Source organism: Setaria viridis, chromosome 2, assembly GCF_005286985.2.
Source record: "Setaria viridis chromosome 2, Setaria_viridis_v4.0, whole genome shotgun sequence".
NCBI classification, from domain to species: Eukaryota; Viridiplantae; Streptophyta; class Magnoliopsida; order Poales; family Poaceae; genus Setaria; species Setaria viridis.
The window spans coordinates 8907994-9024550 of NC_048264.2; the positions used below are offsets into that span (position 1 = coordinate 8907994).

Here is a 116557-nt window from a genome sequence, read left to right on the forward strand (position 1 = left end):
GCAGAAGTAAGAGTACTTCTACCTCAGGTACGCTTGTTGTTAATGTTATAGACAACATATTTCTCGCTGATACAATTATTAATTCTTGGGTATTTGATACCGGATCGGTTGCTCATATTTGCAATTCGATGCAGGGAATGATAAGAAGTAGAAGCGTGGAAAGAGGAGAAGTTGATTTCCGCGTGGGCAATAATGCAAGAGTTGCTGCTTTGACCGTCGGGACGATGCAACTCCACCTCCCGTCAGGGTTTATTATGGAGTTGAATAATTGTTATTTTGTTCCTAGTTTAAGTCGAAACATTTTATCTCCTTCATGCTTGATGGAGGATGGTTATTCATTTGCGAGTGAAAACAATGGTTGTGTGATCTCTAAGAATAATATGTTTATGGCTTTTGCACCCATTGTGAATGGATTATTTGTTTTAAATCTTGATGGTTCACCTGTCTGTAATGTAAGTGCTAAAAGGCCTCGGCCTAATGATTTGAGTCCTACCTACTTGTGGCATTGTCGTTTGGGTCATATAAGTGAAAAGCGCATGAAGAAGCTCCATTCTGATGGACTTCTAACTTCGTTTGATTTTGAATCATACGAGACATGTGAGGCTTGCTTGCTAGGCAAGATGACCAAGACGCCTTTCACAGGATTTCCTGAGAGAGCAGTAGACTTGTTGGAACTCATACATAGTGATGTATGCGGACCAATGAGCACGACGGCTAGAGGAGGATTCCAATACTTCATAACTTTCACTGATGATTTTAGTAGATATGGCTATGTCTACTTGATGAGGCACAAGTCTGAAACCTTTGAAAAGTTCAAGGAATTTCAGAATGAAGTTGAAAATCAGCGTGGCAAGAAAATTAAGGTCTTACGATCTGATCGTGGAGGCGAGTATTTGAGCCACGAGTTTAGCAATCATCTAAAGAGTTGCGGAATTGTTCCACAACTTACGCCGCCTGGAACACCTCAGAGAAACGGTGTGTCCAAGCGACGTAATCGAACTTTGTTAGACATGGTTCGATCAATGATGAGCCAGTCGGACCTACCGTTGTCATTTTGGGGATACGCTCTAGAAACAGCAGCTTTCACACTTAATAGGGTACCATCTAAATCCGTAGTTAAGACACCATATGAGATGTGGATTGGAAAGGTTCCTAGTTTGTCTTTTCTAAAGATTTGGGGATGTGAAGTGTTTGTCAAGCGACTTCAGTCGGACAAGATCACACCCAAGTCGGATAAGTGCATTTTTCGTGGGATATCCAAAGGAAACTTTGGGATATTATTTCTACAACCGATCAGAAGGCAAAGTGTTTGTCGCTCGGAACGGGGTTTTCCTAGAGAAAGAGTTTCTCAAAGGAGAAAAGAGTGGAAAGACAGTGCATCTTGAAGAAGTTCAAGATGAGCCAATCGGGCAAGAATCAATGAGTGATGCTAACGTAGCAGAACAAGTTGAGATACCCATGGCAAGAGAAGCACCACCACAACCACGAAGGTCGGCAAGGCTCCGCGAAATGCGGGAAATATTATTGTTGGACAATGATGAGCCTGCGACATATGCAGAAGCAATGATGGACCCAGACTCCGAAAAATGGCAGAGTGCCATGCAATCCGAAATAGAGTCCATGGGAGACAATCAAGTTTGGAACTTGGTTGACCCGCCTGATGGTGTTAAAGCCATAGAGTGCAAGTGGATCTATAAGAAGAAAAAGGACATGGATGGAAATGTTCACATCTATAAAGCACGACTTGTCGCAAAAGGTTTTCGACAAGTTCAAGGAGTTGACTACGACGAGACCTTCTCGCCCGTAGTGATGCTTAAGTCCATTCGGATTATTCTAGCTATAGCTGCATATTTCGATTATGAGATATGGCAGATGGATGTCAAGACAGCTTTCCTGAATGGAAACCTAGCTGAGGACGTGTATATGATACAGCCCGAGGGTTTTGTCGATCCGAAAAATGCTGGAAAGGTATGCAAGCTTCAGAGATCCATTTATGGATTGAAGCAAGCATCTAGGAGTTGGAACATTCGTTTTGATGAAGTGGTCAAAGGGTTTGACTTCACCAAGAACGAAGAAGAGTCTTGTGTTTACAAGAAGGTTAGTGGGAGCTCTGTAGTATTTCTAATCTTATATGTGGATGACATATTACTGATTGGAAATAACATTCCTATGCTTGAGTCCGTAAAGACTTCACTGAAAAATAGTTTTTCGATGAAGGACTTAGGGGAAGCGGCATATATTCTGGGCATTAAGATCTATAGAGATAGATCGAGAAGGCTTATAGGTTTAAGCCAAGATACTTACATTGACAAAGTGTTGAAGCGGTTCAGCATGGAAGAGGCAAAGAAAGGGTTCTTGCCTATGTCACATGGCATACATCTCAGCAAGACTCAGTGTCCTTCGACTGCTGATGAGCGGGATCGCATGAGTAGAGTGCCATATGCCTCGGCTATTGGATCTATCATGTATGCAATGATAAGTACTCGCCCAGATGTTTCATATGCGCTAAGTATGACAAGCAGACACCAATCTGATCCAGGTGAGAGTCACTGGACAGCGGTGAAAAACATTCTTAAGTACTTGAGAAGGACTAAAGATATGTTCCTCGTCTATGGAGGTCAGGAGGAGCTCGTTGTAACAGGTTACACCGATGCTAGTTTCCAAACCGACAGAGATGATTCAAAGTCACAATCAGGATTTGTGTTCACGCTGAATGGTGGTGCTGTTAGTTGGAAGAGTTCCAAGCAGGAGACGGTGGCCGATTCTACGACAGAAGCCGAGTACATCGTGGCTTCGGAAGCCGCGAAGGAAGGTGTTTGGATAAGGAATTTCCTCATTGAGCTTGGTGTGTTCCCGAATGCGTCCAGCCCATTGAATCTCTACTGTGATAATAATGGGGCAATTGCGCAAGCAAAGGAGCCAAGGAACCACCAGAAAAACAAACACGTAATGCGGCGATTTCATCTCATTCGAGACTTCGTTAACCGGGGTGAGATCAAGATATGCAAAATACACACGGATCTGAACATTTCTAATCCGTTGACAAAACCACTCCCGCAGGCTAAGCATGATGCGCATGTAAGAGCTATGGGTATTAGGTACCTTCTAGATTGACTCTAGTGCAAGTGGGAGACTGTTGGAGGTATGCCCTAGAGGCAATCATAGAGATGATGATATTCCATTTGTATCCATGATTTGTATATTGTGTTCATTGAATATCCATTAAAGGCTACTTGAATTGATTTGCAATTATGTGAATTGTATGTGAAACTCTTTACTTGTATGGTTATTCTAAAGTTGTCCCTAGTCGGAGTTCATGTGAGGACACACATGAATATTAGACTAGCACATGTATTAGTTGATGACTATGTTTCACAAGTCATGGACATGGAGATGTTGAACTAATAATGTGGACACATGTGGAGACATGTGTTAGGACTGACCCAACACGAGAAGTAGTTCTCTCTTTAAACAACATATACGCTTTGTCCTTAGACCTAAGATTGTCACATGTATTCTAGATGTGGATCGACCTACTTAGGGGCTATCAAACGCTACGTCGTAACAGGGTAGTTATAAAGGTAGCTTTCGGGTTTGTCAAGAAGCATGCTATGAGACATGGTCAATCAAGATGGGATTTGCCCCTCTCTGATTGAGAGTGATATCTCTGGGCCCCTCGAGTGATCGGATCCGAAAATGCATGGCCATGCTACTTACGGTTAAGAGTTAACCTACAAAGGGATTCCGAGTCACAGGATCGAGAAAGAGCGGTCGGCTTGAAGCTAGACCAAATATCGTGAGGCAAAGGGAATAGCATGTATATTATGTTGTGATGGTTCGTCTGATATGATCTTCGTGTGCGTATAGGAGTTGGCACGTCTTGCTAGAGGCCGCTACCGACTATTGGGCCGAGTAGGAGTACTCGGGCCATGTCTATACGTATCCGAACCCATAGGGTCACACACTTAAGGGGCTGGAAGCCCAATTCGGATCTGATCCGAGTTGGATTAGGTTTAGGAGTACTAATGGGCCTCGGATCCAGAGGCCCATCAGGAACCTCTATAAATAGAGGGGTGGGGGCGCCCTAGGGTTTACACCTTTTGGCGAAACACTTCTGCCGCGCCTCCCACGCCCTCGCCTGTTGCAACTCGCGGATCTAGCAGTCCGGCTTGCGACGCTTCCTCCCTGCACGTGTGGATACCTTGGAGGTGTTGCGCCTGCAGCACTTGGACGAGCCATCGACGAGCCGCCGACGAGCCACGACGAGCCGACGACGAGCCGCGGTACCGGAGGCGATCTTGCTGTGCACGTGGACGAGCTGCTGAGGAGCTGCTGGACGTGATCGACTACGTACGACTACGTTGATCGACTACGTACGACTACGTGATCGTCTTCACTGCATCGACGCATATCTACATCTTCCGCACCAGTAGTGCGTCGAGTGGTAATCCCGTGATCCTTATACGGCAGTTCTTCCTGGTTATACGCGGTAGAAATTTTGATTTGCGCTAGTGTAGCCGACCTCGTATCCCAACAGTGGTATCAAGAGCCGTAACTGTTGGGGGGAAATATTAACGATCCCCTAAAATACCGCTTAAAGGAGCATACGCGAAGGCCCGGGCCCACCTAAGCATAATCGAAACTCCGCCTCGCCCAACCGCGGCCTCAGGGTCGGGAACGCCCGACCTCCCTCCACAAGGTTTCCGCCTCGCCCGACCGCGGCCTCAGGGTCAGGAGCGCCCAACCACCCTCCACGAGGCTTCCGCCTCGTCTGACTGTGGCCCCGGGTTGGAGGTGCCCGACCCCTCGCCACGAGGTTCCGCCTCGTCTGACCCCAAGCGGAGGGGTCGGGCGCGCTGGGGCCCCCAGGGCAGGCATCCCCCTCGGATGCGAACCAGGTGGGCAAGACAAACAAAATCCTATGGGTCCCCCCGCCGGCTTCGCCATAAATGCACCGCAGGCCTGGCAGAGGGAAGGATGACCGCGCCCCTCACGCAACCCGTCGCAAGTACCCGTGCACGACCGCACTGTACAAGCTACAGTGCTGGCGGCTCACTCCCATTCGCCGCAGGGTACTCATGGCCTGCGCCGGCCGGAGCGGAGGAGAGACCGGCCTGTCCTCGGGCCCCGCACGCCCTCGGGTCCCGCGCGCCCAGCAGCAAGGATGTGACGCCCTCTCTCCAGGAGCCGTCATCTGAACGGTAGCATCCACCGTCCTCCCCAACAGACACCAGGATAACGACGAAACGCCTTCATCATGACCCGACGCCTACGAGTGCCGAAGGAGCTATCTGTAGGGAGCAGCGACAGTTGGCACACGGCCGCCTCCCCCTCCGGCATGCACGCCGGCGCTCGCCAGAGGCCGGCGGAGGCGTCGGGCGTCTAGGAACTTGCTCCTCCTTCCTGCCGTATTTTTTACCATACTACGCTTTACACTTTAGGGTCCTCTTCGCCCGATCCCAGCTGTAACTCCGGCCACCCCCCTTGCGATATAAAAGGAGGAACCCAGGGCCGGAGAAGGGATCGGCTTCTTCTCCCACAAGCCACAGCACACTAATACGCTCCTTGAGGGCACAAGCACAAAGAGACTTGGGACCAGTCCCTCTCTCGTCGATCTGTAACCCCCTACTACAGAACCCCACGTGGGCAACACGAACATCCTCGATACTGGACGTAGGGCTTCCCTTGCCCGAACCAGTCTAAACCCGTGTCTCCCACGCCACCACCTGAGGCTTTACGCGCATAAAAGAAATTTACTAGTCTAAGTCTTGATCCGCCAATCTTGACAACGACAGTTGGCGCGCCAGGTGGGGCACCTTTGCGCGTACATTCCCAGCCTCAGATGGCCAATTACGATAGTAGCTTTGCTCCGGGCTCCCTGATCCGATTCGGGAGCCTGGACTTCCTCGCCACCGGGGAAGGGATCAAGCTGATCCCTGTCCTCGTTCTACCCGCTCGCCCAGCTGCCCCCGGCCCCGCCGCCGGGACGGCGGCGAACGGCCGCTCGCTTACCGGAAGGACCTCACCAGGGGGACAGCCCTTCGGGCTACGCAACGCCATGGGGGCTTACGGACGCCTCCTAGCGTGGTCCATGACCGCGTCGCCCGCGAGCAACGAGCTCGTAGGCGCAACGAGGACGATCTCCGACGCTGGCTCCAGCAGCGGGAGTCACCACCCCTCGCGCGAGTACCTCGTGGCCGACGCACACTCCGAGGGATCCAACGGCAACGATGCCGAGGGGAGACAAAGGGCTCCCCCCTCGCGCGCCGCAGCTACAACCGGAGCCTTGCCAAGGGCCCCGGAGTGCTCTCGGCAACCAGAGACAAGCGCGGGCGCCCGCCAAGAAGTCGAGCACCCCCACCACGAGGGGGGAGCGCGACAATGGGCGCGCGACGTCCAGCAACGCATCTGCGCGGACGAAGAGCGTCCGCAGCTCTTCGCCCGCGCTAGCCAAAACGTCGCAGCCGCGGCGGTGTTGCTCCGACAGCTCCCCGAACTGGCGACGCCCGAGGAGCGACGGGCACGCCAAGAGATGCGCAACCTGCTCGAATGCGCTGCCGTCCAGCAGGCGGAAGGTTCGGCGTCCCGGCGATGCGGGCAGAACGCCAGCCGGGCGACGCCCGACGCGCCCCCAGAAAGGCGGGGGGAATCCGTCCATCAACCCCCTCCAGGGGCGAATCAGACCGTGTCCGCTCGACGGACTCCGCCACCCGCAGGAGGCGAGGCTCGATCCGTCCACCAGTGCGTTGGCCTCATCCGCGACGCCCGCGACACCCTGAACGCGCGGAGACGCTCCCGCGCGGACAGGGAGGACGGGGTAGATCGAGGCTACCACGTCCACCGTGGCGGGCGCTATGACAGCGGGGAAGACCGCAGCCCGAGCCCCGGTCCGGCTGGGCCCCGGGCCTTCTCTACGCGCATCCTAAACGCGCCTTTTCCGCCGCGCTTCAGGCAACCCACGAGTATAGCCAAATACTCAGGGGAGACGAATCCTGGAGTGTGGCTCAGCGATTACCGGCTTGCATGTCAAGCCGGCGGGGCGGATGATGACCTGTTTATCATTCGCAACCTACCCCTTTTCCTGGCCGACTCAACGCGAGCTTGGCTAGAACATATCCCTTCGGGACGCGTTCGCAGCTGGAACGACCTGAAGGAGGTTTTCATAGGAAACTTCGAGGGCACGTACACGCGCCCCGGCAACTCCTGGGATCTCCGGAGCTGTCGCCAGGGGGCGGACGAGTCCCTCCGGGATTACATCCGGCGCTTCTCCAGAAAGCGCACCGAGCTCTCCAACGTCGCGGACGCCGACGTCATAGGAGCCTTCCTAGCAGGAACCTCCTGCCGGCCCCTCGTCCACGAGTTGGGGCGCCGAGGCCCGCGAACCACGGAGGAGCTCCTCAATATCGCCACTAGCTACGCCTCGGGCGAAGAGGCCTTCGGAGCGATCTTCGACCGTTCCAAAGGCAAGGCGAAACGGGAGGAGGATGCTGACGAAGGCACCTCCAATCGCCAGCAGAAGAAGAAGAAGGGCAAGCAACGGCGCGAGGCCCCCCTCGTGGCCGCGGTCGAGCGCAAGCGGGGGCAGCCGCCCCCCGAGGGTGCTCCCGGCTTCTTCGACAAGTTGCTTGAGGGACCGTGCCCGAACCACGAGTTCCCCGTGAAGCACGCCTACAAAGACTACAACCTCATGAAGAGATACTTCGTGGGCAATCCGGTGAAAGGCGATCGGAAGCGGAAGCCCGATGAGGAAAAGAAGGGCGACGAAGAGAAGGAAGATGGCTTCCCCAAGGTGGATGGCTGCTTCATGATCTTCGGCAGCGCCGCGGCATACGACACCAAGCGCTAGCAAAAGCTGGAGCGCCGGGAGGTCTACGCGGCCGAGCCTGCGACTCCGGCCTTCCTTGACTGGTCGGGGCCGGCTATCACCTTCGATAGGTCCGACCACCCTGGACGCGTCCGGCATCCGGGGCGTTACCCTCTCGTCGTCGACCCCATTGTCGGCACGACGCGCCTCACCAAGGTACTCATGGATGGGGGCAGCGGCCTCAACCTCCTCTACGCCGAGACTCTCGACGCTATGGGGATCGACCGTTCCCGCCTCCGTCGCAGCAAGGCACCTTTCCATGGCGTCGTGCCAGGGAAGCAGGCGACGCCACTCGGGCAAATCGACCTGCCCGTTACGTTCGGGACCCCTTCCAACTACAGGAAGGAGGTCCTCACCTTCGAGGTGGTGGGGTTCCGCGGAACCTACCATGCTATCTTGGGACGGCCGTGCTACGCGAAGTTCATGGCTATCCCCAACTACACCTACCTCAAGCTCAAGCTGCCGGGGCCCAACGGGGTCATCACCGTCGGCACGACCTTTCAGAAGGCATACGAGTGCAACGTAGAGTGCTGCAAATACGCCGCGGCCATCACCGTCACGAGCGACTTGGCGGTCCAGCTTGCGGAGGTCACTGAGGATCGGCCCGACACCAAGCAGCCGAACATATCCTTCGAGCCCGCCGAAGGTATCAAGGAAGTCCCTCTCGATCCCGGCTGTTCCAACGGAGGGGTTGTGCGGATCAGCGCGGCCCTATCCCCCAAATAGGAAAGCGCGCTCGTCGACTTCCTCCGCGCGAACAGCGACGTCTTCGCGTGGAAACCCTCGGACATGCCTGGCATCCCGAGAGAAGTCGCCGAGCATTCCTTGAACATCAGGGCTGGCTCCAAGCCAGTGAAGCAAGGCTTGCGCCGTTTCGACGAGGAAAGGCGCGAGGCCATTGGCGAAGAGCTCCAGAAGCTTCTGACGGCCGGGTTCATCAAGGAAGTGCGCCACCCCGAGTGGCTGGCTAATCCTGTCCTTGTACCAAAAAAGAACGGGAAATGGAGGATGTGTGTTGATTATACCGGTCTCAACAAAGCGTGTCCAAAGGACCCGTTTCCTTTGCCACGCATAGATCAAATAGTCGACTCAACCGCCGGGTGCAAGACCCTCAGCTTCCTCGACGCATATTCCGGTTACCATCAGATCGCGATGAAAGAGGCCGACCAGCTCGCTACCTCCTTCATCACCCCTTTTGGTCCCTACTGCTACGTTAAGATGCCGTTCGGCCTCAAAAACGCTGGGGCCACCTTCCAGCGATGCATGCTGAAGTGCTTCGGAGACCTCATTGGGCGAACTGTTGAGGCCTACGTTGACGACATCGTGGTTAAATCCAAGAGGGGCGACCAGCTCGTTCCCGACCTAGAGCTAGCCTTCGAAAGGCTGAGGGATAAGCGTATTAAGCTCAATCCCGAGAAATGTGTGTTCGGAGTCCCAAGGGGCATGCTATTAGGCTTCATCGTCTCCGTGCGCAGCATCGAAGCAAATCCGGAGAAGATAGCAGCCATCGGCGACATAGGGCCAATCCGGAACGTAAAGGGGGTGCAGCGCGTCATGGGATGCCTAGCAGCTCTAAGCCGCTTCATCTTGCGCCTCGGAGAGCGAGGTCTTCCTCTCTATCGGCTCCTGAAGAAGTCTGACCGCTTCGAATGGACCAGCGAGGCCCAGGAGGCACTTGACCGACTCAAGGACCTCCTGACGAAGGCCCCAATCCTAGTCCCGCCCACCGACGGCGAGTCCCTCCTGCTCTACATCGCGGCGACCACCCAGGTGGTTAGCGCGGCCCTGGTGGTGGAACGGGAAGAAGAGGGACACGCTCTCAAGGTGCAACGCCCGGTGTACTTCATCAGTGAAGTCTTGTCCGAATCCAAGACACGTTATCCACAGATCCAGAAGCTCGTCTACGCCATCCTTATCACGAAGAGGAAGCTGCGTCACTACTTCACCTCCCACCCGGTAACGGTCATTTCATCATTCCCGTTAGGTGAAGTGATCCGGAACCCAAATGCTACGGGGAGAATCGCAAAGTGGGTGCTTGAGCTCATGGACCAGGGTATCACCTACGTCCCCCGCACCGCCATCAAGTCCCAGGCACTTGCCGACTTCGTGGCTGAGTGGACGGAGGTTCAAACCCCATCGGCGCCAGAGAAGCAGGAGTACTGGACAATGTACTTCGACAGGTCATTGATGAGGGCCCGCGCCGGAGCGGGTCTCGTCTTCGTCTCTCCATTGGGCGTGCGCATCAGGTACATGATCCGCCTCCATTTTCTTGCATCCAATAATGTCGCCGAGTACGAGGCCCTCCTCAACGGACTCCGCATCGCCATCGAGCTGGGTATCCGTCGGCTGGACGTCCGGGGCGATTCCCAGTTAGTCGTCGAACAAGTCATGAAGGAGTGGAGCTGCCACGACCCCAAAATGGTAGCCTACTGCAATGAGGTCTGTTAACTCGAAGACAAGTTCGACGGGTTAGAGCTCAACCACGTCGCAAGGCGCTTCAACGAAGCCGCCGACGAGCTGGTGAAGGCGGCATTCGGCCGAATGCCCGTCCCCGACGGCGTTTTCGTTAGTGACCAGTTGAAGCCTTCAATCCGTTATCCAGAGCCGGCAGGGGTCGGCGAAGCACCCCTAGCCCTGGGATCGGGACCCGAGCCAGGGGAGGTCGGCAACGCGCCACCTGTCCCGGACCCGAGCACCAGTCCCGAGGGAATCGACGCTGCTTTGCCCGACTCGGCCCTGGGAGCCGATCCGTCCGACCCCGTGGTCATGGAAATCACGGCAGACCCCGCGGTGGGGGCCGACCCCCGATCGACTGGAGAGCCCCATACCTCGACTACCTCGTCCGCGACACGCTCCCGGCAGACAAAACAGAGGCCCGTAGGATCGCGCGCCGCGCCAAATCCTTCACCATCATCGACCGGGAGCTCTACAAGAAAAGCCACACTGGGATCCTCCAGCGCTGCATCCCGATCGAACAGGGAAAGGCGCTGGTCCAGGATATCCACGCCGGAGCTTGTGGTCACCACGCCGCGCCAAGGACCCTCGTTGGCAACGCCTTCCGACAAGGTTTTTACTGGCCAACCGCGGTCGCGGATGCTACCCAGGTAGTCTGCACCTGTGAAGGATGCAAGTTCTTTGCCCGCTAAACTCACCTGCCCGCGCAGGCATTGCAGACCATCCCCATCACGTGGCCGTTTGCGGTCTGGGGGCTGGATCTCGTCGGACCCTTCAAAAAGGCGCCCAGGGGCTTCACCCATCTGCTCGTTGCTGTCGACAAGTTTTCCAAATGGATCGAAGCAAGACCAGTGGTGCAAATCAGGTCCGAGCAGGCGGTACAGTTCTTCACCGACATCATCCACCGCTTCGGGATCCCAAATTCCATCATCACCGACAACGGCACGCAGTTCACCGGGAAGAGATTCCTCCAGTTCTGCGACAACCACCACATCCGAGTGGATTGGGCGGCCGTGACACACCCCCGCACGAACGGGCTAGTCGAGCGAGCCAATGGCATGATACTCCAGGGTCTCAAGCCACGGATCTTCGACCGCCTTAAAAAGTTCGGCGGACGGTGGGTTGCGGAGCTTCCCGCAGTCCTTTGGAGCCTGAGGACGACCCCCAGCCGGGCGACGGGGTTCACCCCATTCTTCATGATCTACAGGTCAAAGGCCATTTTGCCCACCGATCTAGAGTACGGGTCGCCGAGGGTCAAGGCATACGACGAACAGGGAAACCAGGCGTCACTCGAGGACGCGCAAGATCAACTCGACGAAGCGCGAGACGTAGCCCTACTACATTCGGCTAAATACCAGCAGGCCTTACAGCGTTACCACAGCCGCAAGATACAAGGCCGAGCCTTCAACGTCGGTGATTTAGTGCTCCGCCTCGTCCAGGACAACAGGGGTCGGCACAAGTTGACTCTCCCATGGGAAGGCCCGTTCATCGTCGTGCAAGTGCTACGGCCAGGCACCTACAAGCTGGCAACTCCCGACGGGCAGGTCTTCAGCAACGCCTGGAACATAGAACAGCTAAGGCGCTTTTACCCATAGCTCTTATTTCCAAGTTCTGCATAAGCTTGCCTTCAATTCCGTTTTTTTCCTTTAAGCTCAGGGGCATCCGACCCTAGCCCCGTTCCAGGGCCGCATACCCCTCGGGGGCTACCAGTTTTGTTCTTCTGCGAAAAAAGAAACCCCAAGCCGCCTCGGTTCAGGCCTTTTCCTTTAACCTCAGGGGTATCCGACCCTGGCCTTGCTCCAGGACCGCATACCCCTCGGGGGCTATCAGGGGTTCCGACCCCAGCCACTTGGCGCCATCTAAAAGAAACGTTTTTTCTTTTTCAAACCAAACACTCCCTTTCTAGACTTTTGGGCACAAAAAAGAGAAGGATGCGTGAACGGTGCTCAGGCAAGTTTGATCGGACTGCGAAAAAACCTACGCCCCAGCGGCTACTGACGCACCCAACAACGCATTCTAAGCTTTCGAGCCCAAAGGAACGGCAAAGGGGATCGGGATCTTTCGCACAACGAAGTCATAGAACAGGCCCGTATAGCAATCGCAAAACAAGTTCAGGACTGACATAATTACACTTTTGGGCACAAGCCCGGTACAGTTAACTTGACGAGGGGTCGGCAGAAGGGACGGCCTCATCTTCCAGGAGCTTCGCGAGGGCCTCCGCCGGCGCGGACACCGCTGCATCGATCCCGTCCAGCTCAGCTTCGGTGTAACCGGCGCCGTACCCTTCACTCATCCCGGCAAAATTGATGCCAGAATAATGGGAGCCGAAGACCCCAAAGGCTCGCCGCATGCCGATGTGAAGCGCGTCCACGGCGATCTCGCGACGCCGACGGCGTACCCCGAGGACACGAGCCAGCAGAGAGCTCGACCCCTCCTCCGGAACTACGCCAAAGTCATCGCAGACGACGCGGACCGCATCTCGCAGGGCGCCATGCTCGCTGCGCTCCGCGTCGAGCAAACCCTGCAACTTGGCGATTTCGCCTGCAGGAACCATCCAGAACAGCCGACCAAGTCAAAGAACAGAACACAAACAACACGAGAACGCGGGAACGGAAAAAACCTCACCATCGGCCCAGGCCTTCAACTCGCGCTCCCGGTCGGCTCCTCGAGACACGGCGGACTGAAGTCCCTGCACTTGCGAGCGAAGGTGACCAGTCTCCGCGCTAAGGGCTTCACGCTCCCCCCTCAGCTGCGCAAGCTCCCCGGCGTCACGGCGGGCCCTCTCAGCGGCAGCTTGAAGCTCCTCGGCATCGCAGCGGGCCCTTTCAGCGACGGCCTGGAACTCCTCGAGGTCGAGGCGGGCTTTCTCAATGACGGCTTGGAGCTTGGCCTCCGCTCGCCGCGCCTCCTCCAACGCCGCCCCCTCACGCCTTTGCAGGTCACGAATGACCCCCTGGGCGGCGTTGACTTGCAGGGACAGGTCCCTGGTACGCTCCCTCTCAGCGTTGAAGCGCTCCCAGAGACCCTGCTGCCGCCGGAGGAAATCAAATTTCCCCGACTGCCCTCTTGGAGAGCCTACAAAGCAACGTGCTGTTAGAAAAAAAAAGAGGGAGGTGCTGATCACCAACAGTAGGAGCAACATACCTGGCTGCCTGGGAGGTCAGTGTTACCCAGAACCCCCAACGCCGAAGACAGAGCCGACTGGACGTGGGCAAGGCCGCCCTGCACCGCCTGCCACTTGTGCCACTCAGCGGCGGCGTCCAGCGCGAAGAGATGCCTCGGCGGGTCATCGCGGGATGACCAGCGAAGGACGGACCCCCTCCACGCCCTGGGAACGGAGGGAGCCGAGGCCGAGGCAGGAGCCGACCCTGACGCTGCCGTCAAGGTCGGCACCATTGCACTAGAAGCCGCCGGGTCCACCGACGGCCCCGTCACCTGCACGCTCGTCGCCGCCGAGGCCGCCAGCGGTATCCTAGTGGGCCCCTCCGCCTCCGCCGCCGGAGCCACTCCCACGGGGGTGATTGGGGCGGAGGTCCCTGCCTCCGTCACCACTGCCTCCGCCGCCACCGCGCTTTCGGGAGCAGGCGTTCCCTCCGCCTCTGATCCCGCCACGGCTGCGGGGGCATCCGCCCTACCTCCCGTCGCCGTCGTCCCCTCTGCCTCGTCGGCGTCGAGGTCGATCACCTCCCCGGCCTGAGAACCCGGGAGGATCGTGCCCTGCACTGAAGCGGCGACCGGGGGGACCGAAGGTGGGGTGGGGTCCGCTCCCCCTCCCGCGACTGACGCCGCCGTCGCTCCGCCAGCCGCCGCCACAGGGGCCACCTCCGCGGAGGGATCCGCGGCCTCACCAGGGACCCTGCCGCTCGCCGCGGGCGGGACCACGGTCCGCCCCCCGGAGGAGGTCGACAACCGCAGCGCCTTCTTAGGCGCCAGTTGCAGGGTAAGGCCACGGGGAGCAGCGCTGCACACCAATAAACGGACGTCAGCAGAAACGAACAAAAGAAGAGGAGAGGAACGAGGCGCAAGGAAGGGCAGCTTACGTCCCCGAACCACAAGGGCGGCGCGCGCGCTTCGACTCGGAGCCCGACGCCGACCCCAGGGCATCCGGCAGTGGCCCCTTGTCACCGCTTCGCTGCTCTCCGGTAGCGGGCACAACGGTGGAGACAGGCTCCACGGACCTCCGAGGAGCGCCCTGAGCGGACTCCTGGGGAGCGTCCCGTGCCGGCTCCAAAGCTGCGGCAGGGGCAGGCTCCGAAGACCCCCGAGGAGCGCTCCGTGTCGACCCCTGGGGGGCACCCCTAGCCGACCCCTAGGGAGCGTCCCGCGCCCACCCCTCGGAGACGCCCTGCGCCGACCCCTGCGGGGCGTCCCGCGCCGACTCCTGGGGGACACGCTGTGCTGGCCCCTGAGGCGCAGCCCCAGGGCCTGGTAGAGCTGAAGCTCGGGCGGACGCCTCCCCCGCTTCACCTCCCGCGGCCGTCCGCGGGGGTGCCTCCCGAATGACAAGGGCGCCCGATCGGGGGGAGGAAATCAGCTCCTCCTCTTCGTCATCTTCATCCTCTTCATCATCGTCGTCGTCATCGTCGTCGTCGTCGGACACGACCGACCCCCTCCGCCGCCGCTGGAACTCCTTGGCGGCCTTCTTCCGCTTCTTCGCCGTCTCCTTGTCCTTACGGTGCTTCTGCGCCTCGGCAAGGAGACGATTGCGAGTTCGCCGCTCAGCATCTTCCGGCACCGGCGGAAGCGAGTCCACGACCCGGGTTAGTGGGCCCTGCAAACGCAAAATAGCTCAACGTCAGAGTGACAATCGCAGGATACAAAGAAAGGAGGACGACGCCTCAACTCCTTACCAGGTCTATGAAGCCCGCCTCCGGGCGCATCGGCGGGTGCCCGGGAATCGGGTACTCGAAGTCCTTGTCCTCCAGAGCCTCCCGAATTCGTTGCCGGATCTCGGAGGCGGCAAGCGCGCCCGTCGCCAAGGCGGTGCCCTCGGTCAGCGCGTCGGGGGTCATGGCGGCAAGCGGCCGGATCCGGAGCATCAGCGGCGCCACCCGTCGGGCATGGTACGCTCCGATGACCCCGGCGCCGGTGAGCCCGTTCCTCTTCAGCCGCTCGATGGCCTGCAGCAGGTCGGAGAACCGCTTCTTCTCCTTCTCCACCGGCCCGTACGCCCACACATCCGGCGCCGCATTGATGGTACGGCCGGTGAAAGCCGGCAGGGGGGAGTTCGGGTAGTTCTTCACGTAGAACCACTGGTTGTACCACCCCTTGTGGGACGCCGAGGTCTTCATCATCATATACTCCTTGGAGCGAGTATGACGAAGGTGGATCCCGGCGCACCCGATCGGCACCGGAGGCGACCGCTGCTGACTCCCAGCTTTTCCCATCTTCTGGTACAAACTCACTGTGAAAAAGTATTTCCACAGCGAGAAGTGGGGCTCGATGCCCAGGAATCCCTCGCACAGTGCGACGAACGCCGCAATGTGCTGGATCCCGTTGGGGTTGAGGTGCTGGAGCTCGAGCCCATAGTAGTGGAGGAGCCCGCGGAAGAAGCGACTCGGGGGAGAAGCTAACCCCCGCTCATGGAAGTGAGCGAAGGAGACAACATAGCCGGAGGGAGGTGTCGGAACTTGCTCCAGCCCCGGCAGTTCCCACTCGCCCGCCGCCGTCCTCTCGCAGAGGAGGCCCTTCCGCACTAGGCCCTCGGCGCGCGAGGAGGTGAAATGGGAGACCCCCCAGGAACCCATCGCCGGAGGAGGGGGAAGATCGACGGAGACGGGAAGAAAGGGCGCGGCTTGGAGCAAAGGAAACGAAGCAGGCGCGGATGAACTAGAGCGTGAGGCTGGAAGACGAGAAGGCTCGAATGCAGAGGGCGGGCGGAACCGGCGCGGCGGGCTCCCGTTTTTATAGGAAAGGTATCGGAGAAGCCAAATCGACGCCCCTGCCGCCATAAATGCAGCGCCAGGTACGCCCCTGCCACGCCTGTTTCCTTTTTGAAAACCGCGCGCACGATCGGCCGCGAAAACATCCTATCCTCCTCGATTCGCGGGACGGCGCTCCCCATAACTCCACTTCCCGGATGGCGCGCCCATGACGTCCCCCACGTTCGGCCCAGACGCAACGACCGCTCCGTTCCGGCCCAAGGCCCACAGGGAGGTAAAAAAGGGATACGGGGCTGAAAATGCCCCTACGGCCCATTACGGTCCAGAGGTTCGAAAGCTGGCCCGACACGGATTCGACAGCTGCCTCAGGACATCCCCCGAGCAAGGGGTGAGAAGGGACGGGTCCGCTAGCGGCCAACACCCAGGCGAGCGAAAGCCAAGGGCGTCCCGACCTCACGTTCGAGTCCCTTCCGGTATAAAGTTCATGGTTTTTCCACGGGGAAAGGCAACGAGCCCCCGGGTCCGGCTGAACGAATCCGGGAACTATATGAACTGGCCGGCGGGAAATTGGAGTGCGCCACCAGCTTAGCCCGAGCCGGACCCCCCCGAACGGGGACCGGGACTCCACTCGAACCTACCCGTTTGCAGCTCAAACGAGCACCACGGTTCGTCCAACAAGGATAACGTGGCCCGGCTCAACCCCTCCGTCCTAGCGAACAGACGCTTGAGGGACAACGATCAAAAGTCGACCTAGCCTCCCGACCGGTTTCCTGCAACGCGCGGGGGCTCGGGGGTCAGCATCGCAACCAACGGCCACGCGTGTGGTCACAATTTGCAGGTTCCCCGGCCAAGCTAGGATAAAACAAGCGCGCCATAAAACAGAGCCTGCGGCAAAACAGCGAAAGAAGCCTCCGGAGGAGCACTTCTGCTCCACCACAGGCTCGGGGGCTACTGTTGGGGGGAAATATTAACGATCCCCTAAAATACCGCTTAAAGGAGCAGACGCGAAGGCCCGGGCCCACCTAAGCATAATCGAAACTCCACCTCACCCGACCGCGGCCTCAGGGTCGGGAACGCCCGACCTCCCTCCACAAGGCTTCCGCCTCGCCCGACCGCGGCCTCAGGGTCAGGAGCGCCCAACCACCCTCCACGAGGCTTCCGCCTCGTCCGACTACGGCCCCGGGTTGGAGGCGCCCGACCCCTCGCCACGAGGTTCCGCCTCGTCCGACCCCAAGCGGAGGGGTCGGGCGCGCTGGGCCCCCCAGGGCAGGCATCCCCCTCGGATGCGGACCAGGTGGGCAAGACAAACAAAATCCTGTGGGTCCCCCCGCCGGCTTCGCCATAAATGCGCCGCAGGCCTGGCAGAGGGAAGGATGACCGCGCCCCTCACGCAACCCGTCGCAAGTACCCGTGCACGACCGCACTGTACAAGCTACAGTGCTGGCGGCTCACTCCCATTCGCCGCAGGGTACTCATGGCCTGCACCGGCCGGAGCGGAGGAGAGACCGGCCTGTCCTCGGGCCCCGCACGCCCTCGGGTCCCGCGCGCCCAGCAGCTAGGATGTGACGCCCTCTCTCCAGGAGCCATCATCTGAACGGTAGCATCCACCGTCCTCCCCAACAGACACCAGGATAACGACAAAACGCCTTCATCATGACCCGACGCCTACGAGTGCCGAAGGAGCTATCTGTAGGGAGCAACGACAGTTGGCACACGGCCGCCTCCCCCTCCGGCATGCACGCCGGCGCTCGCCAGAGGCCGGCGGAGGCGTCGGGCGTCTAGGAACTTGCTCCTCCTTCCTGCCGTATTTTTTACCATACTACGCTTTACACTTTAGGATCCTCTTCGCCCGATCCCAGCTGTAACTCCGGCCACCCCCCTTGCGATATAAAAGGAGGAACCCAGGGCTGGAGAAGGGATCGGCTTCTTCTCCCACAAGCCACAGCACACTAATACGCTCCCTGAGGGCACAAGCACAAAGAGACTTGGGACCAGTCCCTCTCTCGTCAATCTGTAACCCCCTACTACAGAACCCCGCGTGGGCAACACGAACATCCTCGATACTGGACGTAGGGCTTCCCTTGCCCGAACCAGTCTAAACCCGTGTCTCCCACGCCACCACCTGAGGCTTTACGCGCATAAAAGAAATTTACTAGTCTAAGTCTTGATCCGTCAATCTTGACAACGACACTAACACGCGCACGTCCCAAGTGAAAAGTCACGCGAAATATGTGCGTGTGCGGTGCATGGGATTCAAACCCACGACCTCAAACCTCGTGCGTAGCTTCCTTACCATCTCACCTACACAGCATATCTGACTGAGTAGGGGATGTAATCCTTTTGTAGTAACCTGTGAGGTCCTAGTTGGTAATACCAACCGAGATTAAAGGTGACGTGCTAAAGATGTCTCCACGGACTACGAAATTTGGACCTGGAACTAAAACCTCTTTGGTTCTAAGTCCAAAAATAACCAAGATTTTTTGTTGACGATGGAGATTTTTTTTTCTTACAACAATAAAAATAGACTCGAATCATGCATAGCATATGGTTGTAAAAGATGCCATATATCGATATGGTTGCTTATTCTAACCAGCACCGCCAATAGACAGCAGCTTTTTATTTCAAAAGAACTTGATAGGGACGCAGACTTACCCGTACACCTTTACGAGTGCAATCAACATATATTCTATCATATAAATTCCTACGATGATCCGGTAGATCTTGAGATTAATTAACAAAGTTACAACATACACCTTGTTGCTAACTGGCTGCCTACCATTGAAATAATAATTAGCAATGGATACGAGCACCTAGGCTGAAATCTAAGCTCGTGACAATAAACATAGTTAATTTCGTGCATGGCATGCAAATACGAGGGGCTTTCAACTGCATAGGACGATCTTCCTTCTGCATGCGTGCACGAGCATTCAAAGAGCTTGTTAACAAGGATAATATAGTCTTTCAGTCCCAAACAAGTTGGATAGATTAGAGTTGAAACTCAACAACAATCACAAATTAGAGTTCAACCACATGAATAGTTATTTTCCAGCTACTCCTATCCAGAGTTAAATCTTTGGGTATATTCCATCATTTCAAATCTCCTTTTATTGCCTCTTCCTATATCAATTTTGGTCTTCCTTTGCCTCTCTTCACATCAGTGTCACGCCTTAGGGTTCCACTACACACCGGTACCTCCGAATGCCTCCGTTGGACGTGCTCAAACCATCTCAGCCGGTGTTGGATAAGTTTTTCTTCAATTGGTGCAACTCCAAACCTATCACATATATCCTCATTCTGGACTCGATCCCTTCTCGTATAATCACAAATCCAATGCAACATACGCATTTCTGCAACACTTATCTGTTGGACATGTTGTCTTTTTATAGGTCAACATTCTGCACTATACAACATTGCAGGTCTAATCGCCGTCCTATAAAATTTGCCTTTTAGCTTCAACGGTACCCTCTTGTCATATAAAATTCCTAATGCTTGGCGCCACTTCATCCATCCTGCTTTGATTCTATGGTGAATATCCTCATCAACATCCCCTGATGCTTGTACATTGATCCCAAATATCGAAAAGTATCTTTCCTGGGCACTACTTGGCCTTCCAAGCTGACATCTCCCTCCTCATGTGTGTAGTGCCAAAGTCACATCTCATATATTCAGTTTTAGTTCTCCTGAGTCTAAAACTTTTTGACTCTAGGGTCCCCCGCCACAACTCCAATTTTCTATTTACTCCTGCTTGACTTTCATCAACTAGCACTACATCATTCGCGAAGAGCATACACCAAGAGATATCCTCTTGTGTGTCCCTTATGACCTCATCCATCACCAAGGCAAATAGATAAGGGCTCAAAAAGCTGACCCTTGATGCAGTCCTATTTTAGTCAGAAAGTCATCTATGTCGCCATCATTTGTTCGAACTCTAGTTACAATATTTTTGTACATATCCTTAATAAGTCCAACGTACTTCGTTGGGACTTTATGCTTGTCCAAAGCCCACCACATAACATTTCTTGGTATTTTGTCATACGCCTTCTCCAAGTCCATGAAAACCATGCATAGGTCCTTCTTCTTCTCCCTACACCACTCTATAACTGTCTTATTAAGAAAATAGCTTCTATGGTTGACCTTCCAGGCATAGAGACCCATGTTATCTTCTCAAATGATGCTCGAAGACTCTCTCCCATAGCTTCATAGTATGGCTCATCAACTTAATTCAAATTTTTTTGGGTTTCATCTCCATTAGAATGGCTAGATTTAACGTTGGCTCGCCAAGCCTATCACAATCTCCTCCTTTACCGGTGTTTAGGATGTGCTACGTTGAGAAAAGAGCTGCCGTGAATTCTAATTTTATATACAGTCACGACAATATGAATCCATCCTAATCATGCGTAAAAGACCCCATATATCCCTGCTTATTCTATCAAGCCTGACAATAGACATAAGTTTGTTTTTCTGAAAAAACATCGTGGTACAGACACAAACTTTTCATGCAACACAAATGGTCCTATGTCTTTGAACGAGATTGAGCTGATAAATCCTTTATTGTTGACGGGAAGATCACCCTGGCCTACTATTAAAAGAATATAATTAGCACTATATATACTAGCACCCATATAACTGATCTATACCCTTCCCTCGTCGGAAAAATCAAAATGCATATATAAAGTATTTCTACTTTGCAATCCGAATGATGGAAATATTGCTCTAGAAAGTTCCACACCCGTGGAAACCAGCAAGTTCGGCAGGCTGGTTTTGACTTTTATAAACCTAGGAGTTGTATTTTTATACAGAATTAATAAGAGCTTCAACTCCTATATATTGAGGAAAGATCTTTCTGCCCGATATACATGAAGGACCACAGCCGAACAAACAACTATGTATTTATCCTTTTACTCCTAAAACCTAATCTTCTCTTCCAACTCCATGTTATTGGCCGTAGAGGGAGTCCTAAGCTTGCTAGTCTGACCTAGAGGCTAGGGTCTATGCCGGCTACATTCGCATTTGTTTGTTTGCTCGTAAACTATTTGTTGCTCATTTTATATAAGTACGTTAGTTAATTTTTGATGGCTTGCTCCAAAAATCTTATCGTCCTCCAACACGTAAGCATGGTAGTTATCCTCTTCTAGTGACCGATTCTAGCGAACACAAAGGAAACCGGTGTGACCCTGTTTAGAAACTGGCCTAGCTGCCTTTTGCATGCTAACAATGTTTTAGTGCTTTGGTGTGCGACCAGCTCTTAGTGATGTTCGGATGCTTAATTTTAGAATATTTTTTCCCTTAACCATATCTCTATATGTTCACCCATAATTTGTATGTGAAACTATTGCAATTAAATTAGTTAAACCATGCCACAAATTGATTTATTGCCTTGGTGCGCGACCAGCTACGAGTGATGTTCTGGTGCTTAATTGTAGAATATTCTTTCCCGTATTGACCTTTTTTTGCGAATAGACCATATTTTTATATGCTAACACATAATTTGTTTGTGAAACCGTACCAGTTCAAATTCTACGTCGAGAAGAATGTTCTAGTCTAAAATTTGTTTGTTAAACCATGCCACAAATTGAATTATCAAACCATTTTAACTATTTTAATCCAGTTAGTCCTTGTGACGCACCGGATACACTGCACTATCACAATTTCACTAGAAGTCACGAGTAAAATAAGATTATCAGATTATAGATACAACATTTATTAGGACATGAGAGCTACCCTAGTAAAGTGAGGTTTTTGTCCAACTCATATATAGCAGTGATCTTGGGGCACACCACACATGGTCAAGGTATCTAGGTACGTTCAGAACAAAACTTTTCTGCACCACGAATACAGAGGATGACATTCCACAGCGCAGATAGATTTCATAAGCATTTACAGATATATAGAAAAGTAAATTAATACAAACTTCGCCAACCGATGATCATCGCCAATGAATTTACAGCATAACTTGAGTTACTGGGTTGACAACAGATAACACAAAAGTCCAAGCACAAACCAGCTTGTTGGAGAGGTCTGTCCAATGAAATCCATTACTGTCTGTTCACGATCTCCCGGTAGACTAAATCGATAAATTCTTCGCTCTAGCAGAAACAATAAACAACTTCGTATCTTAGATGCAGGAATTAGTGTCAGTACAAGCAAACCAAGTTAAAGAGACAAGATGAATGCTCTACTTGATGTGCAATTATGCAAAGTCTATGGCGCAATGAGGTTCCAAGCACTAGCTTATCACCCATGTATAGTTATTGAAACTGAACCAGACTGACAGTTGTACTGGAAAACCAGCAAACCCAAGACTAGTGGCTCGGTTCCTGTCACAGACCATTCATGCAACCAACCTGCTAAAAACGAATAAACGGTCCAGTTTTAAATCATTTAATGAAACCGTTCAACCAGGCAGCTTCCTTTCAACATGGGTTTGGTTGCCCATGTACCCTACTGTCGGTGGGAGGATGCTGACAGTGGGCTCTTTATCCCTAAGATCTCTTTTGTTTATCTTCTCTTCCCCCAAAAGAAACAATGCAACCGACCCACCAAATCAACAAATATGCGTAGTTAGCATGGTTTGTAGCTTGGCCCAGACACTTTTATAGCAAACTGGATTTCCAGTTTGGCAGGTCAAAGCCTTCAAGCGTCACTTGAGCCACAGTGAGGGCCTACACAATGGCCAAGCAGCAATTGCTGCTAGTCATTATGACCAGTATGCCCTGTCAGGGCCTCAGGGGGGTGGAATAGCAGCACTGGTACATGGTCTTGATTAGATTGGCCAGCGAAGTGTGAAATAGTGCATAAAAGATTTGCTTCCTTCCAGTATGTTCAATAATCTACCTTTCTGGATGATGGAACTTTTACCCATTCTTTTGGCTTATTCATGCTCAAAGGCAAGAAAAAGCATAATACAAGTTGCACCGTGATTAACAAAACTTGGTGTAGAGCTGGTTATTTGTACTTACACCTGTGAATGAATTTATCTGGTAGCCTACTAATGAACGCACCAACTAGTCCTTAATCAGTGTGATAAGTACTGGCCAAATAATAATTTTTATTTAACCGCAGGTTCAACCAGTGAACCATCGAACAGAAGTAACTGCTTCAATTGCCAGTCCGGTCTTAGTAACTATTACACATATATGTCTATACCACAGAAAAGGCTACGTAACAAATTAGACTAGAAGAATGCATTCAAATTCAACAAGAAAATAAAATTAAACAGAACACCATACCTCCACAAGTCTCAGTAATGCATCTCTGACTTTGTCTCTGGACAATGCTGGGCTGTAGACTGGAGCTGATGCAAGAGATGGCGATGGATTTGGTGGTGGAAACGGTTGGAGCAATGGAGTCCCATATGGTGGAGAAGGTGAAGCTGTAGGTAATGGAAAAGGCTGGAGCAAGGGAGCACTTTGCGGCTGCTGAGAGGTACGAGGATGTTGAGGTGGAGCAGTTGGTACTGCAGAATTACTGTGCACCATTGTTGTCTGTAAAGATGTCAATGGTGAGAAATGTGATGGGTTTACAAGGCTTGCGGACCTCACTATAGGTCCAGTGCCACCATGAACATCAGCAGGTATGCCAGAAACTGATGAGGCCTGTGAAGGAAGCAAATGATGCAAGCCTGGCGATTGCGATGTAATGGTACTAGTAGGTGCGTGTGTAGACAAAGGAATAGCACCAAAAGATTGATTTGGCTGTCCTGCAACACCTACAGAGGAGGTGCTACCAGCGTTCGCAGCTGCCTGTTCCCAGAGATGCACATTAAACACAGAATAAAAGTAGACAAACTTAGGTGGAAAAGCCGCTACAAGTTAATGGAGATGAGGGGGACCAGTTTAATGAGAACAGTTTCCATACACTGAAGAATGCAGATAAGGGATCCTCTTGAACTTGGGTAGTAGATGATATGATATTTGATGTTTGCGGTTCCAGAGGACCTTCAACCAATGCGGGTGCTGCTTCCAGCTCTTCAAATTCACTGAAACAGGATATTCAACAGTAAATACCACCACAGTTTTTCAGGGGAAACAAAAGCTTTAGGTTATAAGATGCCATGGCTCGACACCACGGCAATACTGCTGAAAATATTAGGAGAATGTAACATCAAAGAGTACTAAGTGCAGTGTTAAATTAACAGGAAAAGGTAGGAACAAGTCATGTTAAAACAGCACCATTATAACTTGCATCCTCTCACATACTCCCTCCATTCTCTTTTGATAGGCCTATTTCACCTTGGCACAATGACCAAGGAGAATGACCTTGCTTATCATCTAATTAATCATGTTATTATGTACTCCTTGTTATCATATACGTGCACCTCAGCATCGATGTTATCATATACATGCACCAATCATTTTTCTAGATGAGTTATTCTGCATGGGAATCGAACAGTCATCCGTGTCAGACCCGAGATGGCAACTCAAATAGGACTATCAAAAGAGAATGGAGGGAGTAATATACTAATCGAAGTGTATAATTATTTCTCATGCGATGCTGTCCAAACAAGAAAATAAAATGCCATCCAGAAACATAACACTATGCATGTCTTGATTAACTTTCAGTTTTTCACTGTATCTATTTGATGAATTCAGCATTCCATTGTCGAGAATAAAAACAATAAGCACTTGTTTGCTAGTACAAGTTCTGGAGAGGTCCAACACCAAATCAAAGCAACCTATTCTGTGCCGTGTCCAACTGATTAGCACAATATCTCAAATACCTTTGAGCAGAGGGAATCTTCGGCTTTGGAGGCACCTTCGAGAATGCATTCAGTATCCTGCAAAATTGCAGGGTGACATACTGTTCAACAAAGGAATAGAAAAATTGCGAGAAAATTGAACAAGCCCCAGTTTCGCAAACTGTCTGATAGTTCCAGACACAAACTAAGATAAAGTGCCGAAATGATAAAGAAATAATGGTATGAAACTGCTGTAGATCATATATACATATGTGATCCTCAAATTGCTGAAAATTATCAATTCAAATGACCGACACCAGTTTGACACTTCAACTGAACCACCACATGATCACTTTAAGCTCACAAGAGCGTCTTGATAACCCAACCGACACATCAACATAGACGATATATCTGTTCCAAAACAACACTCACTTTTCACTAACACAATTTATGTTGTGGAGCTAAATTAGCAGCGATAATCCCAATAGGTAAAGTTTGTACTTTTTTTTTTAGGACAGGCAAAGTTTGTATATTTGGGAACACAAGCATAACACAGGTTCAGGAGCCTACCAACTAAACATTAAAGTTTGTAGACCAGAGTGGTGCTTTTATACAAGGATGGGGACTCTAAAAGAATATCTGATTTCAACTTTTAAGATGGTCCTTTTTAGTACGGAGTTAGCAGATCCTTTTGACCAAAATGTAGAACAGTCACTAATCATGCATGTCTTATATCAATGCAAATTAACCATTAGCCAGTTAGAAAGTTCAGTTATTAACACTTTATTTTCACATCATCAATGAACTGATATTCTTGGGGAAGGCATGACTGGACTAATATCTTGTCTATATGAGAAAAATAGAAAACCTTAACATATTGATCAAGCTGCCTCTGCTTATCCCAAATCATGACAAGGAATAAGATACATCATGGCCAGAAGTAAAGAGGACCCTAAAGGTAAAGGCAGCAGAAATAATTACAAATTCACAACAAGATACCTGCTAAAAAGATTTGCAACTTCATGACACTCCTGGGAGTTGTAAAACCAAATTCCAATAACTTCTTGTGCAGCATTGCGGTACATTATATAAGGAACTTGGAGTTGGTATTCAAAATCTCCCAAGAGATCTTCAACTAGATTGTCTGTTAACAAGAGGAAGCCAACGAAACATGAAGAAAATATTAATAGGGATGTAAGACAGAAAAAGGCTGTAACTTTTAACATAAATATATAAGCTTTTTTCATGATATCAATTGAGAAGAGTAATCCAAAACTGAGCTGATGATGACCAACCAGTTTCATTTTCCCCCAATACGATAACAACCGTAGTAGCATCTAGCATACTATAGAATTCAGTCATCACTTTCAAGATGCCATATCATAAGTAACCTATCTTACTTTGCATGTAGGCTTTATTTCAACAATATAGTTGTGGACAGTATGGAACACGGAATACAAAAATGTTAACATCGTTTCAAAGACAAAAAGTCTTATGGTTTTATCAGGATGGCAGAAGGATTGAAAATGAGTGAAATGCAACAGAAACAATTTATCATAATTTGATAAATAAAACATTTTTATGCTCCTTTCTCAGCCAGAAAACTATTTTAAAGCAAACATTATCATACCACTTAACTACGTTTGAAGGATTGATGAAAGGGGGCAGGCGGAATTAGAAACATCAATAACAAATTATGCTAAGAAATATGTTTGGCTTTCCCTTGTGAAAATGAATCTTTATGAACTTCATAAGATGAAATTATCTAAAATCTCAACTATTTCCTAATAGAAGGAACAAAGAGCAGTAAGCAAAGATCACATAGTTCACATAAAAAAATAGTTCACAAATATGCTACTTGAAGGTTCAAACTGCCAGCTTGATACCAATCATGATGCATGTCACATGATTGGACTACTCTCATGCGCAAGTCTTACAAAGGCTAGACATAATTAATCTTGAGAACTTAGTTACCAGATTAAACCAGCCCAAGAAAATGACATCTAAAATACCTGTATTCCGGCGATTCATGACTATGAACTGGAATCTGGGTTGAGCATTCCTGCAATAAATATACACTATTTGTCAGAAACATACTAAGGTATCTAACACAAGCAGCAAACGCAAACTGTCAAACTTTTGTCACTCTAAGGCCACAACATTTTAACTGTCTTCAGAATAAGAGAGAACATCGAGAACTGGAAGGCTGGAACAAATAGAAACATGGACACATGTCAATAGATCAATACTGGGATATGCAAATGCTCACACTTGCAAGGAATGAATCCTCCCTGTCAGAGCTTTCGATTTTAGAAACACTTGAAGCAGCATGACGTGGTAATCATTAAATTACAACTTTGAACCCTGAAACGGGCAATTCCAGGGCATGTATCTCTCTCGAAAAGCGGCATAACTAACCGAATAAATACAATCTTTCAAACCACAACCGAATTGTCCATATCTTATTCTTATGCCCTGTTGTGCGTCTACTTTAACGGCTTGTGCCCTGCTGTTCATCTACTTTAACGGCATAAGCCCTGTTGTGCACCTAGAAAACAGGGAGGTGCAACGGACAGCACAACTGCAGAAATTTTGGCACTAATGTAACCAGTCTAGTTTCCTTACCTAAGACTACTAACCAATCCAATTTTATATCATGAGTTAGTCATATAAATTACTACAACGGAGCAACATTGATTATCCACAAACTGTAAAAGTTTCGATTTTTATGCAAGTTCATCCATGGCGCTAGGTCCTGAGAGAGATTACGCACCTCTTGACGACGAAGAGCGACCCCTCGACATCCTTCCGGCTCTGCATAGAAGTACGCAGCACAAGCACACAAATTAGGGGGGTGTCAACCAACCAAGCATCCAGAATCCCCAACCCACGAAACACGGAAGCTCAGGCCGAATCCGGCGGAGGGGGGAGGAAGGGAACGCACCCACTGGTTGACGTCAGTGTCGAAGTCGTAGAGCGTGACGTGCGCTGCGGTGATGAGGATGTCCTCGACGGAGGGGTCGAGGCGCTGGAGCACGGTGAGGTTGAGCGTCCGCGTGCCCTCGCCGTCCACCTGCAGGTTCGGCGTCACCTTCGCCCTCCCGCCGCCGTGGGCCATGTGCCGCGCCGCGCCGCAGCGGGTGAGAGGGGAGCGGGGGGGGGGGGGGACGAGGCGACGCTCCGGTGGCGGATTGCCTAGGGTTTGGGGATTGGATCGGAGGGATTGGGAGGGGAGGAGGGCGCAGTGGGGCGGCGAGTCGAGACGAAGAGGACGAAGAAAATAAAAAGGAGGCCTTTTTTGGAGTTTTTTTCCTTTTGCAGCGAGTTTTTGGTGGGTTTTTTTTTCGGTTTTAGGAAACGGGGAGCCGAGATCCGGGACGGAATGTTGGTGGCGGTATCGGGTTCGGCCGCACGTGACGTGACGACGTGTCATGCTCACGTGCTGGAGATCAGATCCTTCCTGGAGAGGGATGGACGGCTGAGAACCCCCCGACGGTTCTGTTGCCGCCGGCCTGACCTGGATGTTCGTGGCACCCTTGGTGGTTGCACCAGTATATTGTGTGTGTGTTTTGGTTGACCGGATTCGTTTTCGTATAATTCAACCTTAACTGAAGAGTCTATGGTCATATATACAAGTAACTAAATATTTTCACAACCATTAAGCATTACCATGAAGCTAACGAAATACCTTTTAATGACACTGTATTTGGGTTGTTAAAGTTACGATTTTGTGCTCCTATTTTACATCTTTTATGATCTAGTTTAGCTTTACGATAGAATCTACTTTTCTATAATTAGTATGCTCAAGATACTATATAATTTTAAGTTTTCTGATGGGTTAGCTCTTTTCTATGATTTAGAGTTTTGCTGGCAAAATGGATTTTCAAGGTAGAAAGAGGGGATGACAGCGTATCTTGTGACCTACTAAGGAAGAAATATAGGTGATAAAGGTTTCTTCAGCTGTCGGAAAAGAAATGGATCTCAATTCTGGAAAAGATTACAAGAGGTACAAGATAGCTGTTCTAGAGAGCTAGTCTATGTGATTGGAAATGGAAAGAAGACACAATTCTGGTTAGATGTGTGGCTGGGTAATTGTCCCTGAAAATCACTTTCTCTGAAATTTCGACATATGCCATCAGCAAAAGTGGACAGTGTTTGAAGCTCTTCAAAATGATGAAATCAACTTAACTTTCACAAGAAACTTCGGAGCTAGAGAGGGTAGGAAGAACTAACAGGCCTAAGGAAAAATAGCACCCTATCTAATGCTCCAAGTAAAGTGGGCGCCGGAGAAGTTTGGGAATTTTTCAACAGCCTCCTCGTACAACGAACTAACTTTCATAGGCTTCAACAATAGATGGATGATGTGCATTTGGAGAGCGAAGCTCCCATTGAAAATCAAGATTTTCCTATGGCAAACCTGCAATGACAAAATTCAATCGGCTGAACAATTGAGGAAAAGAAATTGGCCAGGTGATATAGACTGCAAATTGTGTGGACAGATGGAAACTACTTATCACATTTTATTCCGATGTGCAATCACGCAATATGCTTGGTGTGTGTGCAGAGACATTTTAGAGTGACGTGCCATCCCAAGGAGTGCAAATGAACTGCAGGAGAGGACGAATGAGTGGTCTAACAATCAAACTACGAACATGATCTTTCTATTCGGTTGTGTGGCTAGGAGTCTCTGGCTCATTAGGAATGACTTTGTTTTCAACAATGTTGTAGTGTCTTTGCCTGATGTAAGTCCGTATCGTGTAATCTCATTTATGTAGAAATGGAAGATCCTGAGCAAGGAGAAGGAATGGTGGATCGACGCGGTGATTCAGCAGCTGAAACTCCAACGGTTATAATCAAGATCTGAAGGAGCCTAAGGCGCGTGAAGGGGAAAAAAGGAACGGGAAGCGCTATATTTTGCTTCACTAGTTGCTTAGGAGGTTTCTCATAGAGGGTGCTTAGAGAGCGAGGCATAAAGCTTCTGTGAAACAAATGTGCACATGTTTTATGCTTTCTGCCTGTCATGAACCTAAACGTTGTAAGCTGGTAACCCCAACAAAACTTTTTCTGCTTTCTATAAAGCTGGGCCAGTGATGGTCTTCTATCTAAAAAAAAGATACTATAATTTCTTATCTTATCTGGAGACCACTGATTCGATTTAGAACGTACCATCTTGAAAACCTTGCATTGCATCCACCATTGGAAACACCAGTCGAGCAAACAAACACGCCATTGCTCCTCCTTGAGAGTTCTATGCATCATCTTCTAGGGCAGTGCTCACAAGTCACAACTGTAAAAAGTAGAAAGATATTCTAATGATGTAGAAATCATCATTGTTGTCTCATAGTCATGGAGGGATAAATTGATTGCTTAGACTTGAACCGTCATCAAAACCAAACCTACTGAATTCCAAAACTCTTCTAATGATCCTTGGTGACCGTGGAGGAAAACTTATCACAAAAGAATACATATTGGTGACAGTCCTGCATTACAAAGTCACCAAAAATATCTTCGTGATGGTAATTACATAGCTGTCACCATATATGTGGGAAACCGAATTTATAGTAGTGATTTCTCAGGTGTTTTGCTTTAATAATGGACGAGGCTTATTGCTCTTCTTTACATTTTTTCTAGTTTAGACAAATCTCTGAGAGACAAATAAATTAGCAGCCAAGAATCCCAACAATTATTTTCCAACAAAAGCAAACATTAAACACTTAGTAAATGACTATTGGAAAATATCTTAATTGGACTAAAAAATCCTTAGGTCTTTATGAAAATTCTAAATGACCAATAGCTGTTGTCCATTTGCAAAAAAATCACTCGGGAAACGTTGAAAAACTAGTAGTGTGTATGCTCAGATTGTACATTAAGTCATTCACATTTTGCTACCAATATTTACTCTCTCCAATTATTGAATAAGCAACATTTCATAATTAGCATGACCGAAAATATTTTAATATTGACCTGTAATGTCCTCAATAACCATACGTTTCAATTGGGCATGAGAATGGAATGTGTGCGATTTTTGCTCAAATAGTGACTTCATTTTACTACAACTTTATTTGGTTCTGTTATTTTTTACAGCTAGCTCCTTCTTTGCGCCAAAACTCTGAGGAATGATCGTTTCTACATACAAGATTCAAATAACGACATGCTATTGCCCAAATTTTTCTGCAACTATTTTTTCTTCCTCAATCAAGGTTTGTTTACATTTTTGAAAATGCTAAGCCTTCAACATCTCTACTTCTCAATACCCTTGAAGAACCTGCAGAAAAGAAGCTAAAATAAGACAGTGGCATTCTCACTTATCCTCGCAAGACAGTAGGAAAACCAAATAAAAAAATTCAAGCTAAGTCACCTGCATGAAAAGCATAGCTCCTATATTTTTTTCCATTCTGTTTCATGCTGATACATGTTTCTTCAAGTATTCAATGGCCACCGCAGCATGGAATGCAGCTCCTATGGGAAGGACATCCTCGTCTATCTCAAAGTAAGGGGAGTGAAGTGAATGGACTGCTGCCATTGTGCTCTCGTTGCGGCTTCCAATGTTGAAGAAGGCGCCTGCCATTCTCTGAGCGTAGAACCCAAAATCCTCGGCACCCATTACCAGGGGAGAAACCCTGACGTTCTTTTCACCAAGGAAGCTCTCAGCCACTGCCTTAGCATGACCATACATCCCTTCATCATTGATCACAACAGGATATGGCCTCATCTTTTCCTCCATGAAGTTCACACTGGCAGTGCAGTGATGTACCACTGACTGTCCTTCTACAATCTTCCAGAGAAGCACTTATCAATTGTGAGTAGCAGAAACCATGCAGTTCAGGTTCAAGAGGAGTTTTACCTCTGTGATCCTCTTCTTGAGATATGATAAACCTTCATTTGACATGCTCCTCAAGGTGCCACCAAAAGCCACAGATTCTGGAATAACATTGTAAGCTTCTCCTCCTTTCACAAAAGTGATAGATACCACCTGAAAGTTTCAACAGCAAAAGGAGCCACAGTCTTTCAACATCTGTACAAAATTCATCCATAATTAAAACTGCTACTATAGTATCGTAAGCCCATCACTTACTGCAGCCTGGAGCGGATCGATTTCCCTGGCGACGATATGTTGAAGACTGAGGATGGCAGTGGATGCAGCTACAATAGGATCAATGGATTGATGGGGTACTGCAGCATGTCCACCTTTTCCATTAACCGTTACTAAGAATCGAGCTGCTGTTGCAGCAAAGGGTCCTGGCCTAGAAGAAACGACACCTAATGGAAGGCCTGGGCTGACATGCAAGCCAAATATGGCTGAAACGTCATCAAGAGAGCCTTCTTCTAAGATGTAATAAGCCCCGCCATAACCCTCCTCTGCTGGCTGGAATACAAGCTTTACTGTACCCTAATGAAGAAAACAAGCATCATATGCAGGTTTTATGAGCGTGGAATGCATAGATGATCTAGAGGCAACCACCGTACTAGAAGCCAAAAAAGCAAATTAAACCTCAGAGAGATTTAAGTGTCCCATTATCGTGAAACGTATGTGCCATCGCATACTGACATTAATTTCCTGATAGTATGTAGCGTATAACAATCTGGCGATGGTCTGTAACATATCAAAATTAACCATACATTCTAATAACATAGTACCTTCAAGTCACCCTTCCGATCTTGAAGTAGCTTAGCAGCTCCTAGGAGCATTGTTGTGTGAGCATCGTGTCCACAAGCATGCATTTTCCCACTTTCCTGGCTCTTGTATTCCCAATCTACCAATTCCTGCCAACGGATAATGCCATAGTAATAAGCCAAACAATCACATCCAAAGTAGTATGTTTTCCGCAAACGTCATTAACGAATGTAATGGATTTTTTTTTGTTTGCTTTACAGGATTCATTGAAAATACAGAACCAACTGGAGGGCACAGAATTCATATTCATGGATATATAATATAATGCAAACTACAGCAATGGTCCAAGAATTTTTTTTATCCTCCTAGTTGACACTGACATTAGTATTGGCAGTTGCATTGGCAAGAATCTTGTTCAGGTGACGCAATTACATACTCACATAGAGATAAGAGAACAAATCCGAATGAACCAACTTAGGGTGTGTATGACTCGAGAGAATGTGCAGTTCAAGCACTAAAGAAGAGAGAAACTAAATGGAATCTCTAGATGAAAAGTTTTCAGATGATTATAATTTTTAAACTTTGTTAATTAAATCTTCTATAATCTTTGTCATCTCCGTGTAAACAAATTCTATGATTTGATAACCTGGTGCTAGTATATATATGTTACATTACATCCTCCCAAAATTAACTTTTGCGCTAAGGAAATTAATCAAGTCACTTTGCTGCATTGCCCTGTCTCCATATGGAACCAACTATGTGCCATAATGTTCTATCCTATCCTATTCAATGGAACTGATGCACAGACATCATCTCTTCCAAAAATGAATTGACTCGGACTCTAACCAGGGCCTACATTTCGGAGAATGATCTGAACCATGGAAGCGCAAATCGCCAGAAAGAGATCAGAGCCAAGAAACACAGACGGACCTCCAATGGGAGCGCGTCCATGTCGGCCCGGAGCGCGACGACGGGCGCGGCGCCGCCGCCAACGATGGTCGCCACGACGCCGGTCTGGGCGACGGGCCACCTGTACGGCACGCCGATCGCGTCGAGCTCGGCGCGCACGAGCTCGCTGGTGCGGTACTCCTGGAAGGCCAGCTCAGGCCGCTGGTGGATGCGGCGTCGCACGCCGCGCAGCCACGCGGCGAACCCCGGCGCGCGCGCCTCGGCCAGGAGCTCACCCGCGAGTGGCGTCGCCGGCGAGGCGACGGAGTTGTGAAAGCAGAGTAGTAGCGGTAGGAGGAGGACGATGAGGCTACAGGTGGTGGCGACGGCCATGGTCGACAGAGATGAGTTGCGTGTGTGGTTGCTATATCCTGTGCTGGGTGCACTGATCTGCAACCAAATTAAACTAAAATCCTAGAATGTTGGGTCTTTGCATGTATTGGACACAGGCATGCAGGATCTGACGATCTGTTAGATTATTATCCCCTTTATTGCGTGCTTTGACTAAACCATCGGATGCCAAAAGATAACTCAGTCCTACCGTGCCTTTAGGCCACACACTTCTTCCTCTGTCACGAGATAGCAGCTAGTGATTGCTCAAAGAACACAGGGAGGAAACGACGGTTTGGACAGAGATGCATGCAGAGACGACGTCGCCAATTCGCCATGAGACGACGGTTTTGATTGTAGACTTGCATGTAATTGGTTAAGAGTTCAAATTCATAACGAAGTCTTCATTAATTTCTGAAGTCACAACAGGGCACGTACATGCAGAATATTAACAGTTGGTCCTACTTGTTGACAGAAATACACCTTGTGCACGCAACGGTTAACACTGTCAAATTCAGTCACACAAATCTTGCTTATTTTTATCCACACACCTCGTCATCCAGCCAGCAAGATCATACAAAAACTAGAAAAATGCATACAAATATACCATAATCTTATTACTTGGACAGACGGCGAATCATTGAACTAAGTGGCGAGTAAACATGCACAAGGACCAAAGTAAGCTAATCAATGGTTAACGGGTCATAAGCAGGGACAGGTGCATGGACAACCGGAACAAGCAAAAGGTCGGATCGACGTCGTGCGGTGACCCCCATCACTTCCTTCATATCAACAGCTTCTTCAGCCGCCATTCCATGTGGTAGCTTCCAGTCAAAGTGGTACAAAAGGCTAGCCAGCGCGATTTCCACGCTTGCTAGCCCAAACATCATCCCTGGGCACATCCGCCGCCCTGCCCCAAATGGTATGAATTCAAAGTTTGTACCTTTCAAGTCGACACTACTCCTTCCATGTCCAAACCTCTCGGGCGCAAACTCTTCTGGCGCATCCCAATGAACCGGGTCCCTGCCAATCGCCCAAGCGTTCACCAACACGGTGGCTCCTACAGGAACATCAAACCCTAGCACTCGGCATGGGCTACGGCACTCCCGTGGCAAAAGAAGTGGTGACGGGGGATGTAGACGGAGAGTTTCCTTTATGACCAGGTGGAAGTACTCTAGTTCGCCTAATCTCGCCTCTGATACTCTCTCCTGGCCCTTGAGGACCTGCCTGATCTCGTCCTGCGCCTTTCGCATCACCCTAGGGTTCCTCATGAGCTCGGACATTGCCCATTGTAGCGTGGTCGCAGATGTCTCGCTGCCGGCCACGAAAAGGTCCTGCAATGCAACAAAGTTACCGATCGACTGGTTCATTTAAACCTATCGTTGACTTCCCTTTTTTGTGCAACTTACAGCGATCACGCCTTTAATGTTGTCCATGGTGATCGGGAACTCCAGGTCACCATCCCTCTGGATCCTGAGGAGCACGTCAAGGAGGTCCTCCTCCTTGCTGTCAGTGTCGTCAGCTTTGCTCAGCTGATGCTCCTGGATGATGCTATCCATGAACGCCATCATCTCCACGCGCACCCGCCTCATCCTGTCGGGCACTCCGCTGACAAGCATCGCCAGGCGCGACGACGGGTACAGGTCCGGCAAGCTCGGGCGTGAGAAGAGCTCGATCCCCTTCTCCATCAGCCGGAAGAACTCCGCGCGGTCCCTGAACCGGCTTCCCATGATGGCTCGCGCCGCCGAGTCGGCGACGTACGACGATATGCAGCTGCTGAGGTTCACCGCTTGCTCCGCCGCCGCCGCCACCTCCCGGAGGAGCCTGCCGGCGTCCTGCTCGCGGACGGCCCGGAAGGACCGCACGCGCCGGGCGCTGAGCAGCTCGACGGTGCAGATCCTGCGGAGCTGCCTCCACACGTCGCCGTAGGGGGCAAAGATGAGGCCCTCGGCGCCGTCGGGCAGGGCCAGCCTCGTCGCCGGGCCGATGGGCCGCGTCGCGAAGGCGAGGTCGTTCGTCTTGGTGATCTCGCGGGCCGCATCGGCCGACGAGGCGACGACGACGGGTAGCTCGCCTAGGCGGATCAGCATCAGTGGACCATGGCGCCTTGAAAGGTCCCGCAGCTTGCGGTGTGGGAGCGCGTCCAGCAGGAGGTGGTGGAGGTGGCCGATCACTGGTAGAGCCCAGGGCCCCGGTGGCAGCCGGAGGCCGGCGGCATGTCGGCGGTGCGGAGAGCGGAGGAGGTAGGCCAAGGGGATGATGGTGATGATCATCAGAAGTGGAAGGAACAGCAGATGGAGAGGGATGCCAGCCATGGTCTTTTATTTGCTTGCCAGAGGAATGTTCGGTGAGCAATTTAAACAATGATGCAACGTTTTGGCCTAGCATTGCCTTTTATAGTGCTGGAGTTGGCATTCGACCATGCTCCTGCTTGCGCCTATTCATCTTATAGTATTCTTATCATCTTGCGTAGGTCTCTGGTCCTCGGTCCATGAAGCCATTTGCCTTTTTTGTTTATGCTACCGGGGCATTTTTTGTTTTAGAAAGAAATTACAGACGAGAGTTAAAGTAGTCGCGCCAGCTAGCAGTTCTAGTGATCCACCGTCTTCTTGTACCGGCAGGTCCATGCATCCATGTCACGAATCACGCGCTGAAGCACCTCCACGGACGACAAAGCTTGACGTTCAAAAATCAGATAGCATCTGGGTCCTGTTGTTGTTCCCATTGCATAGCGTGAGGGACATCTGAAAGAGCTAGCTGTTGGGACAGTGAGCCATTGATCGTAGGTCCGGCGTATCCGAGAGGCCGACCTGTAGGAGACAATCCTGTAGCATGTTTTTCTCCTCCGCAGCACAGCGAGTGAGCCGGGGACGTAGCTGGTCGTCTAGAGTAGCACTTAAGGCAGCATGGACAGATATTTGGGGCCTAACACAGCGCGAGTAGAGTGCTGGAAAGGTTTCGGCTAAAGTAGAGTTCAGCAGCCACCTGTCATGCCAGAACGCACCCATTTCCAACCCGGACCATAGTGACGGCACGGTAGCGAGGGAGTCTTCAGAAACGATCCGCGCGATAAACGAGTCCGCGTCCTGGTGTCCCAGATCACCCGGATGCTGGCTTAAGAACCAGTTTTTCCATGGCAGACTATCAGACTCGTGGATTTTGTGCACGAATTTCATAAGCAGGCTATGGTTTTGGACAGCAAAGGGACGAATGCCAAGTCCACCATGTTCCTTGCTTTGGCTCACACGTTCACATGCCAAGGCCACCATGCTACCGGGGCATGATTTCATCTTGCAGGTAATACAGTAGCCTCTTATTTGTTTGCAATGTGCATTTGATTTTTCTTGCCTTTATATTTTTTATTTAAGTTTTCATTCATTTTCATATCTTTTACTGAACAATGCAACCGAATCCCTTTTTTTGTAAATAAAGGAGAAAAAAGTCCCGAACACTTCACCGTTTGACGACACACGAATCCTAGTGCCTTATTGCATAGCTGTCGGAAACAGGTTAGGTTAAGTACTTAAGTTACATAACAAGTAACAAGCTATATCATCTTGAGATACAATAAAAAGAATACTTTTGTATGTTGATAGTTGAAATGCTAAAATTCAAGATTAAGTAATAACAGGCCACACATTGTGTGTACGTTATCTTGCCGCTGCATTGGCTAACACTCTTTGTAACGACACCTTGTGCTCCCCGAGGGACGTAGTACTATAGACTAGTATATCCATTCATTTCTCAAGGGGAGTGTTGACATCAGGAGGCGTGTTATGGACTTTTTGTGACTGGACCAAGTGTCATTCTCAAGGCAATGGAAGTGTTGTATACCTTGCTCTGCCGGCCGCCGCCTCTCGCTTGCCGGCGCCGCTGCCTGCAGGCCGCCGTAACATAGCTCGCCGTCGCATGCTAAATCCGCCCTAAGTCGTAGGGAACAAGTTGTAGTGTGGGAGGCCGCAGAAGACTCAAAATCACAATGACTTGTGAATAGTTGAGGCAAAATCACAAAATTAGAAAAATGAGGGTAAAAACACAATTGTACTTTCGAAGTAGGGGTAAGATTAAAAACACTGCAACGTTTGAACAACACTTCTCTCTCATCTTGTTGACTGCTGACCAACGATTTGTGGCACCATCTTCATCGGTGCAGAGCAGAGGAGCGCGGAGAAACTGGGGCTGCCTAGCTTGGGCTGGGGATCACGGAAGGGCTCATGTTTGGGGATCGATTAGTAGTGACTTAACTAAGCAGGTTCTTGAAGTTGGATCAAGAACGGAGAAAGAGCATTTTGCTTACGCACTTTACAAAGGCAACGAGGAAGAACATGGTGACTGATGGTAACGCTACCACATTCTCAATGAAAAGTACGCTAACTCTGTTGTCCACCCTAACAAACAACTTCCCATTCCAGCTAGCATCGTCACGGGCAATGCGCTAAACTGGGCCACTTCTTGCGTCTACTACAAGTACCACCTCCTTACCCACTCCTCCTGGCCCAATGGCCCAATTTGGCGCATAGTCCACCGAACAACACACAAACCCTGCATATCCATCCAGCCAGCATGGGCCGTGGAGCCTGAGCCGCCTGCATGGTCCGGGCCTAGTATTTGACGCGTATAGGGTAACAAACAGCCCACATCCTAACGCGAGTGGTGTAGTAGAAACTAGAAAGAGCAGAGCACATCCGCGGAACCGTCCACACAATGTTGTCGTACCGGGAACCTGACTGATCTCTAGGCCTGCGGTCAAAAGAGTCGGTAAACCCGAGGAGAGTCGAAGAGAGTCCCACCGACTATGACCTGACCGGCGCCGGCGAAGATGCTGCCGCTATATCGCCCACTTTGCGTTAATCCAAGCGAGCAGTAACTCTACGATTATTATATTACTAGAGAGAGACTGCTAAAGAGTGTAGTTATTGCATGTTAAGTTAGGATAATTAAAAGTTTTAGACCCTAAACTTCCAAATGGAAGGACTGAACAGAGGATTAAAGGGATTTGTCCATGGTCCAGGGGTGATTAAAGGGGACTAAAGGATTAGGAGGATACGCCTACCCCTCATTATTGCTCATAGGATGCGGATTTTATGCATTGATTAGGTTTAATAGTCTTTAGTTCTTAGATCCAAACAAGATAGGAACCGCACTTCAATCTCCAGATTAAGTTTTAGTTCAGGACCAAACAATACTTACCGTAGGAGTATTAACCTAAATATATAGTACGGGTGGGTCAAACAAATTCTTTCGTCTGAGCCTGCATCCAAGCATGTGTGTGTGGCTCCCAAGCTATAAGAAATAAAGAAACGTTTCGGATCTGTGCATGTGGAGCTTGGGCAGGGGAATTAGAGAAACTTCGCAGCAGAGAGCGTGACGCCCCCAAACAAAGCTGTCTAAACAAACAAAGCTGGAGCCAGGACGCTAGTGCGATGCGGTTGTTGGCCTGGCCTGGCCAGGGGCTCGCGATGTGGAGAGAGAGACGATGATTGCTCAAAGTGTCGGCGCCCTTGGCTCGTGGCTGCTGCCTCTCGGCTCTCGCCGAGGAGCGACCAGACTGAAGAATTGGCCACTTGAAAACGCGGGAAAAGAGAGCCCAAAGGAAAGCGCTGTGGCTGCGGAAAGGGACGTGTCATCGGACGGTCGGCGTCCCACGGGGACCTCGTGCTCGGTCACGCCTGCATTTTTCTATCTGCCTCTCGTGATGCGAAGAGAGGATGCGAGCTCGTAGGGTTGATTTCCGATTTTTCGACGAGAGGGTGTGGGATAACTCGATTGGTGGATAGAGATGACTTTCACAGCCCGACTACAGCCTTCCAAAAATATTGCGCCTTAGCAATCAATACACCACCTCTAATGGCTACCGCAATCTTGTGGAGCGAGACATCCCGATCACTAGGGCACCCGTCCTGCAAGCAATTGAAGAAATAGCAAGAACAAGTAGAACAAGTACTGAATTACTAGATGCAAATGAAGATCTAAAACTCAATCTCCAATTTGGTGGGGTTCCGAAGACAAGAAGACTGGCGGCTGATCTACCCGAGTATTCCTAGCAGCGGCTAAGGGGTATAAGAATGTGGGACTACAAGGGTGCTGGGGTGGTGCTCCAACCCTAGGACGTGTCCCTTATGAACCCAACTTGATACACAGCCCATTGGGCCAAAATAAGGCGACGCAGCACATTGGACACAAAAACCTCTCGGTAGTAGTTGATCATTGCAGCCGCCTTAGAAAGATATGGATCTAAGTCTGGATCCAATGAAAATAGACTTAATAAGGATTCCATGAAGTACTTGAACGCTCCAATCTGAGTCCGTATGGAACTGTGGTGACCGTCACAAGTTTGTCTTGCTCTACAGTCTGAATCCAACTCCGAAACGTGTTCGATTTGATCTCTTTCTTTCCCTGGGCCAAAAGTAACTTGGTGGCCTGGTAGGAAACACTGGAAATTCTTGAACTTGTCCCCAGTAAACTTTTTTGGACCTTCATGCCTTCCATGTGTGTTTAACACTCTTTTTTATCCATGCATATATTTTTTAAAATGACAATGAACACACATCATGGTGCAGCATAAATTCATCAAATGTATCAAATACAATAATGACAAATAATTATTTCACCTTTGAATCAAAATTGCTAATGTGGTTGTATCCGAGCAGGTGTTATTCTCATCACCTCGCGTTCGGAGCGAAGGAAGCTCTTGCAATTGCAACCATCCAAGACGGATCTTACACTTAATTTCCCTTTGTACATGTATACCAGCAAATACACCCGTGCGATTATTAGGGAGTATATGTGTATATTAGGATATTTTTATTCTTTCCTTATACACTCGATGTATTTCTTGTACTCTAAGCTATATTGGCAATATATATACAAAGGTCACCCCCTCTCATTAGGGTGTGTGGTGTTTCCCATCTACATCTCTACATGGTATCACAAGATTAGATCGTGGGTCTCCTCTCCTCTCCCTGCGCCTCCCCCCGATCCGCACAAACCTAGGAGGCGCCCCCTGCTACGCCCCCGCCGCCCACCCTCCGCTGCACCTTCCTGTCTGGTGCCCCCCACCCCTTTGTCGTGCGCCATGTCCTCCACCGACTCCTTTGTGTTCGGTGATACCACCACCACTACTGCTGCTCTTGTGTCATCTCCTGGACTACCCCATGTTGTCGACGGCGGTGCATCTGTGCTGCCACCTGGCACCGGCGGCTCATCTAGCGGTGAGCCCCAAGCTCCTCCTACCGGCGACGCGCCCGACAACGGCGGCGGCGGCTTCATCATGTACCCAGCGCCGCTGCCAGCCATCCACCCCTACACCACCATCTCTGTCAAGTCTCACGTCACCGTGACGCTGACAATGAAGTCCAACGCCTACTCCAGATGGGCGTCCTTCTTCAAGTCCATGTGCGGCAAGTTCGGCCTCCGATCACACATCGACGGCACGGTGGCTCCTCATCTGCAGGACCCTAACTGGGATCAAGCGGATTGCTGTGTCCGCTCCTGGTTCTTCGGCTGCGTCACTGACTCCGTCCTCGACCTCTAGCTCGCCATTGAGGGACTCTTCCGCGCGAACAAGCAATACAGGGTGATTTTCCTTAGCCATGATTTCCACTCCATGACGCAGGGCGACTCCTCCATCGCCGAGTACTGCAGCCACATGAAGACTCTCGCCGACACCCTTCGCAACGTCAACCATCCTGTTCAGGACTCCCAGCTTGTCCTGAACCTCCTCCGCGACCTCAACCCACGCTTCTCCAACACCGCCAACTCCACCGCTGGCTTCCCGTCCTTCACCCAGCGCAGGACATGCTCACCCTGAAGGAACTTCACCTCGCCAATGAGGAGAAGGTCTCCAACTCCACCGCCATCCTCATCGGGAACTCTTTGTCATCATCGTCTTTCTCCAACTGTACGGGCGGGTGTCACCCATCATCTAGATCTGCTCAGACCGGCGGCGGCAACGGCAAGAAGAAGTGGTAATAGAAGAAGGGCGGTAGCGGCTTCCAGGCACCCCCCGGAACGACGGTTCCCACAGCGGCAAGCCTCACGGCCCACCGGCCCGTGGTTCTACTTCAGTCTGGGGTTGGCTCCTATGGCGCTATAGGGCTACAGCAGGCTGCCCGGGAGGGGGGTGGGGAGCGCCAGCCCCTGGCCTCTTCGGCCCTCCTCCGCAGGCCCACGCTGCCTACGCCCTCGTTTAGGGGCCCACTCCGGTGCCAACCTGGGACCAGGCGGGTCTGGTTGCCGCCTTGAACTAGATGGCGCTGCAGAACGGCGGCTGTGTCATTGACTCAGGTGCATCCGGACATATGTCATCTTCGGATGGTATTCTTCATTCCTGCCTCCCTCCATCTCACTCCTCCATTACTGTCGGTAATAGTCACACCCTTCCCATCACGTGCCATGGCAACTCCACCCTCACGACCCCCACCTCCCAATTTCAGCTTAACAATGTCCTTGTTGTCCATTCTTTAATTCGCAATCTGATTTCTGTTCGTTAGTTTACTAAGGACAATAACTGCACTAAAGTTTGATGCTTTTGATTTTTCTGTCAAGGATTTTCTGACCAAACGCATGATTATTCGCTGCAATAGTGCCGACGACCTTTACACCATGCCTCCAGCAGCTAGCTTCACAGCGTCCCACGCCGGCCTTACCATCTCCTCCATTTATGGCATCTTCATCTTGGTCATCATGGTCCTGTCGCCATCGCTACACTTAGACAGAATTCCTCCATTGCTTGTAATAAAGCCAGCCACACTCTATGTCATTCATGTCAGTTAGGGAAACATGTTTGGTTACCTTTCTCTCATTCTAGCTCTCGCAATTCTGCTCCCTTTGAGTTAGTTCACTGTGATGTTTGGACTTCTCCGGTAGCTAGCGTTTCTGGTTATCACTACTACCTAGTTACTCTCGACAACTTCTCGCATTTTTGTTGGACATTTCCTCTAGTTCACAAGTCTGAAGTCGCCTCATACATCACCAATTTCTACGCGTATACTCATACACAGTTTAGTCTTCTTGTTCGCAGCATCCAGGCTGACAATGGGATCGAGTTTGTCAATAGAACTCTCACATCTTTCTTAGCTTCTCGGGTTATCCACTTGCGCCTCTCGTGTCCCTACACTTCTCCCCAGAATGGGAAAGCCGAGCGTGTCCTCCGCACACTTAATAATGTCACTCGCATATTGCTCATTCATGCCTCCATTCACTCGGTCTGAGACTGGAGCCATCCAGGGGGTGAACTACCAGGCCTGACGGCCTCGACTTCTTCTTCGCCCTCTCCGATTCCGGTGAACCGCCAACTGATGTGCTGCCATGGTCGACGAGTTCAAGGCCCTCATCAACAATGACACCTGACGCCTCATTTCGCGTCCGCTCGGTGCCAATGTCGTGTCGGGCAAGTGGATCTTCCAGCATAAGTTCCATGCCAATAGGTCCCTCGCTCAGCACAAGGCGCGTTGGGTCGTTCGCGGCTTCTCCTAGCACCACGGCATCGACTACGATGAGACCTTCAGTCCGGTTGTCAAACCGACGACGATACGGACCGTCCTCAGCATCGCCACTTCTCGCGCCTGGCCGATCCACCAGTTGGACGTGAAGAATGTGTTTCTTCACGGACACCTCACGGAGATTAGAAATTTACCGTCCACCGTTCTGTTTATATTTTTACCACTCGGTCCAATTTAGCCGTTAACGATGGAATTCCTGACAATTCTGCTCATGCCCTCCTTATCTTAGATAATCAGATATAAGTATTGTTATAACTATGTAATTCTTGTTGCAGTCACGATGTCGGTCGTCGTAAGTATCGTTGGAACCATTCCCTGATACAAATGTGTTATAGGCGCCTCCATCATGTGCCGGTTTCCTGATACAAATGTGTTGGGGCTCATTTTTACACTCTTCCGGGGAATTAACATTGTCTGGCCTGTTGTCATTGTGTCGGTCCTAGTATCCCCTTCCAGTTTGTTTTAATTTTGTCGCTCTCGACCCACGCTGCCACCTCCGAGCCCCACATGAAAGAGTGGTTTGGGGCTTGAATAAACTAAAACGTCACTCACATGCACCACACCTAATGACACTTGACCTACCGCATCCCCATGCTCCTGATTATCATTACTTTTTTAATATCTTAAATTATTTACACGTTGTTAGTGCAAGGATCCAAGCCCCATCATGCATCATGCTTCCATTCCTAATGCATCGCTGTCACTGTGCTCCGGTGACTGAGCCCGATGGGTTAACTGCCATTTGGTTATTCCAAGTCAAACACGGAGGTGATTGTTTCTAAACAGGGTGGGGGTGATCCTAAAAAGCAAACGAAAATTATGTGCCTACCTCGAGACACACCCCTCACATCTCCTTTTCATATTTTTTTTTTCCCTTGGCAAACGGCCCCCTATCGGTAACCACCGTGCCTCGCCTCAACCGGCACTAAGCTACCTCTGGTGGCCAAGGTTTTGCATCACCACTCTAGTGTGGAGGTCACCCACTACAAAAGCTGAGTCCCATTAAAATTTTCTAACACCACTAAACAGGAGGTTTTACCTGAGAATTTGAGTACCTGTTGCTAAGTGCAAAATTATCCCTACTTTTACATACAAACTACTAATAACCGGAAATTCCTCTTTGTACTACGAAACTGCAACATACTTTAAGCTAGCAATCAATAACATGTGTGTATGAACTTCATATTATTTTGTCTTCATGCTCTTTTACAAACAATGCGCATCTTACAAGAGAAGAAATTTAATAAAATAAATGTACTAACAATATTTATTTTAATTACATTTCCCGAACAATCGGCTCTGCAGCGTATTCAAGCTAGCTTCAATAACACCTGCATCAAAATTGTTAGTGTCCACCAACCATATAAGGATGGTAATGTAAGCCGTGGTGGCGGGAGAAATGACGCCCTAATGTTTGAGTTCAAATTTCGCTATCCGAGTTGACAACCGTAACCGTTAAATTTTCCTTTCAAGTAATTGGAAAACCTTGGTCTGAACCTTTTTCAGTTTTTTTTTAGGGCAAGAACCTTTTCAGTTGAGATTTCATACCCGGTCGAGTTAAAATGAACACGATTTTGATGTAGCTGTCACTGCTCCCATCCCCCATTAATCCACCCCGTTAATAGCTGTCCATCCCAGCACAGCACAGTTAGCCCAGATCAGAGACATTCCACCAACCTTCTCCATCCAGCATGGCATGCATACCACTGGCAGTCCAACAGTTGCCGTTTTGGTTCTGCACCGACACCGACACACTCCCTCCCTCCCTCTCTCTCACTAACCCTCTCTTTTTCTATACAAAATAAAAGGAAAAGAAAAGAAAAGAGACGCTAATCAGCTGGTAGCAACGCGGTGGTTGCCGCTGCTCGCCCCGCAAGCAACGCACCAACGCGGCGCGGCGCGGCCATTATTATACCTCCCACGCCATCGCCACCCACCCCTCCTCCTCCCCAGCTCACACCAGAGCAGAGCGCAGCGCGGACACAGCCGGCGCATGTGAGACGGCGCCCGCGAGGGGAGACTAGAGGAGAGGACACAGCCGCGCGCACATTCTGCTGGGAGCGCCCGCGCGCGAGATCCGGCGGAGATGGAGGCGAGCGCCGGGCTGATAGCCGGCTCGCACAACCGGAACGAGCTGGTGGTGATCCGCCGCGAGCCCGGGGGCGGGGGCGGCGGCGCGGCGCGGCGGGCGGAGGCGCCGTGCCAGATATGCGGGGACGAGGTCGGGGTGGGCTTCGACGGGGAGCCCTTCGTGGCGTGCAACGAGTGCGCCTTCCCCGTCTGCCGCGCCTGCTACGAGTACGAGCGTCGGGAGGGGTCGCAGGCGTGCCCGCAGTGCCGGACGCGGTACAAGCGCCTGAAGGGCTGCCCCCGCGTCGCCGGCGACGAGGAGGAGGACGGTGCCGACGACCTCGAGGGCGAGTTCGGCCTCCACGGCGGCGGCGCCGGCGCCGGCGGCGACGACGACCCCCAGCACGTCGCCGAGTCCATGCTGCGGGCGCACATGAGCTACGGCCGCGGCGACGCGGCGCACGGATTCAACCCCGTCCCCAACGTCCCGCTCCTCACCAACGGCCAGATGGTACGCCCGCTGGTCCTGCTTGCTCGCATTGCTTTGGATTGGAATTGGACTCGATTTTGCTCACTGATAATCACTATGCAGGTCGACGACATCCCGCCGGAGCAGCACGCGCTTGTGCCGTCCTACATGGGCGGCGGGCCCAAGAGGATCCACCCGCTCCCCTTCGCAGATCCGAGCCTCCCAGGTGCGTGCCTCACCAATCCAATGCTGGAATCTGGCAATGCCGGAGACCGTACTCTCTAGCCGCGTTCTGAATTTGCTTGGTTTGGCGTCGCAGTGCAACCGAGGCCCATGGACCCGTCCAAGGCCCTGGCCGACTACGGCTACGGGAGCGTGGCCTGGGCGGACAAGATGAAGGACTGGAAGAAGCAGCAGCAGGAGCGCCTGCAGCATGCCAGGAGCGACGGCGGCGGTGATTGGGAGGGCGAAGATGCAGATCTGCCGCTGTATGTGCCTGAGCTCCTCCACCAGACTTGTTTGTTGACAACTAGAGTAGCTTCCTGGCGCTTTAATTACTTTTCTTTCGGTGCTGATGGTGCGCTAGAATTGGTATTGCTACTACAGAAGTTAGCTGATGGTTAGCTGCTTGCACTAAATGTGTACTGTGAAAAATGCCACTCTTTATTAAACCACTAATCTCCAGCTAAACACACATAAATGTGATATCCATTTTCATTAGGCAGTAAAGGGCTTTTGATCACAAATATTTCTGAAAAATCTGCTGGTACTTTGTAGCTTTGTATTTACTTGCTAGATGCTGCACGCCCATATAGCTGGAGAGAATCCGGAATGCAAGCTCAGCTGTTTATTCAATGCTGAATGCCTGAATTTATAGAATAAGATGATAGATCATCTATATGGAATTATTTATGTGATGCATCTTCCATCATGCCTGATAGCTGTATATTCATAGAAACCTACATAGTGGTGTGGATAATTTTGCTACTAGCTTGTACTAAAATGTTCTGTAAATTTCTTGACCAGAATGGATGAAGCTCGACAGCCATTGTCCAGAAAAGTTCCGATACCATCAAGCCGGATTAATCCCTACAGGATGATTATCATTATCCGGTTGGTGGTTTTGGGGTTCTTCTTCCACTACCGGGTGATGCATCCGGTGAACGATGCATTTGCTTTATGGCTCATTTCTGTAATCTGTGAAATCTGGTTTGCCATGTCCTGGATTCTTGATCAGTTCCCAAAATGGCTTCCAATTGAGAGGGAGACTTACCTGGACCGTTTATCACTAAGGTTGGAATCAAATAAATGCTTTCCCTATCTTCTTTCTAAAGTTCCAAAGCTAAGAAGTTCATTGCTTGTCTGTCCAGATTTGACAAGGAAGGCCAACCCTCTCAACTTGCTCCAATTGACTTCTTTGTCAGTACGGTTGATCCCTCAAAGGAACCTCCCTTGGTCACAGCAAACACTGTCCTTTCCATCCTTGCTGTGGACTATCCGGTTGAAAAGGTCTCCTGCTATGTTTCTGATGATGGTGCTGCGATGCTTACGTTTGAAGCACTGTCTGAAACATCCGAATTTGCAAAGAAATGGGTTCCTTTCTGCAAAAAGTTTAATATTGAGCCTCGTGCTCCTGAGTGGTACTTCCAGCAGAAGATAGACTACCTGAAAGACAAGGTTGCCGCATCCTTTGTTAGGGACAGGAGGGCAATGAAGGTACAATGTTAATCCTGTGTTTTGCTTTTCTGTGCAATTTCTTAATTTCTATAAATAGGCTAGTTACACTGCTTTATTTTTCATTCAGAGAGAATATGAGGAATTCAAGGTAAGAATCAATGCCTTGGTTGCGAAAGCCCAAAAGGTCCCCGAGGAGGGATGGACAATGCAGGATGGAAGCCCCTGGCCTGGAAACAACGTGCGCGATCATCCTGGAATGATTCAGGTAGGCCTTTATAGTCCTTGGTGTTATACCAAACGCTGGTACAGTTTGTCATTCTCATCATCGTACTTCTCGCTTTTGTTTATTTCCCCTGAACCAAAAGATTGTTCTACTTCCTTCACCTCAAATTGCTCAAAATTATGTGTCAACAGGTGTTCCTTGGCCAAAGCGGTGGTCATGATGTGGAAGGAAATGAGCTGCCTCGCCTCGTTTATGTCTCGAGAGAAAAGAGGCCAGGCTATAACCATCATAAGAAGGCTGGTGCCATGAATGCATTGGTAAAAACTCTGAGCTTGGTGTCTTTTATGATTCTTCTTGTAACCTAGTAGCAGCACATGACTGATGTTGTCTTTCTGTTTTGTTATTCAATAGGTTCGTGTCTCTGCTGTCTTATCAAATGCTCCATACCTATTGAACTTGGACTGTGATCACTACATCAACAATAGCAAGGCCGTAAAAGAGGCTATGTGTTTCATGATGGATCCTTTGGTGGGGAAGAAAGTGTGCTACGTGCAGTTCCCTCAGAGATTTGATGGTATTGACCGGCATGATCGATACGCTAACAGGAACGTTGTCTTCTTTGATGTAAGATTCAGCTTCCCCAACACATTAAGCTATCCATGTTGTTATTATCGGTGCCACGTAGGTTTTCTAACATTTGCATCATACAGATCAACATGAAAGGTTTGGATGGTATTCAAGGACCCATCTATGTGGGTACTGGATGTGTCTTTAGACGGCAGGCACTGTATGGTTATGATGCTCCAAAAACAAAGAAGCCACCATCAAGAACTTGCAATTGCTGGCCCAAGTGGTGCCTCTCTTGCTGCTGCAGCAGAAACAAGAATAAGAAGAAGACCACAAAACCAAAGACGGAGAAGAAGAAAAGATTGTTTTTCAAGAAAGCAGAAAATCCATCTCCTGCATACGCTCTGGGTGAAATTGAGGAAGGTGCTCCAGGTATTGTCAACCTTTCAAACATAACAGCACCATTAAAGTCCAAAGGCGTGCACTTAGATTTTAAAATCAGGACAGTTCTTTTTGTACAACCACTTCATATTAAGTTGACTACCTGTTGTTTTCAAGGACGAAAGCATTTGTGTTTCTGTTTGACACTTGTGAATAACATTTCACTGTTCACCAGGTGCTGACATTGAGAAGGCTGGAATTGTAAATCAACAGAAGCTAGAAAAGAAATTTGGGCAGTCTTCTGTATTTGTTGCATCAACACTTCTTGAGAATGGTGGGACCCTGAAGAGTGCAAGTCCGGCTTCTCTACTGAAGGAAGCTATACATGTTATCAGCTGCGGTTATGAAGACAAGACTGATTGGGGAAAAGAGGTATATATACTAACCTGATCAAAACACTTTTGACTACTCTACTTACAGATATATTTTACTAAGTAGATCATGGTGGATTCTTGCAGATTGGCTGGATTTATGGATCAATTACAGAAGATATCTTGACTGGATTTAAGATGCACTGCCATGGTTGGCGGTCTATTTACTGCATCCCAAAGAGGCCTGCATTCAAAGGTTCTGCACCTCTGAATCTTTCTGACCGTCTCCATCAAGTCCTTCGGTGGGCTCTTGGATCTGTCGAAATTTTCTTCAGCAAGCACTGCCCCCTTTGGTATGGGTATGGTGGTGGGCTAAAGTTCTTGGAGAGGTTTTCTTATATTAACTCTATCGTATACCCCTGGACATCCATTCCGCTCTTGTTCTACTGTACATTGCCTGCCATTTGCTTGCTCACTGGGAAATTTATCACACCAGAGGTAAAAATTTGTTTCCTTACAGAACAATGAAATATCATGGGTTTATTTGTGAATCTTACCATCATTATTATTTCAAAATTGCAGCTTAGCAATGTTGCCAGTATCTGGTTCATGGCTCTTTTCATCTGCATCTTTGTCACCGGCATCCTTGAGATGAGATGGAGCGGTGTGGCCATCGACGACTGGTGGAGGAACGAGCAGTTCTGGGTCATCGGAGGTGTTTCCTCGCATCTCTTTGCGGTGTTCCAAGGCCTTCTGAAGGTCTTTGCCGGTATCGACACCAGCTTCACCGTCACATCAAAGGCTGGGGATGATGAAGAGTTCTCAGAGTTGTACACCTTCAAGTGGACGACCCTCTTGATCCCCCCGACGACGCTGCTCCTGCTGAACTTCATCGGTGTCGTCGCGGGCATCTCCAACGCGATCAACAACGGGTACGAGTCGTGGGGCCCCCTGTTCGGGAAGCTCTTCTTCGCGTTCTGGGTGATCGTCCACCTGTACCCATTCCTCAAGGGTCTGGTGGGGAGGCAGAACCGGACGCCAACTATCGTCATCGTTTGGTCCATCCTCCTGGCCTCCATCTTCTCGCTGCTGTGGGTCCGCGTCGACCCGTTCCTCGCCAAGAACGATGGGCCGCTGCTGGAGGAGTGCGGCCTGGACTGCAACTGAGGAAGAGGCATGTGGTTCGAGAAGCTCCGTTGCAGGCGAATTACGCCCGAATTTTTTTTTGGAAATTCTTTCCTGTAGATAGAAACACAGATCCACCCTGGCGTTTCTGCTGTTCCATGGTGAGGCGGTGACATCCTTGTGCAGCTCTTCTTCTTCTACCGAAGACAGCCGCCTGGCCTGCTGCTGGTTCTGCACCGGATTGATCCGCCGCCGGCCGACCGGAGCAGGAGGAAGCCGGCAATTGTTTGTTGATTGAGTAAATTAAAAGAGTTAAGTTATATATGATGCACATTGCAGAGCATGTCCTGTCCAAGTGTCCATTCCATTCCCTCTCAGTTGGTACATTAGCAAGAAAACAGATTGATTGTTTTTTTTAGGAGTTTGTTATTCTTTTGGTAGCGATGCCATCCCCGCCCACCCCGTGTTGTAAGATGATCTGCTGCCCAGTCGCCGAAGACGCGGTGGGCAGCGCTGTTTTGCTTCTGTAATCGTATAGAAACTCTTGTATCCAGTTGCTCTTGACATTTTTTGATGAAAGAAGAAAGATTGGAGCATCTGTTCCGTGAATTCGTGTCTCTGTGTTGGACTGTTGGTTGGGTGCGGCATGTGGCCTGGAGGTCGGCAGGCAGCTAGCTGGTTGACACCGGAAGCCGCCCGAGAGCGGCATGGCATGGGGGCATGGGCGCTGCCGCACGGCGACCGACCACACCGCCAGCCAGCCAGGGGCACCGAAAGCTGCGTTGGCAGCCGCGTTCTGCTGCTGGCGGGGCGTCGTCTTGGGCGCGGTGCACGTGAAAAGCACCCTGGTACGCGGCGGGGAAAGGGCCCTGCTGGCCATGCGTTCACGAGGGACGAGGGGGGGCGGCAGGGCATGTCCGCATGTGATGTGAGGCTGGCCGGCCGTCCGCGAGCGAGACGTCGCAGTGAATGACGCGTCCGTCGATTGGCGCCGTGCTGTCGGAGTCGGACGAAGCGGCCAAGCGGGGGTCACGGGGACGGCGGGGCAGGGTCTCTCTCTCCTTGCAGCAGGGCGGCCGCGAATTTGGGCAGAGTGGGTGGGGGGGACCAGCTGGTTGCCCGCCATCCCGGCTGCTGCGAAATTTCAACCATCCTGCCTCTTGCCGCGCTGGACGCCCGGCAAAAGATTTAGCAGGCCTTGCCCACGCTGCAGCAGCAGGATGAACCAGCAATCTTTGCAGTGGGGCGGGCCGTGAGCCCGCGAGGCATTCGGCTTGGCGTGCGTAAAATCTTTTCGCGTAATCCATTTCCTCCTCCTTGGCACTCTTCTTCTGCAGCTCTCTATGTTCTGCTTCTACTAAGGAGCTAGTGGACTCATGTCTAAGTGCCTTGAAGGCTCCACCCCATGATCCACTCACGATGGTAGGTTACTAAGCTTCTACCGGTTCCAGATATGAAAGGAGACTATGGGCCTGTTTGGTTGCCTGGTTGCTCCAACCTGGCTTGCACCAGCCAGCCAAGCTCCCCAGAGCCAGGCTGAGCGCATGCAACAGGATGTGTTTGGTTCACTGCATGCAACGAGCCAGACTTATCAGAGACGGTGTTTGTGTCATGTTGCATGAGATAAGATTAGAAAAAATAAGTGATTTTATAATGTTTAGCATATGGAGTTGTGTTTTAATGATTTTATTTTACCTTTGTAAATCTTAATCTATTTTAAAATATATTAATATTATTTAATATATATTAATCATGTATTAATAACGTCATCAATAGACTAATCCCGGGCTCCTGCGAGCCAGGCTCGAAGGAAACGGCCGCTCGTGGCGTATGCGCAGAGCCTGGCTGGGGGAGCCGTTTTGCACGCGCTCAGCTTGGCTCACCGCGACGCCCAGACAACCAAACTGACGGAGGGTGCACGCGGTGAGCCTGACTCACGCGGGTGCAGGCCACCAAACATGCCCTATACGTACATCTTCGGTGGATGCTAGACTAAAGCATGAATCAGCAGCTGCATAAATAAACCTTATTATCGACTTTAAATTTAGTATCTATGTATACGATATTTTGCCGAGTTTGATCGGGTGCATAAGCTCTTAGCTCCGCCACTGTCCTTGCACGAGCATGACCTCAAGAGAAGCAACGCTCCCACACAGAAAAAACCAATTTGGCATCACACCGCAACGGTGTCAGTACGTGTTGCCCGAGTTGCCCGTTGCCAGGTCCAGTTGTCCAGCTCGGGTTGCGACAAAAAGGTGCCCAGCGCCGGCACGTCCTTGTGGGCTGCGTCGTAACGACGTACATTTTCTGCTGCAGAAACGATGCCATTGGCCCATCGGAGCCACACGCTCACATGCACGAGCCCAAAAGGCTAGGGGTCCCATGCGTATGGCCATGTCGATCTTCACGATGGCCCGGAAGCAGCTTCCATCCCCACCTCCACGTAGCCCTGTTAATTAGGTTGGATTTATTGGTTTGGTTTCTAATAGATGGTTTGGTTTGGGTTAGGTTTTACAAACAGATAGTTTGGAGGGTGTTTGGGAGTCTGGTATTATTTTGGGGTCCAAAAGGCTCTAAACCCGTTAAGAATTCAAAAGCCTGGAGCCTTGCTTGTCAAGAGTCGGACCCTAAAACTAAAACCTCGTGTTTATACCTTAAAATTTTGGAGAAATTGACCGAAATTTGTTGCAGTTGAATTAGCTTGACAGTCTGCTACTTTGTGCAAAGTAGCGCGGTTGGACTTATATGTGGGTCTCGCGTCAAGAGTCGGACCCTAAAACTAAAACCTCGCGTTCACACCTTAAAATTTTGAAGAAATTGACCGAAACTTGTTGCAGATGAATTAGTTTGACAGTCCGCTACTTTATGCAAAATAGTGTGGCTAGATTTACATGTGGACCCTGCGTCAAGAGTCGCATACAAACTCAAACAAAAGAAATACCTAATGAGTTTTTATTGGATACCTAATGGGTTCTTAGTGGGTTGTAACCATATTTGACAAGCAGTTTGTATAACTTATGCAATGGAAAGTTTGGGGTGGTGTGGTGTGTGATGATGGAGGTTTGGTTTGGGGTGGATTATATTTATTTTTTTGTGAGAATGGATTGGTGGGGTTATAGCAGGACTACCTCCACACGTATTCCTCTCTTCTCGCTGGCTGCGTGTGAGAGAGGTAGCGACAGGAGGGAGGCGAATAAAGGGTTCCGAGAAGGGACGAGAAGACGTCGTTAACGACGAGCCCCATTACTGTTTCCGGAGTTGTTATTAGCGAGGTAGCTGCTAATCTTCGTCTCGCCGCGATCGGCGTTCGTGGGATGGCTTGAAGTACTATACGTGCGAGCAGAGAGCAATGGCGCCACGCATCATTCAACTCGGGCTCGTTACCGTGCTCGTCATGCTGCTGTTGGCATCGGCGGCGGCTCTGGTCTCCGGAGCTCATGGAGCACGCCACCGCCTCGCGGCCGCAGATGACGGCAGCAAACGCCGCCTAGTAGGTAAGCAGCTGCCTCGTCTTCAGCGTGCTTCGGACGGTAATGTGTGATTTGCCAAATGACAAGCTTCCACGCACGTGCGGGAGATGCCGCATGCAGGGGTCGTGGAGCAGCAGGCGCGCGACGACGCGGTGGCCGCCGGGAGGTGGTCTGCGACCGTCAGGAAAGGCGTTGGCGGCGGCCATGGCCACGGTGGACGCGGCCACGGACGCGGTCACGGGCGCGGACACGGCAACGAACGCGGGCACGGCACGCCGGAGACGCCTGCCGTGTCGTACCCTCGCACGGTCGTCGGCAACGGCAACTACCGCCACGGCCGCAGCGCCGCGGCTACCACGACGGCGGGCCCTGCAGGCCGGCCGGCGGCCGCGCGCGCCGTGCTCGTTGCAGCGGCCCTTCTGCTGCTGCTGCTTCGTCTCTGATCTCCTCGATCGCTCACCGACATTGTTTGTTTGGTGGAACGATTTCATATTTTATCTTGTTTCTGGTGGGATCGACGATGGATGTTGAAATTGAATGCCTCGTTTAGTAGTGGTTCCATTTGGACACGATGTTGCACGTCTCTGAGCTCTTGCGAGGATGGCAAGAACAACGAACAATCTCTTTCCGATTTGTGATGATGGGAAAAAGGTAAAATAAGCCCTGCGTTTATGGAAGTTTTGAACCAAGGCCGAGCCACTACTAAACGAACGTCCATCTGCCGGAATCAGAAGCCAGAATTACCCTGAAACCCATCACGCCACGGACAGATCTCCACCATGGAGGCGAACCCATGGCTTCCCCTGCTCCTCGTCTCCCATCTCCTCCTCTCCGTCGCCTTGTCATCGGGCGCCTACGCCCCTGCCCCTGCAGATGGCAGCAGCAACGGCAAAGGCAAGTGTGACCTCTCATCACTCTCGATTCCCGAGCTAGTAATTCATTCTGCATCAACGGTCATGCACACGATCGATTTTTACATTGTTGCATATATGCATATACGTACGTGCAGGCACTCATCGTCACGAGACGGCGCACGGCACCAGCGGCGACTGCCACGGGCACCACCACGGCGGCGGCAGACACGGGCACCACCTCGGCGGCGGCTGCCACGGGCACCACCACAGCGGCGGCCGTGACGGACAGCGCGCGCGGGGGCCGCCCCACCTCCAACGGTCCAACCCTTGGATCGTCTCGCCTGGGCCACCGACGTCCGGGGCAGCGGCAGCGCCGCGCCAGGACGCGTCCAGGTTCACGGCGGCCACCGGCGTCATCCTCGTTGCGGGCGCCGTTGGCTGGTTGGTGTTTTGATGGTAGTAGTTTCTGCTCAAAATATTTTTTCAGTTGTTGTGTCAAGGGTCAAAACTTCAACAAACATATATACATTGTGCGACGTCAATTCCTTTCTACTTATTAAACATTTTACTATTAAACTTTTTCATAACTCCTCCCTCTGTTCAAGGCGTATTAGGATTTTAAAACTCAATTTTAAATAATTTTTCGTCGACAATAAACAAAATTATATGCGTATTTAATGTACAAAGATCATATTTAAAATATCTTTCAATACAACATTGATTTCTCGTAACAGAAGTTGGTGGTTAAATGTATCTCTAAAGACCTTTTCAAGTTCTGATACGCCTACGAAAAAGGAAAAGATGGAGTTTCTTAGAAAGTATCGCTATGGGTTTGATGACGTAAAGGTATTTATTTTTCATGACTCCACCAATCCTGGTTTTTATGTTGCTAAATCCTTTAATTTACATGTACTAGGACTAGATTTTTCAAAAGTTGAGAGCAAGTATTTTAAAATAACAACTATTTGAGAACCCAGGGGCATGTGAAGAAAGGTCAAGCCAGAACAAAAAATGTGCAAAAAGACCCAAAGAAAAATGCATGTACGCTAGTCTCCAGTGCTCAAGAGCAACATGATGGGAAAAATGTTTTTTTCCCTAAACCTTCATTCCATCTTTCTTTTTATATATTTTTTTCAAAGCATTTGCTTATACATACTGTCCTAAATTTCCTCTTTGCCTCTACGGTGGATGCCTGATAAGCTTGTAGCAACTAGCAAGCCTTATGTTGTGGGCTTGCGGTCTACTTTATTGTAAATTTCACCTATATTCCTTTGGTACCTGTGTTATTTTAACAAAGGATAATTTGACTAAAAGAAATTGGTCTGGGAGAAAAAATATTTCTTCTATGATAGTAATGAAACAATTAAGCATCTCTTCTTTGAGTTTTAACATGTTAAGACCATTCGGAGAGTTGTTAATATAGCTACTAGGTTAACCCCACTAAAGTCTATAACGCATATGCTTAGCAATTGGTTAATAGGCATAAGCAAGAAAGAACGACATTTGATTTTTGTGGATGTGGTAGCTCCTACGTGGGCAATTTGGTGTACGCGTAATGATTTAGTATTTGAGAAAAAACGGTTTACCTCTTTTATGCAGGCTATCTTCAGGGGAGCATATTGGTTACGATTTTGGTCCCTGTTACAGCATGAGGATGCAAGAGAGACTGTCCTCTTAGCAAGCAAGGCACTAGAGGTGGTCGCTTTGGATATATTTGCTAAGAATAGATGGAGAAACAATAATAGACTTTGCTTTTGATTTCTTCCTTCACTTGCGTACTATTTACCATTTTGTTTGTGATCAGCTTGTAAGCTGAAGATATTCTAAACTTGGCTGTGTGACCTTATCATTTTCTAAAAAAAATCCCTTCGACGACGCTGAAACGTTCATTTTGTAGAAATAGACAAATTCCTCCAACTGTTCTTCTCTATTGAGGCTATGTCCAACGTGTGAGCCGGTGAGATGATGTTGTTGTCCTAAACTCCTAATCCTGAAGAACTTGTCCAATGCCACTAATAAATCTCTAGTATTATATTAGTTTGTGAAGTAATCTCAATTAAGTTCTCCCAGAAGACCATACATACAGTAAATCTTTTCTAGAAGAGCAGATGTAAAGCAAGGGGCAAAAAAGCAGAGTTGCAAATTGCTGAAGTTCTGCATGCCATGTTGCAGCCTGTTTATGGTCTGCTCACCATGAAGGACCCTTCACAGAAGCATCAAATTAAACTAGTCAACATAACCTGTACTATTTGGACGCATAAACAACTGGGCCTACATGTCACATTTGTAATGTGCATCATACCTTTTTTTTATTTCTAAATTATATGGCATCTACAACAAAGCAATTAATTGAATACCCACTTCTGTTGTATTTTTGCTTAATAAGTAGTACTGATGATAGCATTAACCATTCCAAAGCAAGGAAGACATCCGTTAGTGCTGGCTGTTACAAAAACTAAACAAACAAAGAAAGCGATAAACAATAAGGTAGGTGTGACCAGCTTTGGAAGGACCACGTGGAAAGCTCCCTGAGGAACTTATTCTACCACCTCTCCCAAGAGGGATGATATAAGTGAGCGGCGCAGAGCGCTACTGGCAGTTCGTGGCCTTGCTTGGTCTGTTGGTCCCTGCAGCGGCAGCCATGGAGAGCTCCAAGAAAGCCTCCCTCTTCATCTCCCTCCTCCTCCTCTTGCTGCTTGTGTCAGCTGTCCATGGAGATGGAGCTAAGCCTGCGGCAGATGCCAGGGACACAGCAGGTACGCGGTTTCGCTATTCTCAGGCTAAGAATTTGAACTGAATTTTAGTTTGTCTTCCTCCATGTCTTTCTTGTGTTTTTACAGTAGCAGATTCTTGGGGTTCAATTCAAGTAGGAAACTTCAATTGAACCCCTGAAGGATGGGTTTGTAGGGAGATAAGTAGACAGTGGAAAAGAGACAATGCCCTGCTCACTCCTGAAGCTTTAAAGATGTTTTCTTTTTAGTTCTTCAGGAGTGTGACCAAAGCATGACTGGGGCCTAGGAAAGTGGCAACATAATATAGAAAATTAACGCACTTATGTTTCGCTCATAAAATATCTTCAGCTGAACATTACCATTATCATACAACAGTACACCACAACTTTTGGCCGATTGCTTGCAACCAGGGAAGCATATAGGAAACTGCATATGCTTTATTTGTTAGCCAAGTATTACAGTGATGCTTGCCAGATATGTACATTTACCCCTGTTTCCGTTTCATCCTATGGTAGAACCCCTGTCTAATGGAGTCTGAATATCAAGCTAAAAGAGCACCATCTTAAGAATAACGATAATAGTACATTAAAGAAATTGAGTCAACAACCCGTACTTGTTATTTGAAAAAACACCTGACCGTTTCTAAAGAGATTAAAGAGTCAGAACTCTAAATAGCAAAGGAATTTAGCATATAACATAGTGGTTTCTTTTCTTTTCTTTTCTTTTTTTAATAAGGATAACATAGTGGTTCCCCAGAACCTGGAAAAAAAAATGATGCAAGTGTGGGCCTGTGGCCTCAGTGGCACTGGCAACTTGTGGCTCTAAAGAATTCGTGCAACTCCACGTAGCAGCCAAAGAAAAAAGAAGAAGAATGGAAAAGAAAAGTTCTTGGACCCTGCTGATGTGTGTGCAGACGCAGATCGGAGGCCCCTTGCGGCCTTGCCAATCAGGCCATCGCAGATGCTCTCTCTGTCGGTCTGCCCTGTCCATGTGTGGGGAAAGATACGATTCCCTTCCCTGCATTCCAGGATGCACCACAACACGTTAAGGATACTCATATTCAATTCCTTATGATCTCATCACTTCATCAGAAAGCGACCACGCACCAATTCTTTACGGCATCATTGTATACTCTGAAGATGGCCTGATCAGCCAACAAAAAAAATAGCGAAAATTGCTTGAAAAAAGAGATCCGGTATCACGTTTCCATGACCAAATGAACAGCATGAGCTGAAACTCCGTGCTGAACCAAGTCTGATGTGTGCAGCGGCAGGTGACGGCGGCGAGCGGGTGACGGTGAGGACGGGGCACGGGCACGGCTACAGCAGCCACAGCGGCGGCCACACGGGTGGCGCCTCGGCGGAGAAGGGCGGCGCGGGGGTGGTCGACCCCCGCAACCCCAACGCCAGGAGCCACCGCAGCGGCGCGGCGGCGGCGAGCAGGGCCGCCCTCGGGTACTCATGTGCGGTGGTTTGGGGACTCGTCGGAGCGATCCTTGCCGTGGTGGCTCTTCCATGAAAACGTTGGAAATGTATGTTGCCTGTTTCTTCGCTGGTCTGTTTTGCTTGCCTGCATCTCGAGGCAGGAGGGAGGTACAGAATGTGCGTGTGAATCGAAATTGTGTTTGTCCCACTAGAGTGTTCGTCTTTTTTTGGCTTTTCATGTAAAAAATCTTGATGAGGGGCTTGTTTTGTGATATGGTATGGTAAATTTTGGGTTGCCATTGCCATGTCATTGTAAGATTTTGTGGCCATGGTGTATCTAGCCCCTTCTACTTTCAAAAACAAGACTATTATTTCCCACCACACTTTTACGGAAAAAGCAGGCTTGTGAAGTTGTGATGCCTCCATCTGGTAGAATCTTCTCTTTCTAGAAAAAAACGAGTTAGGAATATTTGGACCAGTAAATCATTTCATTGTTGCAACATATAGCAAATTCTCCATATATACGTCGTCTCTTCCAGGACCGGGCCAAATTCAGGAAGAAAATTGACCCGGTCCAGTAGCCCATAAGGCCAAAAGGCCCATAACACCAGCACTAGCCCAATTCTCTAGAGGCCTACACCGTTCTTTTTTTTTTTTGAAAAACCGGCCTACACTGTTCGACACCTGGAATGTGAGGCATCATTGCTGGAAATTTATTATTATCTTCTTCCTAGCTCTTCAACACCTTTTTCGTAGCACGATTTGTTCCAAATGAACTTGAGATTTCCAACAGCACTGTGAGAATGTCAATTTCGAAAAAAAAGAAAGTAAATTGCAACAGAAAAAGGGAATTATATTTAGTCAGATTTACTCTTTCCATATGCTTTCTTGCTCCTCTTATGGGCTGCAGCTAGGGATGCAAGTCCTAACCATTTTTGGTTTTTGGGTTGACCAAAAGCTTGATGAAATTAACTAATGAGTTGAAATGTGTCTTGTTTCAATTGACATCGTTTTTCTCTAAATGATGGTTGATCACGCTGCTATGAATGTAGATGGGTTTATCATGGCATACTCCAATCTAATCTAATCTAATTTTAACGAAACTTGTCCAATCGAGAAGATTTTACAGCTGGATTTGCGTCCGAAAAAGAAAGTTCGAAAAATAGGAGAGGATCATGTCCGCTCGCGCACGAGTGGGGGCCTCCCCATCCCGTCCACGTCTCATATGTCACTGCGCTGTGGGCCCCGGCCCCACCTGTCTGCAGGCTCCACCCACTTCCTCCGATCGGGCAAAGCAGCACACTGGTGGGCTAGTGGCAGTGGGCGGAAGCACGGGCTGCCTCCCTCCTGCTCCGCCGCCGCCGCTGTCGGAGTCGCCGCCCTTCGCCGCCACCGCGGGCTCCCTCGATGTCTCGTTCCCGGAGCGGCTTCTTCCCCATCACCTCCTCCTCCTCCCCCCTCGTCCCGGCGATTCCAGGGTAAACCCTCTTCCCCCAGTTCCCCCTACCTGCTGCGCATTCAATCCGCGTCCAGTTCCGTGCAGCGCAGCGAAGATCGTGGGTAGTTGCTGCTTAGGGGGTTCTATGGACGCTTCCGCTCGGGGGTGGGGCGCGATTCTCGGCTCGTGCTCCCCGGGCGCCGATTGGGGTTTAGGGTTTTGCGCCCGCCGAGATGACCTGCATTTCTGTTCCGGGAGCGGTGGCTTCTCAGAATCTCGGAGCCCATGGGCTGCTGCGGCTCTCGCGGGGTTCCGTGGAACTGGGGCGTCGGGGGTCGCAGCTTGTGAAATTTGGGTTCAATTTTGCGAAATGTGGGGAAAAAAAGGTAGCTTCTGAAATTGCTGTGCAAAAGCTGAGTAGGTGACAGGATATGTTGTGCTTCAGCTAAATTTCTGCAGAACATATTAGATCTCAGCAAATGATGTTTTCACCTAGTTGTGAAGTTTTTTGTGCATCTTTACAAATTTCAATCCCCGCAATGTTCTTCTGCATTAGGATTAGTACCAGTAACATTTAACTATTAAGTTCAGAGTATTGCAGGTTAATTCTGCTGAACATTTTTGCTAGGTCTAGCCTGGTCTCTCCACAAAACAGTTTTGTCCCAGAAGTTTTGGACAACAGAAAAGAGATTTGAATCCTAGCATCAAATTTATCAATTGCTGGAAAACAGAAAACATGCTCTCCCAAGTATGTTGGCACTTCACATATCATATAGATACACATCTTCCAATAGGTTATTTGTTCAGAATAGGACTTGCTGCTACTTTTGACCAGCCTGGTGCTGTTACCATCATGTTTGTTTCAAATGTTCTTGGCTGGTCATTGAAAATTCTTGTCTACTGTGTTGTCTTGTTGATACTTATTATTGTTTTGTTTCGGAGATGATATCTTTACTGGTGTGCAGACATGACTAGCTGAGTGCATTATGTGCTAGCTGTTTAGGTTGTCAGATTCCTGTCCCATTTGATAAGTCAAAAGGGATCTTCTTGTCTTCTGCATATAGCCTGACAAATATTGTTGGCATTTCTACTGTTTAACATTATATCATTTTGATTCACAAACTGCAGGAGTATCTTGTGTAGCAAGGGAATACCTGCCTCTAAAAACCAGGTTGCTGAAGCCAGCAAGGACACCAATGCCAAGAAAATCGGCCCACCTGGGAACAAAATTCGTATACGCCTGAGAAAGAGGTTGGCTGAGGGTGTTCAGACCACGAGCACTGTAGTACCTGAGGAAACTAAAAACCACCTGGCTAAAGAAGTATTCGAAAATACTGATAACGACACTCCAAGCACGATCTTTGTGGATACTGAAGCGAAGGCTGAGGAGGTATGCAGCAAAGGTACAGGAGAAGGGCAGTGCCAAGAGGCAAACAGCAACAGCCTGATCAAAACTATGTCAAAGGACACACTACCTGAAGAGGCTAATTTGATTGTCTTGAGCTTGAACCAGACAACCGCCACTGAAGTGCAGGTTAAAGAGGAAATCAGTTACCCTGAAAGAAAGGAGTTGTGTGAAGAGGGACACAAAAACATCATGAGCAAGGTGCTGCCTCATGAGGACAGCAGCAATACACCTAGGAAAGAATCATATGTAGGAGCTATTAACAATACCCCAAGCAAGAACCAGTCAATCATCAGCGTGCATGGTGAAGTGGAAAAGAACAACTCCAGCAACATCACCCGGAGCAAGAGGCTGCTGTATGAGACAAACAGCAATCCCTCAAGCAAGGAGGTAACTGAAGAGGCTAAGGTCAACAACCCAAGGAAGAATGTGACGTCTGCAGTGAAGGGCGAGGAGGCAAATGACAACTCTCTGGGAGATAACCTGTTTGAAGAAGCTAGAAAGAACATTGCCACTGCAAATCTGTCAACTGAGGCTATAAACTGTGCCCCAAGCAGAAGACCAGCTGATCCAGTTAATGACAAGAAAACTATCAAAAAGCTGCGCACCTCTGCAGTGCATGCTACTGGCACCAGCCATAATCCTTCTGGAATGAAACTTTCTACCTCTGCTGCCCCAGCTGTGGGACGAAGTACCAGTGCTGCATTCTTAGAGGCCACAAAAGAATATAAAGAGTTTGAGGAGAAGGTCAAGAGAACTGTATACCTTGACAACTTGTCTCTTCTAGCAACAGATGCAGTCATAAGGATGGCTTTGAACCAATTTGGGAATGTAAAAAATGTCAACTTTGTGACCAACTACACGGTTCCATTTGACATTCCTCAATCTGCATTAGTAGAAATGGAAACTGAGAAGGATGCTGAGCATGTGGTCAACATGCTAGATGAGTTCCCATTCATGATGTCCGGAATGCCAAGACCTGTGAGGGCGAAGCGAGCCACAGCAGAAATGTTCAATGACCGTCCATGGAAACCTGGTAGAAAGTTAGAATTCTGTTGGGTGGGTCCTACAGACCCTGATTGTCAAAATGTCAGAAAGTTTAAGATAATGTCCAAGAGACATGAGGTGGAGAATTTATCACTGATCAAGGTAAAATCTTGTTCTTGTTGGCAGCTTTGCTGCTAGATGACCCTCAGTTTCTGGTTCTGTGAACTTGAATAGCTATCATTCTGCCTCAGAACATTTTAGAATAGAAACATGTGTCTAAAATTCATACTTCAGAAGTTTTTACAGCAGTAAAATTTGAGTAAAACACTTTTATCTCAGTCATGTCAGTCCTTGCATGTGTTGTGTCTCTTAGTTCCCTTCTTTAGGCATTGTGCTTATGGTATTTATTTTGTTGAATCCTTGTAGAATCAACTGCATGAGGAGGCATTGCTAGCAAAGCATCAGCAGGAGAACCTGAATTGCAATTACAGGAAGCTTGAAAGTATAGACAGTGTCATTCTGACTGGCTGGGTTAATCGCCTTACTCGTATTTATAACCTCAATTTCGATGAAGTGTACTGAAGGCGGTGGGTGTACATGCCCCTGTTTTGACCGTGGAGCATATTTGTTGGGAGGAATTTTTTTGACCTTGGAATGCAATATCAAGATCTTGCTAAAGACTGTTTCAATGTTTGTATAGCTGCTGGTATCAATCTTACGTAGTTTGCTACATACTCGCAATGTGGAGTACAGGCAGGAGATATAGCTGCCTTGTTTTTCTCTACATTTAGCGTTGAACGATCTGTTGATTGGTGCTGTATACATGGAGTAATCGAGAACTTAGGGTGCTCAAATTTTCACTGGGCTGATACAACATCAATGTCAGTTTTGTTTGTGTTGAATAATAATTTTGTTTTTGCATTTGAACATCATACTTTTGCTTTGTTCCAATCAAAGGTTAAGTTGTTCACGCCTGCAATAAGCATTTGCGTTTTGTTCTATCTGGTGGTGGTGGCAATTCAAGATTTGCCATTTAAGTCCTGAGCGGCTCAAAAATAAAATGTCCTTGGGCCACATGTAAGTGCGATAATATGGTGTCAGCTGTCAAGTCCTAAGAATGACAACGTTTGGATTTCCAGAGCGTTTCCCAGTAGATGTTTTTTTTTTGACGGTGTTTCCCAGTCAATTTTGGGCTGAGAAGTAACAGCCTCTTTGCTTTCAAAGAGAAAAAAATAACACAATTGCATTTCCCATCTGTATATTTACATTAAGCTCCAGACCAGATCCAGAATTGCACTTTATTCTGTGCTTCCTGAATCTCAACGATCAGGTTGATTCAACATCCTCATCTGGTAGAAGCTAATACAACGGGCAAGAAGTAATGAAGAAAATATAATAAATCTGCACAGAAAAAAGCAAAGGCCAAGAAGTAATGAAGAAATTCCGTTTCATGGACTGTCTATTGTAGGTGTAGAGGCTTCACTCGTCATCGATGTCAAAATCATCATCGGAGCCACACTCAAGAAATGAGCCAATAGACTTGCGAAAGATGATAAAAGACTTGTCATCCTGCGTAAACAAAGCCATGAAATTGAAATATGCAATCACTACTGGAATCTGGGACTCTTGAAATGTGCAATCACTACTGGAATCTAGGACTCAGGAAATTTGGATTGACAAAGGAAGATATGGCATAAGAGGAGCAAGCAGATGTACATATATGAGCAAGATGTACCTTCTTCATCCTTCTGACAGATAGTTCTGCATGCGTTATCTTCTCAGAGAACGTTTTGTCAAGTTCTGATAACATGGTGGTCTCCATCTTCTCTGTTTGAAAGAATGATAGTCAGGTAAACAACAGCCTGTCGCACAAAATTGGCAAATCGTCTTATCACTTACTATGATGTTCGTATTGCTCAAGCAATTTCTTCTTCTCAACTTCAACTTCGGAGAACAAGTCTGCAATAATGCATAAAGATTTCAGTTGATAGGCTGGTATTTTTGCCAAGTCATTCTCTTTGCAGGCACAGCATTCAAATTCATTCAGATAAGTAGCAACCAGTCAACAACAGAAAATTTTGGTAAACAAAGCACACAGGTTCAGTCAAAGCCTCTAAATTCAATTATGCAGTAACAAAATCAAGCATCATGGACTAAATACTACTAGTTTTTTTAGAAAGAACAAAAAGAGGCACACTCATACATAACTGAAGAAATCAGTGAGAAGTAACCATCACAAACAGCACCTAGCTCTTATTTGACCTACCTCTGAAAGTCTGCATGTGTGCATCCTTTTCTCTACAAAACATATCATATGTTTCTTGGAACTTGCTGTATTCTTCATCCAGTGAATTCTCGCACTGCTAAAGTACAAATCTCATGTCATTTTAGTACAAAATAATACCCTGAAAGACAATTATGTATAGTACCTCTTTGGAACTGTTCGACAGCACTTCCAGCAAATTCTGCCTGCAAACAGGAACACAGATTACTGCGTTTTCAATGAAGATGAAATTTTTTATTTAGCTCTCTGTAGCTGGTTCCAGATGCCAAGTTTAAACACCTTTTCCCTTTTACACTCCAAGAAGAATAGAGTTTATAGAACACAAATTCGCTCGCAAGAAAAATACCTTTCCTTCTCAAATTTCAGCTGGGTTTCTTCTAGCATAGTCTGAATATCCGCTGCCACACTACAGGTTTAAGAAAACAATTTAACAAAAAAACTCTAGTCATACAGATAAAAGAACAGACTTTCAGATTTCAACAGATCATGTGTTTAGCATACTCGGTAGAATGAGAAAAAAATATGATCTATCACAAATATAGAATCATTCTTTTCTCATACTCCTGTTGTCTACAATTTTGACGTGCTGCTTGTTTCTAATAGAAAATAGGAAGATAATAGTTATGGTTGTGAATGCATAACAGGAAAACTATCTTGCTGTCCTGAGAAGGATCAGGAAAATTCATAACAGTGAGTTCCAGCAGGCCATCACAAGAACAGTACTAGGAAGAAAAATCAGACTACAAACTACTCCCTCCGTCCCATGAAGTGCAATTCTAGTTTTTCTAGGACAGATTAGTGGTGGCGTGAAAAGACTCTAATACACTCATTTGTTGGCCACATGTATTAAGTTTTGGCAATGCAAATCACATCTGACCATTTAATTAAGCAGGTAGTTAGATCTATTTTCTAGGATTGCACTTTTTTGTGGGATTTTTTTTCAAATGCTACGATTGCACTTTTCATGGGACGGAGAGAGTATGTGGCACAGCAATATCAACAAAAGAACCAAGATTATCAACAGAAATAGCATGTTTCATGGCAGTACATGAGGAACACATTTGCATCTGCCAGATATGCTGCCTTACTTGCCTTTTACTACAAAATCGCGAGTTATTTCAAGTAGGCTTGCCAAAACTCATTGAAGCCTAAAAGTTAGCATGATTGCAAGGTCTACAGATAAGGCTATGTATCACCGAATCACTGGCATTGTGTGACACTGATATAAAAAAAAACTGCGAATCTAACGAAACTGGCGTAATACATTGCCCGAAAATAAGTGAATTCAATACAGGCAGCAATCGGCGCAACCCCAAACCAAAAGCAACAGTCAAAATACTGATATTAACAGATGTTAACGCGATTAGCTCAATCGTTTCCCCAAAAGAAATTAAGCTCAAAATTAGAGGAAATTTCCGAGACGACCGCGAGGAAATCCGAAGCCCTCCCGGGTGTTGACTCACCTGGCGATGATCTGCTGGCACATCTTCTGGCCGTCCTTGTTGGCCCCGCCCTTGATGAGCCGCAGCAGGCACACGATCTCCCTCAAGTCGCTGCCGCCGCGCCCATGACAGGAAACATCATAAATCAGGCCAAGAAATCCAACGAGCCAAATCGAAATTCGAAAGGGGGATATCCCAGAATGCGGCACCTGACGAGGCCTCCGTCGCAGTCCGAATCGGAGTCGCCGTCGGAGCCGGAGTCGTCCGAGTCACGGGGCCGCTTAGCCGGGCTCCGAGCGTCACCGGTGGGGGGCATACTTCCCTCCGCCGCCGCGGGGAGTCGTCGCCGGCGGCACCGCTGGGGGGACGAAAGATGAGGTGGGATGTGGGAGCGAAAAACCGAAAAAGCGGGGTGTGAAGATGGGAATTTCAAAATTTGGAATTCCAGGGGCGGGTCCCGTGAAAATGATACGGGATTCATTGGGCCGAAACTCGCTCGGGCTTCAAGCCCACAGAAATTTCGTTGGGTTTACCCTTAGCAGCACTCTCGGTCCAAACTCTGAACTTTCGAATTTTGACGAAGTCAGATAGCTTTTGGTTGGTTTTTGTGCAAAAGAGATAAAAATGCAGAGCCCATGCGGAACTTCCCCTGCCTGCAGCTCTGCTCCGGCTGCACCCAGCCAACACGCAGGCCTGTCTCCTCGGCCTCCGCAACCCCCTTCCCGCCAAAACCAACAACCCTAAACCCCCATGCCCCCCGCCGCCGCCGGCCATGCGCCGCCTCCTCCTCCCTCTCCGCCGCTGCCGCCTCGCTGCCCCAGCCCGTAGCTCCTCCGACCCGCCCGCGATGCCGCCCGCCCCCTCTGCTTCCACCTCCCCGTCCCCTCCCCTCCGTTTCCCCGCCGCCGCCGCCGCCGCCGCAGCGGGGTCCCTGCGGTACGGGCGGCGGAGGTTCTCGTCGGCGGCGGCGGCCGTGGGCGGGAGAGAGGCGGGGTTTCCGGCGAGGGAGAGCGCGGAGCTTCTCGGCATCCCCGGGGTCGGGCCCCGGAACCTGCGGAAGCTCGTCGACGGCGGGTTCAGGGACCTCGCGCGCCTCAAGCAGCTGTACACGGATAAAGTATACGCATCTCTGCCATTTTCTTTTATCAGGGTTCCTTGCTAAGTTATAGGGCGCATTATTGTGAGGACAATGTGGGACTTCAATTTGGGTTCTTGTACTGGGGGCGTTAATTTGGCAATTAGAAAACGTGCGTGGTCAGCGACAACTTGCCTTTTTATCTCCTGTTTATCATGTTCAATAGTTTGGTTGGTAATAATGGTTAAATCGGTGGTTGCAGTGTGTGATCCACTGGAATCCAAAATCGAACTAATAGTTAAATCAGTTGTTGCAGGGAGACTAGGCATGTGGCTCTGGGAGGTTCAGATTGCCTTAACTTATTATTGATTCCTAAGGCTGCTTTTGGTAAATTCCCATGGGGAGCCCAGAACTTAAAGGTTAATTATACGAGTTCCCAGATGCAAATTAAGATCTCAGCTATGAGGCGTAAAGATTGTTTGTTGCATTCTGTAATTCTGCCACTTCATTAGCCTGGATTGCGGAGGTTGATTACAGAGTTAGTTCAAGTTCCAATTGATTCACTTAATTAGGAAGCTAGGAATATTCAGGAATTGGCTCCAGACTGTTGCATTGTCAAACTGTATGAATGGTGGGTTCAGTATGTCCTGTCTTAGATACCACGTTTTAGGCACGTAAGGGGTTTGGCTGAATACATGCCTTATGAAAAGTTTCTTGTTCTGCATCTCTGCTGAGAGCTCTAACAGATTTTCTTAAATTGTTGCAGCCTGTGGGTGGGTCTTCTGAGAAGATGGTTCAGTTTTTGCAAAGTTCTGTTGGAATCATTCATAAGAGCCATGCAGAGAGCATAACATCCTTCGTGAAAGACAATGTTGTTCGGGAACTGAAAGAGGAGAGTAAGGTGCCTGACATGCAATCGACCAAGAACAAGAGAATCACCTTTTGTGTTGAGGGAAACATCAGCGTGGGGAAGTCTACCTTCTTACAGAAAATTGCTAATGAGACTGTTGAGCTGCGTGATCTTGTGGAGATTGTACCTGAGCCAGTCTCGAAATGGCAGGATGTTGGTCCTGATCATTTCAATATTTTGGGCGCCTTTTATGCTGAACCACAGAGGTATGCCTACACATTCCAAAATTATGTGTTTGTAACAAGGCTCATGCAAGAAAAGGAGTCCTCTGGAGGAATAAAGCCGCTCAGATTGGTAGAACGGAGCATCTTCAGTGATCGAATGGTATGCATTTTTCTTTTGGCTCCTTGCTATACTGTAGACTTGTAACCAACAACCTAAATATTACACACCTAGGTCAAAAGTGGCATGTATCTTTTATTATCCATACACTCAATAATTCCAAAGAAATGGAGATGCAGAATGCGGGCCTCCTCTGGGACATAGTACTTCCAGAAATCTTGCTGCTCATCTATTTCTTTACTTGTTTCCTGTTCTATCTTGTGAAAATCGAGTTACTTTTTTGTGCTTTCCCTTCTGCAGGTCTTTGTTCGTGCTGTTCATGAAGCTAATTGGTTGAATGGAATGGAGCTGAGCATTTATGACTCTTGGTTTGACCCTGTGCTGTCATCTCTTCCTGGCCTTATCCCTGATGGATTTATCTATCTTAGAGCTACCCCTGATACTTGTCACAAGAGAATGATGCTTCGAAGTAGATCTGAAGAAGGAAATGTCACATTGCAGTATCTGCGAGATTTGCATGAGAAACATGAATGCTGGTTACTGCCTTCTCAACATAAGGATCACAGACTATTCTCAGCAAGCCAATTGCCGTATAGCATGGACCACTCCTTGCACCCTGATATTAAAGACAGTGTGTTTTATCTTGAAGGGAGTCATATGCATTCTAGTATCCAGAAAGTAAGCATCTTGTGTTTCATTTCTTGTGAAAAGTTGTTATTCAGCCTTGAAAACTGATTATATATGTAACTTAGGTTCCTGCTCTTGTACTGGACTGCGAACCAAATATTGATTTTAGCCGGGACGTCGAAGCTAAAAGAAAGTAAGTTTGGCAGCTACCCATTCATAAACTCAATTTTCAAACTGGCTTTGCTGTAACTTCCCTTATATCTGTTATCATGTTTTCTGGGGTTCTGCTTGGCTATCAAACACAAAAAAAATTTTAGAATATTTTGAATCGTACTGTTTTGCTTACAAAGATTCCATTTTATGAGTTGTTGAACCATTGGAAAACTCCACTTTGATTGTTGAAAATCGCACAAAAAGCTATCATGCTATAGTGCTTGCTGACTGAATTATGGTTCCATAAGTATTTCCTGATAACTACTTTGGTTTGCACAAACAACTCTGATTCAGTTTTTCCTGTTAATGAAGGTATGCTTCGCAAGTAGCGATTTTTTTTGAATTTGTGAAGAAACTGAAGGAAGCTTCACCGGCCCCAATCGTTGATGCAAAAGCCAAGAGTCCGCAAATCTTGCTTCCTCACAGTGGGGGTCTATTGCTCCGTGATGGCAACCATTTGTCTGAATCTGGTTTGAAGCCACTGACTTTGTAATGGATAATGCCATCTGTTTTGTGGTAGGGGCAATAGTTGTAGGAATCCTAGACTTTAGCAAAGGACGCATCTTAATATTTCTTTAGATGACCAGTTCTCATATTCCCCAGCTGAAAGAAAACTGCACAAATTTATTAACACATAGTTATGAACTACTGAAGTTAGGTCAGCTCAACTCATTTTCTTCAGAATTTGTGCAGCTTTCTTTAATGTGGAACAAAGTAGCGTATTCCAAAACTGTTTGCTCTGTAAGCTTCTAGATTGCCATCTGCTGGATGGTATATGTCTGGAGATAGGCGTTAGTTCATCTGTATATGATCTGTAGGTTGTTTTGTGGTTGTGGCATTGCATTTGACTAAAATGCATTATCCTTAGTGATAGTTCCGTACTAATGCTCTGTGTTAGTTACTTTCCTAGCATAGGATTTGAATTATTTTGAAGGCATGCCAAAGTACCAAGAACTGTTTTGGTGGTAAAAGTTTACATCTATTGTAATTTCATATGAGTCAGTCTCAAAATTCCTCTGAACTGTTGTCATTGATCTCAGTGGAGTCAGAGTGTTCTGAAGTTTGCGGATTTGAAGATTCCATATCGTGCAGGATTTATACCGACAACTCTTGACAATTCCACCCAACTTGGCAGCTTCTTTTGGACCAAAACTGGAAAGTTAATTGACGAACAGAAAGGACCTCACCAGTCACCATGTTGTTGAAAAAGTGGCCTTTTCTTGGCTGGCTTATTCCACAAGTGCTATCCTTGACCTGGCCATTAATATTCTGGACATTTCAGTATCGCTTGCTGGGAGCATTCTGGTTAATGCCTTTTGCTGTCACTTTTAGTGGATGAGTGACACTCTTCAGGTGTCCCATTGTTACCAGAGAACAGTGGTTGTTGCTGCATACCACCAGTGATTTCTGGGACAGCGACTGCCTGTGCAGTGCATGAGAGTTGAGTGTGTCTGCTATGTACTCTGCAGAAAGAAAGCAAAGTTAGTTCAATGGAGATCTCTGCTCTCTTTTCAGTGAGGAAGGGTCGGATTAATGGCTTTTGCTGTCAATAAATATAGAGAACTGATTGGTACCCTGCTGAGGTCAGTTGCTGCATGGAGATCAAGGGCGGCTATGCCAATGTCGCGTTTGCAATGGTGAATGCAGAGAAGGCGATGTTCCGAGGAGATGTGGGTATGCTCACCTAATTTTGCATCTGGAAACAGTGTGATTGTGACAAAGCAGAGTAATTGGTTCCTGAATCATCAGACAAGCTCGGAACAGATGCTTCGCAATTGATAGTGGGAATATTTCGACTTTATCAGCTGAGAAATTTGCAATGAAGCAGCTGGTTCCGAGAATGGCACACGTTGGTGGGTCCGCATGTCAGTGGCACTCTAGGTGGCATTTTCTGATTTTCTTTTTCTTTTTTGCATATGTTGAATATCGTGCAGTGGCAACAACTACTGCCTGCACCCAATCTAACCACGCAGAGAAAGTCTTTGCTATCAACACAATGCTACTTCCTCTCTTGCATTTTGCATGTACATATAGAATACTACGTAATGTTCCCCAGTCATATACTACTCCCTCCGTTCCAAATTAACTTTCTTGAAAAGTCAAAACATCTCAAGTTTGACCAAATTTATATAAAGTATAACATTCATGAAACTAAATAAACTAAATAAGTACCATTAGTTTCTTCATTAAATATATTTTCATAGTATATCTATTTGGTGCTATAAATTTTTGTAATTTTCTCTATAATTTTTATCAAACATAAAATGATTTGACTCTCTAAGAAAGTTGGAATGACTTATAATTTGGAATGGAGGGAGTAATAAAGAAGACTAACAGTGCATTACGCTTTTTTTTAAGGTATACTTAGGTTGGTTCCTGCACTCCAAATAGATCACGAATAGAGCTCGCCATAGGCTGATATTTGTGAGGTCCTATCTTTTGATGGTTTCATGATCAGGATGGCTTGGCCAAATAGATTGACAATTTTCGCACCATATTCTGAGATATTTCCATATACTAAAAGGCTTTTCGACCTTAGGCTAGCCTATAGCATATTCCAACATACCTACATCCAAAGAGGAACCAGACACGCACAACGACGAACACAACGTTTTTTCCTTGCATGGTCCACGGAGGGGGAGAGAATCTCCCACCTGATTCATTTGGATGGCCCACACCGGCCCAGATGTTTTACATTTCAGTGATTACATTGCCGTAGAAAACAGGTGACACCACGTGTCGCATACGCTAGCTTCTGATTGCTTCATCCGGCAGCGCCACAAGGCCTCATCTGCCTTGCGTTTGCCGCAATGTCATGTGTTCTTCACGGAAGACAATTCCAACACAACGGTTTGAATGATTGAACTGCACCTAGCAATCAGGTTTGCAATATCATCACGTGGATATTGTACGGATGCTGTTAGGCCCCATCATTCATATGTCATACGTCTCCTTCAAATCCTCTCTACATTCTCGACACAATATTTTCTGTTGTCCGTTTGCAGTTGCAGCTTGCGGAGTGCTTTTGTTGTGATGTTTCAAGATCCATATCACCAGTCAATTGCAATTTACTCCATCTCAAACGTCAACTTTGACCACGACCTTTTACATATAAATGCTAACAGAAAATAGAAAAAGTAATATATCACGAAAAAAAATCTTTCACAACAAATCTACCACTCCACATGATCAATTCAAATAGCTTTTTTAAATCTTAAATGAATTCTTAAAGTTCTTGGCACTTTTCTAATAGGCTATTCACTAATCACTAGTGGTGATAATAACATTCTAGTGTAATGTCTGAACTAGAAAAATGCTGTAAAAAGATTTCTTTTAGAATATATCTGAACGATAACCCCTTAATTAGGAACTATTTGTACAAATTCTTTATTTGGAACGAATTGTGGAATCAAGTGGCAGAATGGCCTCATCATGTCTGATGGAAAGAACTCTCACAGCTGTAGACGTAGAACCTTGGTGGATGAGGGTTTCCGTGCCATCTGATCTGAGATGACCCTTTGTGCAGTAGTTATTGTGTAATTTGTTGAGGCCCGCTGGTCACCGTAATAGAAAGAGAGAATTACTGCTTATTTGACAATAGAAGATGACTCAATTCCTTCCTTAACCATGAAAATTTTCCCCTCCCTTATATGACATTGAATTCTAACTTTCATTCCTTATTTAACATTTCCATCACTTTTGCCCGTTAAGTTAGGCGAAATGATCTCTAAATCACCTCCAAAAATCATGAAACTTTACCTACTGATAGAACAAATAGAGATGAACATATTTTGCTTTAAAACACTCATGTACCTTTACAGTTTTAAAATTAAACTTCACCAAATTAGGCTACTCTTGAAACATATCTAAATTTTTATGATACAAAAATACTTTCCAAAAATTATGGGAAAGTAACTAATAGTCCTCACATGGGATTCAATACTTTATAAAATTATTTTCCATCATAAATTACATATAGAATTGTGAGGAATGGGATAATTGAAAAATTTTAGAGGAAACTCACAATTATCTATGTAACTTATGATATGAAACAATTTTATAAACTATTGCATGCCATGTGGCGAATATTGGTTATTTTCCAATAATATTTTGAAAGTAATTTGATGCCATAAAAAGTCAAGTAAGTTTCAACAGTAGTCTAATTTGATGAATGTTAATTTTTAAACCATAAAGGTAAATGAGTGTTTTAGAGCAAGATATTTTCATCTCTATTTTGTCATTTAGTAGAAAAATTCTCATGATTTTTGTAGGTGATTTGGAGCAAGGATGGAAAGTTTTTCAAGATCAAGAAAGGAATTGATCTGATGTCAAATAAGATTTTTTCTTAAATAGAAATGGTGTCGGATGGTATCATCTTTCATAGTGGACGAACCGTGAAGGCAACTATTCTTGATTTGTAAGATACAAACAAAAACAAGGCACCATCGGTGCGATCAAAATCTGAGAAGTTGATGCAACTGAAACTCTATTGTGGTTATACGTATAGCATGGCACGGCACCGTGCTACGGACTACTGTACTCTCATTATCAATCTCATTTTCCACTGTGCGACGTGTCATACTTATACACCTTAACTGTCGTCTCCAAGGAGTCGAGATTGAACATGCCCCATCTCATTTTGCACAAAAAGTTGACACGACAGTTAGTGCCACCAAAGGCGCAAGTTAGGCTGCACAGCAGCTCGTTGGACAAGAGCGTCCGTGTTTTAGACCGGCAACCCGTCTAGGGGTACCCTAGGCTGTGTTGCCGAGGTTGGTTGACGACTTCGTTGTCGTTTCTTTGAGCATCGTTGTTGTTGGCTGCAGCACCTCTACTGCCTTCTTGATGAGCTGTGATGCGGGGAACAGATGGGATTGATGATTCTTTGTCGAGTAGCTTGTAAGCTTGCTCTGCGAGTTGTGCGATTAGTCCGTTGCCGCGCTGCACGAGCTGAGCTGTGGCTTCGTTGTCCCTGTCTCGAGGTATTAATGTTGTTAAAAGATTGATCGAGGCGATTGCTGCAAGTGGAGTGGTATGTTCTTGAGCCTGAACTGCGTCAAATGCTCTTTCAAGGTTTGTGATGGGAATATTTGTAGCCAGCGTCTGTCGTCGCTCAGCCCGAGTAGCATTGCGCATCCTTCTTTGGTTCCTTTGATCGGAGGTTTCATCTTGTGGGGCGTCAGCTGTAGACTCATCTTCCGAGATGTTGTCGAGTTGTGCTAATCGCCTGGGGGTTCTGTTCTGGCTAGTACCCAGGTTGTTATTTTGAGTAATAATAAAGACTTCCCTGTCTGGGTAGTAGCTTCCGGAGCTTGAAGTGAGTGGGACGCCTTCTTGGTATGGGAGGTTGTCTATGTGAGCGACGAGGCGTGACTCGTAGTCGCGGGCAAGGGATGGTCTCATTCCTGGCCAGTGAACAAATCTGCCTTGTGATGTTGTAGTTATTACCAGACCCTGGGCTGGTCCTGATAATGGTATCTCTAGGAGATAGTCTGAGTCAGAATCGTCGTCTTCGTCTTGCCCGTGTTCGAGTTGAATTCGAGTGAGAAGACTTTGGTATACTTCGGCTGCATTGCGGAGTCCGTGTGGAAACCGTGTTGGAGTTAAAGTTGATTTGGGGAGTGACTGGGACCGACTAGTCCGAACCGAAGTTGAGTCCGACGCGTAGTCGAACTCGAGGTTGTTGACTTTGAAATCTTGGTTTTTTCTGACCAAATCCTTCAATTTCTTCTCTTGGGCGTTGATGATCTGGCGCCGGAACGATCCGGCGCTGTCGGCGATGCAGAGCCAGGATCCAAAAACGAAGGTTGCGCCCGCTTCGATAGCGAAGACGGACTTGATGATGACCGTTGCCATTGAGTTCGCGCTGAGAAACTCGACGAGCTCCCCTACCTGGCGCGCCAGCTGTCGGTGTTTTAGACCGGCAACCCGCCTAGGGGGTACCCTAGGTGGTCTTTTGTGCGGTAAGGGCCGTCGAGAATCAAGGAATCAATGGTGACGCAAGGAACACGATTTAGACAGGTTCGGGCTGCTAGATCGCTTAATACCCTATGTCCTGTGTGTTTGTTTGTATTGATCTTAGATGCACTTGGAGTTGTTCTCTTTGAGGGGGGTCCCTGCCCGCCCTTATATACACGGGAGGGCAGGGTTACAAGTCCGAGTCCTAGTCGAGTACAATTACAGAGTTCTACTCGGTATAGCCCGAGTAGTTTTCCATATACATACTTGACTAGTCGAGTGGGATACGCCTATCCTGATCATATCCGAGTACGTCCCTTAGTGGGCCGTTCAGGGTCTACTCGTGAGCCTGGGGTGCATGCCCGATAAAGAGGATGAGCGAAGGGTGTGGTGCAGGCTAGCACAACAACAGAGGAGTAGTGTGAGCAAAGGCAGAGCTGAGCTAGGCTGTGGCTTTTACACAACTGGTGACATAAATTTGACCTAGTAACCATATGGTCGTTGTGAGTATCTTAGACATCACTCACTCACTCACAGCATAACTGTCTGGAATCTTTGAACTATATGGTAATATAAGCTCATCCATGCATGTTTTGCACAGTGCACACTGCTAGGGAAAGCACCTTCAGTACCAGATCCTAACCCCCTTTAGTACCGGTTGTGCAACCGGTATTGCTACTTTGGTACTAGGGGGCTTTAGTACCGGGTCAAATAACCGGTACTAAAGGAGGCTTTTAGTACTGGTTGTTTATACCAACCGGTACTAAATTAGCTGTCACGTCGCGTATGGCTATCACACCCTGAAATTTTTGGATTTCAGGATGTGATTAAAAAGAATAATTAAATAATGATTTTCTCATAATTTAAAATTTTTCCAACATTTATTTTCTTGACAGAAATTTAGTATAGGGAAAATAATTGGTTGTTTTTCTGAATTAAATAAGTTGTTCTTTGTGTGTGCATTCATGCCAATGCATTTTGGTGTTTCATGAGTGCAAAAGTTTCAAAAATGCGTTTAGGTTGCGATTAGGTTCTTCCGAGAATTTTCCAGAATTTCCTGGAATTTATTCTCATTTTCTAAGAGCTAAATCCAATTTTTGAAAGGCTCTAGAATTATTTTCATGAGCTCCAAGTATTTTATTTGGATTGATCGTGTCCTAGTCTATCTCTAAGAATTTTCCTAAAATTTTTGGGATTTTCAGAGTATTTTTCGTGGCTTAATTGATTTTTCTAGATTTATCTTTACACGAGAAATAACTTTTGAAAAAAAGAAAAAAAGAAACATATCCTATCAGTTTGGGCCAAGCCCGTGGGCCCGACCCATGCTGATCCAGCCCATCCAGGCCTGTGCGCCACCGCCAGTCTCCTGGCGCAGCATGCCGCCGCCGCCAGGCTTGCCTTGGCGTGCGTCCCATGACTGGTCGCGTGTCTTGCCCTATAAATAGCGAGGCCTTCCCCCGCATGACCCCCTGCTGCACCGCCGCCGCCTTCACCCTTCCTCGTGCAGCGCCGCCGTCGGCTTGCCCGATTTGCTAGCTCCGTCACTCGTCGGAGGAAGTCGCTACCACAGGAAGCCCCACGACGTCGAGGCGAAGCTAGAGTGCCGCTTCTCGTCACCAATGGGCCACCAGAGTGCCACCACGACCTGGAGGTTGAGCCGCCGCCGCTCGCCGTGCGCCATCACTGGACACCCACCGTTCCCCCACGTCTGTTGCCTGCCGGAGCAAATCAACATCACCAGCAGCTTCCCCTTGCCGAGCCGTACACCCGCCGCCTCTTCTCATTGTCATCCCGTCGCCGGAGCACTGCCGACTAGTGAAGTCCAAGCCAGTCGTCATGTTCCACCGCCGCCGGGTCATTTTCCGGCCGGAATCCATCCGTCCTGCCGCTAGTGAGCCACCTTGCAAGTTCCCCTCAACCTCCTCCACCTCTTGCGCCACCCGCCTAAGACCCTAGGCTGCTGGAGTGTCGGTGAGTTGGCCGGTAAGAGACGCCGCAAGCTAGGAGGAAGAAGAAGCCCCACCCCTTTTGCGTTTAAGCCCTTGGAGAACCCTGTTATGTTTGGCCTCTTCCTTGTGTCTTGTGCGTTTTACAGAAAGCCCCTGGAAAATCTTAGGTTCCTGCAAGCCAATCCAACCTGAGTCTCTTTTGCAGATCTAACCTTGAGCATAGATCTATTCACGAGCACTGTTCCATGTGTCTTGTGAATCTTCCTTGCTAGCCTTGTTATCTACGGTTAATCACGATTAGGTCCTTAGAACCTTGTTTAATCCCTAGATTTCATGTTTTAACTCTGTTTCTATCCGTTCAAGTTGCGTTAGATTAATAATAATATAAAATTCACGTTAGTGGTGATGTTTTCCTTCATGCATGTTTTTGAAAATAAATTTGATATTAATTTGATTAATGCCTGATAAACCTGTGTCTCTCTAAATAAAAGCTACTTAGAGTTATACACCGCTTTTCATAATAAACATCAATTTGATTAGTGCTTACTTCATATCTGTTAGATTGTATTTACCTGTATGTACACTAGTGGGCCTACGGGCCCTATTACGTGTATGAGCTGGCAGGCAACTCGCCTGTGGGCGCCGCCGGCCCTAGCGAGTCAAGGGTGGCAACTAGGGTTCCTAACCCTAGCTGCCCTGCGCCTAGTCCCCCAGGCCTATATATGGTTATAGCCTGTGCTCCTGTATAATTAATCTAATCTTTCCTCGCCTATATATCTCTTTTATGGTATCACAAGTCTAGGTTTCAGCCCTAGGTCTCCAGCTTCCGCTTCTCGCATGACATCTGCGCCTTCTCTCCCATGGCTGGCTCCCTCGGCGCTCCTGTAGCCGCCCCTGCTGGCGCCTCGGATGCCCCTGCCGTCGCTCCTAGCACCCCAAGCGGTGCTGCTGCCACCACCCCCGCTGTCTCTGAGCGCGATGCGGTGCAGCACGAGGCCGCCGCCGCCGCCGCCGCCACCCCGCGCTCACGTGGAGGCCGCCGAGCGCGTCCTCACCGCCGCCGTCACTGCCCGCGAGGAGGCTACTGCCCGTGAGCAGGCCGCCATCACCGCCGTTGCTCGTGAGCGCGAGGCGTTGGAGCGTGCTCTCGGTCCCCCTCACCCCGACGATGCCATCTTCGGTGACGATCTCGATGACGCCCTCCTCCACTAGGAAGCCGCCCACCTCTTGGTGCTCCATGCTCAGGCGGTGGCTGTCCAGAACATCCGCGCCCTCATCACCGTCATCCTCGATGTCAAGACCGGCAACTACAAGCGGTGGCGCACCCAGTTTCTCGTCACCCTCGGCAAGTACTCGCTGTCCGGCCACGTCCTCACCGACACCGTCAGCACCCATCCCGACTGGATCCGGATGGACTGCGTCGTCCTCACATGGCTCTCTGGCACCATCTCCGCCGACCTGGAGGAAGCTGTCGTCTCCCCGCACACCACCGCCCACGTCGTATGGTTGGCCTTGGAGGAATAGTTCATCGGTAACCGTGAGACTTGTGCTCTTCTTGTGGAAATCGAGTTCCGCACTTTTTGCCAGGGCGATCTCAGCATCACCGACTACTGCCACCGCATGAAGAGCATGGCCGACGCCCTCGGTGACCTCGGCGAGGCCGTCTCCGACCGCACCCTCGTCCTCAACCTCATCCGTGGGCTCACTGATCGCTTCTCTTCTATTGGCCTGCACCTTCGTCGAGCCCGTCCGTTCCCCTCCTTCCTGGAGGCTCACGCAGACCTGCTCTTGGAGGAGCTCACCATGTCCATGACCGCGGCAGCCACCGCCCTCGTCTCCACCTCGTCTGGCAGCCCTGACTCCGCCTCCTCAAGCTCTGCCTCCTCCCGACCTGCGCAGGGAGGCGCCAGCCAGGGCCAGGCAGGCTCGGGCGGCTAGCCATCCAAGAACGGCCAGCAGCCACCACCATAGCAGCACCGTGGCAAACGAGGCGGCCGCGGCCGCAACAAGGGCAAGCAGCCGCGGCAATAGCAGCAAACCGCGCCCGGGTCTGGCGCCGCGCCTCGTCCTCCCGGCACCTGGCCCTCCTTCTACAATCTGTGGACGGGGATGATCCAGATGTGGCCTAGGTCCTCCCGTCCCCCTAGCGCCGCTCCCGCACCCGGCATCCTAACCTGCGGCTCAGCCGTAGGCCTTCTACGCCTGGAGCCAGCCGCTTCTAGGGTTCTCCGCGGCGCCGTCATGGGATCAGCAGTCGCTCGCCAACTCCTTTCACACGATGACACTTCAACAGCCTTAGCAGCAGCAGGAGTGGTACTTCGACTCAGGTGCCTCCTCCTGTGTGTCCTCCGACCCTGGTACTCTCTCGCATCCCTCTCCCCCGCGGTATCCTACTCCTTCCTCCATTATTGTTGGCAATGGCACGTCGCTTCCCGTCTCTCTCACTGGCACTGCACATCTTCCTGGTCCTTTTCATCTTAACAATGTTTTGGTTTCCCCCCACATTATTAAGAATCTTATATCTGTGCGCCAGTTCACTACGGACAATAATATTTCTGTGGAGTTTGATCCCGCTGGCTGTTTTGTGAAGGATCTTCCGTCTTGAAGAGAGATCGTTCGGTCCAATAGCTCCAGACCCTTGTACTCGCTGCACCTCCCTGCTGCCATCGCTTTCCATGTCGAGCCTCCCTCCGCGTCTGTCTGGCACCGGTGTCTCGGTCACCCTTGCGCTGCCATACTCTGCAGACTCGCCCAGTTGTCGATTGCTGCTGCTCCCTCGCTAGGCGCCTCCTTATGTCATGCATGTCAGTTAGGCAAACATGTTCACCTACCTTTTGCTGTGTCCACTTCTCGAGCGTCGTATAAGTTTGACATTATACATTATGATTTATGGACATCTCCTGTTCTTAGTCTCTCTGGTTACAAGTACTATCTTGTCATCCTCGATGATTGCTCACACTACTTGTGGACTTTTCCTTTGCGTCTTAAGTCTGACACATTCTCCACGTTGTCTATCTTTTTCGCTTTTGTCTCCACCCAGTTTGGCACCACCATCAAGCCTGTTTAGTGTGACAACGGCCGTGAGTTTGATTACTCCAGCACACACACGTTTTTCCTCTCCCACGGAGTTCACCTTCGCATGTCGTGCCCCTACACCTCCTCCCAGAACGGCCACGCTGAGCGTATGATCCGCTCCATCAACAACGTCATTCGGACCCTCCTTTTCTAGGCTAGTGCCCCTCCATCCTATTGGGTTGAGGCCCTCCACACTGCCACCCCACCTCCTCAACATTCTACCCACTTTGACTCTTCAGTTTCGTACACCACACCTTGCACTTTTCGGTTCCGAAGCCACGTACGATCACCTTAGAGTCTTCGGGTCAGCCTGCAACCCCAACCTATCCGCCACAGCCACGCACAAGCTCGCACCTCGCTCCATGCTGTGTGTCTTCCTCAGCTATTCGGCGCATCACAAGGGATACCGCTACCTTGATCTCTCTTCGAATCATCTCATCATCTCTCGGCACGTTGTGTATGAGCTGTTACGTGTATGAGCTGGCAGGCAGCCCACCTGTGGGCACCGCCAGCCCTGGTGAGTCAAGGGTGGCAGCTAGGGTTAGGAACCTAGCTGCCCCTGCGCCTGGTCCCCAGGCCTATATATGGTTGTAGCCTGTGCTCCTGTATAATTAATCTAATCTTTTCTCGCCTAAATGTTTCTTTCAATATCCTTTTCTAAATAAAAGACAATTAGGTTATGTATCCATTTTCATAAACTAATGTTAATTTGTTTAATGCATATCTAAATAATTCTTCCAATTAAAATCTAACTAGAGTTATACCTTGGTTTTCATAGTCAAACTTAAATTGATTAATATTTATTCAATTTGCTTTCTAAATAAAAGTTACATAGGTTATATCTCGAGTTTTCATAAGTAAATGTTAATTTGGCTAAATATAAACATAAATATGTTTTTGAATTATAATTTGTGTAGTTCAACACGAATCATAAAGTTATACGCTTAGATGTTCCCACATATGATATCTTTTCCAAATTAAATGATTAAAGTGGTATAAACTGTACATGAACATTTGTAACTAAAATTTGGCTAAGCTTTACTTCATGTTTTCAATATATATATATATATATATATATATATATATATATAATGTGTGTTAATTCTAACATAGGATATTTCTCTGAAATATCATCCACATTAATTTCTACATTAAAAATGTATGAAGCACATAGTTCTTTTTTTTATAAACTCAAATCGTCGATAGTGTATCTTCCCAACTAAAGTTTTGTTTTAGTCAGTTCTTGCCGCGTTAATCTTCTAATCGTAAGCTATAGTTGAGCAATCATTGTTTCACCATGTTTCATATTTTTGATAATAAATATGATATTAATTTTGATTAATACTTATTTAGTCATCTTTTCTAATTAAAAGCTAATTAGGTTGATACATCGGTTTTCTTTAAGCAAGTGTTAATATGATTAACATCAATGTGAATGAGTTTTAGTTGAACACGACATATAAAAGTTATCGATTAGATGTTATTACATATAGTTTATTTTTTCTTCCAAATTTAAATGTTTAAATGGCATAATTTGTACATGAATATTTTTTAATAAAAGTTGACTAGGTTTTACATTGTCCTTTCAGCTACAAATATAATTTGAATTAACTCTAACTTAGGGTATTTTTCTAAAAGTATCCTTTACATGTGTTTTCTAAATAAAAAAGCATATAGCTCTTGTCTTTCCTTTATGACCAAAGTTTCCTCGATAGATGTATGTTTTCAACGGTATCATCGTTCTTAGTGTTTCATGCGCCTTCGTGATCCTAGAATCGAGCCTTATCCTTTAGTACGCTCTTTTAAAACTTTTTTTTGTTTTGATGTATTGTTCTTAGTTGCACTTTGCTTGTATGTTTGTGCCGATGATTGCTTCGAGTAGAAGGATCGCTGTTCGAAAGATTTGAAAATTAGGAGTTTCAAGAGAGCAAGAACTGAAGAGTAGTAAGAGTAACTTTTCTTTGCCTTTACTTTCCTTTGGAGAAAGGCAAGTGTCTTTAACCACCCTCCTATCTATGCTTATTTATAATACCATGATAATGTTAATTGGAACATGGAGAACCACCTAGGAAACAGTGCAACAATAAGGACTATATGGCTCTGATCTTGGCTAATTAATAAGAAACTCTAGTTTATGGTAGCTTTACCTGAAAGGGGTAAGAGGGGGAGATAATAGTTGTTGTATAACCTGGCCCTCAAACTGATCTGCTCTATGGTAGCTTTGAAGTTTGAGAGAGGTTTATGCATTGTGCTGATCATGAAACCTCAGCAAGCTATCCTTACTAGGGAATCTTTGTAAAGGCCTTGTAGCGTCCCTATGCAGCCACACCTCGATAGTGTGATGAGTGCCTGATCAGCACAACATGGTTGGGTTTAAAGTTCTTCTGAACTTTTACACGACTTGTGGGTAAAGATGTACAACCTCTGTAGAGTATCTAAAACTAATATATCAGCCGTGCTCACGGTCAAGAGCGGCCTGGACCCTCACATGATTAATAAACTTGAAGATGGACTTAATTCGTTATTCTGGTTATTTCTTTCTTGTGGCCTTGCTGAGTACCAACCATAAGTGTACTCACCCTTGCTTACTGCTGCTCAGAAGAGGAAGGTGTGTGAAGTTTTCTGAAGATGATGCTGAGTTCTAGGCGTACGCTACCCCTAGTCCATTGCCTGTGAAGTTTGGAGTCTCCGTTTCTAGGATTAAGTTGTATATCTCTGATAGACCCGTAAGTCATTATTTATATTCCTTTATGTGATACTGTTATTGTTATTCACTGATGATGTTACTACATGTATGAAACTAGATCCTGGCATATATATAGATAGCACTTGGTTTTGTTTTAAAATCGGGTATGACAGTGGCCGAGGCCAATTTAGTATCGGTTGTTATTACCAACTGTTACTAAATTCTTTTTTATTTTCTATTTCTTTTCTCATTTTCTTTTCGGTTTATTTATTCTATATTAGTATTTCATATTTGTGTCCTTTACGTATACTAGGTCTAATATGCTAATATATATAAAGTTGTATTTAATCTATAATATTAGTCCCGGTTGTAACAGCTAGTGGAACGAGGGGTCATTTTGTCCCGGTTGGAAATACCAACCGGGACTAAAGGCCCCCCCTTAGTCCCGGTTGGAATTACCAACCGGGACTAAAAATTTAGTCCCGGTTGGTGGTAATTCCAACTGGGACTAAAAGAGCAGCCTTTAGTCCCGGTTGGCCACCAAACGGGACAAAACGCCCGTTTCCACGCGCGCGGCCCCCCCTCTCTCTGCCCCCACCTTATCTTCCTCCTTTCCCTTATCTCTTCTCTCTCCTAGCCTCCACCGTACCTTATCTTCTTCCTCTCCCTCCCGGCTCTCACACTTCTGCCCACCGCCCCCTCCCCTCCCTCTCCTACCGCCGCCGCCCCCTCCCCTCCCTCTCTCGCCCCCTCTCTCTAGCCGGGCACAGGGCCGGCACGGGCGCGGGAGAGCGGCAGCGAGCGAGCGGTGGGCGGGCGCGAGTGGTGGCGGGCTGGCGTGGGCGAGCGGTGGGCCGGCGCGGGCGAGCGGCCGGCAGCCGGCGTGGGCAGCGGCTGGCGCGCGGTCTTTTTTTATTTTTTTGAACCTTTTTATCCCGGTTGGTTGAATAACCTGGGACTAAAGGACCTCCTTTTGTCTCGAATAGTTAGTCTCGATTGAATTTTCAGGATGCATGACTCTTACCAACTGCTACTAAAGGTGCGTTTTCCGGTAGTGAATACTAACATTCAGGTGCACAACTACCGGTTGGCAAAAGTGTACCAAGGCTTGCACACGACAACCAGACCTTAAGCAAACATGCCACATCCCTTCCAGTAAGCGCATTCTCAAACCCTAGCTTTCCCTCAGCCCCTCACTCTCCACCCGCCCCCACTTTCTTTTTTTTGAACAGAAGAGCTGCGTGTCATTGTGTTAATAGGAGAGAGAGAGTCTCATACCCAACACGCTGGAACACCCGCCCCCACTAATCCTACAATAGCCGTCTTTAATCTTATACTAAGAAAACAACTTTGCATTGTCACAAATCCCTTGCATCTTCATCGTCTCACTCTTTCCAGTGAAATGACAGATGGTGGAGCCACACATTTGCTGATGTCTTGAACAGAAAATAATGATTTATTGGGCAGCTAGGGTCTTTGGTGGGTCTTAATAGACTGAAATTCAAGAGAAGGAAAGTTCGGTAAAGAAACAAATCCAAACTTATGTGCAAATCACATATTCAGGCATTACATCTTTCTTTACCCTAGAAAATGATAACCTTTTAAGATGAAAGAAGTATAACACCTCTTTATCAACTAGAAAATGACGAGTAGATGGTACCTCTAACTCCTAAGACTAGGTTATCTTATCTTTCGGAAGATTTTAAATGGTATAGCACACACCATTTGACCAAAGCACAGCGACGAAATGACAAAAATATAAGTTGATGGGTATCTGCACTGAAGATTTTTGGGTCATTCATAATGATATGGTGCTTGCTCGTCAATAATGCATCACAGTCAAGCCTCCTCTATTAGCCATGAATGATTGGACTAATCAGGCACGTATACATATATATGAGCAGTACATGTTACAATAGATGCTGCAATATATGACTTGTGGTTACTTTCAACCATTGTTTCTTTTATGAGGCAAATATAAAGATTTTTCAAGAGCCAAACTATATGTATACAAACGGATTCACTTGATTTTCATGTCAAAAGTTTCAGCGACATTATATTATTGTAACCTTGTAGTTACTAATGTAATGTAGTACAGCAAATTGGTAATCAAAAGTGAGATTCAAAAGAGACGTACATACGCGGACTGCAAATTGCAAATAACAATACAAGTTATGTACCGTTCATATATTTGATATTTCACAAGTATAAGCTAGTGCACAAAGGAGAAGATAGCATTGATACATTGTCATCTCCATTCTGTATCCAAACAGTTTGATGTTGGGACGGATGACGTATACCATCTCAGTATACCATCTTTCTTTGCCAAGGCAATCTATCACTTTCGCCCACATTTCAAATGTCCCAATTTCTAGTCTGTGGTCCATTGAATGTGACCCTAAGTCGTCGTCGTCGACGTCAATGAAGAAGCTGCTACTCGAACAAGATACCCATGTAACGTCAGATGTATCAATTAATGAGAAAACATTTCACTTAGATCCTCCAAGTTTTAGGAGATGAATGTTGTTGGGTGTCTCTGTTAACATTTAGCAGGCATCAGCGGACGATGCGTTGTCCACCATAGTTCATCAGCAAAGCACGTGGCTACCCGTGGCCTCTACACAAGGCTTGCTCAGCATTGACTTTGCATAACTCAACTGCAAACTGGCAAATCGATTCGATAAGCTACAGAGTTAAGATCAGCTTTCATGATAAGATAATCCGGAAGAAGATGCCGATGCAGCAATTATTACTCAACCAATTCTTGCAGGTCACGTCATGTGATCATGTCGTATGCATATATTAAAACAGTGTGACAACTGAGATAATAACAAACACTTACTCATGGACTTTTGGAGCTAGCAGCAATTATATGCACAAATAACCTAATGTAGCTCCAATGACAAGTCACCATTAACCCTGACTGATCATTTCAAATATATTCAAATATTTGAAGAATAAATTGCACATGAATGCAACCGGGTATACATAATTTGCCGATGAACCTAAATTGTTGGGCAGTTGGCTAGATACATTTCCGTGTTACTGTATTTCGCTGACTTGATTATTTAACAGGTAACATTAATAAATGATCATCTTTATAAAATGGTGAATTGTGTATTTATATATAGGCGGCGGGCTTGTTTTCATTTGTCCACCAATGTTCATATGAGAGTCATTTAGAATCTCCGCTAATATTCAGTGGAGATGTCCACCATAGTTCATCTTTCAGAGCACGTGGCCGGCCAGTTGTGGCCTCCACAAGGTTGGATCAGCATTGACTTTTGCTACTCAATTTGCACAGTAAGATAACCGACGAGAAGATGCGAAATGCTGCAACTGGCTACTATATTAGTCTCTCGTTCTTTCAGGTCACATCCTGTCGTATTTGTATGTTAAAACAATGTGAGTGAGGATAAGATACACAAGGAATGATGCGATCATAGACATAACATACTCATGAGCTGTAAGAGCTAAGAATCAAATTAAATGCATGCACAAATAACCAAATGTAGCTGGAATGAGATGTCGCTATTAACTCTGACTTCTTGGAACAATTAAATCTAAATATTTGAGAGAGAGAAAAAATGCACATACATGCACACGGGGTATATATAAACCGTTGAAGAACCGGAACATGTATTTGCATTACACTTGTATAGATAGATAAAATTTCAGTGCTACTATATACCTCTGACTTGATTTATTTAACTTGTACCATCAACAAGAAATTGACTTATGCTTAAGAAATTAAGAAAATTTCTTGTATGGACGCTTATGCTTAAGAAAAGTCCAGTTAACTTACTTGAATAAACCAATGGAAAAGGAAAGCCTATGACCAATCTTACACATGATGCCCTTGCAATAAACAGCGCAGAAAATTTACAGTATCATATCTGATCAACTATTATACCATCAAAGATAAGGCAATTATCACGGCGTGACATATAATATATGTCATAGTTATTGTAACTGTTTCTATAACCACGACTGATACTTTGTTCTAAATGCCAGAAAAAGGTTAAAAAAATAGTAAAATGGGTATGAAAAATTGTAAAAGAAATTGTAGACAACATGCTAACCCTAATAGTCAAACACTCTCACAAAATCTTAGCATTTACCAACCTGTGAGAATTGAACTCGGGGCAGAAGGAACATACCACCTTAGCTAGTAGTCTTTGTTGTATGTTTGGCTATCAGGATAAAATCATATTAACCCATACATGATGTATTTCAATTTTGCGGTTAATTAGCAATTTAAATACAAGTTTTAAATTTCAAAATTTCCTATATTTAACACATTACACCTGAACTCCATGAATTGGTTAATGAATCATTCATTCAAATCTTGCTCATAATAATATAAATACTCTTATCTATTAATTTACACAAAAAGATAAGAAGAATGCGTACATATGGTGATCAAGATATCTTAAAACACAACCGTCCGGTCTAAAAGGTTGACACACCCAAATTTCACAACTGGCACAGGGCTGCTATACTAAATTAACCTAACACCTAAATTAACCTTATATATTCCTTAAAAAATTAACCTAATATATAACATAGTGTGTTTCTGGGATGTAGATGCTGGAACATTGCTAATTCCTCATGCAGTACAGCTTTTTCCAGAAGTACCCTATATTTATATTGGTCCCACAGAGAAGCACAAGATCTACCCAGTCCTACAAAGGATGATTGGATTCCTTCATAATGTCTTTACTATGGGGAAAATAGTGAGGATGATTTATGATTTTATTTGTGAAAACATGAAATAATTAAAAGAAATAGATTGCAGAAAGTAAAAGAACACATTGATGTATTCAAATTGAAATTAGACAACAAAAAATTAGGACGGATGACACTTGGAACTACTCCCTCCGTCCGAAAAGAATACACTTGTCCAGATACATAGCTAGAATTGTATTCTTTTCGGGATGGAGGGAGCATGTGGCTAATGTTGTACTGTAGTAGGGAATGAAGGGAGGTCACGTGGCTGTCAACTTGAGTATTACACACATCTGATTGAAAGCGTTTTGGACTCCATCGTGACTGCAACTTTTGAGAAAAAAAGGTTGGAACCAAGATTGTAAAATTACCACTCGCTCCACTGATCATTTACATTTGTATAACAGTACATACTACTAGATGTAGAATCTATAGCTAGCCTTTCTACTCCGGGAGAGGGATGTCGGCCAGGTCCTGCCGGAACGGCACGGGCTGGTCTTCCTCCTCGCCGGCCGCCTTGGCCTTCTCGGCGTCAGCTTGGGCGGAGTCGGCGACGAAGGTGACGACGGTGTCCTTCCTGAAGGTGAGGTAGATGACCGCCAACATGTAGATGAGCATGAGGGGGAAGACGACGAGGCCCACGAGGACGTTGGCGTACTTGGGCAGCGAGTTGTGGATGAGCCACCCTACAAAGCTCGTGCTCAGGAAGTACATGTTGATGCCGATGATCATCAGCCCCAGCAACCACGAGAACACGATGATCTGCAAATACACATAAACACACATACAGTTAATAACATTGTTACTACTTAATACTAGTTTTGACAACATGTGGTAAAATTAGTAAATGGAAAAAAGCTCTTTCTAGTAACATTTGGTAAAAGTAATTAATAACACAGCTCTTCATTCTTCTTGTCGAAGTTTTTTTTAACTGAAAAAAGCTGCTCTCGTGATCTGTTTCCCTGTGAAGGAAAGGATGCTTCGAGTTTGGTTGCTGCAGATGCTAGATCGGATTCATGCAACAAGTTTGTTTCGTTCAGCTTGGACGTAGCACACACTAGCAGTGCTGGCATGTGATGAGCCTGTATACATTATTGATCCAGAACATGGGGTGCTGAGAACATCTTGTGCAAGGCTAGCTATGTCATGGTAGGCATCACAGCTGGTTAAAAAAAAAGTGCAGACACGAGCAAGCAACAAGGACGTAATTTTCCCTGAGCTAGTGAGTGCTTACGTAGATGGAGTTCTTGTGGGGTCCCATCTTGCTGCTGCTGCTGCTGAACTTGAGAAGTGGAATGAGGGCAAACGGCAGCTCAAAGGACAGTATCATCTGCAAAGGAAAACCACAAGGAAAGAATCGCCAATCATTCGCCGCCTTTATTTAGAAGGTCTAGAAGGAGCACTTAATTATTGTCACTTTCAGATCACAAGTTCATTAGTGCCTTTTTTGCTAGGTAAAAAAGACTTCTTCGTCCACAGTTAAAAATCAACCAGGTGCATGTGAAGCTAGCTGCTATATATGGTATGTAGCTAGTGGATGAGCCACTCAATCTGTGAGGTGTGGGATGTGACGCACCGAGGCAATGATGATGAGACGGCCAGCGCCACTGGAGCCGCCGATGATGGACACGACTAGGCTCGGCGCAATGGCGATGCAGCGGGTCATCAGGTTCCTCAGCCATTTCTTCATCCTGATGTCAAGAAATCCCTGTATGTACGAAACAGGAGAAAGCAACAAGGCTCAAAATAAAGCTTGCAGCGTTCATCGCTTGCACTTGGTGAGATCCTACTAGGATTAGTACACTACTTGACTTCGTGAGTGTGTATTCAAACAGTGCGAAGAATGCGACAGTTCTTGGTTTGTTGGAGAAAGGGCGCGCTGATCCTTTCAGTTCTGAAAGGCGCCCACATGATTTTACATTTGTCAAACTGGCTAGAAATTATTGAACAGCATATGGTTTAGTAACTTAGAAATAGTATACATTACCAGATTGAAAAAACAGTACCAACAGAAGGTTTAAGTTATATTAACAGAATGTGCAAAATAAACTGATGATCAAATAAGTTTTGTCTTATGGACCATGACAAGTCAAACTGCAAGTTGTAAATATCAAGATTAAGTAACTTAATTAGTTGTTAATTATGGTGAAAGGTACCTGCATGATGTACTGGCCGGAGTAAGTGCCTGTTATGGTGGAGCTCTGCCCAGACGCCAAGAGCGCCACGCCGTACACGATCGCACTCGACCTGCCCAGCACGTTCTGATGGAAGCACAAACAAAACGAATAAAAACTTATTTAACTCGAACAATGATTCTCCCAAATAGCTGTAATCTGGTGGAATGGAAGTAGATATCGCCGTGCCTTGAGGAGAAAGGAGGAGGAGTCGAGTGAGAGGTCGCTGCATTTTTCGGCATCCTCCGGTGAGAGGTTGTCGGCGAAGCAGACGGTCCCGGAGACGGAGATGACGGCGATGTTGATCAGGAGTGCCACGAACAACGCGAACCCGCTCTCGTAGAGGAAGAACCTGCAGGCGTCCTGGATTTGATCCAAGAGGGCAAAATATATGTGCAGAAGTGAATTGAAATGGCACATGATTCTTTCTTTTCTTTTCCTTTCTGAACACTATCATGTTCTGCGTGTTGACATAAAGTAACTTACCTTGATTCCTCTCACCGATGAGGGAGTCTTCCTCGACAGCACCAGTGCAGAGTGCAAGAACAGGTTGTGCCTGCAATTAACAAGTTGATTAAGGCTAATGTTTAACTCAAATAAACTACTACTTCTTTTTAATTTGCAGGTTTTAGTCAACAGCTAACAAGGAAGTTATAAGACACGTTTTGTGGCAACCACAACTGATATGCATGTGGGGCTCTGAAGCAGATTCATTGCCAACCACTCCCATTTTTCTTAATCACTTGACCTGGCCGCCTCGTTCGCCATGGCAAAAAATCAGTGAAATTTAAAATACAGTCCTCTTCATCACAAGAAAAAAGAAGAAATCCCTCAATTGCTTACGGCATGATAAGAGCTCCAAGGAGGGCAATGGCGTCTCCAGTGGCGCCAGGGCCCTTGAGCCTGGGAATGAAGAGCCCTTTGATGACCTCCACGGCCGGAGGCTTCACAAAGCTCATCTCCCCGAAGAAGCACGCCGCCATGACGAACACAAGCATTGAGATCAGAAACTCCAACTTCCGGACCTATTTTCAAAAAAACACCCCAATATCATCACACTAAGCAACTAGTCGATTATTTAACACAACTTATCTTAAAGAAAAAAAAACTTCGTGACATTTTTTTAAACCAGGTTTTGTCGCAATTTCTAATAACTAAAAAGTGCAATGAGCGGGTCAATTATATTCACCCACTACTTTTTAAAAATTAGTCAATTGTTGAGATTTATATCCATATATAGATGTCCGCGCCAAAATTTGAAAAATGTAACTATTGAACCCCACACAGTACAGTAAATCCATGAACCCGTACCCCATATCTTTGTAGGCCCAGAAGCAGGAGAGTGCTGGAGCCGGTGATGAGAACCCCAATCCACACGGGGATGTGAAACAAAAGGTTGAAAGCGAAGGCTGTCCCTATAACTGCAAAAACGTAAGAACAGCAAATGTTGGTAAGAAACAAGCATTGGATAGACCGCTAGAGTATTGTTACTAGGTCCTTGCAAGTTCTTCCAGTGCCACTATTGTTCAGACGGCAATAAGACAATTGAACACGTCAATGGAAGATTACATTTTATATGATAGGAACATGCATCATCCTAAGATGTCTTGTCGTTAGCGCAAATATCTGAGAGGGATGTGCTAAAAATGTTTGTATGGAGCATGGACTGTAGAAAAAAACTAGAACAAAAAACTTGCTCTACTTGTGTATTAACAATTAGAATATGTGGGTCCAGACGTTGGGTGTAATATACATATACTTTTTTAATCCCTTTAAGTCAGCTTAAATTAAATTAGAAGGTCAAATGTTGCCTTCCATCACGAATTTAATAGTTAACGATTGTTGTATCATTAGAGAAAATTATATTTTTGGTTTATCATTTTCCTTCTAACCTTCTGGGATATCTGCAGCAATCACGGCCACCTCTGCAAGGATCCATAAACAGATCTTCACAAACTTTGGATACTCACTCTTGCATATCTCAGCAAGATGCCTCCCTGGTTTAAAATGAATAGAATTAGTGCCAGATTGTTAATATTTCTATATGCATAGAAAGCAAATTAGCGTTGCCTTCTAGTTACCTGTCACAACTCCAAGATTAGCTGCTAGTGACTGTATGATCAGTGCGAAGATGAGACCAATGAGAATCACCCAAAGGAGCTAAAGATGACACAAAGAGAACAAGGAAATTGCAAAAAGGTAAACATTCAGTTAGGTTCTCCTTTTCGGAATCTTCTGGAATGAAAAGTGTAGAAGATTTGCTAGAGTAAATGGGGGAGGAAAGAAAAGCACAGAATCATAAAAGGAAGAAACAAAATCTTCTGTCCTTTTGGAACGCACTAAAACTGTACCTCATATCTGTGATTTGCTCCAGCTTGAAGATCCGTTTCCACTGTTTCAGTTTGGAAAAAAGGTTGTGAGAAACGGCAGGGGAGAGAGAGAGAGAGAGAGAGAGAGAGAGAGAGAGAGAGAGAGAGAGAGAGAGAGAGAGAGAGAGAGAATACTCACAGTTCCCAGGATCCAAGTATGCTAATGACACCATAAACCCTGGTCCAATATGAGCCAGGAACCTTTTCCATGCAGGCTCCTGAGTTACACGGAACAAAATGGAGTAAGTTTGAAACAAGTGAAATGAGCATCTGCTCATCTAGGATCATGATAATGCTCAAGTTCAGAGAACACTTCCTAAAGTCTGTCCACAGTAACATCACTTGTCACTTCAAAAATTCCATCAATCCATTATATTCCAAAACTCAAGATTGAAGTGATGCATAGATGCGGATAGACAAGTAATAACCTTGATCAGTTGGTCACTGTCTTCGAGCTTCTTAGAGTCTTCCTGCGCTGCATTAGCTCTCCAGCTCCTCGCTCTCTCGTTGCCCGGAGTTTCCCTCTCAATCTCCATGCCTACAGCCTATCAGCTCTCTCAAACGCTGGGAGAAGATGTTGTGGAGTGGCCTGGTGTCCTCTTGCCACTCCTTGGCCAACTTATATACACACCATGCATGTGTGGAACCATATGGATGCTGTTCAGAGATTAAAAAAATTGTTGGCTAAGTTTTGCCTGATAAACATACACAAGAAAGCTCCATTTGGCATCATATAGAGACCAAACAGGAGGGGCCAAGGGCCACGCCTGCTTCCTTTTCTACTCAAGTTTGTTTAGTTCCGGTCACGGTCACGGGACCTAGGTTTATCTTGGGGAGTGATAGCTTGCCATGACCCTGAAATCATGCCTTTTGTCTATACTACTAGCTAGAAAGGGTTTTAGGGGCATTGGTTGCTATATTTAGTGTCCTAGATCTGATGGTTTAGGTGGTGTGTCTTTGCTTTGTTGAATATCTTCATGTAATGCCCTAATTTTCAAACTTTTGCAAATTCATAAAATTTGCTAGAATTTTTCTAGAATTTATTTGAGCTTGTTTAGGGATCTAAGGATTTTCTAAGGTATATTTAATTTCCTAGGCATTCAAATGTTTTTCTAAAATTTAATCAATGAATCATAGGAGTTAATTGTTGCATTTTCTGGTGCATTGATTTTGGTTATTTGAATTCATGTTTGAATCTTTTTAAATTATAGGAAAACTTTTCTTTTTTTTTCTTTCTCTTTTCTCCTTTCTTTCGGCCTGTTCCTTCTTTCGGCCCAGCTCGCCCAGCACAGCGACCTAGCAGACAGCCCGTTTACCACGCCAGCCCACTCCTGTGCCTCCTCCACACCGGCCCACACCCAGCGCCGTCATCAGCCACTCTGACCACCCGCGCCCGACTCGAACTCGAGTCCGAGTTTGAGTCCCGGTTGCGCCCCACGTCCGCCTCCATCCTTGGGCCCGCACGCCAAGGTGAAGCTCCCGGGCTATAAAACCGTGCCGCCCCGCACCCCGAAGCCCCCACCAAACCCTAGCGCCCCATCACCTTGAGCCCCAGTGCTGCGGCGCCTGAGCTCGAACCCGCCGCCATCAATCTCCGCCACCGCCTTCCCGTCGATGAGATCACCGCTCGGAGCTTCACGACGTGGTAAGGATGCCGCCCATGTAGATCATGTGCGCTCCCATGCTCTCTTTCACGCGCACGAGCTCGCCGAAGCTACCGCCACCGCACCGAGCCGCTCCACCGCGTTGTCTCGCGCTGTCATCACCTCGGCTGCCGCAAAATCCGCCTAGATCGGTTCGCCACACTGCCAGCTTCATCTCGAGCTAGTCCCCGTCAAAGATCATGGACCTCCGGTTGAGCTACGCTCGATTCCGGCGAGGTCTTGTGTAGCACCGCCATGCTTTTCGCCACACGCGCGCCGCCACTTTTTTTCGACCGGCCATAGCCGTCCGATCGCGCAGATTGGATATGACCCTGGTCAATACCATCAACTCGAGCCGCTAGCACCACTTTTGCAAAAAGACCCTCGCTGTTTTCTCTTTTCGCACCCAAGATCCATCCAGTTCAAAAGTATTCAAATCTAAGTCCTTTTTATTCTGTTTTAGCCCCTGCTCTTTTGTAAATTCCGCTCGTGTCCTGTTTGGTTGTTTTACATGTTAGACCTTCTGTTTATATATATAATTAGGTTTTATCCTCGGTTTCTTTTAAGTTTAGCCCCTAGAAGTTTAGTTTCCTCGCAGTTAAGCCTCTGAACCCTGTTTAACTCATATCTTTAGCGTTTATATTTGTTTTAAGCGATTCTTGCGCCTATGAGTTCGTGTTGACGCATAGATTAGTTTTATAGTCTTGTTCTGCTCTTTTGCTACTACTTGATGTAATGTTTTCTTATTTTAGTCCTTTATTTGTTTGTATGTACTTGTTTGGTGCGCATAGAAGGATCGCAGCTCGAGGGATTCGAAGAGCAAGGCTTTGAAGACTTTGAGCAGCAAGAGTGCTCTTCATTAAGGTAAGTCATGACCTTGCTCACAATTTGATCCTATGACCTTTACTTTCATGTTCAATACACATATGCTATGCATTTTAAGTATATAAACATGATGGTCCTATTTAAGGTGTGCCTAGTTTTATCCCTACATCTTGATCAACCTGGGTTTACTTTAATGTTGGGTAGTTCTTGCTTAGTTGCTCTAACTGGTATGGTGGTATTAACGAACCAATACTTAAACTTATTTTATTTATACTATACTTTCCATCAATACAAGATCACCATACTTAATTGGAACATGGAGCGACCACCCAGGAAAATAGTACAACCATAAAAACTACATGGCTCTGATCTTGGCTAATTAATTAGACACTCTATTTTGGGGTAATCTAATCGAAAGGGCAAGAGGGGAGCGTTGATGGGTATAGCCCGGCCCTCGGGCTAATTTGCTTCGCAGTCTTGGGAGAGGTTTATGCTCTGCTTCGATCTAAAACCTTAGCGGGTTACTACTTACTAGGGAATCTTTGTAAAGGCCATGTAGAGTCCCTATGCAATCACACCTCGGAAGTGTGGTATTGTACCTGGCTTGCACAGCATGATTGGGTCTAAAGTTCTTTTGAACTTTTACGTGACTTGTGGGTAAAGATGTACAACCTTTGCAGAGTGTAAAACTGTTATAACAGTAGTGCTCACGGTCAAGAGCGGCCTGGATCCTCACATGATTAATTTATCGGAAGTTGAATTAAATTGTTGTTATTTATTGCTATTATCTTTATTTATATTCATGCTTAATGTGGATGGTATAAACTTATACTTAGTTATTGCTAATAAAATTTGACCAACCAATTAAAATGCTGAAATGCTATTAAACCATAGCCTATCCTTGAATAACCTTACACTACACATTCTCCATGCTTGCTGAGTACCAACCATAAGTGTACTCACCCTTACTTAAACCGTTGCTCAGATCAAGTCAACTTTGAGGAGGTTCTTGAAGACTTTGAGGAGTTCTGGGCGTACGTGTGCCCCCAGTCAACTGCCTGTGGAGTCGTCGTCATCGTTGGAGTTCCGCTGCTAGAATTAAGACTCGTTTTGTTATTCGAATTAAAGACTTTCGGTCATATAATAAATGCAATACTCTCTTTACATTTTGGTACTGTCTACGGTATTTACTAAAGTTGTTGCATGTGTGAAACTTGATCCTGACGCTTATGTAATTTATTCATCTGATTTTGCTTTTAAAACTGGGTGTGACACTTCCAAACTGTCGTGGACGTTTTGGTGACTACTTTTCCTTGTGTAGGTGTAGACAAACCTCTCGTAGGCGTGCGGTAGTAGAGGATGAGAACCGTGTCGTGTAAGAGCAACTCCAAGAGTATCCTAAAAAATTCTTCCCCAAAACTATGTATTGGGGATTCTCCTAAAAAAAATTTCCCCTAAAAACATATCAGTCCACAGCAGTCGCTAATAAATAGCCCCCAATATTTCAAACACAGGCCACGTCATCATATTGGGCCCATCGGAAGGGACGCGCGGGCGTGCGGGAATCAGGATTGGGGGAGGAACGCCAACGCTAAAATATACATGGTGGCAGGCTGTTTTTTAGCGTCGCTAAAAAATTGGGGAAGGTTTAGGTGGATTGTTGGAGTTCATTTTTTCTCTCTTTTTTCCTAAAAAAGGTATTGGAAGTAAGATTAGCAGTCTCTTGGAGTTGCTCTAAGCGCAGGTGAAACTGAAGTTTTATCTCTACAAGGGGGAGCATTACTTAATTGTTACGTAGTCATTATTGTACTTCAATATATATAGTCTCTAAATAAACTAGATAAAAAGAAAGGACTGCCTCATTTCATTCATTAGATATGCTAAATTCTGTACCACTAGTTAATTTTTATAGCATTAAAAAAGAATGTTTTGTCACAAAAGTCGACTCGCACTACCAGAAACAAGAAGTTTGCCGAGAGGCACTCGGCAAAGGCCCAAAAACTCCCGGCAAAGAGTTCGCCGAGTGTTACACTCGGCGAACTTTCCTACGGCAAACGGTGGAGTTGCCGAGTGTCGAACATCGGGCACTCGGCAAATGATTTGCCGAGTGTCAAAACGCACTCGGCAAACATTTTCGGAAAAAATAAAAAAAAAAGACACAGCCGCCGGCCGCCGGCGCCGGCGCCGGCCACGGCCACGGCCACCACGCCGCCACCGGCCGCCACGCCCGCTGCCGCCTGCCACCACGCCGCCTCGCCCGCTGCCGCCCGCCACCACGCCACCTCGCCCGCTGCCGCCCGCCACCACGCCGCCTCGCCTGCTGCCGGATCCGCGCCAGATCCGGAGGGGAGAGAGCTGGGGGCCGCCGGATCCGCGCTGGAGGGGAAGAAGGGGGCGCGGATCCGGCCGGAGGGGAGGGAGCCGGGGAAGGAGAACCCGGATCCGGAGGGGAAGAAGGGGCGGCGGCGGGGCCGGGCGCCGGGCGGCGGCGGGGGCCGGGCGCCGGGCGGCGGGGCCGGGGGGCGGGCATCGGGCGGCGGCGGGGCCAGGGGCCGGAAGTCGGGCGACGGGCGGCGGGGCCGGGCGCCGGGCGGCGGCGGGGGGCGTCGGGCGGCGGGCGGCGACGGGGGGGGGAGAGGAAGATGTGGGGGACGGTTGGGGGTTGGCGGAGGAAGATGTGGGAGAGAGGAAGAATGCAGGGGGCCGGGTGCGGTACGTGCGGGGCTAAGTACTCGGCGGTTGGGGAAAAAAAGGTCGCCGAGTGTCCTAGGTGGGACACTCGGTAAAGGGTTGTTTGCCGAGTGTCTAACCTAGGACACTCGGCAAAGTTATTTTAAAAAAAATTTAAAAAATATTTAACAGTTTCAAAAATTTGTCAAAAATTTATATGAAATAATATATATTCTCTATTGACTATAAAAAAGTTTTGTAGTCAAATCAAAACTCAACCGTCATTTTGACTCGAAATCTTATGGAATCCTTCTTAACGTTATTATTATTCTTCTGAAATCCTTCGGTTTGTAAACATCGTACGTGATGAAATGTGCAAAACATTCTCAATTTTTTTCCACAGCCTCCACGTATGATATCATCACATCATGACAAATCTCATGATTTTCAGACTTTGCTTGTTTTTTTTATAATTTAAAAATACTACTGCCACACGTTCATGGTCGTGTTTCCTAAACAAGATGTTCGAAATTTCTTTTCATTTCATGGGTCAGGTCTCAAATTGGGCCAAATAACATGAATATCATTTTTTACTCATTTTGTTCCATAATTTGAATCACTTGCAGTTCAAATTTGACTTATACCAAAATATCCCTTGAAATGCAATTAATTAAATAAATATAGCAAATAAATTCAAAAATATACCAAATTTTAACATGGAGTACCACATGTTGTATGTGGGGAGTAGAAAAAATTTCAAGGTGAAAAGAGGAAAAAAAAATTATTTTTTTGCCGAGTGTCAAAAAAAACACTCGGCAAAGTTTGCCGAGTGTCTTTTTTGACACTCGGCAAACCCCCCTCTTTGCCGAGTGTTTTTTTTGACACTTGGCAAAGAGGGTAGTTTGCCGAGTGTTTTTTATTTGACACTCGGCAAAGCTCCGATTTGCCGAGTGTTTTTTCTTTGCCGAGTGTTTTTGGCTTGGCACTCGGCAAAGAGCTTGTTTGCCGAGTGCTCGAAAAAAAACACTCGGCAAAAAAAATACACTCGGTAATTTTTAGCTTTCCGGTAGTGTCGTGAATCTTTGATCAAATCCTCAATTGACTTCCAGTTAATTCTGTATTAGCCTGCCAGAGAAACAACCAGTACAGGTTTGCAATTAGTTCTGAAACAATTGTTTACCATTCGTACTGGAGATCTGATAATGGCATAAGGCCAAATAAAAGAGATTCTTTTTACAGATAGAACGTTGAAGAATCAATATATGATCTAGAACTGTAGCTCAGAACGGGTCCTGCCTACTGCGGAGGCATGTGTGCTATGTATGATTCTTTTTTTGTAATGAAGTGTCTATGTGTTATTCTTTCAGTACTGTCCTTTGGGCTTGGGCTCAATCATCAGACAAGACCACATATATGCATCCAAAAAGCTAGATCAGAACTGTAGGCATGTCTAGATTAAGTCAGGTCCGTCATCATATTCCCTCTACTATAGTCCCCTCTGCCATGAGTTGTGCGTAGCAAAATGGTGCCATTGTGTACTCGAGACAACCACCTGGATCAGTGTTCAACTTACCTTTGTAAAACCTGAAACTGGAAATACGGTCACTTAGAATTTGGAACTTTAGAGAAATGTTCATCCAATTTTTTTATCAAATCTGAAATCAGGGCCGTGTGGTGTTATATTTTTTTTGGGTTTGTGGGACTAACTCATTAGTTGTATTGTGAGGAAAGTTTTTTGGGAACAAGGAACCAACCTCATCACTGGCACATGTTTAGACTTAGAAGCTGTTTAAAAAACTATTTAAAATTAGAAATAAACTTCCTTTTTTTTAACAAAATTTACCTGGCCAACTGATAAACCCAGTTACCAGATAACTTCCAAAAACTTTTTGGTACAAATGGATAGGCACGGGTCTAATACAGTATTAAAACATTGGAGAGTCAGCAATCCTCAAGGGCAAGGATAGAACAGTTCAGCATTCGTTCCAAAAGCAAATAAGCTAGGAGATATTGTTGCATCAACTGAACGGTTGCAATACAAAAATATTCCAGTGATGTAACTAACGACTCGCCGCCCAAGCTAGCCTACTTGAACTGCACATCTCCTTGGAAAGTATCCATGTTTTTATACTTCAGAATAGAAAGCGTGGCAGTCCAAGCTTGCTCGGTATCCTTTTCATTCTTTCTCTCTTCGATCGATGAGGATTTGAGTTTTTTTTTTGGCTGGGTGTGGGGGTGATGATGCATGGCTTGCTTTGTCTCCATGTATATATGTAAGTGATGCTGGAATATTCTTGGCCAGTCAAGTAAGTACTGATAATATATACTTCAGTTATGGACAGCGATTTCAAATTTTCAATGCTAACTTACTAATGAGTTATCGTCCTGTAGTGATCAGTACTGTCAAGTGTCGACATGGTATGATTGATGCTTTGCAACAATTTCATAAAACCAACTTGCACAAGAAGACGCAGTGCAATCATTTCTTCAAATTTTCCCTCGCTGAGAGATGCGACTAATTTTTTTTTACTAGTAAGCACTGTCGAAACTGCTGATCATTTATCATTCATTAGATGTCAAATTTCGACATTCATGTGGCGTTAGTAAACAGTTAGGCCTTTTTATTTATGCTGGATGTTATTGTGCTATTTGAATGCCAATAACAAGATGGCAATCGAAAAAAAGTTCCCGAACCAGCCTGCTTCTTTTATTTTCTCTGAGCCTTTTCACTGACAGACAGAATGGAAGCTAAGGTGCAGCTGATTGTGTGGCAATGGAGCTATATAGCGAGTTAGAGATTGTCAGCCACTGTCAAACAATCTCTCAGAGGCAGCAGCGCTCTAGTAATTTAGCTATAATATAAGCTGGTACTTTTCTGGTTTGTTTGATAAACTGGCGTTCAGTTTCAACGAAGGTATAGAGAATGTCCCTTCTTTCTGAAAATGAAGGAGTTGGGCCCCAAGATTCTAGCCCTGGAGGGAATGGTGTTTGACAGCGGCGCTACGTACCCAGACGAGGACGTTTTTTAAGAAAATACCCAGACGAGGATGTTTTTATATAACTCTTTCTTGACAAACAGCAAATGAACTCGTTTGATTAAATCCAAAATAATTGAAGCGAGTAAGTTGACTAATGAGCAAGGTAAAGGCAAATTAGCAGGTTCAAGGGAACAAATCTTATCGGCACTTGTTTTGCCTTGAGGATTACCAATCAAATTATTCATTGAAATAATCAAGATTCCAAATTTTGCCAAAAAAAAATTGATATATGTTTGCGGCTATATCCTTTGCCAAGTTGACAGTTTCATTTTCATGTGGTCTTGTTCAGGCGAAGGACGTTACTCGTCCTTGTTGATGCATGTGATCTGCCAGATTCCTGGAGACAACTGCAATCATCCAATATCAGTTGATCGAGTGCATGCCTTCGTTACATTGTCATTCCCACAGTGTTGTAGAAAAGTTTGTGTTATATGCCTGCATGTGTCTGCCCATTGATAGTATGCTTTGTTGTTACCTAGCAATACCATCCTGTATGCTTTGATGATCTTTAACGGCAAATACGGTCAAGTCAACCTTTGACAACCCTTGGATTGGCTGTTGCTGGTAAATATATGGACTGCACCTATCGGACATGGTTTTGGAAGCTCCATCCCTTGAACCTTGAAGAAGCATTCCTGCTGTGAGCTGATAGCAATTTGTGCCTGTGAAGCGTTTCAAAGTCACCTGATTTAGAGTTAACGGTGAGAAGTTGTTCTTCAGTCTCCAGAGAGATGCAGATCAGCACAATCAGATTTTCTCTGGACATGTCCTACTGGCTTAGTATAGTACGTAGTATATTTTACTTCTGCGGGAGACCTTGGTGTTTGTTGTGCAAAATGATCAGTGGAGGAATCAGAGAGGTATAGGTAAGCAGGTCCTTACAGGTCCTTGTAAGAGAAAAAAAATCCGGAAACTGAAACGCTACGCGGAGCAGTTACATTATTCAAATTTCTTCGTGATAATGATGCATGAGCACGAAAATATAGAGATATAAAAAAAAATCTCTGTCTGCGAATACTTTTGTTGTACAGCTAAAAGGATGGATAAAGACTTCCCAATTTTGTTGTACAGCTAGAAGGATGGATAAAAGACTTCTCATTTTTGTTGTACAGCTGAAGTCTTCGTCCATCCAAATTTTCTTGTAGGGCGTGGCTCAAATCCAGCCACTGAACAAAGCATGGCTATGACCAAAACTAGAAATAATGAGTACGCGTTTTTTCTTTACCACTCCATTTTGGCCACATTAACATATAACATCTCTTATAGATTCACCTGTGCAAAATGCTAAATCACATAAACTAATTTTGCGGAATGGCTTGACAAAATGACTTGATGATAAACTGTACCCATTTTACTGGTGGTTTGACTAATTGTAAATTCATTTTTCTGTATTCTATATGTGAAACTAAGGCAGGCATGTGCAGTGGTCATCTATGTGTGCAGCTAAGTCAAAATATAAAGTTCAACATACAATTGTATCACATTTGCTTTGTCATGTTGACCACACATAATTGTATGATATAAATGCCACAGTGATTACATTGAATAATATGATAAATAATATATTCATGTTTTTACACATTTATTTTATTTAAAGTCCACCATGTGCATTAGAACAACATTTATATGCAAGAGACACTTTCAACTTTTCATTAGAACTCAGAATGGCATTAAAAAGAACAGTTGTCATCAGAGGCAACACATATGCACTTTTATTAAAGACGCAAGTTGCTGACTATGAATATATATGCATCTCAATTAAAACCAGTCGGTATAGCACTCTATGTCTATATTTTTGGTAGTCAAAGTAAATGACACTTGTATGATTCCTATGTTATATATAGAACTCTTTTACATGCTATGGTAATATCAAATGTGTATATGTGTACATCACTGGAACTCCTGGTAAGTATATTTCCAGAGAGCCGTTGGCTAATGTCTAATTTGAGTGGTTGAGCTAAAATTAGCACCCTCATTTCAAACATACGGAGTTGATGGAGTCCTCAGCGACAAATGCATTCCTCCAATGTAGTGCTATCTCCTGTATCAATCAAATCATACATTATGCAACCTTCAAGCATGATCTTTCCTACGAAGTCTTATTAATTTGCAAATTAACCAATATTGCTTTGCATGGAAACAAAATGAAACCAAGAAGAGCAATTGGCTTCGTATTGGTCAAGTGGATGAATGTGATAGATTGCTTCGGTCATGATATCAAGTAATAAGTGAATTTTCCTACATAGTTATGGACCTTCTTTTGCCAGTGTTGGCACATCTAGGGTAGGTTTATGGCGTCAGCACATGCGTAATCACATCACTCACATGTAACTGTCATTTGAGGAGATCATTTGATGCCTCAAACCACCACTAGCACAAGTTCAGTCGCTTGCTAAAGTAACATGTTTCATACATACTGTTTTATTTGATCAATATCGGAGCCTGTTTTATTTGATTATGAAACTTCTCACGGCCACTCAAATCGTGGATAAAGTGGGATAATTGGTACGGTACATTGAGGGAAAAAAAAGATTTGAGTAGCAGCTGATACATCAATCTTTACAAGGAAGTAAAGATTTGTCCAAATAATAGAACTGTGGCTGGTTTATGGAGGATTGACTAATTGTAAAAAACGTTTTGGGTTGTTTATGTAAAATTAAGATATATGTAAGCTACGGACACTTAAACAGATAGCCATATATATGCTTTGTCATGACAAGCACCTGAAATTAATCTAACACAATGTGTCGTGGACATTTGTTTTAGCTCTAACACCAAGCCCTTCCAACTTGTCATCAGAACCCAAGATTATGAAGTTTTGCCTTCGGAAAGCACACCACCAATGAATGTTGCTCACCATGTTAATGCATGTTGAGTAGTATGACAAGTCAGAGCGGAGCTCAATAATTCATGTATTGACAGGTATTCAACACCTCTATATCATTCCTCTATATCCCTATAGAATGACTTCACTTGTTACCTGGCTTCTTCCATCATTCCATGAATTCCAGATTTTTCAGGACTGCAGAGGCTGCATGTATCGCGCCACCTCCAAGTTGTTGTGACAGTTGAACACTTATAAAGCTTTTCTGATCACAAGTCAACGCAGTGCCATCTTTTTGGACGGCGACACTATGTAAGCGCCTTGCATGCGGGCTTGCCACATGTGAGCTCACTTATCTGGTTTGATTTCCTTTAAACTAGCCGAAACTGTACTTCACCAATGTATAATGAATTGGACACCTTAGGTCGAGTTTTGATTAATAAATTGAACATATGAGGTTGAGTTTGGAAGAAAAACGGATATTTTCCTGTAATTTCTACTTCCAGGGGCGGAGCCACTCATTTGTTTTCATCATTTGATGGCCACAGGGGTGGGGTGGGGGGGTGTCCTCCCTCGGCCACTTCTTGTATCCATGTTGTTACATTGCGTTTTTCCTGTCAAACCTGCTACTTGATAATTGGAGGCAATGTTTAAACAGGAGTTTGTCATGATTATTCGTTTGGTAAATAAAGAGGAAATACTTCCCATACCGAAAGGATCTCTAGCCTAGTGGTCAGAGTACCTGAATAGCATCCAGCAAGTCCGGGTTCGACTTTCCGTTGGAGCGAATTAAACGGGTTTGGAATAAAAAAACAGGTATGGGCTTTGTACCTTTCTTAGGATGCTTTAATATTGCCATTCGTGAAACGTATTTATTGAAGTGTCAACTTTGAGATTCTGAAAGATTCCTGGTCACATGAAGCTCCGGGCTGTCTTTCACGAGGATGCAACTAGTTCATCCGCCATCGCCGCTTGGATCTTTCTTTGAGACGGACGGAGCAATGATTTTTTTTCCTGAGGAAAAGTAATGAGATTCCCTGTAAAGTAACTGTCAGTACTGCTAGATATTGCAATGTGCAAAAGGTCCTGAAAAATCTTCACCATGAAAACCGCCCGTTGTTTTGTAGTTAATTGTTTGGTATTCCGCACGCATATGATCTGTGACGCCTGACCAGTAAAAGCTCCCTGTAGAGTAATACAATTTTTAGTCCTTTGTTACTTAATTAGCATCATCGCTGATCACTGCACCAAGTTTTCCTAATCAACTTGACTTCTCTAGAATTTTCTGTTTCATGTCAATCATATCATATATCGAGTAAATGCACAGGACGTAAGCCCCCGACTAATTTTGTGCTGTGTGTTGGTTTATACACCCTTCACGATCATCACGCAGATTCAATTCCTCTTTCACTTGAGTTGGGTGCGTATTGTAGATTCAAAGATATCCATTTCCACCTAGATCAATGTATCAGTGTTCTTTAGAGCTCAAGGGGAAACAAACCTCCTGTTCTTATGCATTACAAACAGGACAACCAGGTTTAAGAAGAGCTCAGGGTGTCTCTTCAGCGCGTCAAGCCCCACACAGGCCTTAAAAACTGTTTAATAAGCCAACAAGCTAAACATCAGTAAGACAACACTCTCCAACTACGTTTAGAACTCCCTACTCGGTTCACCCTCTACTTGGTCCATCTCCTATCCAGCCGCACAAAAGGAGTACTGGTCTTAGTGTTCAGAGATTGCAACCTGACAATAGTTGAAAATGAGCTTGTCCACTTGGAACGATTACAACCTGACAACAGTGGTATTAGCTTTTACGCTTGGATGTAATTCAGTGGTTGCAGCATGATCATCAGTAATACACACTTATTTTCTGATGAGCCCTCGATCTTTTTTTCCCTTTTGTACTGTCGAAGAATTTTTCAGTGTTCCCATTGCAGTGGAACTTAAAGCCATGAGTTCAGGGAAACGAAACTAGCCGTGAGTTCAGTGAAACAAAACTATGCATCAAAGAATTTTACTTCATATATATTGCTAGCTCATAATGGAAACTGCTATCTTGATTAACTTGGAGCCATGGTAGTGAGATAATATTCTTCTGAACCTGCAACCATGGTTTTTGTTGCTAATAGATACACTGTTCCCTACTTTCAAGCCACTATGCCTAAACCTTGATCTTCTTACTGATGCTACTTTGGGTTTCCTAATTTCAGGAAAACTTGGAAAGCTAGAAGAACTGAACTAGGAGCACTTCTGTATGTAGTATCTTGTTCTGCATATCTCTTTTCTCTATGATGTGGATGCTAGAAAATTTATTTTGTTTAGAGATTGTGTGTATCTGTTTGTATGGATGGAGCATGAAAGTGTGTAATGAATACCTTTATAATTGCTAGCATATTGTAATAACAATTGTTATAAGGTCATAAGACAGGGGCTCCTATACATCTTCCGTGCGATAATAAGTCTTGATATCGCACAGCCCTTGAGGCCCAGCAACAGCGCAGGAGGCCCAGCAACACAAACAACAATGAAAGAAAGAAGGCAGTGCATCGCATGATTGGCTAGTACAAGTAGCAAGTCTGACACGTATTTTAGCTTTTGCGCAAAACAAAAATTCGAAGAAAGAAAAATATGTAACGTCCAAGTGTCCAAATCAAATTTCTATTGAACCGTAGCATTTCATACGATGAGATCTGCAAAATAAGATCACAGTTGACCATATTTTGAATCAAATTGTTTTTGAATATTTTTTGAATACACCAACATTTTACTGATGTTGACCCACATTTTTCTTTTTGAACATTTTTTCTTTATTTTTTTTACATGCAACAATATTTTTTTACATTCACTAATATTTCTTAATATTTGACAACATTTTCCCTAAAGACAAGCTTATTTTCACCAACATTTCTTGATGTTCATAAATATTTTTTATATGCAACAATATTTTTCTTCAACATTTTTACAATCACCGGCTTAACATTTTCTTCAGACACACCAACATTTTTCTTTAGGCACACTAACATATTTCTTCAACCTTTTTACATTCCCAACACTATAGCTCAACATTTTTTTTACACACACCAATATTTTTCTTCAACTTTTTTACATTCACCAAGGTCAACATTTTTTTACGCATACCAACCTTTTTAAAAAAAAAAATACTATTTCAACATTTACTATTTCAAAGTATGTTTAAGATATTACTACAATATAGTCAATATTTTAAAGACTAGATTTAACATTTATATACACACTAGTTCAACATTTCCAATAGAGTAGTTCAACTTTTATGCAGAAAATGTTGGAATCATATATTCAAACTGTTGACCATGTCTATTCAAATGTTGAAGAGTGCTTTGAAATGTTGATTTAAAAAAAAATTACAAAATATATTCATGTTGGATCTTGTTTTGTTGCATAAATTCTAAATAGCATCATTGTTCAAATGGAATCCAAAATGCATTGACGGTTTGAGAGAAAAATGAAGTTAAAATTTTGAATCTAAAAGGAATCTTACCCATCCACCACCCTGCAGGAACCACCCATGTATGCAGCCACCCACCCACACGCTGACACATGTCCACAGCTATATCCCAAAGACCCAAACTGTGTGTATGCTCCCACCCGTTTCAATCTCGTCAATTGATTGTACTCCGCACGAGTCTCAAACATTGGAAGATGTGTTAAATAATTTCTTCCAGAAGATGGCTAGAAATTCCGCATAACACTGCTAACCAATGGGCCTGGCCCAAAAAAGAATCAGGCATGAAATGAAATGTAACGGGCCTCAAAATGTGATACAAAAAATGGGCCTAAGATGTGCTGAGCCTGCATCAAATTGGGCCTGCAAGTAGGCTTGGCCCAAAAATATGTTGCTTGCTGCATGAGCCTTGTTGGGCCACTAGGCATTTTACAACGAATCTGCCACGTGAAATCCTAGTCACATTCATGTCATGCAGTGGTAGCATTTTGTGATTTTTTAAATCCTATGTGGCACTTGTACATCATCCATATATTAACGTGTTGTGATATTTTTTGAGCTTGATAATGAAAAAAAATGAGTATCTTAAATTAATAACAAATGAAGGGTCGTCATAAAATTTATGATGAGAAAATAGATTTTTGTCACAAAATACCTTTAGCTAAGCATGATAGGTGACAAGATGAATTTTCATTAATCGAGCATCACAAGTTGCGGAATATGAAAAAAAAAACCTGATTTTTATGACATAAATGAAATGTCACCTATCACAACTTTTCTTATAGTGAAATGGGGAGCCCCAATTGACGGATATCCAGATTAGGGATATCCTAAGCCATCGGTAAGCCTAAAACAAAGAAGGGATCAGAAGACGAAGCTAATTGGGCCGAGCGAGAGGCTGCCACCATCGCCACCCGACTGACCGATGGCGCCCGAGGCCAAGGCCCAAGAATCGAGGAACACAGGCCATTAGACCGGCCCAAGACGCCATGCGAGGGTCTAGGCGTAATGATGGGCAAGGCCTATCATATAGCTAGACCTGCCCGATGTGACAGCCGCAACCAAGCCCACGTGGGCTGAGGAGAGGAAAACGCGGGCCGATCAGTCAGGCGCACCGTCATCCGTGCCCTGGAGGGTAAGACCACCGCTCCAGGACAAAAGATCCCAGTCGGGAACAGTGTTGTGGCACTATTCCGGATCGAGCCTGGTCATGGGCACCTAATTCGCCATCATGATGGTATCAGGTGAACTGACCGAGGGTAGGCGCCGCCCCCAGATACGTGTAGGGGCTAGGTTCGACGACCGAGGCGACCAAAAGAGCGGGCCTTGGATGAAGATTTCGGTGGATATCAAGCGTAAAAGCAGCCCTGACTGAGGGATGGGCCCCGTGGGTGCTGATCAAAGGAAAGCGCCCAACTGAATGAAATTCCCGCAATGCCTTACTATGTAACCCTCCCTATGAGCGGTGTATATAAGGGCATTGGGGGGACGAGAAAGGGATTCGACCCCTAGTAGAACACACTCACATACGCACGCACCGTTTGTAACCCCCTAATGCAAACTTGAGCTCTCGAGCCTGGGAATAAAGAACTTGCATCACGAACTGGACGTAGGGAAAATTGCCTGAACTAGTATAAATCTCCCGTGTCTCGCAAGCTAACCCATCAGAGGATTCACGCAGCAAATCTTCACTAGTTCACACTACTAAACATCAACAGTTGGCACACCAGGTAGGGGACTGTTGCGTGATCATCATCCTTCTTTGGATGGCTTTCCCCCTCACCCATGATGGATGTACCTTCATCCCTGGGAGCGGCATCCACTTTGGAAGCTTGGACTTCGTTGCCGCTGCCATGGGCAACCTCCAGCTCATCACGCCACCCGCGCAGGGGAAGGTGCTTTACTTCGGCAGCCTCAACTTCATCACCAATGCAAATGGTGACCTCGAGCTTGGTGACCCAATGACCCTGCGCATCGTCGACGCGGATGTCGCGGCTGAGGACACCCTCCTCAACACCGAAGCAGACACGATCACCTATTGAATCAACAGGTACCTTGGGCCAAACCCGCCCCGAGAGGAGATTGAGACCATGCTCTACGCGCTGGTGAACATCTTCTCCCAGCTGACGGCAGAAGGCTTGGAGCAGGCGGAGGAATGCAGCCACGTGGCCATGATCGGCTTCCCCGTCAGATTGAAGAACGCAGGCCAGGCTTACTTGCGGATGCTGCGGGAAGCCATCATCCACGTTCCACACATCCTCGTCTTCATCGGCATGATGGACTACACCCTGGTGTCTATCCATAACCTCCTCGATGATGACACCAGCGATGGTTTGAGTTTAGAACTGGGGCCCTACAGCAGCGAGCACCCGTCATGGGAGTGCAACGTGGCGGACCTCACGAATGCCCCCCAACATCGAGGAAGCCACCACGCACACCCTGCCTGATTAGCAAACGACGGAGCAACACGAGGCCTATGCTCAAGAACAGGCGGAGAGCTTGAAAGCACGGTGAGTGGAACTTGAAGCGGAATGGTGGCAGCTGGAGCAAAAACAAGCAGAGTTGGAACCCAACGATGGCAACAAGGAGACGTCGCATCGACCTACGCTCAGAAGGTCCACCACAACATCATTCAGGGAGCTGAGGACATGCCCCGCTATGCGCGGGAAAGTTAGGACGTCGCCGCGCAGCCATGATCCTCTGCTCCATCCCCGAACCGATTGACCCAGTGGCTAGGCAGATCCATTACAACCTACAGGGGCTCTTGGAGGCAGCAACTGTGCAGCAGGCTGAAAGCTCCTATGCAAGACGACATGAAGTGTCAGGAAGCAGGCCGAGTTGCAGTAGCTTCTAGGATAACGAGGCCTCCACCTAGTCGGGTGCCTCCCGAGGCCCGAGGAAGAGCAACCATGCCCCAGCTTCAAGCCATCATGCCCCGGCCGTGTCAATACATGACCGAATAGGCAAGAAGCAGGACACGTGCGACACAATCAACACCCGACAACGCACCACCAAGAAGCCCGAGGTTGCCCAGAAGGAGAAAAGATGCCATGCCGGCTGGTGAGGTCAGAGCCCCAGCCCCGATGGACCTGGGCCCCAAGCCTTTGGGTGGAGAATCTTCAACGCGCCTTTCCCCCGTGCTTTGACCTCTGACGCATGTCACCAAATACATTGGGAATACTAATCCCAGGGTATGGCTTGAGAATTATTGACTGGCCTGTCGAGCAGGAGGGGCCGAAGATGAATACTTCATCATCCAGTACCTCCCTCTTTGTTTGGCAGACTCCCCAAGGGCCTAGCTCGAGTACCTATCCCACGGCCGAATCCAGGACTAGACCGACTTGAAGTACATCTTCATCGGCAACTTCCAAGGCATGTACACTCAACCTGGGAACTCATGGGACTTGAAGAGTTCCAGGTAGAAGTTGGGTGAAACCCTCTGAGACTACTCCGGCGATTCTTGAAACAGTGCAACGAGCTCCCCGACATAGTTGACGCAGATGTAGTCGGGGCCTTCATCTCCGGCATGACCTACCAGTCCTTGTGCACAAACTCGAATGCTCAAAGCCGCGAACCACCAAGGAGCTGCTCGACATCACCACCAACAACACCTCAGGGGAGACAGCCGTGGAGGTGGTGTTTGAGTATAGCAAGGGGAAGGCAAAACGAGAGGAGGATGAGGCTACGACTTCCCATGGGCGCATGAAGAAGAAGAAGAAGAAGATGTGATGGGAAGGTAAGCTTGTCACGGCGGTGGAACAATCGTACAAGAAGGGTGGGAAGCCTCCGGCTGACCACTTCGAGAAGATGCTTGAGGGACCGTGCCCCAACTAGGAGTTCCTGGCCAAACACCTCTACAAGGATTGCTTCCTCATGAAGAAATACCTGCAGGGGAACCTCAAGGTGGCTGACCCGAAGAAGAAGAAAGCCGAGGCCCCCACTCTAACAGATGGAGGGGAAGGGGACTTCCTCAAGTTGGACGGGTGCCTCATGATCTTCGGAGACCTGGATGCCTATGAGTCGAAGAGGCGACAGAAGCTGACGAACCGGGAGGAGAATGCCATCGAGCTGGCTGTCCCAACATACTCAAAGTGGTCGGAGTCCGCAATCACCTTCGACAGGTCAGACCATCCTAGCCTCGTGAGGCGTCCGAGGAGATGCCCTTTGGTGGTAGACCCGATCATTGGGCCTAAACGCCTCTCCAAGGTGCTGATGGATGGTGGGAGCGGTATGTCGACCCCCTTGACTCCATGAAGATCGGTCAGGAGCGCATCCGGTCAACTGGAACGCCCTTCCACGGTGTGATCCCAGGCAAGTAGGCCATCCCGCTCGGGCAGGTCGACCTGCCCATGACATTTGGAGATAGGTCAAACTTTCAAATGGGACCCTAACGTTCGAGGTGGTGGATTTCAGCAGCTCCTATCACGCTATCCTCGGGCAGACCTCATGGAGATCAAGAGGAACCTCATCCTAACTACCCCTGACTCCAACAAGGGCACCGACACGTCGGCCTTCCAGTCGGCCGAGGAGACCAAGGAAGTTGAGATCGACGATAGTGACCCGACCAAGAAAGCGCCTATTGGGGTGACCCTCTCCGACAAATAGGAAGGCGTGCTCAACGACTTCCTACAACGCAACTGGGATGTCTTCACGTGGCAACCGTCCGACATGCTAGGAATCCTGAGGGAAGTCGTCGAGCACCTTCTCCACATAAAGCCCGATGCGATGCCAGTAAAGCAACGCCTGTGGCTCTCCGATGAGGACAGATGGAAGGTGATCGGCGAAAAGATCGCAAAGCTGTAGGTGGCAGGGTTCATCAAAGAAGTGTACTATCCAGATTGGCTCGCCAATCCGACGCTTGTAAGGAAGAAGAACGGGAAATGGAGGCTGTGTGGTTACTACACCAGCCTAAACAAGCCTTGTCTCAAAGATCCCTTCCCACTGCCATGAATCGACCTAGTGATCGAGTTGACCGCGGGATGCAAGATCCTATGTTTTCTCGATGCTTACTCCAGCTACCATCAGATAGCGATGTACGAGCCCGATCAACTCGCCACATCGTTCATCACGCCGTTCGGCTTGTACTGCTATGTCACAATGCCGTTTGAGCTATCAACGATGCTTGAAGCAATGTTTTCACGACCAAATAGGGAAAAATCTTGAGGCATACATTGATGACATTGTGGTAAAATCGAAGAAGGCATGCAACCTAGTAAGTGACCTTGAGGTCACTTTTGCTAATCCACGAAAGCATAGTATTAAACTTAACCTTGAAAAATGCGTGTTTGGAGTGCCAAAAGGGAAACTCCTAGGATTCATGGTTTCCGAATGTGGCATCGAAGCCAACGTGGAAAAGATTTCCGTGATCCGAAACATGGGACTAATCACTAACATTAAGGGGGTACAGAGGCTCACGGGTTGCTTAGCCTCCCTTAGTAGGTTCATCTCACGACTAGGGGAACAAGGCATGCCGTTGTATAAGCTGCTCAAGAAGTCCGACCAATTCCGATGGACAGAGGAGGCCCAGACAGCTCTAGACAAGATAAAGGCCTTCTTGACCACACCACCAGTGCTGGTCTCCTCGACGGTGAAGGAACCTATCCTGCTATACATCACTGCGACAATGCAAGTCATGGGCACCGCACTGGTGGTTGAACGAGAGGAGATAGGTCACACGCTGGCCATGCAACACTCGGTTTACTTCATCAGCGAGGTCCCGTCTAACTCTAAAACCCAATACCCACAAGTCCAGAAGATTTTGTAAGCTGCAAGACAACTTTGAATCCCACCCAATATTAGTGGTAACTGGCGCACCCCTCGACGAAATTGTGCACAATCAAGACGTGATTGGGTGGATCGCGAAGTGGGCAATCGAGCTTATGGGATGCGAAATCTGATATGTTCCACGAACCGCGATCAAATCGCAGGTCCTAGCCAATTTTGTCGCCGAATGGACCGAGGTTCAGATCCCGACTGATCCCTGAGTGCTGGAACATGTACTTCGATGGGTCGATCCTGAAGGAAGGCGCAGGGGCTAGTGTAGTGCTAATCTCGATGCACGGAATAGGTTTTGATACGTGGTCAGACTACACTTCAAAGCATCGAACAACGTCATAGAGTATGAAGGGCTGGTCAACGGACTATGGATCGCTTCTGGATTGGGCGTTCAGCAACTCTATATATTGGGAGACTCCAAGATGGTCGTCGACCAGGTCATGAAAGACGCCGCTTGCCAAAACCCGAAGATGGAGATACTGTCAAGAGGTTAGAAAATTGGAGGATAAAGTCAAGGGGCTCAATCTTGACCACATCCTCCGAAAAGACAATCAAGCACCCGACGACCTGGCCAAACTCGCATCGAGCACAGGACTCACCCCCGACGGCATCTTCGTCAATGACCTCCATGAACCATCTGTCCGACTTGAGCGGGTAGATAAAGGGACACCTATCGATGCCCCGGAAGACAAGGCGCAAGGCCCTACCACACCCCCGGCAGGCGATGACAACCGACCCACCACGACCGAATCTGTGCTCACAACAGGCGAGGCTAAATCCGGGAACCCAGCTGGAGGATTCCTTTCCTTGACTATCTGCTGCGGGATATGCTCCCTCCCCTCCCGCGAAAAAATAGAAGCAAGATGCCTCTCTTGGCGATTAAAGACCTTCGTAGTAATCAGAAACGAGCTTTATAAGTGAAGCCTAAGTGGAATCCGTATGCGCTGCATCCCTCGTGAACAGGGCAAGCAAGTCCTGCACGACACCCACGCAGGGGTCTGCGAGCTCCACATAGCCCCATGAACACTCGTTAGCAAGGCCTTTCGGCAAGGCTTCTACTAGCTGACCGCAGTGGCGGACGCCAAACATTTGGTGCATACCTGCCAGGGATGCCAGTTCTATGCAAGACAAACACACTTCCTAGTGTAGGAGCTGCAAATGATCCCCATCATGTGGCCCTTCACAGTCTGGGGGCTCAACATGGTAGGACCTCTTAAGAAAGCACCCAGGGGCTATGATCACCTCCTAGTCGCAGTCGGTAAGTTCACCAAGTGGATAGAAGCCAAGCCGATAACGTCACTCAAGTAGGAGCAAGCAGTCGAGTTTATGTTGGACATCGTCCATCAATTCGGGGTTCCCAACTGCATCATCACTAACAACAGTAGCAACTTCACCGGGAAAAAATTCCTGGAGTTCTGCAACACCTATGGCATTCGGGTCAACTAGGCATTTGTAGCCCACACGTGAACCAATGGCCAGGTAGAGCAGTCTAATGGTACGATCTTGCAAGGCCTCAAGCCCTGCATCTACGACAAGCTTAAGAAATTCGCCGAGCGATGGGTGGCTGAACTCCCCTCCGTGTTTTGGAGTCTGCGAACTACGCCCAACAGCTCGACAGGCTTCACTCCGTTCTTCTTGACCTATGGTGCCGAGGCGGTGCTCCCGACTGGGCAAGACTATGGCTTGCCAAGGGTTCGCACATACTAGGAGGAACAAGCCGAGCAAGCGCGACAAGACAACCTCGACATGCTAGACGAAGCCCGAGACGTCGCCCTGATTCGGTCAGCAAAGTACCAACAAAACCTTTGACGGTACCATAGCAGACGCATCAAAGCATGCTCTTTCAATGTTGGCGACCTCGTCCTCCGAAGGGTGCAGTCCTCCAAGGACAAACACAAAACTATCACCACCATGGGAAGGGCCATTTATCATCGTATAGGTGCTACGGCCGGGCTCGTATTGCCTCAAAGACGTCGCAGGCAACACCATTACCAACGCGTGGAATATAGAACAACTATGTCACTTTTTCCCTTGAGATGTACTCAACTTAAAACAAGTCACCCAATGTAAAAATGCATGGTGTTCCTGGCTGAGCAACCCGCGCCAACCTACCGGTCGGTAGCTGCGGGTCGCTTGGGGGCTACCAAACCTGTAATAATCAACCCTTTCGAAAAGGATTGGTTTTACCCCTTCAAATCATTCAAAACTTATCACTAAGCCCCGACTCACCCTCAAGATCAATAAGATAAAATGGCCAGGCACCAAAAAACCATGATGGGATGACCTATGTTTTGAAGGGCCATGGCGAAAAGATTTTATCAACTCAGAAAAGGCAAAGATCGAAGTGCGACAGATAAACTGAAAAATGATGAAGGGGTTCACCACATTAAGTTCACGGAACGAGAAAGAAAAACATGCGTGATTTTTCATACATGCCCACATACGGGCAACAACTAAACGATAGCAACGACACAACTAATTCTTCTTCACTTCCTTCCCCAGCACGAGCTTCGGTGGGATCTTCTTAGTCAAGGCTTGGTCGCAGAGGGTCACCTCCGAGTCAATATGCACTAGCTAATCTTCCAGAAGAGGAGCGTACCCACCTGCCAGGGCAGCCAGGTCTAGCTCGCCGTAGTGGGAAGCAACCATGGAGAGGGTCATATGAGCCCCAAGGAAGTATGCAGAGTAGATCCCTGACTAAACACAGTCGGGAAGACTGGTGAGGCGGCCCAGAATGTCACGACTTCCACTCGGGGGCTGAAGCGCCTCGCACACCGCCATAGCAATGTTGCGAAACTTCAACTCCCTGGTCGCTGCTGCAAGATCCTCGCGCGCCCGATCTCTGTCCTCCTGTAACGTCGCTGCCACCATCTGAGCATCTGTACGTAAAAAGAAAACACTTAGGACAAGGATCAAGAAGGGACCCACTACGAAGCGGCAAGTACAAGCTACTCATGGTGATCTACGACAATCATCTGTTGAAGATCTTGCTCCAGAGCTCCTTAACACTTTCCACCTTCACACGCTGCTCGTTGTCACGCGCCTCCCCCAACACCTTCACGCGCTGCTCCAGGCAACCGCACTAGTCCTCCACTAGATGAGCCCTCTCCCCCACCACAGCAACTAGCCCTGCGCAGGGGGAAGGAAAACGAGGGCAATAAGGAGGCCGAGCGTAAGAAGACCGACCAATCATGAGTAAAAAGAATAACTAACCTTGGGCGCACTCAGCCTCAACTAAGGTGGCATCCCTCACCAATTGAAGGTTCTGGGCCTTCAAAAATGCCTCGTCATGGGCCGATTGCGCCTAAAGTAGGGACGTCTGCCAAGCCACGGCATGCTTTTTCGTGGTCTCCACCAGGGTCGACATTCGCGACTCTAAGCTAGACATGTCCTCTTGGAGTTGCTAGTTCTGGACGGACAAATGTTCAAGCTCCTCCTCACCGCGGCAAGCTGGGTCTCGACTTCCTCGCAACGATGCTCGTCCCCCATGGCCCCCGAAGGAAGGACCACACGGCAGAGGAAGTCGGGCTTGTATTGGGAATGGGAGAATATCCACTGAAAAGAATACGAAGCTTAGAAAACAACACCAACAAGAGGCGGTCGAACAACACAAGGAGGAGGTTACCTCCCTGTGTGGAAGCGGATCACACCGCAGAAGGCGAAGGATGTTGTACAACCCTAGCTCCACCCAAGATGCGATGCATCTCGACTGCTCCCACTCGCGCTACTCCGCCTCATCATCCAGCCGGAACACTTCCTTGTCTGGGAATTGGTGATCAGCCCACACGAGCTGCATCACATACGGACGAGTCGATGATGAGCCATCACCGACTACCGTCACAACAAGGCCCAACCAAGACGCCACCAGAGGTGGCTGAGCAGTCCCTGCATCAACTTCAGCCATTGACCGACTCGCGGATGGCAGCTCCTTATGAGCGACAACGGGAGAAAAAGCAGCCGCTGGTGGGACGGTTGCGGTTGAGGAGGAAGATGTCCCACCTGCATCACAAAGCAACGAAGAAGGCAGAAAGTCAACAATCTCGATCACCAACGGAGGAGGAGA

The 116557-nt window shown here is 47.2% G+C and overlaps 9 protein-coding genes and 1 pseudogene across 12 annotated transcripts; 4 read left to right on the forward strand and 6 right to left on the reverse strand.

Moving 5' to 3' along the window:
• Positions 1-19215: 19215 nt before the first annotated feature.
• LOC140221808 (uncharacterized) lies at positions 19216-19861 on the reverse strand (annotated as a pseudogene).
• Positions 19862-21867: 2006 nt separating this feature from the next.
• LOC117845557 (mRNA-decapping enzyme-like protein) lies at positions 21868-28165 on the reverse strand. The gene is made up of 8 exons (XM_034726620.2): positions 27822-28165; positions 27651-27691; positions 26890-26939; positions 25877-26021; positions 24920-24976; positions 24058-24178; positions 23430-23942; positions 21868-22286 (listed from the first exon to the last, which is right to left on the reverse strand). The coding sequence occupies exons 1-8, from the start codon at positions 27993-27995 to the stop codon at positions 22236-22238; spliced, it is 1152 nt and encodes a 383-aa protein (XP_034582511.1). The 5' UTR covers positions 27996-28165; the 3' UTR covers positions 21868-22235.
• Positions 28166-30715: 2550 nt separating this feature from the next.
• On the reverse strand, positions 30716-34329 carry LOC117845909 (IAA-amino acid hydrolase ILR1-like 9). Its single transcript, XM_034726984.2, has 8 exons — positions 34322-34329; positions 34209-34275; positions 33423-33830; positions 32516-32641; positions 31953-32267; positions 31722-31850; positions 31236-31652; positions 30716-31142 (listed from the first exon to the last, which is right to left on the reverse strand). Exons 1-7 carry the CDS (start codon positions 34327-34329, stop codon positions 31278-31280), a joined length of 1428 nt encoding a protein of 475 aa, XP_034582875.2. The 3' UTR covers positions 30716-31142; positions 31236-31277.
• Positions 34160-36174, reverse strand: LOC117845709 (desmethyl-deoxy-podophyllotoxin synthase). The gene is made up of 2 exons (XM_034726771.2): positions 35180-36174; positions 34160-35104 (listed from the first exon to the last, which is right to left on the reverse strand). The coding sequence occupies exons 1-2, from the start codon at positions 36083-36085 to the stop codon at positions 34454-34456; spliced, it is 1557 nt and encodes a 518-aa protein (XP_034582662.1). The 5' UTR covers positions 36086-36174; the 3' UTR covers positions 34160-34453.
• Positions 36175-45135: 8961 nt separating this feature from the next.
• On the forward strand, positions 45136-50765 carry LOC117843743 (probable cellulose synthase A catalytic subunit 6 [UDP-forming]). Its single transcript, XM_034724433.2, has 12 exons — positions 45136-45854; positions 45936-46038; positions 46132-46300; positions 46839-47105; positions 47183-47528; positions 47617-47754; positions 47904-48029; positions 48124-48336; positions 48423-48711; positions 48896-49092; positions 49179-49529; positions 49614-50765. The coding sequence occupies exons 1-12, from the start codon at positions 45360-45362 to the stop codon at positions 50196-50198; spliced, it is 3279 nt and encodes a 1092-aa protein (XP_034580324.1). The 5' UTR covers positions 45136-45359; the 3' UTR covers positions 50199-50765.
• A 6283-nt stretch (positions 50766-57048) lies between these two features.
• Positions 57049-59046, forward strand: LOC117843581 (uncharacterized). The gene is made up of 2 exons (XM_034724227.2): positions 57049-57236; positions 58480-59046. The coding sequence occupies exons 1-2, from the start codon at positions 57122-57124 to the stop codon at positions 58728-58730; spliced, it is 366 nt and encodes a 121-aa protein (XP_034580118.1). The 5' UTR covers positions 57049-57121; the 3' UTR covers positions 58731-59046.
• Positions 59047-59889: 843 nt separating this feature from the next.
• Positions 59890-63398, forward strand: LOC117843578 (uncharacterized). The gene is made up of 3 exons (XM_034724223.2): positions 59890-60114; positions 61203-62628; positions 62893-63398. The coding sequence occupies exons 1-3, from the start codon at positions 60044-60046 to the stop codon at positions 63046-63048; spliced, it is 1653 nt and encodes a 550-aa protein (XP_034580114.1). The 5' UTR covers positions 59890-60043; the 3' UTR covers positions 63049-63398.
• A 296-nt stretch (positions 63399-63694) lies between these two features.
• LOC117843580 (uncharacterized) lies at positions 63695-66850 on the reverse strand. Of its 3 annotated transcripts, none has more exons than XR_004637765.2 (8): positions 66402-66850; positions 66214-66303; positions 65097-65156; positions 64896-64935; positions 64733-64829; positions 64366-64425; positions 64202-64288; positions 63695-64035 (listed from the first exon to the last, which is right to left on the reverse strand). XR_004637765.2 is itself a non-coding variant. In XM_034724226.2 (8 exons), the coding sequence occupies exons 1-8, from the start codon at positions 66671-66673 to the stop codon at positions 63946-63948; spliced, it is 798 nt and encodes a 265-aa protein (XP_034580117.1). In that variant the 5' UTR covers positions 66674-66850; the 3' UTR covers positions 63695-63945. The 3 variants fall into 3 exon arrangements, 2 of the variants coding, with proteins under 2 accessions (XP_034580117.1, XP_034580116.1); XM_034724226.2 differs by having other exon boundaries at positions 64202-64293; positions 64733-64826; XM_034724225.2 differs by having other exon boundaries at positions 64202-64293.
• Positions 66849-71296, forward strand: LOC117843579 (uncharacterized). Of its 2 annotated transcripts, XM_072292091.1 has the most exons (6): positions 66849-67309; positions 68034-68501; positions 68760-69137; positions 69212-69279; positions 69612-69815; positions 70340-71296. In XM_072292091.1, the coding sequence occupies exons 1-5, from the start codon at positions 66965-66967 to the stop codon at positions 69790-69792; spliced, it is 1440 nt and encodes a 479-aa protein (XP_072148192.1). In that variant the 5' UTR covers positions 66849-66964; the 3' UTR covers positions 69793-69815; positions 70340-71296. The 2 variants fall into 2 exon arrangements, with proteins under 2 accessions (XP_072148192.1, XP_034580115.1); XM_034724224.2 differs by lacking the exon at positions 70340-71296 and having other exon boundaries at positions 69612-70184.
• A 16649-nt stretch (positions 71297-87945) lies between these two features.
• Positions 87946-92937, reverse strand: LOC117842627 (metal transporter Nramp5). The gene is made up of 13 exons (XM_034723115.2): positions 92667-92937; positions 92378-92456; positions 92221-92261; positions 91951-92029; positions 91762-91866; positions 91181-91290; positions 90713-90894; positions 90356-90425; positions 90059-90232; positions 89852-89956; positions 89272-89403; positions 88930-89025; positions 87946-88457 (listed from the first exon to the last, which is right to left on the reverse strand). Exons 1-13 carry the CDS (start codon positions 92772-92774, stop codon positions 88140-88142), a joined length of 1599 nt encoding a protein of 532 aa, XP_034579006.1. The 5' UTR covers positions 92775-92937; the 3' UTR covers positions 87946-88139.
• Positions 92938-116557: the final 23620 nt, after the last annotated feature.

What these genes read in the sequence shown, in the direction of transcription:
- LOC117845557 (XM_034726620.2), bottom strand. Translation starts at nt 27,995, where the DNA reads ATGGCCCACGGCGGCGGGAGGGCGAAGGTGACGCCGAACCTGCAGGTG. An exon ending in CATGAATCGCCGGAATACAG is followed by an intron (nt 26,022 to 26,889) that starts GTATTTTAGATG and finishes TCTTGTTAACAG; the next exon opens with ACAATCTAGTTGAAGATCTC. An exon ending in GTTGCAAATCTTTTTAGCAG is followed by an intron (nt 24,977 to 25,876) that starts GTATCTTGTTGT and finishes GCAATTTTGCAG; the next exon opens with GATACTGAATGCATTCTCGA.
- LOC117845909 (XM_034726984.2), bottom strand. An exon ending in TGGACGCGCTCCCATTGGAG is followed by an intron (nt 32,642 to 33,422) that starts GTCCGTCTGTGT and finishes ATCCGTTGGCAG; the next exon opens with GAATTGGTAGATTGGGAATA. An exon ending in TCGATCCGCTCCAGGCTGCA is followed by an intron (nt 31,851 to 31,952) that starts GTAAGTGATGGG and finishes TGAAACTTTCAG; the next exon opens with GTGGTATCTATCACTTTTGT.
- LOC117845709 (XM_034726771.2), bottom strand. Translation starts at nt 36,085, where the DNA reads ATGGCTGGCATCCCTCTCCATCTGCTGTTCCTTCCACTTCTGATGATC. An exon ending in ACATTAAAGGCGTGATCGCT is followed by an intron (nt 35,105 to 35,179) that starts GTAAGTTGCACA and finishes GTTGCATTGCAG; the next exon opens with GACCTTTTCGTGGCCGGCAG.
- LOC117843743 (XM_034724433.2), top strand. Translation starts at nt 45,360, where the DNA reads ATGGAGGCGAGCGCCGGGCTGATAGCCGGCTCGCACAACCGGAACGAG. An exon ending in GAAGATGCAGATCTGCCGCT is followed by an intron (nt 46,301 to 46,838) that starts GTATGTGCCTGA and finishes TTTCTTGACCAG; the next exon opens with AATGGATGAAGCTCGACAGC. An exon ending in AATTGAGGAAGGTGCTCCAG is followed by an intron (nt 48,712 to 48,895) that starts GTATTGTCAACC and finishes ACTGTTCACCAG; the next exon opens with GTGCTGACATTGAGAAGGCT.
- LOC117843581 (XM_034724227.2), top strand. Translation starts at nt 57,122, where the DNA reads ATGGAGAGCTCCAAGAAAGCCTCCCTCTTCATCTCCCTCCTCCTCCTC. An exon ending in AGATGCCAGGGACACAGCAG is followed by an intron (nt 57,237 to 58,479) that starts GTACGCGGTTTC and finishes TGATGTGTGCAG; the next exon opens with CGGCAGGTGACGGCGGCGAG.
- LOC117843578 (XM_034724223.2), top strand. Translation starts at nt 60,044, where the DNA reads ATGTCTCGTTCCCGGAGCGGCTTCTTCCCCATCACCTCCTCCTCCTCC. An exon ending in CTCGTCCCGGCGATTCCAGG is followed by an intron (nt 60,115 to 61,202) that starts GTAAACCCTCTT and finishes CACAAACTGCAG; the next exon opens with GAGTATCTTGTGTAGCAAGG. An exon ending in AGAATTTATCACTGATCAAG is followed by an intron (nt 62,629 to 62,892) that starts GTAAAATCTTGT and finishes GAATCCTTGTAG; the next exon opens with AATCAACTGCATGAGGAGGC.
- LOC117843580 (XM_034724225.2), bottom strand. Translation starts at nt 66,673, where the DNA reads ATGAATCCCGTATCATTTTCACGGGACCCGCCCCTGGAATTCCAAATT. An exon ending in TGCGACGGAGGCCTCGTCAG is followed by an intron (nt 66,304 to 66,401) that starts GTGCCGCATTCT and finishes GCGCGGCGGCAG; the next exon opens with CGACTTGAGGGAGATCGTGT. An exon ending in CTGAAATTTGAGAAGGAAAG is followed by an intron (nt 64,936 to 65,096) that starts GTATTTTTCTTG and finishes TCCTGTTTGCAG; the next exon opens with GCAGAATTTGCTGGAAGTGC.
- LOC117843579 (XM_072292091.1), top strand. Translation starts at nt 66,965, where the DNA reads ATGCGCCGCCTCCTCCTCCCTCTCCGCCGCTGCCGCCTCGCTGCCCCA. An exon ending in AGCAGCTGTACACGGATAAA is followed by an intron (nt 67,310 to 68,033) that starts GTATACGCATCT and finishes AAATTGTTGCAG; the next exon opens with CCTGTGGGTGGGTCTTCTGA. An exon ending in GACGTCGAAGCTAAAAGAAA is followed by an intron (nt 69,280 to 69,611) that starts GTAAGTTTGGCA and finishes CTGTTAATGAAG; the next exon opens with GTATGCTTCGCAAGTAGCGA.
- LOC117842627 (XM_034723115.2), bottom strand. Translation starts at nt 92,774, where the DNA reads ATGGAGATTGAGAGGGAAACTCCGGGCAACGAGAGAGCGAGGAGCTGG. An exon ending in ATACTTGGATCCTGGGAACT is followed by an intron (nt 92,262 to 92,377) that starts GTGAGTATTCTC and finishes AAACTGAAACAG; the next exon opens with TGGAAACGGATCTTCAAGCT. An exon ending in TGGGCCTACAAAGATATGGG is followed by an intron (nt 90,895 to 91,180) that starts GTACGGGTTCAT and finishes TTTTGAAAATAG; the next exon opens with GTCCGGAAGTTGGAGTTTCT.